The following is a 144,179-nucleotide window of genomic DNA, read 5'->3' as shown; positions in this document are numbered from 1 at the left end:
GCTGGAAAATAAAAAGGGATAGAGGCTAGAACAGACAACAATGCTGGAAGAAAAAGAAACCAAGCCTTTTCGCCAAATAGCTGTAATTCTGTGGACAGGTTAAATGATGTGCTTATGTCTGTGCAGTTCATTTTTTGAAACCGGTGTGACTTATTCCGAAAACGGACTTAAGATGGGAAGAAATGACCAAAAATTACATAAAGCTCACTTTCCAAATAGAGTTCTGCAGAAAATACAGCTGCCATCTGGCCTTCTGGCTAACTTCACTCCTTTCTTTTTCAGCAGATATTATTTAATCCAGACCACACAGTTTGTTGGTCTGGTTGGTTCTTGAAAATTTCAGAACATGACTCCATGGCAGGAATGTTTGGCAAGTGACAGGACATTAGCTGCTTGACATCAGAGCAGTTTCCTTGTCTCTGGGTAAGTAAGTCTCCCCCAGGCTCTGTGCTCGGGTGCCTTCAGCTATGAAGTCAGACTGATTATCCTTGTCCTCTCTCAAGACATGACGTCTGCAACGCACTTTGAGACAGGTACTGCTCTAGCATATATGTGGCTGCTCTAAAATTAACTACAAAGACTTTACTTTTTTAAAAAAAGATTTTATTTATTTGACAGAGAAAGACACAGCGAGAGAGGGAACAGAAGCAGGGGGAATGGGAGAGGGAGAAGCCAGCTTCCTGCCCGAAGTGGGGCTCCGTCCCACACCATGACCTAAGCCAAAGGCAGATACTTAACAACTGAGCCACCCAGGTGCCCCAACTACGAAGACTTTAAAACCCAAGTTCACAGTTAATGGTATGATGGTCTACTTGCATCTAAATGGATCCAGACCAAGGTATTTCATGTGAAATGGGAATAAAGTTTCCCTAGCCTCGTTATATAAAATACAACCTGTGATTTAAAATTTGGCCAAGATGTATGAAAGTACGGAAAAAAGAATTTGGTCTGGGTTGGCTTTTCAAATCCTGTTTAAACTAAGAAAAGAGACATTTAATAAAAAAAAAAAATCTCATCAGTTACATAGTGGCTTTTCTCTCTTTCCAAGTTTCTCAAAAGGCAGAAGTTGCTGGTCTCTACAGCTACCTATCAGTCTCCAAAGAAAGTAAGAGGGTGAGCTGAGATGCAGAGCCTATGAACTTCTGCCAGGTCCGGATGGGGAGAAGTCTTCCCATGACATTGGGGGTTTGGCTTCATTTCTCGGTGGTCTCACTTTGCCAGCAATGCTAAAGACTGCACAGGGCCCAAGCATGTGGAATCCTACAGATACCGCCATTGCGGTGACCATCAAGAATGGCAGGTAGTAATCTATCCTAGGGAGGCAGATTGGAGGGGTAAATGGATGTCCACCAAAACCCGGCCATAAAATAAAAATGAATGGAACAATTCATTTGCTGGAGGATGATGCTATAGTTTGAGAAAATACTCAGGCTTTACTTTACATAATTTTCACCATAAACAAGATTCTAACAAATTATAATTCCATGATCCTTAAGGCTATATTATTTATCACACTGTTCAGATTTTCATTTCCTATTAAATCTAATTGATCACAAGTTTGTCATTCATTTGCATAATTCCATTTCCTTCACCGTTTCTTATTCAGAGTATGACATCATGGAGTCAGAGAATGGAAACTGTTTCTATACTTTGGGAGGAAAAAAAAAGCAATGTTTGTGATAACCCAATTTTTTTTCCCTCCTTCTAAGTTAAACACTTATAATTCTTAACACATGTTTTTTCTTGGAACCATTTTTACTTCTGGCTTTATGTAAAATGTGAGAATTTTCTATCTCAGAAAATGGCACCAGTTCATTTCTTATGATGTCCCCATTGTATGTTCATTGCCAGTGAGACAATCTGTTTAGAACTATCATTATTATTACTATAAATAGACCTGTAAAATGTGCTTTTCGGCATGTTTCATCATTTTCAGTTTCAGAACTGTGCTATTTAAGCCCTGATCAGAAGGTTAACACATAAAAACATCTAACGGACCTGGCTTTCTGGTATGGAATTCAAATTTACTTTGTAGATACAAATAATACTCATTTGCCAAGAGTGTTCTGACTTAGTATGTACAAGGACTGCAAAACCACAGATGTAAATATACTATTAGTGTTGGACTCAGGCCTGTTATTAAAATATACAGTTCATGAGTTTTAGTAATTTTTAAATTAAGAGTTAAGAGTTATTTCTTAGTCAAGTCATAAAAATCTTAACGTTCAGGTTTTTTAGGTATGTTTTATAGGCACACACAATACTTTCAATCCCTAAAGCTCTTGAAATAAGGCCCAGTGATCTAACTTCCACCATCTAGGCATAAGGATCTTATAAAATAGCAGAATACCCAGGTGAGAGATTGTTGAGATTCTGTGAGTTGCATTATTTCTTAATCATCTGCCAACAGGTCTCTTCACTACTTAAAAAGGCAGAGATGTATGCACGTGTGTGCATATACAAAAACATACATGCACAAAAATATTGACACGCACAGTGGAATATGGAAAGGAAGGAGAACTGAATTCAGAATTTAAATATGCAGTTTTTAGTTCTGCTTCTAGCAGCTCAAGTATTTCAAGTTCTCTGAGTCTGTCTCACCATTTGTAAAGCAGCTGAAGAACAAATGTGTGTGTGGAAACCTTTTGTAAACAGAGACAAAAAGCACTAAACACACACAAGGGTTGTGTGTTTGTATGTGCGGTCACTATAGCCTGACCCAGTTCATCGAACAAAGGCGGTTTTCCTCAACTCTCTCAAAAGACATCTAGATCTTAAAAAAAAAAAAAAAAAAAGAGAGAGAGAGAGGGAAAAAAAAAGGATACTTGTAAGTCAAGATGAATAAAAGTAAATGAAGTTAAAAGGAATCATGCCACATTAAAGAAAATACTGGGGAACCCACCTGGTCCTTCCCAGGAGCTATTTCTGGTGCCAGGCCAAATCACTGCCTATTATACACAGCTTCTTCTTTGCTTTTTCTATAGAAACCACACTTTTTCCAGAAGAGCCCAATTTTCCCACAGGCAGTTTCCATAGCAGTGTTCGAGTGGCCTGACACTGAGGGGGACGGGAGGGAGGCGGGTTGAAGGGCAAAGAGGAGAAATGAAAGGGATCCTGAAAGGGGAGGCAAGAAGGAAGGGCAGCCTTTCATGTCGACTGGAAACTTGTTTGTCAAGTTCTTGTAAGTCAGGGACTGTACGTATATCCAACCATACTCACTACAATTTTTTAAAAAGTCATTCAGAGTTGACATTTCCTAAATGTCATGTTTAGCTACAAAACACAACCCTGGCAAGACGTCAAAGGTACTGCCTTTTGTTGCTAAAATCGGCTTTGTTCGGTCACAGCAAATAACTCACAAACTCAGTTGAAAAGCATCTTCTCGTGTATCCCAGAAATCACTTTAAAAGACATCTACAGACAGTAAAAGCTACTTGGATTTTCTACACACTATGCCTCAACATGGGAAGAAAGGACATGAACAGGAATCCTTGGCAATGTTAGCCTCCCCCTTTGGCGTGGACTCTGGAGGCAGAAGACCGAAGAAGCACAGAGCAGGATGGAGGCGGCCAAACATGGCTGCCGACACTGGGTAAGGCCTGTGGCCCCATTTCCAGGGTCACGAGGCTATGGCTAAAGTCATCTCATGGTACAAAGGCGAGGAACATCAACATTCTTTCCTACTAAGCACAAAGGGAACCTTCCCTAAAATTCGTGGGCTTGTCCAATGCACTTTCTCTTCTTTGGGATAAAAGAGAGGGTCTGAGCTAATGATTCACGTTGTTAAAATTATGGACATGGGCAAAGAATTACTCATGGTTAGCTAAGCTTAAGATTTGTTCCAACACGCCTTCCTGAAGCGTCTCCTCTTAAAAACAAACTCACTAGGCAAATGTTTAACTTCATTAAGCCTGTACTGACATCAAGAGGGTAGATTTCCAATGGACCTCGCCATCCAAAATGTAGATCAGGCCTCCTCACCGAAGTCTTGCTCGGATATTTATGGAATGTTCTCTTCTGACTAGAAAGAGGAGCAGAGTTCAGACAAGAAAATGTGGGAGCTGTAGTTGCACACAGTAGTGTGATGTATTTCTGGTTTAGACTAGAGCACAGAACTTGTAAAAGTCACTGCTTCAGGAAGAATTGATAGAAATGTGTCTGAGTAGCAAACACCTTCAGAATTATCGTTGGGGGGATAAACTAAAGTAAGTCAGGGGCGTGCGTGTGTGTGTGTGTGTGTGTGTGTGTGTGTGTTTGTGCGCGTGCGTGCACAAGATTTAAAATTTGGACATTTGGGGTACTGCAGCAACGGTGGGTAGGGGTGAAGGGCTAGAAGTGAGTGAGAAAATCAGGGGCTACATCCATGTGCTCTCGTTTTCCCCTTTGGGGGTACTGACTTCCTGTAAAAATGAGAGGTTTATTTTCATAACAGCAGTGAGGAATCGCTAGGCAGATGTGTGTGGGTGGGTTCTGGCCCTTGATTAGCACCAAGGAACGATCTGCCTTTACGTTTCACCAAATATATCCATTGAAACACACACAAGGGGCCTCCACTTGAGTTGCACAAGCAAGATCCCAAATTTCAACGCTGTGATCATACTGTTTGAGGAAAGTTTAAATGGGGCCAAATTTCTATTTGCAGAACCATTCTCAGATGTGGTTAGCAACTTACATGCACTTTTCCTCTACTTTTCTAGGCTCCTCTACTGAAATCAAGGTATTTTGAAGATTTTTCTGCGTCTTGATCAATGAGGCACTGATAGTCACCAGATGTAGTTCTTAGGGCAAACCAGAACCTGTGACCCCCCGGTCTGCTGCAGCAAACCAAGAATGCTCCCAAGCCTTTTAAAGACCAGCCCTGCCATGTACGACATGTAGATGTTCCCGTCAAAGTAGCTCCCTTTTGACAGCTAAAATTGGAATGTGGCTTTGAGCACACACACAAGAAAGCTCACCGCGGCTGTGTTTTTGTGTCGATGTGGGTGTTCCCCTTCCCCGGCTTTTTCACTTTTTTCCTCCTAGAAGCTGGTTTTTGTGCTGTTAATCCTCTTGGAATGTAGCTCTTATCACCACCTAGAGGAATTCATTACCCTTTGGCCCTCACTGCTCCCCAAGCCCATTAGACTAAGGAACAAGGGAGCGATTGTCTGGGGAGCTGCCCCCTGAATTCAGGTGAGCTGGCACTGAGCTACGGTGTACCCGGTTTTTCCTATAATCAAAAAAAGGAAGGGGAGAAATTAATCATGTTGCCCCCTCCAAGGGAGTGGGAGGAAAAGAGGCTTCAGGAACAGAGGCTGAGGCTCCCTGCCATTAGATCCAGCTATTCTAAAGCCAAGGGTTTAAAAAAAAAAAAAAAAAAAGGCAGCAGGTTCACAGGAGCATTCCATAGCTGCGTGTGCACAAGGCCAGAGCAACTGATCAATAGCAGGGTTGGGGGCGGCGGCGGGGCGGGGGGGGGGGGGGGGGGGGACCGGCTAAACCAGTTATTTGGGATGATGTTTAAGAGAGAGAAACACTGCTTGTTTGCCTTTCTTTTTTAGTTTCTGCTGGTTGTATAGTGGCTACGAGACTAAAGCGTTTTGTATTTTACAGACAGCTTGCAAAACTCATTTTATGTCTTGAAGTGCATGCCCTTTTCTATCGGCCTTAAATCGCCAGTTTCCCTCGCGCGAGAATACAAACTCAGAATACCAATGCAGCCTGCTTCTCTTTTGGTTCTAAACCATGAGGCATCGTCTCAGTCTCATTGGCTGGCGCTATCAAAACCCGAGAGGAGGGACACAGAATCGCATCAGTCTCTGGTTGTTTCTTCAAGCGCATCAACACAAAACTTGAGATGTGAGCCTGAAACATAAAAACTGAGATGTACCTGAATGAGAAAGATAGCCAAATGGACTGGAGAAGAGATAGAACAACATTGTCAGAAGCCGTTAAAAGGTAATAGAAAGTAACCATTAATTGAACAATACTGAACTAGACCTACCCTCTTAAAGAACTATGTCAGGGGGGCAGGGATTGATAACCAAGCTCTTCAGGTGTTTCTAGAATCCAATATTTCCTGTATGAAGTCCAAGACTATCTCACACTTAAAGACCACATTATCGTTTGCTATGTTTTTACAGGGCTGAGCTGTAGCTGTATTTGAAGCAAAAACTCAATTTATAATCTCTCACTGGAGGAATGGGGGAGGGATAAACACCAAAATTCTTATGTCTCACCTTTCAGTTTAAGGTATGTAAATCAGTCGTCAATTCTGAATCCAATATTAGTGACTCCCTTTGGTAACAATTATGCATGTCAGAACACCAGGAATAATGTAGGATTAACTAAAATACATCAAGTGTTGGAAAAAAGTTACTGACAGGCGAATAAATTTATTTTTTTAATGGAAAATTTTAGTCCCTGGCAAAATAAAATATGTGCCCTTCATTTAATTTTTATTTCTCAGGATTTTGCAAAGTGTCTTGCATTCACATATTTTTACTGCAGACATGTTGCTGCCGTCACAAAAACCCACCACCATACGTTAAGTTGACTCACTTAACACATATTCGATCCCCGGCATCCCTGATACGTGCGCACTTGTGGGAAAGCTCTCTATGGCTGCTTAGTGCATCTGAAAACACAAACACTGAGAGATGTTTGGCCCTTCCTCCTAGCGAGTGCTCAGCTACGGAAGAAACATACAAATCCACCTCCCCCTCAGAATTCTCACTGATTTCCATCCATTGATTTCATAGCGGCGCATTTCATTTTCAAAACACTTTCATAAACATGATTGTGAGCCACGCTGTGAGGTTAATTTTTGGTGATAACACAAAACCCGAGATTTGTCATTTGGAAGGTTCCTTGGTAGTGACTGCACATATGGTGTGTTCGTTGCTGGGGGTAACGCCTCACACATCAGTATTGAGAGATTTCCTTAACCCTTTCTCTGTAGTGGAAGGCCATGATCCCCAACACTCAAAAAAAAAAAAAAAAAAATTAACTGCAGTCATCCTTGGTCAGTCACTATTTACTGGGCTTTTTAGGTACATATGAGAACCTCATATTAAGAGAGATGAAATTTTGGACAACATACCAAGAAGGGGAAGCTACTAACATTCAGTGGGGGTGGGAGGAGATATGCTGATCTCTGCTTCCTTCCAGAACCTACTAGTATCACAAGAAAGAAAGAAAAAAGGGAGAAGCCCAGGAGGACAACAAATGGGCAAGGAGCCACAAGGGGCTGACACGTGAAACACCAGTTTGGGAAGACTCAACAGCTTAGAAGAATGGTTACTCTTAGACCTCCAGGCAAGAGATGAGGATTTAGTTCATGCGAAACAGAGTGACCATGATAGCAAGACCTATAGATGTTGACATTTAGGGAGGGGTTAGGTGGCTTCTAGCAAACGGAATTTGCAGAAGGGAACAAATTCCTATCTTTCAGGGCTTCAAGAGACTGGCCATTAACAGGAGAGCAGAAGGAGAGGTTTTGAGGATAACCAACAGAGTCCGGTGGCCACAGTCATTATTTCCTCTGACCTGGGCCTCAGGAACCTTGGCTTTAGGTCCTGCCTGTGTCACTGACTCTTCACGCGACCTCTGAGTCACTTTTCCTTTCTAGGCTTCAGTTTCCAGTCCTTGGGTCCAGTTATTTTCAGATGCTCACTCTCCCCAGGAGGTCTCAGATGACAGACAGACAGTCAGGGGTCTTTAGCGTGGTGCCATCTGCAGCATGAGGTCTCACTGATTTCTTGAAATCCTTGCTGCTCCCACAGCAGATGGCTGCCATTCTCAGACGGGAGGCAATGACGCCTTCCTTCCAGAGAGGCTGTGTCCAACAAACTTGCCTCCTAAGTAAGTACAGGACAGGGCACCTACAATTTGCCAACATCAACTCTCCCTTTTTCCACACAAAAGGAAAAGCATCGTCAGGCGGCGCCCACCCAAATTCAACCTCTTCACTCTCACACTTTCTTTTTTGTCATGAATGAAACTCAAGAAAAAAGAGCGAAAACCTCAACACCACTCCCTCTTTTCAAGGGTCAACTCTGAAAAGGGAACAATAGTTAACACTTACTAAATACTTAGACAGTCTGACACACTGGCTAGACGCTCTACTTGCCTTTTCTCAGTGGAGTCTGATGTACCCCATTTTGCAGATAAGAAGATGGGAGGCTCCACGAGCTTGACTGATCTACTGGGACACGTGAAGGGGCCAGGGTCAGACCTAGGTCTCCCTCTAACTGAACCTATAGTCTTGTTCCTACTGTCTTCAGCTCAGAGAGCCAGTCTCCCAGCCACGGCAGGCAGGCCTTCCACAGTCCACTCTCTGGTGACACTTCCTGTGGTTTCAAAGGATTGACATGATCAGCCCTTCCGCTGAAAAGCGATGAGGCGCTCTGAAAAATCAATACTGGCTTCTTCAAGAAGCAGCCTTGCCCAAAGCTAATTGAAAGCCATCTGAACATTTTCAGAACTGTGGCCATAATCATCTGTCTTGTTGCATACCATGTCCCAACATGCAACTGCAGTAAATCACTTGAAAATCACTTCTGCATGTTCACTCATACAAAACAGAAGCCCACAATATTTTTTATCATTGCCCTGTAGCTCCTCCATCTAAACTCGGAGCCCTGGCATTATGGTTACATAGTAATAGGCAGCTTGCTGACATTACCTTTTTAAAGTACCACTTTTTCCAGGTTTATCATAAGTCATTTTAAATTCCATTTAGCTCTAACTTGTTATACAACTTTATGTTCGGAAACAATGTCCTCTGTTGCACCAACAAGCTATACTGGAAAATACAGTTGCTTGGGGTTGAAATACATTTTTTGGCGAACTCGGATTCTACCCTTTCAGAGGGCCATATATAGGGTGATAATGAGCAAGGGAAGTGATATGGCTTATTGCAAGACAGTAATCTGGAAAATTAAATTCAGATATTTTGATATCTAATCTGGATTAATGGTGTGGCCTTGAGAATTCAATTTCATTGCCATAAATGAATTCAATGACCAAATCACTGCATACCGTAACTTTGCAAACCAAATGATTAGTTTGCCTCATTACCAGAGACTATAATGACTCAATGATGGACCTAAAGAAACTGGCAAACTTGGTAGGGTGGATATTTGTGCTTTGACCATCCAGGATCTATCCACTCCCACAGCAGCTCTATTTTGCTCTAGAAGACTCGGTGGAGCTACCTCCAGAATGGGCTGGGGGTGAGATACGTGGCCCAGCGTGAACCCATCAGCACATTACTCTGAGTGTCTCAGTCACGGCTCTGATGCACCCTCAGTGGGCAATCAAGCCAATCAGAAGCCAATCTAGACTTTGAGCTATGAGAAAACTAGACTTCCACTTTGCTAAGTTTGAATGAAGACGATGGGACTAAAGCTGCCTTAGCCATCTTGTGAACACATGGAGCCCGGAGAAGAGCCAATGTAGAGGAACGTAGAAGCAGAGTCAAGAAATGCACAGCCTGGGACACCTGGGCGGCTCAGTCAGTTGACTGTCTGCCTTAGGCTTGGCTCAGATCACAATTCCGGGGCCCTGGGATGGAGCCCCACGTCGGGCTCCCTGCTCCGCTGTGAGTCTGTTTCTCCCTCTTCCTCTGCTCTCTACGTGCTTGTGCTTACTCTCTCTCTCCCTCTCTCAAATAAATAAATAAAATCTTAAAAAAAAAAAAAAAGAAAGGAAGGATGGAAAGAAGGAAGGAAGGAAGGAAAGAAGGAAAAAAAGGCAAAAAGGCAGCACAGCCCAGGCAACTGTTGCTGAGGAGGTTTCCAGGAAATCTGGTCTAAAGATTTCTCGGCCGGCCACCCCTAACTGCAGGAGGCAGTCTTTTGGGTGGGTACATTGGTCCCTTGAATAAAAGCAAGGTGTGTAACTCAGGAAGGAGGAAAGAATGGGTATTGAGTGGGCAGTTCCCAGTCTCTTCTGTGGCCTGTTTAGGTTGGGTTTTCTATGCTTACTACAGAAAACAGGTATCTTATATAAGTTAAGGAGATACTACATATTTCAGAGTCTACAAATCAGACACCAAGCTAAAACACACAAGTAAAATCTCTGATTTGTAAATCTTTCATTAGAGTAACCTGATTTTTCTTTTACAGTAGATCTGTTTGAAACTGTTACTCCATTTTAAAATATGCTATCTACCCTAAAAAATGCAGGGTTGGCAAGCGTGTGTGGCAGCCAAATTTTTCATATTCAATGTGGATACTGAAAAAAACGTTGCTAGAAATGTTAAATATCCTAATTTCTTCCTAAATCGTATGGATAAATCATACTACATATTTATGAGTCCACTGTCTCAAGGCAAGAATTCTTCTGTTTCAAATTATGCCTTAAACGTCTATAGGTTAGGCTAGAAATGATAACAAATGTAGGAATGTTTGAATTGACATTTAGTTCTCAGGGGATAGCTTTTAAAACTGGAGAATAATGGAAGTGGCTGCTTTTAAGAATTTTTTTCATAAGTCACAAAGACGTATCATACATTAGAGGATATAGAGAATGCCAGAATGAGATTCTCTCTGAAATCCTGTCGTGTGGCATGAGAAAGGAAGATAAACAAGAAAACAATGGTTTATTGCACCGGGAGAGATAAGAAGGAGCGGAGTCACAGGGCTGAACTGTTAACAGAAGCTCTGTCTTCAGTCTTGAGTTATGTAGGCAACAATACATGGCCTTTGTAGATCATTTTCATAAAATCCTGGAGCTGAAGGGAAGCTTGAAAACCCCCAAATTCAGCCCACTTGCTCTATAGAGAAAACCTTGGACCTAAAAAGCTTAGGTCATGTCTCCAGTGTTTTAGAACAGGTTCATGCCAGAGCCAGAGTCAAAACACGGGTTTCCTAACCCATGGCACAACATTTTTTCCACTAACTTCCATTACAGAAGATACAGAATGAGGAAGCCCGTCAGCAAGATGTATACTATAATCTACCTCAATGAGGACCGTGAGCTTGTTCTGAAATTACACTTTTAATTCTTTTTTTTTTTTTTTTAAGATTTTATTTATTTATCAGAGAGAGAGAGAGAGCGAGCACAGGCAGACAGAACGGCAGGCAGAGGCAGAGGGAGAAGCAGGCTCCCTGCTGAGCAAGGAGCCTGATGTGGGACTCGATCCCAGGACGCTGGGATCATGACCTGAGCTGAAGGCAGCTGCTTAACCAACTGAGCCACCCAGGCGTCCCTGAAATTACACTTTTAAAGGGAGGTGGAAATTACTGTCATACCAATCTGTCAAGAGTGAACAATGAGTAAAAATAGATGATATTGCCCATCCCTGAACTAAACTGGGCCCAGGAAGTGTGGACAGACAGAAGCCTCCATGATACCAAAGGAAGAGGCCGAGAGGTCATCAGGGTTTAACTGCTGGTGAGAATTTCATTTGCTAATGGAAGTGAGTTCTTTGCCACTGTCTGCTTCAACTTCCATCCACCTATTGCCAAAATTCCTCTGGAGCACCGAGCAGTTCTCGGCAGTGTGACCCTCACCATAAGCTTTCCCCCCAAATTCAAAACTAGGCAACAAGTGATGGAAAACCAAATCTTTGGAAGGTCTCTCTTCAAAATAGCGGAAAGCAGACACCAGGGACAAACTTGCAGAGTGGGTTAGTTTGTGTACTACAAGGAATAAGATAAATCCTTATTAATATGTTCTCATCACGTGGCAGCTTGTAAGTATGAGAAATGCAGTGAGTCCCCAGATCAGCAGTTTCTCTGCGTCACCCTAGAAGGTGCAGACCTGGGAACTGGAAGTAGGAAGGAAGCCCAGAGTTGGTCTACTAGGTTGAGTCCCTTCATTTTGCAGAGATTAGGGGGGACATCTCCTAATCTCTGCAAAATCAGGTGCGTCGAAGAGCAATGACTGTCCTCAAATCACGGTGCACTCGCTCAGCTGAAGTCAGTTTGTGAATCGATTCAGCTAAAACACATCCTGGGACGTCCCTGGTTGTCCAGAATCAGTCATTTTCATATGGTTTGGCTCACATACTTCCCTCTCCTCAATTAAAAATAAACTTTGTTGGTTCCTTCTTTTTGTAAAAGCAGTATATGTTTAGAGTGGGAAAATTAAAGACCCAGATAAACAAAAGAGAACATTTTAAATGCCCATGATCATACCACCCAGAGAACCACTTTAAAAACCCTTAAACGTACTTCCAGGCCATTTTCTAAGAATACATCCATACATTAACAAAAACGTACACCACACTGTGCACATTTAGAACATGATTTATTCACCCAGCAATACAGAAAGGATTTCTTCTCATTATCAACATTCATCTACAACATCCTCTGTAGTATCTGAATAGTATTTCATTCTTTGACTAGAACATGTTGCTTGTAACTAATCTGCTTTATACATGTGAGCAATTTTTTATTTACCCTATTGTAAACAATGATGGGATTAACATCTTCGTGGCTAAAACCTCTGCATATACCCTCAGTGCTCCCCTCAGTATAAATTCCTAGAGATAAAAGTTCTCTAGTGAAACAGTGGACACATGTTAAAGGATTAAACGAGGCGACCGGCTGCAGAGCCTGGGGCTCTAGATCTTGGGACTGTGAGTTTGAGCCCCAAGTGCAGCACAGAGTTTACTTAAAATAAAAATTTTTAAAAAATAGAAAAAAAACCCAACAAAATAAAATAAATTAATTAATTTAATTTAAAAATAAAAAAAATAAAGGGTTGAAAAATACATATATTGCCAAACTACCCTCTACAAAGGGACTCACCCGGTTTGATTTACTTGAGTTACTTGCATATCAAGCATCTGGGTCAGTTCAGCGCTTTAGGAAGAGATACTACAGGTACGCGCTGGGATTGGTCGGACACGAAAGATGCACTTCTGTCTACGATTCTGATGACTGTTAACTACAGGCACTTTAATCAATTAGATGATTTTATACTAGGAGCTCCCTGTTTATACACCTCCAGCCATGATTAACTTACATATTTCCTTTTGACTCTTTCTTTGGGATTTGATGCCTTTTTCCCCTTCCCTGTGTTCAAGCACTCTTTTTATACACTTCACACCATTCTTAAAGAGATTCCAGACAGTCAGTCCCTGGCAGCATTCTTGTAGTCCTCTGATTACATGCATCAGCTAAAAAATCTATCATCCAAGTTAGGCTCCCAGTTAGATGCCAGAACCAGTTTTCTGTCTGACATTTTAATGAAATGATAGCAAAGACATCTGACGCTCGGGCCAAATCCACAGTACCTGGAAGGCTAAAGACAGGAAGTGGGAGGTGCTGTCAGACAACACGTTTTCTTTTAAATTTTATTTGTTCCTTTTTATCCCACCTGATTCCAAAAAGGAATCTTTTTTAAACATGTTTTCTAAATTGGACATTTTCATATCATCGAGGCTGCCAACTTCTTTCCTAACATAAGGATATTCTTCTATCATAACTGCTTGCTATATTTGGAGACTGAATGACAAGGATATTGTTCTTATCCAGAAAAGGGGGAAAAAATAACTCATTATGATCATGAAGACCCTCCGAAACCAAGTGACCCTGGGTATGTGATAGAAAACACTAGAAAGAACTATTAGAAAGCACAGGAAGAACTAGGTATCCAGGATGCATAAAAGCTTCAAAGAATCACAAAAAAAGTCAGGCCCTTAGGCTGTGCATTCCCCTCAAGGGACTGTAAGAATTCAGATCCCCCAACATCCTAATTTATGAGAGAACTGTGAGACCTGAAAAGGCAGGAGGCTGCCAGCCGGGAAAGCAAGCCCAGAGTTAGGAGGAGGAGGAAGGTACCATCTTCTCCAGACCAGTGGCAAGAAGATACCCGTGTCCTGCACGGCTTGTCTTCCCAGTGTCCTCTTCCTTTTTCCTCCCTGGTCCTCCTCTCCCTGCACCACCCAGCCCGTCTCCCGGGAGTCCAGCTCTGCTCTCCGGTCCCACATTTTGAAGCCCCCCCGCCCCTCCCCTTTTTTTTTTGCCATGGCCTTTCTAAGTCCTCATCTTCGCACTTGATCTCCACTTCTTTCCCACTGGCCTAAACCTTGCCCCACATCCTCTTCCGTTTCACGGCCCCACGCCAGCGAAGAGACAAGGTCCCAGACCCTGTACAACATATTGAAAGATGCTTAATGACAAGTCACCAGTATGTGGTGAGCAGAGACTTGAAAGAAAATTGATTTGCGTGATTTAGAAAAGAAAGAAAAAAAAAAAAAAGGAAAGGGTGTTGAGGGCTACATTAATGAGGACGAGTTAAAGGGAACAAGTGTCAGTGAAATTCCTTGGCATGTTAAAAGTGTTATGCCGAGTTTGCTGAGGCGCTAAATATTCCCGAATGCCACCATTTTGGAAGAAAAAAAAAAAAGCATTTTTGTTGTGAAACTTGAGGTCTGCTGAGATTTCAGGAAAACCTCAAGAGAAACATGTTGTTTTTCATCTGAACCAGCAGTATACCCAAGGAGCAAGGGCCAAAATGACCCAACTAACAGAAGATATCAATGGTTGGCCCAAACTTAAGCCTCAGTGTGTCTCTGCACAATGTGTGAATAAAATACCTATTTTATTTGATCCTCACCATGGTTTAGTAAGGAAGGTGTTACTGTTCCCACTTCAGAGATGGGGAAAGTCAGACACCCAAAGGTTACGGGACACAGTCGAGTCCCTCAGGCTGTTATGTCCAGTGACTAAGCGCACTGAAGCAAGACCACTTCGGTGCAAGACCAGGCCCTGCCCACCATTAATTGCGAGACCTTGGGCAACGCACCTTCACCATGCCTACGTGTCCACGTCATAAAATGTTGACCCATGACAATACTACCTCTGTCTCAGAACTGTCTGTGGAGAACCAATCGAGTTAACACATTAGAGTGGGTACAGAATTAGAAAGTCCGTCTGGCTTACACAGTAAGCACTTAAAAAATGTTCGGAAGAGTCAGTTCCCAGAGCTCAATGTTTTAAGGCCAAATGAGGTATCCTTATTTTTAACAATTACATTGCTTCTGCGATTCATAATTTTATCAGTAGAGAATTAGCTATTTCTCACAAAAGGAAAATACATGCTAAAAGGAAACCCTGAATTGGATCTAATGAGTCAAAAGGGAAGAAAAGGGCAAAAGTTCAAGTGCGGTTTCTTGAAAGAACCCCATTAATTTCTGTTTCCAGAAAAATACTGTACACGATTTAAGTATTTTCAGTCATTTTCGAGCACAATGAAAGGTCAGGCTAAATGGAAGTAATATTTGTGTAGCCCATGGTGACTGTCGGGGAGTCTGTTTCCCATGGCCTGGTCCTTGATGTGGACAATGAAGCACTTCTCCGGGCCGTGCTGGCCCCCCGGCCCCCCCGCCTCCTGCTGCACCCACTCCACGTGAGCCTTCTGTGACGGGAGGAGAACAAAGCTGCAGCTGGCAACTCCGGAGTGCTGGGGGAAGAGCAATTTCCCTCAGAGAAGAGGGCAGCGGGAAATCAGCAGAGCAGTAGCGCCAGGACACATTTTCTCGTTTGTACTCTCCTGTGGCCGTGGGGGCCAAAAAAATAAAATAAAATAAAATAAAATTTTAAAAAGGCCGAAGTGCAGAGAATGTGGTGCTGGGAGAGCAGGAAAGCACAGAGGGAGCAACCGATACTCGAGACTGTCAGAGGCGAACCGCAGGCCGCTGGGAGAACAAGGGGAAAAGAACCAGCCGCACAGCATCCCGAAGAGCGTCATGCGAGAGAGCAAAGCAAGTGTCCTGGCGGAGAGGTTCTGGAAGAGTACGTATGTCAGGGGCCACTAGAAGAGCCACAGATGACAGGAAGGAGGGACTGAGTGACAGCTCAGTCTTTCTCTAGTGCAGATGAGGGGCTGGGAGGTGGCCTCGGTGGGGTCTGAGCCAGCACCTATGAGCTGGCCCTGTGAGGCCGGCCGAGGTCTCTTCCCAGGAACTGGCCTCCTCCGCCAGTCCCATGTGAAGCGTGCTTCCGGGGGCCCAAGTGTGGACCGGAGGGTTCCAACGTCAAGTGCAGCAGGAAGGAACCCAGTTAAGGAAGCGAGGGTCAGGGCGTCTTTGACCTAAGAGTTCCATGTGAAAAAAAAGGAAATCTCCCTCAAAACAGGAACATATTCAGCATTAAAACACAAAGTTATGAACTGTTGTTTAGCCCAGAAGTTCTGCATGTCACGAGTATAAAAAGAACGTAACATATGATATCTGTATAGCATTTTCAAGTTAATAAAGCATTTTAATAAAAGTGATCTTCTGTCCCACAGGGATATTTTTCATGCCCCAACAAGACACATTCTTCACATTACTATGAGTCCTGTTTAATGACTGACTTGATGCTACAGCAAATGTTGTTTTTTTTTTTTAATCTATAACTACTACTTACAGAGTTTTATCTATAAATATGATACATAAAAGCCAAATGGTGGGGTTTAGATACTGAATTTGTTCCAAAACATCTACTACTTTTCCAGAGTGACTAATTAAACATAATTTACATTAACTGAACTAGGTGTAAACATTGCGATACTCTGCACAGACCACTAAGCATATCTCATTAAGAAGTTTCGGTGTTTCCAAGCCCTCAGACATTCGAAGGGGGTACTATAGAAGAGTAATTATTTTTAAAAGAATATATTAAAAGATATCCCTCAAGGGTCTTTAAAAACAGCTCTTAATAGCATAAACAGGAAGCATGCTATAAGGTTATGAAGAATGGTGGAGTACAAATGATTGTGGCCTATTTCCATAAAGAAGCATGGAAAAAAAGAAAACGAGCTAAAATTACTTCCAGCTTGCTGAGTTAAAACGAACTGTCATGTCATTAGGCAAGTGTCTTATTTACTCTTTGCCCTATATACAATAATAACATGTGTTGTTGGGAGTTAAGAGTTCACATTAGCATTTTTTAATTTAGGAAAAGGGGGAATTTGTAAACCCTAAGGAACAGTGCTCTGGTTGACATAGTTCAGCATGCCTGGAGGGTGATGTGTACTTTGTACCCAAACCTTTATTAAACACTCTGTCCTTGAGATACAAAGATAACCCTTCTGACCCACTGTCAGCACCGCGTTCGCTCTGAGTTTTTTTCTTTCTTTCAGCTTTGATGATAGATTTGTGCTGATCTACCCTCTTTTGGTCATCTGCTTTCCTATGTGACTGACAGCATACGTTTGGGAGACAGCTCCCGGCTCTGGGAGAGAAGTTGCAGCCCGGAGAGGGGAAGTGAAGCAGGGAGCTAACCCTTGGCCTTGGCACCCGGAGCTCATCAACAGATGTGTTAAAGCAAAATGCTATAAAGTAGAAACTCCTACTGCCAGTATGTTGAGAACTCTGCAAACCTATTTACATTAAGAAATGCTGTGATCAGCTGAACCTTTTCTTCGGATATGTTAACTTCTGGAGTAAATTAAGCCTTCTGGGAAATTGTATCAATTCCTTCTATAGCACCAAGTTTTTACATTATTCTGGGTCTTGGTTTCTCCAATCCTTTAGTCCCCATCACAGCGCTCACCCTGTTGAGGTCTTTGGCAACCCTCACTGCTAGCTGTTTTTGCTGTGTTTATTCACATGGTTCCTTGTGTCTTCACTCTGTGGCTCCTCTACTACATTATCGGCTCCCAGTGCTGAAAGATCCCAATCTACTGAACTTGGGTACTGATTCCCTGATCAGAATTTATCTGGCCCAGAGTATATCTGGCCCGATACATAATTCATCAATATATACATCACAGGAAGAACTGCCAGGGTCTATTTCTTCTTCCAATACATACTAATTAAACATGCCTACGTACCTGGCAATGGGCACCAGCACCGGGAATACTGGTGAACGGAACTGACATTCAGACAGCCCGTGGTCTGTTATGGGGCTAGCTGAATATATCATGTACCATCTTGATAAATCTTTGAGCAGACCACAGAGAAAGAAGACGAAAAGGGAACACCAGCTCGTTAATCAGAGTGCAAGCTCACAGAGGACAAAACCGCATCTCTCCTACTTTGATTTAATCTCCTTAACTCTTTGCCACTCTAGGTAAGCAACACATGTCCTCTTAATTGGCCGCCAGAGCCCTCTTCAAGCTCTCTTTTCAGAAAGCTTTGCAAAAGTCTTATGAACAATTTTGCTGTTCCAGAAAATGTTAATGCTCAAGGTACCCCTTTAAAAGAAAAGGAAAATTCCTCTGAGATTTTTTTTTTCCTCAGTAACAAGGAATGCAATTAGGCCTATACTTGGCACTTTGTCAGTTCCCAGAGCCAAGAGATCTCAGGGTCAGGAGAACAAAGCTACCAAGATGCTTTTGCTATCGACTATGGCCGGCCCAAAGTTTAAGGGTTAAGGCCTGAGAATGTTTTACCCCTTGACTTGAATTTTCCACGTAAGTAACTCCCAAATACCAAAGCTTTGGGGAACCAGAATGCAAAAACCTTCCCATTCCTTTATTGAAAAATTATGTATGCTGTGATTTATTGCTAATGTTGGACTTTGAAAGCATTAGACAGGATACCTGCAAACCTTCAGACAACAGCTGCCAATACCAGTTTAACATTTCATGGCTCAGCAGTTAAAATATGACAAATAATAAATCATCCTTGTAACCAGTGTGAGGCACTTGGTTGGTAAGGTATTGAGAGTTGGTGAAAAAGAAGCAACTTTAGGTTGTGATTTAAGTCAGCACTTCAGACAGGGGAGGCTAAGGAAATGGTGAATGTTACTGTCTGTCTTCAGTGGCATGCTTTCTCTAAGGAAGCAACTTCTTTACAGAAGAAGACGTCCCTGTGCATTAACAACAAAAACCGTGAAGATTTCAGATGTACATGTGCTTATGAACAAAGACTTTCGGAACTCTTTATAGCTTTATGGCAAACGATCCAAATGGGACAATATTCTATTTAGGACCTGTCAGGGACTGAATCTCAAAGTGATGTTTAGTTGTTTTAGAAGACAGTCATCGCTTTTTCAGGCATATAAGTATTTTCATCAGTTCCATTCTTGAAATATTACAAATAATTGCCTAAGCCCCAGTAGAACAAATGCTCCTTATCAAATACCTGTTTGCTGTGAGGACTGGCTGTACACATCTGTTTAGGAAAGGCTGTGATATATTCAAATATGCTTTAAGAGGCTCCCAACAGAAAAAAAGTTACGGTCCTTTAATAGTGTGACGACTTGTCTGTAGTACGCAGACTCAGCACCTCTCTTTCCATCTTTCCGCTTTGGTAGAAAATGCTAAGGCAAGTCGGGCTGTCAGTGAAGGGAATATCAGCATTAGGTATGCTAAAGTGTATTTAATACCTTCTTTATATATTTTTTAAGATTTAATTTATTTATTTGACAGAGAGAGACCCAGCGAGAAAGGGAACACAAGCAGTGGGGAGAGGGAGAAGCAGGCTCCCTGCTGAGCAGAGAGCCTGATGTGGGGCTTGATCCCAGGACCCTGAGATCATGACCTGACCCAAAGGCAGATGCTTAACCGACTGAGCCACCCAGGCACCCCAATACCTTCTTTCTAACAAGAGGTCAAGCAGTAGCTAAATGTAGACACAGAGTTGAACCCAAGAGATACAGCCTAAGCAATAGGATCCCCCTTAGCACCCACAGAGAAATGTCTACATCAATGAAAGTGATTTCAAGTTCAGTGGACACCTGAAGAACATGAGAAGAAGCCCAGGTTTGGTTAGGTATGTTGACACTTACTAAAGAAATCACTCCTCTAATTCTGTATTTATACTTGATTCTTTTTTTTTTCCTAAGATTTTATTTATTTATTTGACAGAGAGAGATACAGCGAGAGAGGAAACACAAGCAGGGGGAGCGGGAGAGGGAGAAGCAGGCTTCCCGCTGAGCAGGGAGTCTGATGCAGGGTTCGATCCCAGGACTCTAGGATCATGACCTCAGCCAATGACAGACACCTAAGGACTGAGCCACACAGGCGCCCCTATACTTGATTCTTTTAGTGTAAATTCCTTAAAGAAATTTGAGTCATTACTAATCCCAGTTTATAGGTAGAAACTCCTGGGACCAGACCTCCTAAGAATGCTCTCTATCTATACTAGGTGACCCTGGCCCCTCACCCAAGGCTGACTAGTAAAAAGCAGTCAATCAACCCAAGATGGACAAATTAGATTCTCTCTTCCCAGAGCTCAAACCTGGAAGCATGAAACACAGAGGGTAAAAGTCACCAGTGTCACATTAACAGCAATATCTCAGAGAAGAGGGGCACAGAACCTGTGCTGGGATGGCCAGAGCTTCCGGGCTTACAACCCTTCGTGTGGTTCCATGGTCCCGCCCTTCCTTCAAGTCTGGGAGATATAGACCAGATACTTCCAGTAAAAAACATTAAAATAATTGGTGTTTCTTTGCTTTTGTTTTTGTCGAAGCAAATCAGTCCATTTCTGTAGCTTGCACCAAAGAAGCTTATAGGTTAAGGGCATCAGCACTTTAATAAAAAGTTACATTTCCGGGGCGCCTGGGTGGCTCAGTGGGTTAAAGCCTCTGCCTTCAGCTCGGGTCGTGATCCCAGGGTTCTGGGATCGAGCCCGGCATCAGGCTCTCTGCTCAGCGGGGAGCCTGCTTCCCCCTCTCTCTGTCTCTGCTTGCCTCTCTGCCCACTTGTGATCTGTCTGTCAAATAAATAAATTAAAAAAAAAAGTTACATTTCCTTAAAGAAGAAGTATAAGAGGCACGATCATAATTTGTCGCATTTGTAGGAAGCTCTACATTTTACAGATGCTTTCATATGTGATCCCTGTAAGGGCTGGAGAAGGGTTGCTGTTATCACCCTCGCAATGGAGGAAAGGCAACACAGCACAGAGAGGATATTACCTGTGCGCTGGGGAGCCAGCAAAGGGCGGAACCAGGCTTAGGAGTCAAGTCGACTGACAGCGGGTGGTGCCCTTCCCATGATGCGTGTGCCGTCCAGTGCCTGCTGTTATTTTTGCTTTGGGAAAGCCTACCTGTTGGTATTCAACTTTTATTTTTAGCATACAAAACCCTTATGTAAAAGAGAATACAAACAAAACAGAAAAACAGAACTATTCTGAGTGTGTGTGTTTGTATCTTTTCATCTCTCTTACTCCCAACTCCAACACAGGCTTGAGAAAAGTTTTAGTAAAGTAAAATATTTAAGCTATTGCCTCGCTGTTGATATTTGCCAACAGAAAAAACATTAGGGCTGACAAGTGCCTTATTTGATACGGGTAGCAAGTCTACCATCTTCTACGTAGTTTAACTATTAGCAGGGAGTACTCTTTGCACTACAAGTGCTGTTGAAGGTGTTTTCAACATGTATCCCCAAATATGTGTAGCTGTTCAACTAACAATTCATGTACAGATATTATTATAGTAACAGGTTATACACTTTAAAGAACATGAACAAAATAGAAAAGGCCAGATTTTGGTAATCATGACTATCTTAAGGCAAATACACATAGGATAAGGTTAATGATTAATTAACCATAGTAGACATAAATCCACAGGCCTCCCAAATACTTTAGAATTTTCGTGGTCAGCTTCTTGCAAGATCTGACTCTATGGTCATGGTCATTATTTCATAATGTGGCTGACAAAGAGTTTGTGTTGAACTCTGCCATTTAGTTGTGGCTTACAATATGAAAATTCTCTTCCATTTAGGGAAAGTCTTGACAGAATCTGTGAAAGATTCTGTTAGTTTGTGAGGGTTTGTTAAAACTAAAATATAAAATCTGTAAATCCAGTTAATGAGGCACAAGAAATTTCACAGAAAACCTACGTGGAGGAAGCAGTGGAAAAGCCACTGTGAAGGGCCAGGCCTTGTCTCCCTCTCTCCAGGTGGTAACAGACCCCAACCCCCTCCCCTCCGACATGTGGACCCAGGGGTTACGCCAGTGCCAGTGTCATCACCAGCAGTCATCACAATGTTTTATGAAAATAAAATGAATGTAAATGCAAGTTCTAATGAGTTTCTTTTCCACCCAAATGAATCCTCTCAGGAGCTCCCCAGGGTGGACAGCACACTTCGGAGGCCATGCAATAAGGTGATAATTTACTTCCACAGCAATCTACAATCACAGGAATCTCTAGGCCTAAAACTATGGAGGACAAGGACAAACCAACCTAGGCCACAGAGAAAGTTATTTTGCATTTTAGAAACTTTAAAAATCATGAATTCTCACTCAGCCAGAAAAGCACATAAAACATTAATGCTTGATGCCACGTGCTGCCTGTTGTCCATGGAATTACCCAGCCAGTGGAAAAACAGGACCTGTGCCAGCACCCCCGCAAGCCCTCCAGATCCTTTCTCTTCCCTAGCACACCCTCCCCTAAGAGGTAACTGCTATCCTAATTCTTTCAGTAATAAATTCTTTCTCTTTATAGTTGGAGCCACGTATGGACGGCCCCCTTAGCAGCAAAGTGTGGTTTTGTCTGTTTTCACACTTCATATAAATAAGTAAAAGGATGAGCCAGAGCTACACACAATAGCACAGATGTATCTTACAGACAGGATGTTCAAACGAAGATACAAAAGAATATATAGCAGTCTTATTCTATTTATATGAATATTTATATGATATTTATATGGCATTTATATTTATATGGTATTGGCAGAAAAACAGGCAGACAGATCAATGGAACAGAACTGAGAGACCAGAAATAAACCTATACATATATGGACAATTCATTTACGACAAAAGAGTCCAGAACATACAATGGAGAAAAGACAAAGACAGTCTCTTCAAGAAATGGTTTTGGGAAAACTGGACAACCACATTCCAAAGAGTGAAACTAGACGACTATCTTAAACCATACACAAAAATTAACTCAAAATGGATGAAAGACTTCAAAATAACACCTGAAGCCATAAAATTCCTAGACGAAAACATCCTTGTCATCAGTTATTAACAACAACTTTGCGGACCTGACTCCAAAGGCAATGGAAACAAAGGCAAAAATAAATGGGACTACATCAAAGTAAAAAGCTTCTACACAGCAAAAGAAACATTGTCCAAATGAAAAGGCAACATACTAGATGGGAGAAGATATTTGCAAACCATATATCCAACCCAGTTTGGGGTTAATATCCAAAATACATAAAGAATTCCTATAACCTAACAACAAAAAAACCAAACAACTCAGTTAAAAAATGGGCATAGGATCTGAATAGGGATTTTTCCAAAAAAGACATACATGTAGGCAATAGATGCATGAAAAGATGCTTGATTTCACTAATTATCAGGGAAATGCTTTCAAAACCACAATGAGATATCACCTAACACCTGTTAGAATGTTGCTTATCAAAAAGACAAAGAAATAACAAGTGTTGGAGAGGACATAGAGAAAAGGAGATCTTGTGCACTGCTGGTGGGAATGTAAACTGATGCAGCCACTATGGAAAGCAATATGGAGGTTCCTCAAAAAACACTGCAGTAAACTTAAGGGTGCATATTAACTTTTCAAATTAGTATTTTCATGTTCTTTGGATAAGTACCAGAAATGGAGTAGCTGGTCATATGGTAGTTCTATTTCATTTTTTCCACAAAAAGAGTCTTTCCTGTGTTCACTACAGCATTATTAACAATAGCCAAGATACATAAACAACTTATGTATCTGTGAATAGATGAATGGATAAAAAAGATGTGGTCTATTTACATAATGGAATGCTACGCAGCTGTAAAAAAGAATGAAATCTTGCCATCTGCAACATCATGGAGGGACCTTGAGGGTGCTGTGCTAAGCAAAATGAATCAGATGGGAAAAAAAAAAAAGAGTTACATGGAGAAGAACAAATACCATACGACTTCACTCATATGTGGAATCTAAAACAAAACAAAACAGAAGAATAAACAAAACAAACAAAAACAAGCTCACAGATACAGAGAACAGACAAATGGTTACCAGAGGGGAAGGGGTAGGGAATGGGTAAAACGGATGACGGGGGTCAACTGTATCATCATGGATGGTACCTAGCCTTGTGCTGGTCACTCTGGAGTGTATACAGATGTCCAATTATAAAACCATACACCTGAAACTTATATATTTTTTGAAACTTCTATTTTTTTAAGAAAGAAAAGAAAATAGAGAGGACTACAGATTACAAAAACCAAAAAACAAAATCCACCTAAGGGAAGGTAATTTTAGTGCATCTCTTGGCAATCAATTTTAATATGAACTAACTTTTCTGGAGCCATGATGAAAGCTCATTAAATTACTAGATTTATCTTTCCCTGGATTTTCACTCCTGAACATTCATTAAATTTGAACTACAATATTAAATACATTTAACTCTGTTAAAAATAGTTTGAAATTTTCCAGTGAATTTATTGAAGTCAATTCTCTCAATCCCCCTCCCCACATATATATATTTTTTTACCTATTGTAACCACAATTTTCCTTTTAATGAGGGCCAACACTGTATCTACAAAACGCTCATTCAAAGTTAACACTCATATTGATCAAGCACGAAAAGCCAAAAATGTTAACTCTGTAGCCAGTCTGAGGAATACAAATACAAAAAAGAAATTAATTCCAACTTTAGTGTCTCCAATGTTTCATAACCATCACAAATGATCTCCAAAAGGCCTGAATAAATGGGACATACTTAGATGATGGTATTGTGGCACCAGCAAAACTGGCCTGCTCATCAGTCTCACATTGTCTTACTGATAACAAACATGGTAACAAACATTTATTATAGTGTCAGGTACTTTCTGCATATTAGTTCACATATGCAATGCTATTTTCATCCTCAAAACAATCGTTAAAGTAGGTACTATTATTCTTCCCAACTAAAAGGGAAACTGAGGTACAGAGAGGAAAGTAACTTGACCAAGGTCCATGGCAGTAAGTAGTCGAGTTAGATATCAAAACTCAGTTTCCTGGTGTCTCAGTCCGTACTCTACCACACTGTCTGGGAACATACTGGTTTCGTTGTTATCACTGTTGGCATCGTTATTATTCTGATAACGACAAGAACAGTTCTTTAAAACCAGAGTAAGCATGTGAACCAATAGGAGGGGGAAAAAAATCTATGTACATTTGTTTTGATCTATGAAAATTTTGTGAAAATGACTGTAACCAAGCAACTCTAACTCTGGGAGAACTAATTAAGAAATGAATTAAGGGATTCAATGCATACCCAAATTAGTCATCAGAGCTCAAAGATCTGGCATTCTGGTCTGTATCCAGCTTTGGCACTTGCATCCAAAATAAACATGACCAGATAAGAACCACAAGCTCACAATTAAAATGGATTTATATGGCTTATGCGTCCACATGGGAGAGGCCTCTTCCTAATTGAATTCGGACACCTCTTCAGTTATTGTGGGTTTCATCTGCCATCTCCCTACTCTTTTGTAACTGCTGGCAGTAGGATTATGCTGAGGGAGAAATCATTTCAATCAGTGATGTGTGCAGAGTGAGCATAAAAAGAGAAAAGAAGCCTTTGAACTGTAATTAGAAAATTCCTTGAGTGTGCTCATGTGACATATGTTTGAGATGACGACTAAGTGGCAAGATGAGTTACAGAATGGATGTCCGATGTCTCACTGTCCTGGGATAAGCGGCCAGTAAAAGTAGTGTTCTGACATGCGATTAAGGTCATCTTTCGCAGGCCAAAAGATTCCTGCTTTCCACCTCTAATATGATTAGTGACGGACAGCTGGACTCAGTCTCCTGACAAAAATATGATCAGAACGGTTTTCAGTTGTATATCTTCCCATCAAGCTGTTTGTTGCCTCCTAGCAGAATAATCAGAGTTTCTGGTTATTTGGTACGTTCCAAGAAAACAGTAATTGATTGTGCCCTTGCTTGTCTGATGGAGAGAGGGCTGCCAGAATTTACATAGTAACTCTTCAGTCGCCTAACCCAAGAAAAACTAAGCAGCGGGCACGTGTGTGTGTGTGTGTGTGTGTGTGTGTGTGTGAGAGAGAGAGAGAGAGAGAGAGAGGAAATCCAGCCAGTAGTTTCCATAATAATTCTCTTTGGACAACTACAAAGTGTTTTCAATGGTGATTCAGAATTTAGATATGAGGAAGTAAAAGTATTCTTTTCCACTCATGGAAAACTACCAACTCCCACCAATGTTAATGGGTCTTTTCAAAAAGTTAGTCATCTTATTACTAAAGTTTCAGGGTTATTGAAAAAAAAAAGATCAAGTTCAGATTCAACATTCATGGAAATATTCAGGTGCAGTGAGATCGCATTCATTTGGTCTACCTCAGTTCAGAATTTAATCATTTGACAGTGTCCAGATCAGGGGTGACCTTATCACAATGAATATATGGCTTGCTAAGCAAATTAATTTAAACAAGCAAGACTACTGGGGGGTGAATAAAAATATTTCAGGTAAAGTATGATAATCAAAAACAACAACATGCTTTCTGTACAGCAAACACTTTTGATGTACCCAAATACTAATAGCAATAGTAATTACCATTTAATTGAATGTCAGTCTTGTACAGTTCAGGTTACATACATGAGCTAGAAATATCCCAACAACTCTGCAGGATGGGTAGAATTATCCCCATCTCAAAGAGGAGGAAACCGAGGCTCGGAGAAGCAGGTGACATGCAAATACTGTGTAATTACAAGGCAGCCAAAGAAGGGTGCAAAGCCAGGTTGTCTGGCTCAAAAGCCTATGCCCTTCCACTCCCACTCAACACTGAGTGAGCCCTGAAGACAGCACGACAGACTTCTAGAGTCACTGGACTAAGTTCTTCAACAACAACAGCAGCAAAAAGAGAATCCCTACAAGGAGGGATAGCCAGGCAGTCTGGCTCCAGCAATCATCCTTCTTGTCTATAGAAAGAATGATTCCTTTATACATCACAAAGGCATCTATAATATCCCTATTGGTAGGTGGAAGTATTTTGCATGCATGAAACTACTCAGGAGAAATGCACAGTCGGAGATGGAGAAGGGGGATATAGGCGAGGCAGGAGTGCCTTGGGTCCACTGCCCCTTCCCTACACCCCATCACGTGTGACTTCAGCCTACACCTCTATAGACAAGAACTGGCGTGGAGACCCTGAGGGGCTGCCAAGGCTGTGATGAGGCCTCTGGGCATCAGCGGAACGTGCAGGGACAGCTGGGCCGTGGGCAATGGAAGAGAACACGGAGAAGGGAAGGAACATCTCTACTTACCCAAGAATCCACGGAGATATTCCTGAAAGCAGCCTGGATTCTGGAACGCTCTAGGAAAAAAGTAAATTTGGGAGGTCAGATCTCACATTTAGCAGGCAGACCACCCTGTTCCATCACATCCCAAGCACAGGATCTGGAGTCAGGCAGACACGAGATTGGTCCTTCCTTACCTACGACTTCATAGCTGTTAGGTAGATTAAGCTCTCTGTGCCTCAGTTTACTCAACTGTGAGAGGGGTATAAGAACATTAATTACCCTCCTCACAGAGCTGTTGAGAAGACTGGATAATATGGAATTCGTGCCATGAACTCAAAACACAGTAGTTTTAATAAGTATAATAGCCAACATGCATTGTTTAGAAAGCGCCCAGCATTGTGCTAGGGCTTCAAATAGGCTAACTCTTCAACACCCTGAGGTAGGCACTAGTGCCACTGGCATTCTGTAGGTGTGGGAAATGAGGCACTGCAAGGTCACATCATGTTTCATCAAAGCATACCGGGTAAGCGGTGGAGTGGGTACGGGGGACCATCTGTCCCGCGAAGCAGGACGCTACGTAGTGATATCCCACCTAATTCACTACAAATAAATGTTAGCTACTGTTATTATTACTGTTATGAAATTCTCCTCTCCAAGAGATCGTCTATAATGTTCCCGAAACCCCAGGGAGCTCACCATTTAGCTAGTCACCACTCAGGCACACAGACAGGTGCCGGGATCCTAAGTCACTAAGCCAACAATCACTTCAAGTGTCCCCCGAGATACTCTGCGAAGCGCTGTGTGGGGCTGCAGGGGCTTGGGTCTTTGATCAGGTCAACCTCCGCGCAGCGAATGGGGAATGCCAACAAGGAGGCAGCAAGGAAAGGGCGGGAGAGGCTGTCAGGACACTGGGTACCATACTGGGCTCTGGCTCCAGCTCTCTGGCTGGCCTCCTCCAAGTCAACTGACCTCTCCGGGTTTTATCTTTAAATGAGCGGACAGATCTGCGATTCTAATTTACAATTCTATTCTGATTCTCTTTCAGTCTAACTTCCTCTCCATAGTCCATATTTGAGAGAATATGTTTTAATTCTTCATCCAACACACATTGACTGAACACAATGCCAGGCACTGGGAACAGCTCAGGTTATCAACACAAGAGTTGGCCTACACTCTGTAATTAGCTCTGAGAGCGGGATCAGGTCCCATCAAGGAAATCTTGGCGATCAGAACACTAGGGAAGGTTGCAGCCCTGAGGACAGCTGCGCACCCCCATTCTGGCCTCTCTGAACCCCGGGAAGTGGCCCCAGTGAATTCTACACCAATTCAAAACTGGGGTCCCACAGTGGGGGAGGGGGTGCCATGCTAAAATGATGGGGACAGATCAGAATGTCTATGAAAGTAACTAGACAAGCAGGGAAATGCTTGGGCTGAGGGTTTTTAGGTTTGTTTTCTAAGAGTTATAGTGTTGTGTGCGATAAACCAAAGAGATGAGAACTCATTCGACACTTGATGTGACTTTCTTGACTTTGTTAAGGTATATTAATGACCACTTCGGTAGCAATCTTTGATGTATGTGTGTGTGAGTGCACACGCAACTGCTTCTTTGAGAAATACTAACTTTGACACAAGATGCTACTGACTTTATTTAAAGATCGGTTCATCACCCTTAAACATGTTTCTTTCACAGAACTCCTTGGAGGGGAGTAATTCTGCAAGTATAATACTTCCATTAAAAAGACATTGATTTTAAAATATGCTTTTCAAGCTTTTGACAAAAACAATTTTTTGATTTTATGAACTAAAAAGGGCAAATAATGGTATGGAGACAATGTAATAAATAACATGAGTCGTCAAATAAGCTATTAAACATTTATAGATACAATTTTTAATGCAGACTTTTAAACATGCCCCAGAATGTCCATCAATCTTTGATATGGGAGGAAGTAGCATTTCAGCAAAGTCTGTCTCCCACCACAACAGAAGTCAGTACAAGATGTTTATGGTTCTTAAAGAGAGCAATGATGGCATTCTTTGCAGGATAGTTAGACATTTTTAGCATCTAAATTTAGAAGGCAAAAAATGGGAGAACATACAAAAAATGTATTATTTCGATAGGTATTCAGGTAAAGTACCCTGGGCATGGAAGTCTATAGAGAATTTGGTGCCTAAATTGGCCCTGAGATTCCCAAAGTATTTTAAAGCAACATTGCTGGAGTACCTGCATAAATGTCCAAGGTGACAACTGAGGAACAATACTCTGTCGGATATATAAAGGAGAGCTTTCTTAAGCTTGGAAAGAATAAAGTTAAAAATTTAGTAGTGATGACCCCTGGATAAAGAATTACAGGTTTTTTGTTTGTTTGTTTTGTTTTTGTCCTCTTTTTTTATAATGTCTCTGCTTTCCAAATTTCCTATAATGAGCATGTATTACTTTAACAATTTTTCTAAAAAAAAGTTTTTTCGATCTCATGATGTATTATGGAAAGTCACCTGATATAAAAAGTGAAAAGTCTTCAGAATCAGACAAACTTGGGGCGCCTGGGTGGCTCAGTGGGTTAAGCCGCTGCCTTCGGCTCGGGTCATGATCTCAGGGTCCTGGGATCGAGTCCCGCATCGGGCTCTCTGCTCAGCGGGGAGCCTGCTTCCCTTCCTCTCTCTCTGCCTGCCTCTCTGCTTACTTGTGATCTCTCTCTGTCAAATGAATTAAAAAAAAAAAAAAAAATCTTTAAAAAAAAAAAAAAATCAGACAAACTTGGGTTCAAATCCCTTTCTGGTTTGGTGCCACCAGATAAGAGATTCGGCAGTCCCTGCTGCACAGAAAATGTAAATAATAACACATGGCTTGAAGCCCCATTTTGTCTCCTAGAGGTGAGATACTGTAAGTGCTTAACACAGAGCAGGAGCCCAGGGAATGATAATCACTCTTCTCTCCACAACACACAGGAAGGAAGTCCTCTTTGATGACAGTAAATAAATTTGTTTGTGTTTATAAATTGACTTCAGGCCATCTGTTTAGAGAAACACTGGGAGTTCTAAACAGGTAACTTTCAGAAACCTTTTCATAGTTAAAAGTTCCCCAAAAGATGGATGAGTTTCTACCCTACTCTCCTTTCCCTCACACTTATTAGGACCCTGTGGTCTAAAACTCTTGGGCCCCCTTGTACCCGCTACACTGCTGCCATGTTCTGAGATCCTCTGGTTGGGATGGGAGTCAGGGGAAGGGGAGAGGCAGACCCACTGGAGCTCAGAGGAACCACAGCTACCACAATCAAGATCTTTTCCATTTTCTCATTCCTTATGATTAAAGTGAGCAAAATAAATTATGGGATTGCTTAAATGAGGGCTGAGGGACAAGATTTTTTTTTTTTTTTTTAAATGCTAGCTATGTTGATGTTTTCATCCTATTCAGCTGAAGGTAGTTCAGTTAGGGTTATGACAAAATATATGTACTCAACAAAATATGGCTGTTGGGGATATGCTGCCCTCGGATATATGTTGCTGTACCTTGACTACAGGAAGAAATATTGATTTAACTGGCTTTAATATCAAGTCCGGTATTTGTTGACACGTGGAAATGAAAAATATCAAAACTGTGAAAAGCTTGATATATAGGTCAGGTCCCATTTCAGCTCCCTCCGAGGGACTGCCCAAAGTCTTCTGCTGTATTAGAATTGTGTTCTGGTGATGCTTGCCCCAGTCACAGATAACATGAATTTTCATTATAATGGGATTTGCTACATAAATGAATATTGGTATAGATTTTTATGTAGTACAATTTATTGTAGAAAGTACAGCCAAAAAAAAAAAAAAATCATGTGTTCAACTTCTCCCTTTTCCCAATTCTGGAGGCATTATCTCGCTTTCTACCAAAGGCGCGCAATGATCTCTCCTTTTCAGTGTCTGATTCCTCCTCTCACGGTGCCTAATACAGAGTCGACACTCAAGAAATAGCTTAATAAAATGAAGAAATGCGCTGAATAAAATGTGGTACCAAAGCAAATGAGGGAAATTCAGAATAGATTCCAGGTAGGGTAAGAGAAATAAATTTTAGAAATTGATTCAGAATGAGTATAGCAAGCAGGTTTAGCCCTTCCCAACTAGGATGCTCAAGCCATCCCAGGATCTGTGGGCCCTCCTGTGGCTCCCTATTGCTCAATGGGCTTGTCTAAAACGTCCAGCACCCAGCTTCCACATGCCCCTCCCTGGGGAATGCCACAGGGACATTTCAATCATTAACTGCCTGAAACACCTTCATCGGAGTCCTACAGCCCCTTCAGCCCTCAGGCAGCTTAGGATCCAAGTCTGTCCTTCTAAAGAACTGAGAGAAAGGACCACTGTGACCGCCTGGGAGGCAGTAAGAGGTGGAGAAGTTGGCCCACAGCACCCAGGGGAAAGGGAGTCAGCACAGCTCCAGGATTGGGAGTTCCTTTGTTACAGCCAACACTCAGAAGTAGTTTCTGTGCCCTTAACTGGGACATAATTGGGCTGCGAGAAAAACCGAGAGAGACTTCTGAAGAACTTGCTGGACACTGCCCAGTGTCAAAATTCTTAACCTCTTGGTTCTCTTTTCTTTTCCAGCAACAATGATTACTTTAATAATCAAAGAGTTTCCTAGAACTTTTTATAAAGCTATCTAGTTGGAATATGTTTTCCCACCTTACAGTTCTTAGAGTCTTTTTTTTTTTTAATCGAAAGCTACATAATGCATCAAATATCAAAATTTTCTATCTTCTGTCTTGGGGCAACGTAATAGATCTAAATGCCTATTTTCACAAAGGTCTTGACTGTGTTCAGAGGAATCACCTATTGATGCCAAAGGTTTCCTTCCTTCATCAGAGGACTAAACCATGGGCATGAGGTTTGAGAGACTCCAAGCAAGGGACCAGGGGCTTCCAGGGCAGAGAATGGGCCTATCCCATTATTACTGGATAAAGCACGAAGAAAGAGAAGGGTCTGGTGAGACTAGCCCCAAGAGTGGTGTGTTTTTGCATACATTTTACAAATATTCCTATTATTCATTTGAAAATATTTCAAAGGAAAATTGGCTTCTCCTCGAGAGGGATGACCCATGGCCATCAATTCATAACTTGGAAATGCATCATAAAAACACTTTTGAGTTAACCACATGGTTTGCTCAATACATGTAATCCTTCATATGCCCCTTGCCTGGGCACCAGTCGTTATCTTTGTATGAGAGCTGAGGGAGCTGAGGGGCAGGGACAGTCAAGCAGTCGGCCCTGGGTCACACAGCTACTACGCAATAGAGCCACGTAGTGAATCCAGTCTGTAGACTCATGTCCAATTCTCTGTTCACTGTTACAATTACAGAGCCCAAAGTTAGCTTGTTGGGCCCTTTCCAGCTAGAACATTACCATGGGGGACATCCTCTCAACAGGTCACGTTGGTGGTCATGTCCTGTCAAGATCCAAACCTTTTTAGTTGCTTGGCTATGGGCGACACTGTTTATCCCTTGCAAGAACTAAGATGACTTAAGGAAAACTGGAACAATTCTAATGCAAGAATGTGTAAGCTCAAAGGCTATAAAAATTCAAGAACTCAAAACCAAAGATAGCTTTCTTTCTTTCTTCTTTTTAAGCAAAGGTAGCTTTCTTGATTAGACAATAGTTGGTTATAAACTCTGCAACAAAGTACCTTTTCAATGTGAAATTTTACTACTAGGATTTTTTTCTTTCGTTCATTTTTACTAAGAACTGAAGCCTAAAAATGACAAAACGGGATTACCCTATTAAAAGACAACCTCAATTGTTCCTTTGTTCTAAGAAACTGTGTTAGGTACTGACTGGCAATACCTACACCTTGATCTTCATATTAATTATGCATTTTTCCTACAAAATTGACTGCCACACTGCATGCTGTAAGTCAGATTTGAGAGCTGCCAAGATAAATGTTCCAAACGGCTGACTTTTTAAAGACAACTTGTCAGTTCACCGAATAATTCTTTGGGGGTTCATCCCAGTATATATTCCATGTCTCCCCTACACCTATACCTTTAGCAAATATTATAGCTCTTTCCGGATGTATCATCTTATAGCTAAAGCTAAAGATTTTTCTTTTCAACCCCTAATATAAAAGTAATGAAACTTACCATTCCTTTTGACGCCATCAATTTACTTTGGCTGTTATGATCACTTCATTCCTATACTGATTTCTGTAAAATATTCTGATTCCTAGGCAGAGAAGTCATTTTGACCTAGTCCATACCACTAAAACAAAGACGACCTTTGTATTATTGACTAAATAAATGTTTTCTTCCCGGAGGTTTGCTTTCATCAAATAATCCTATCGATGTCTTATTTCCTTTAGTTAACGCCTTATTTTAATGAGATTTGATTCCAAAACATATAAGAACATACGCACACAAGAGGTACTATATTGAGGAAGCCAAGAGTTCCAGCCAAGTGTCCTATCTTTGACGTGGCACCAAGTGACATTTTGTAAAAAGCACAATGGTAACTATTCATTCCGCTAGCCTTAAAAGGATAGGCACGGACTGCATGCCAGAATGGAGAAGCTTAAGCTTTGAAATCAGACAGCTGGCGTCAAATACCATCTCCACCACCATTATCTCTGTGACCTTGGGCAAACTACTTATCTCCTCTCAGAGCTTTTTCATCTGAAAAATGGGGTAACCGATTTGCCTCACAGGGGTTGCAGGAGAGGTAAACAAGAATTTTGCTGTTTAAAAAAAAAACAAAAAACAACTGGCATACAACCTGGTATATGAGTACACACTAAGGAACTGGTGGGTCTTTTTCCATCTAAAAACTGCCATTAGTGATTCATTTGGAATCTGTTGTCTGTGCACAAGAAATAACGTAAGGGGTATCAATGCCGGTGCCTTTATGATGGCGAAGAACGCGATATGACCTAAGCAAAGGGAAATGACTACATTAACGTATATTCATACACTGAAATGTAAGCAATCAATCCAAATATTTTTTCAGTAATATTTTATGACAAGGAAAATTGTTATCCTAGAATTTAAATGAGGAAAACAGACCAGAAAAACCTGTATAATAACAGCTCGCACTTACTGAGCATGGACTATGAGCCACGTACCATGGTATGCATTCTACATGCATTACCTTATTAATTCTTACAATAAACTTATTACATGCATACTATTATTACCTCCATTTTATAGAAGGAGAAACTGAAATTTCGATCGTTTGGGCAATTTACGGGCACTACATAAGAAGCATAGCCAGGACTGGAATCTCAAACTGTCTAATTTCAAAGCTATATTATTTTTTTTGATTTATTTATTTGAGAGAGAGAGGAAAAGTGTGAGAGCATGTGGCGGGAGAGGGGCAGATGGAGAGGGAGAGAGAGAATCCTCAGGCGGATGTCCCGACACCCGGCTCAATCCCAGGACCCTGATACCATGACCTGAGCCCAAATCAAGAGTTGGCCGCTTAACCGACACCCCTAAAGCCCTTTTAACTACGAGGTCACACTGATTCTTCAATACAAACTTCCTAGGTCCACCAGGAGGCTAGTTTAAACACACGCAAACACGCACAAACGTAGGCACACATGCACACTCAGAGCCACACCACACAGGCACACCAGATGCTAGCAGTGACAATCTCTGAGTGGTGAGATTTTAGCTGACTTGTAATTATTTCTTATCCATTTCAGTATCTTCTCCAAATTCAAGGAGTATGCGTTGTTTTCACAATCAGAAAAAAAAATTCAAAGAAGAAAATGTGTGAGAGTACTTAGCAAAATGTAGAGTATTATACAAACGGTAGTATTTTTAGGAAGTGATGGTTTGTTCCTTCACTTACAGATCTGAGTTCCTCAGTGCTACTATTCTTTTAAATGATTTTTTTCTTTCCACTGAGTCCAAGGTAAAAAGTATGTAAGAAACTATTTAGAATATGAATACAACCAAATATAGGACAGGAAACACCATATGTATTCTTGACAGACATGTGATACTGACACAAAAACTCAAAGAGCTTGTGTGTGGCAGGGGGTGGGGGGCGGGGGCAGGGACATCTTTTCAAATAATACAGAATTTTCCACTTAGCAAGAACACATCTATTAGTGACATGATGCCATCAGCGCATTCTCTGTCATGGTCATGTTAAGTGATACTGTCATGGAGCCACTGACGTTGACACCAGCACACTGTTTGGACATGCCTCAGCCTGATTACTGTCTATTCCAGAAGGTGTGAATCTAATGATGTGTTGGAGTGACACCTAAGGAGTGATTTCCTGTCACACCACCGATTCGTTTTCGGAGCAATGATTCTATAAACAGAACTGAATGATGGACAAAAAAGCAATTGCTTTGAACCAAACAAGTTCAAATTATAGACGAGGGATGAATTTATTTCACAAAATTGTTATTTTTAAATTAAACGAAAAGTAAGAGTCTTTAGGTATGCTTCCAGACCATTTTTCAAAAGAAAAACTGATTAATACCATCTAAAAGTGACTCCAAATTAATCGTGTCACTTCATAATAGAAGTCCTATGATTGGACCAAGAGTGATAGCATTACTGAGGCATTTGACTAAATTACTTCCTGACTCTATCCTCTTAGGCAGTCTGGGGAGAAAGAAAATGCAAGTCAAAGATTATCAAACTGGTTAAAACGAAAAAACAAAACGAAAAACCCTAACAGAATTCACATATTGATGCCAAGTCTCTTGTAGAAAGTCACAGGGCTGTCCCGGTGGACATTTGATCGATGAGAGAGAAAGTATAATCCTCAAACGAAAGAAGAACCACTAATAATTTGAATTTTAAAAAATCAGAACTCAAAAATGTCTTGTCAGAGAAGAAAAATGATTCGACAGAAAGAGACAATATGTAACAAGGATAAATGTAAAATCGTCCACACAGGGTCACATAATTAACTGCACAAGTTCAGAGTGAGGGAGATGTGGCTTTGGAGTAGTTGTTTTAGAAAAAGACTTGGAAATTTTATTTGACTTTGGACATAAACCAACAACGTGCTGCCCTAGATTTAAAATGGAGGCCAACAGAATATTTGACTGGATTAATAAAAGAAGGGTGTGCTGAAGGAGTTTGTTTCCTACGGCTTAGAGAACTTGGGAGCAGGGTGTCGAGTTCAAGATCCTTGCTTTCCAAAAGGCATGGGTGGCGCGGTGGGTGACCAGAGGAGCGACGGCAGGATGGGAGCCCGCAGCCCGAGGAGCTGGGACCCCACGTCTGCCTGAAAAGAGAAGGTCCGATGGCTGTGGTCAAGTATTTGAAGACCTACTACAAGAAGGCGGTACTCTGGGGCACCCCAAAGGATAAACGGAGGCAGATTTCAGCATTTTCATCGGCCTGTGCTTCATAGTGAGTCTGGTCCAACCACACACGAGACAGGGTCCACATCTAAAGGAGCTTCAGAAATATTGCGGATGACTGTCAGCACAATTCCTCAGCACAGAAAAATGGGGAAGTCCTCATTCCTGGCAGGGTTCGAGTGGCAGCTGGCTGACTAGGAATCCTGCATTTGGGGGGGAATGTGGAAAAAAAAATACAACACAAAAAAACATAGCACCCACTATCCCTTTGCAACACACATCCTATGCTTCTAATTTCACATTCGTAACTTTCATGAAGACAGTCCTAGGGCATTTATGTAAGCAATATCTAACTATGCCTGCCTTGATAAATGAGAAATAACTATAAATTTAAATGCAATCTGGAAGAGTCCAGAAGGTGAAATTCTACCAAAGTTCGGAAATTATAAATTAATGTTGTCATGGCAACCCTAGCTGATATCATCCCGTGCGGCTGAAACAGTTCTTGCTCTGGGACTATCAAAAAAATAAATGGGTTTATATATTCTATGTCACAAACCGGCACTCAATAATATTTTTAATGCTCTCATTTTTTAATTTTTGAGGCCGTTGATTTGCATTTTTCTCCTTGAGCATTCGCTATTTTCTCATGACCCTACACTGAGGCTCTGGTGTTACGGCGGGGTTGTCAATTGCATCCAGAGTCAAGGAAGTCACGGGGAGCCCCGTGCATGCACTGCATCCAGCCAGCCGTGCACACTTCACAGGGGAAGTAAACAGAAAGGACAGAGACTTCCTAGATCAGGATGTTAGGAGCCGCAATAGCCAGAATAACATCTTCCACTTTCCTCCTAAGAATTACAAGGCTGCCCACATTCCTATAATAAACACTCATCGATCAGAAGTGGCAATATGTCAGATCAGACCATCTCACTTCTGTTTATGGCACTTCAATAAATGGGTTTTCTCGGTTCTGTATTAGCAATCACTGTAATGTATGAAAGCCAGCCCACACTGAGAACATTATTGCCTCCAATCAAAACCATTCTTCCCTTAGTACACTAAAGCTCTTCCCCCTTCTTATAAGCAACAAAGATGACAACAAAAGAACTTCCCAAACACCCACAGTTAAGGAAAGAACAGCTCCAACAAAGTAAGTGTGAAATCTGTCCCTGGTGTCTAATTTGTCTATGAGTCTTCCTTTTCACGGTATTTTAGTGACTTCCTTTATTTGTAATTTATCAGCAAAGAATAGAAATAAAAGTTTATTTTGATGGCAGCGCACCTGGCTATTCAGAGATCTAAAGACTTGCTTTGTTTTTTCTTATGTTATCCTGGCGGAGGATGCGAACATGGCCTTTTCCATGCCTTTGTGCAGTCCTCATAAGCTCAGATGAATGCTTGCACAGATGCAAACCATCAGGTAGGACTGGCCTTGAGCGAAAAGTGAAGGCAACTTCCTTGTGGTCCTTTTTCACCCCTGATAGGGGAGATCTGGGCCCTGTGACTCAGATTGCTTATTTTCCTCCTCATCAGTCTCAGGGAAGGGTCCATCCAAGTATTCAGCTGAAGGAGCGCGTGTCCAGCACGTGTAAGTTACCACTTCCCTAGCCTTTGCATTTTAGGCCCTGCGGCTGGGCTCTTGATGTCTCCTTTTGTTTAGTCACAACAAAACATGTAGGTATCATTGATTTCACCTCATATATAAGAAAACTAAGACTCAGGAAGATTAAGTAATTTAAATAATATAGACAGCCAATTACATAAATCAAAATCAAGTCTTTCAAGCACCAAATTTGTCCTCTTTTTTCTGATAAGCACTATTGATCTTAGGAAAGGGAACAGAGTTTGTATGTAGGCTTTCACATACCAGAGAGCAGGAGAGAGAAGCTCTTGCTATCTGGACGGCCCTTTCGAGCAGTATGGATTCTGAAATCACACTGTGAAGGCTGCTACCTTTCTTGGCTACACAGGAGACCAGCCTTCCCACTGAAGACAAAGAAGTGGATGTATCATAATTTAGAAAAAGCCTTCCCCGTCTCTCCACAAGTTGCACGTGGGTACAAATAGGATCCAGAGACCAGGAGGGCAGCTCATTAGTAAGCAGTGTTTGGTGTCAGGGGTCTAGAACCAGGTAACAGCCAGTATCCAGGCAAGCTGTCAAACTCGCTGAGTTTCCTGCCCACTACTGGCCGGTGTCGGTACTGAAGAAGCCTGGAAAGGAGTAGCGGAGACTCAGCCTAGGACTTGTAGCTCGGCAGTAAGACTACTGTCCTAAGAAAGCTCGGATAATTATGATGGGACCCTTACCTAAGGCAATCTGGGTTTCCTACACTAAACACAAGGCAGGGACCTGGGAATGAGGGAGACAGGGAAACCTAGGGCACAAAGTGACAATGTGGTTCCCCGAGAATGAGGCTGAGTTACGGCTTTCTAGGTAAACTGCCTGGGCAAGGCAAACTGCAGAGCCAATCCCACAAGGAGTCCGTAAGGAATGGATGCAAAGGAGCTGGGACCCTCCTGCAAATGGCCTAAACTGGTCCCAGATCCTGCACATGGAGCAATAACCACACTGACTTGGTCACCATTTTCTCGGGCCATTTTCTGTAGATCGACGCCTTTTGAACTTTTATTTTTAGCACATGAAACTCTCTCCTTAGGAGAATCTTAGACACATGCCTAATATGTAGACACAGGTAAAAACAACTGCTCAGGGGGACTCTTCCCTGAACCAAAGGGGGGCTCGACAGAACACGATCTACAGACAACTAGGAGAGAAGGCACTGAGTCACTCTGCCTATCAGACTTCACTGGAATCTGATCCTGCTAAATTTTTCCCATGATAGTCATGGTTTCTTGCCCACACCTCTAGGTTTCTCCCTCCTGCCCAGCCCGATAAGCTCTGGTTTTCCTACCACTGGTCGGCTTTTCTACTGTGAAAACATAAAGCTCTGCATATCTCTTAGGACACAACATAGTACCTTCTGGGTCTTTCAGAGAGCCCATGTACCCTTCTTCCAAGCCTCGGGGGCCAACTGATCCCCGATGGCTGCCCTCGGTATCTCAAGGGCTCTCGCAGCTGTTGTCATATGTACTGTTAAGGGTCGAGACCCACTGGTTCACTAGTTTGTCCAGAATCCTGGGGGAGCTGGGCCTTAGACCACTGGGAAAGATCAATGGCAGGATGGGGTGTCTCAGGGTCCTAGGCAAGACTCTAGATGCCACACAAGTCGGGGGCCTCTCGGGAATGTGCCTCCACTTACCTTTCTCTTGCTCCTACTGGCTATCTCATACCTTCCCTCTGGCACACAAGCATCCCTCCCACTCACGAGGGCGCCTGGGTAGCCAAGGAAGACAGATGTGCTATCATCATGATTTCAGCACCGTGCACACTGCGTGTATGACTCCGGGCTGCAGCCTGCACAATCTGTCTCTTTGATTCTGAATCTTATCTACAGCACTCATATCTCTGGATTTAAGAATGGAGCAATAGCTGCTTTTTTGTACCTGTAGGGCTGACTTAATCATTCAACGAGCTCAGGGGCTTGGCTCATAGAGGATGTATCTCCTGGGAATGAAGAGCTGTTCCCTAACGATGCTGTCCAATAGAACGAGGATGCAAGCCACACAGGTAATTTGAATTTTTCTAATAGCCATGTTTTTTAAAAAAAAAAAGGTAAAAATAAACACGTGAAATTATTTCAATAATGTTTTATTCAAACTGCTATATCCGAAAGATTTGTTTCAATATGTAATCAATATCTGAATTTGTTAATGAAATATTCTACATTTTTTTTTTCTCACACAGAGTCTTTGAACTGGGGCATATTTTACTCTCACGTCACATCTCAATTTTGACTGGCCATATTGCAAGTACTCGAGAGCCACACGTAGCTAGTGGCTGCCGTACTAGAGAGCACAGTTCTAGAAGCTCTTCTCTGTTCCCATCCTTCCTCTCATTTCTCTCCTGTAACAACTCCTTTCCTCGAGTAGGGATGCTCGGAGCCCGGGCAGGGACTAGGATCATTACAGAAGACTTTGATACACACACGAAGGGAGAACCCAGATCACAAAAGAGCTTTTGTGCCATGCTAGGGAGCTTAGATTTTATCCTGGAGAAGCAGTGACTCTGCTGAAGGGTTTTAAGGAGCAGAGAGCCATGATCAAATTTGCCTTTTAGAAAGGCAGCAGTGTGGGGCACGGATTGGAGGCAGGCCAGGCAGAAGGCAGAGGGTCCGGTTATGAGGCCACTGCGGTGATCTCCAGAGAAGTGAGGAGGCCCTGAACCAAAGCTGTCACGGTGGCACAAGTTCCAGACAGGCCAAGGCAGATTCCAAAGCCTCTGAGAAAGACGGTTTCGACGGGGCTTGGTGGTCAGAGAAATGGAGGGGTTGAGGAAGAAGGAGGAATCTAGAACAACTCCCAGATTGAAAAATTGGTGAAGTGGGTTTCATTGATTCAGAGAGAAACTACATTAGGAATAGGCCGCAGGGGAAATCAGGAGAGAGGAATGACTTGGAAAACGGGTGGGCCAAGTTTCAAGGAACAGAGACCGATCACTAGGGTGCACAGGTCAAAAATCAGAAGAGAATCCTGGACGATGGACCTGCCAGTGTGAAAGTCAGAGGTGGCCGTCATGAGGACAGGGCTGTGGGGGGCTGTGGAGAAAGGGCAGAAGGGGAGATACAGGTGCTACGTAAGAACCGATCCTCCTACCGCCAGGAGTGGGATGGAACCAACCAGACCAAGAGGGAAGGGCCAGGGAGATTCTGCTGGTCTCGCCCTCTGTTTTTATAAGACCCGAGGAGACTTATGCATGTTAATGCACTGCAAAAGAAGTTTGGTTGAGCCCAGAGGAAAGGAGAGGTGCTAGAGCACGGTCCACAGGGAAGCAAGAGGGGATGGTGTCCAGAAAGATTAGGCTCAATAAAGGTAAGGAAACGTGTGAGGAAGATATAAGGAAGATAAAACATTACTGTTGTGAAACTATTTTTCCTTACTTAGGAATAAAAATGAAATATAATTATATAGGAAGGCTTTTTAAAACTAGTACTGTGTATCATGTATAAAATCAGATAAATGCTGAGCACAGAAGTCACTTGTTTCCTGGAGCCTCAGATCTGTGGTCTTGGTATATATATTTCCCCTACCTTTGTGCTTTACCTAGATCACCTTGGTTGCTCTGGAGAGCGACAGCGGCTCTCTATAGCTTGTGGGCTCTCCGGTTGGTCAGTGTCTGTGCTGAATGGATAGGTAAATATTTCAGTATCACCACGAATTATCTGGCAGAGCAGTGTTGAGAAAAAAGCCCGGGCTTGGGGGGACAGGCACCAGACAGACTCCTCTGCCATTTACCAGCTTTGCAGATTCAATCAAGTTACGTAATTTCCCGGACTTCTGTGTTTCTCTCTCTCAAAAAGATACCTAATCCCTACTTTGCAAGACCACCACGAGGTTTAAATGAGATGATCAGTAAATGATACCTATTACGATGGTGGTAATTGTGTTCACTTTGCTCTGAATTTTTAGAATCAGGTGCCGCTGCTCATAAAACTGTACTTTGCAGCGATCAACATCTTGAGGCCTGAGGAGAACTGAACCACCAATCCTAGTGTTTGGAAGGGCCCTGAACATCCTAATGGCCGCGGGCGCCTGGATGGCTTAGTTGGTTAAGTGGCAGACTCTTGATCTGGGCTCAAGTCGTGAGCTCATGGGTCCAGAGACTGAGCCCCGCCTCGAGCCCCACGCTGGGCTCCACACTCGGGAGTCTGCTCGAGGAATCTCTTCTTCCCCTCTGCCTCCCCACCCCCACTCACTCTCAATTGCTCGCATGCTCTCTCTCTCTAAAATAAATGAATCTAGGGGTGCCTGGGTGGCTCAGTTGGTTGGCCATCTGCCTTTGGCTCGGGTCATGATCCCAAGGTCCTGGGATCAAGTCCCACATCGAGCTCCTTGCTCAGTGGGGAGCCTGCTTCTCCCTCTGTCTGCTGTTCCCCCTGCTGGTGCTTGCTCTCTCTCTCCCTCTCTCGCTTGCTCTGTGTCAAGTAAATAAAATCTTCTAAAAAAATAAGTAAATCTTTAAAAAATATATTAAAAATCCTAATGGCCACCCAATGTTCGTGTCCTTTCTTCATCACAGTACATACTCCATCTTGGCCCTCAGATGCCTGACATCTGTTCGACTCCGAACTCGCTGCTCAACCTTTCTAAGCTTTGGTATTGCCCTACAGTAAAAGGGGGTAATGGGGGTTTGTACTTGAGAGCACTGTTGTGAGGAAAAAAGGAGATAAGGCATGTATTTAAATGAGACACCGCCTGTTACAGCCTGTGCTTGGATACATTTTGGCATGAGGGGTGGGGGGTGGGGGGCCTTAGCCACCTCATGAAACAGCACAACCCGTTAATAGGACCACCTTTCTTACGCTGACCCCAAATATGTCCTAGGTTTGCAGTCTGTGGGGGTAGCTCTACAGAATCAGAACTAGGGTTCTAGAGAATGGCATGTTTCTTCCTTTACTGAGCTCTCCTGGGTACACTGGGCAGCGCCTCACAGCCGGCTGGCTCCTTGGGGCCAGACCTCTCCCTGCATAGAGTACTATTAAAGTTTCAACCTTCAGCCGTGTTTCCATAATGCAGGAGACCTTTCGCGTGTTCTGAACAAGCTGGATGCTACCCAGGAATGCACTGGTTATATTGCTTACAAGATTTATTTTGGGCTTTATATCATGGTCAGTTCAGCACTTGGCACCAAAAGTAATTATCGCAGGGATCTGTATATCCTTCAAGTTTCATTATTGAACACCGCAGCCCACCAAGGCCCGGGGAGCTCCAGTGGGGGTTCAGCTCAGGAGCAGGGGCAGCGACACTGGGCAATGATGTTACAGTCGCAACTCGAGAATGCCTGGCCCTCCCTACCCGCCCCCCCCCCGCCCCGCCACCATTCCCCTCCCCCCATATTCCCAATAACAGCTTCTGAAATCTTTCAATAACAAGCCCAGGCAACTGTCACTTTAGAAAGGACCCACCGCCTCCCAGCAAAAGGAAAATCTTCCCTTCTGAGCTCTCTCAGACCTTTGTTTCCGGGTTACATGTGTCACTTCTCCTGTTAAGACTATAAACTCCTTCCTGGCAAAAACAGGGTCTTGGATAAAAGGAGTCTCATTGCAAGTTTAAGAGAACTGAATTCTATCCTGAATACAATATGGTGATGTGGCAACTTCCCCTACCTTACCTTTCATCCCTGGATGGATCCCCAGATGAATTTCTTTTCTTTTTTTTTTTTTTAATTTACAAGGAAGTTTTAAAATGAGAAGGCTGGGCAGCCCCTGCAATACAGGGGATTTTATGGTCGATTAGCTGAACTTGAATTTAACTGAGGACTCCAGGCTAATTGTTTCAGGTATAAAATCCTGGCATAAAGCCTGAATGCTTTTATTTTTGCTCGCTACTGAGACCCATCACTCCACCTTAAAATAACGACAGCCTCCTTAATTCCAACTCACAACTGCCAGCCTCCATCATTATCTCGACTCTGGAAAATGCCGAGGCCTCAGAATCTCACAGCTGATGAATGGAGAGGCTGATTAGAACCACAGAAGAAAAATGGGAAAAAACTCCTTGACAGATGTCTCCTTCAAATGCCTGTCCCTTTTATCTAATGTCAACATTAATTTCTATGTTAACAAATATTTATTGAGGTCATGACTAGGTGTCAAGCTGCAAGCTAGGCTCTGGAGACATAATGGTGAGGACACAGGCAATATCAAACCCCATCATTTACAAAAAACTCACCCTTACACGTTATTGATTCTACTGGTACACTTCCAAGAGTTTGCTATGCCAGAGCCCTGTAGATGGTTCAAGGACAGCACACGGGGTCCATCAGTGCCCTCAAGGAACTTGCAGTCTAGTTGGAAAAGCAAGATGAAGCATATCATGGCACAGGAGAGTATCTGATGTTCTAAAGGGATGATGCGGACAAACGGGCAGAAGAAGAAACAAATGAGAAATGTGGTCAGGTTGACTTTAACTTGGAGATGGTTGTTAGGTTAGAGGAAAAAGGAAAAGGCGTTCTAAAAGGCAGAGCATGAACAATAGGGTACACAGTCATCTTAGAAGGGCAGTGAGATCCAATTACCAGGAAGAGAAGTTCATGTTGGAAAGAAGGAGAAAATAAAGTCAGTAAGTCAAATTTGGGCAAGACTGTGGAGTATATTAAAACCTGGTTGAGAGGTGGGACTGAAGTTGGGGGTCGGGGGGAGGCACATGGAAAGAACTTGAACTAGTAGAAAGAACACTGGTTTTTGAATCAGATAAACCTGAGGTCAACACAGTCTTCCTGCAAGACAGTCCTTGGACAGGAGTTCTACGGAGAAGAGTTTGAATGGCATATGTGGAAGCACGCTTAGTGGGAGAACTCATTAACTAAGAGACCAAGACGTAGGCTGCTCTAATCATCCTAGAACAGTGATGGCCAAGGACCAGAGCCTTCGGGGAAAATGAGGAATGCGGAGATGTAGGTAGGGGCTGGCTCAGAGAAACTATTACAAACTATTACAGGTCTTGATGGAGTTTTACTGAGGGAATGAAAGGAAGAGGAGTCAGGCATGGTCCCTGGGTCTCAATTCTGGGTGATGAAGAGATTGCTGGGTATCAAAAAAAGGGAAGTCTTTTCATTGTGAAAGGAACAGGGTTAGCAGAGAAGCTGAAAGGTTTGTTATCAGCCACACAGCCGTTAGTCTCACAGCAGGACACCCACCATGAAAAGTCTATTAAACAGGTGCATAAATGGGAACAGTACTAGAGATAAAAATGTACATGTTGTAAGAATAGCTAACACCATCACATTTAAGAATATTTTATTAGAAAATAAAAATACTCACGATTAAACAAAAATAATGGGTCTGATAAAAATAGTAGAGAGAAATACATTTTCGTAGACTGTTTCTTAGTTCTGGTACTTAGGGGATCCTATCCATTACCACAACACTGAACGAATAAACTTCTGTAGAAATTCAACATATGGCCTATTTACATAACAAGCATCACAACTCCAAATTAGCCATTTTGATGTGTCAAGGAAATAACACCTTCACAGTAGACTACTTCAAAAAAGGAAGAAAAAAAGAAAGGTTTGTTTTTCTTTTATAATTATGTATACTGGGTTTTTAACTGTTTGTATCAGGAAAATCATATTTTAATTGTGTGATTACACTTGAAGGCAGAACAGTGATGGAATGAATTGATTAGCTGAATTATGTACAATCATTCAGAAATCAATAAACAACCTCCATCACTTATATCTTTCCGTATCATATAACTGCCCTCATGTTCTGTGCCATACTGATAAAAGCGACTATTCTCTGTGTACAAAAATTGTTAACAGTCCTACTATTCCATTATCAGAGTCAGGAAAGTGTCTACAGAAGATGACAGGGCAATATCTATCTATTACGTACAAAACCCACTCCACTTTCATCAATGGCCAGACAGGTGGTGGCAGCTTGGATCTTAACTATAAGCAAGCTCAACTTCTTCCATTTCATCAAACCTATAACCAAAAGTTCTTGTCCTGGCTCCCACCATGGGATGCTGATTAAGACTGTGTAAGGATAATAGAAGAAAGACCACCAAGGCGCCTTTCATACATACACCATAAATGAATAGTCATGGTTAATGCCAGTACAATTGTATGATCATAGACTGAGAAACTGATAGAACCCAAAATGAGACAACTCTAAAGCTTCGCTTCTTATGGCAAGTATTTCCATCTGCACAGCAAAATTGATCCACGAGATGCTTCCGACTGGCAGCACTTCAGAGACTGCAATGGTGTGGCCTAAGCATTTTCTTTCCCTGATCATTATGAAGCGTAAAACAGCTTCACAAGCCCACAGCCAGCCATCCCCACAATGGCCACTTAAAAAATCAGTGGGAGCATAGAAACCATCAACTTAAGACTTTCATTAGGGAGCTCCCTAAAATGACATGAATACAAAAGAAGTTTATCATCCCGCCTGTCTAGATTAGTATGTTAAATTAAGTTGATTCCTAGGAAATAATTTAATATTTTCAGAGGCAGACATTAAAGAGAGAAAGAAAATTGGCAATATACTCCTTTGCCAGATGTTGAGTTTTTACTATCCTCTTAAATATTCCCTGCATTCAAGTGATTTGTATTTTTATGCAAATTCTCCTTGGGGGCTAGGCTAGTCGTGTGTGTGTGTGTGTGTGTGTGTGTGTGTCTGTGTGTGTGTGTGTGTGTGTTTAAAGCCACACAGGGGGGCGCCTGGGTGCCTCAGTCCGCTAAGCTTCTGCCTTAGGCACAGGTCATGATCCCAGGGTCCTAAGATCCAGCCCTGTAGGGCTCCCTGATCAGGGGGGAGTCCGCTTTTCCCTCTCCCTCTGCCTCTCCCCACTGCTTATGCTCTCTCTGTCTCTCTCAAATAAATAAAATCTTCTTTAAAAATAAAGCCATACAGATACAGAATTTGACATATTTTACATTCTCTTCCTTCATAAAACAGGTTTTAACAAAGCTTGAGTTTAATCCAAAACACTAGAGACTGCAGCCATATTTGCCATGTTCAAACAGAAAATCATTCCCAAAGTTGATTTTCTCCAGTTAAAGATCCAATAAATACTATCATACACATAGTTTTAAGCAGTACAGTTACTTGATAAAACTGTCCCCATGTATACAACACACTGCTTTCCAGTTAAGTGTCAGTTTTTAAAAAGCCAATGAATTACTTTATCCAGAAGGCAATCTTAGTCTCTATTTTCAGAGTATCTTTCACAATAATTGGATTTGTTACTTGAATATTTTTTTTTTTCAGAATGAAGCAATTTTGACTTCCTGTCCCTTCTTTTCCCTGCCATCTTGCCCATCTGCTTAACCTCCAGAAAACAAAATCAAGCAGAACGGCAATGAATTGTTCCTCTAAGACAAACTAAAACGATGCCATAAAGGTCACACGACAATACTCTTTCAAATCCTGGAATAAACCTCTTAATCTGCATAGGTTCTAAAATTGCGGAGACTTTTTACAGGACAGGCAAAAGCTTTTAACATAACATTTAAATTTTGTCTCAAAAAGCAAAGGAAAAATATTACATACAACGTTTTATGTAAGGAAAGGGGCTGTGTTTGAAGTTCAAGGTTTTTCACCAGTTCTCGAGCTACAGAGTCTGTAAAGGAAAGGAAAACGCTGTACAGAAAGAATCTCCAGTGTCAGGTCTCCAAAAGCTTGACGACGCTCACACCAGGACTGCTGGGAACTGAAAGCTCACGAAGTTCACAAACACCTCCCCCCCCCCCCGGCCGAGCCCCCCCCCACCCCCCCCCGCCCCCCCGGGGAAGCCTCTACTCGCGAGGATGCGAAGCCGCGATCGCATCTCTGCCCAGGTGAAGTCTCAGCCCCTCACCGCCCACGTCTGCCGCAAGGATTGACCGGACAGAGTGCGGGCGAGCAGGGCCGATCTCCCGAGACACGCCAAGTCGAGGGTGCCGAGGGCGCCAAGAACGCTCTCCGCGCCTCCGCCACAACCGCCGCCGGGGGCTTCAGTCCGCCGCCCGGTCCCGAGCCCCCGCGGACGCCGGGTCCGCCCGCCCAGACGCGGCGGCGCGACCGCTTCGTCCCGCGGGCCGGGCGCCCGGCGTCCGGCCGCATCGCCCCGTCTGCCACCGCGGCGACTGAGCGGCTGCCGGGGGCCAGCGCATCCCGCTCCCGCCCGGCGCCGCGACGCGGGCGAGGGCGGGCTCGTCCCGGCCGAGGCGGGCGGCTCCGCGGCTCGGAGCGAGGGCGGCGGGCGGCGGTGGGTCTCCCCCCGCTCCGCGCGTGGAAGGGGGCGCTCGCACCGGGGCGGGCAGGCGAGGCACCGCGGCCGATTCAGATCCGGGGCGGGCGGGTCCACGTCGGAGCGCGGCGGCCACACGCTCGCCCCAGGCGCGCAAATGTGCGCCCGACCCGGCGCCTCCTCCCGCCCGCCCGCTCTCTCGCTCGCGCCGGCCTGAGAAAGGAAGGACGCTGACCTCCGCGTCCGGTCCGCGCCGCCGGCCCGCGGCGGCACCGAGCGGGGGCCACACCCAGCGCCCCGGGAGGCGGCGGGGGCTGGGCGGCCCAGGCTGCGGAACGCGCGGCCCGGGCCGAGCCTCCGTCCCGGCCGCCCAGGCCCCGCCGCGTCCGCCCGAGCCCCGCATCCCGGCTCGGGCCCGCCGCGCGGGGAGCGGGCGGGGGTCCGGGGGGGGGGCGTCCCGGGCGGCGGCGACCGGGAGTCCCGGGCTTACCTCTGTGCGGAGCGCCGGCCGCTCTGTCCCGGGCCGGGGGACGGCGACCGGGGGCGCGGTCGCCGGGGGAGGCGCGGCGGCTGTGGCGGTCCCCGCGGCGCGGAGGGCGGGCCGAGCGGGAGCCGCTGCCTGGGCCGCGCGCCGTCCGGAGCTCGCCCCGCGCTGCCGGCGCTCGCGGCGGAGGGCGCAGCCAGCTCGGCCCCCGGACTGGATTCCTTCACTGACACAACTCCGGCTCGGCCGGCTCCACGCAGGGACACTCCCGCCCCTCGCAGCTGCCCCCGCCCGCCGGCCGCGCCGCCAGCCCGCCCCTCCGTGTCACTCACCCGGGCGCACACACCCCGAGCCGGCGCCCCTCGCTCCCGCTCGCACACACAGAGCTGCTCACGCCTCCCTCGGGTTTTGTATCCGCTCACACGCACGTTCTGACACAGATGCCTTCGCTCCACACGCCCTCCCTAGCTCCTTTTCCCACCCCACTTTCTAGAAGAATCCCTGTTCAGCTTCCGCACTTTGCTAGCTTGCCCCACACCTACCTCCTCGCCTTTCCCCGAACCGCCACCTCACTTCAGCTGCCCCTGCTATTCGGAGAGGTTGTCACCGCCCGCACGTGTGGCAGGAGAGTCGTCCTCCCACACCCGGGAGGGTGGACTTTGCCCCTCCGCCCCCCGCCGCCCCCCCGCCCCCAGCACTGTCTCCGAACGCAGGAGGCTTCTCCTTTTAGAAGGTAGTCCTGCTTTCTGGTCCCGAGCCAGGCTCGAAATGTAAACACAGAGAGCCGGGTTCCAAATGACCTGAACAACGAGGCGCTTAAAAAGTCCTGGGGCTCCGATCTGTGCTCAGATCCCGGCGGACCCGGAGCGCTCCCGCCCCTCCCCTTCGCGGCCCGCTCACAATGGGCGCCGGGAGGATGCGATACTCTAACGCGAGTAATGACCGAGTTCCAGATCGACACCTGGGCATCAGCCCACGGATTTCTACCTGGGAGTGCAGGAGTCGGGAAAGTAAAGGCAGTTTCTCAATCAGTATTCATGATGGAAGCACTTCAGATAACACAGCTCTTCCAGAGGCAGGAGAATGAAATGCAGGCAGCACTCCAGTTTATTTTTTTTGAAAAGGGTGACTTCTTAGACTCCTTTTTTTTTTTTTTTTTTTAATACTAGTGTTTCTCAGCGGCTCCTTGGATGTCAAAGCCCCTTTCAAATATCAGACCAAGGTCAGTGAATGTCTCTCACGCTCCAAACTCGAAGGGGTTTCTGAGTGTACAGCAGAATGGTGTTATCGTTCTATGTTGAAGAATTCATAATCTGAAATAAAATCCGACACCTTTCTGGCAATCAAATCTGCTAACATTATGTGCCTCGGTTGACAAAGCACAGCCATAATAAATGGAGGAACTGAAAGTAAAGGAACTCATTTTCTTATGTGACTTGTGGTGTCCGTTCTTGTTATACTGGATTTGTATATTGATCACATAATTTGAACGTTTTAAGTGCTTTATAAGTGTTAACTCATTTAATCTTCAAACAATCCTATCAGGTAGGTCCGACTTTTGTCCTTTTGTCTTTTTTTTTTTTTTTTTCCTGCTAAAGAAGTTGAGGCATGGACAAGTTAAATTACTTGCCCAAGTGGTGGAGTGGCAAATGGTGGAGTAAGGATTTGAAACTGTACAGTCTGGCCCCACCAGTGCTGCAGATAAGACTTGCTTCCAGAAGCCTTATTACATAGAAATATGGAGAATAAATACCCCATTGCACATTAAATTTAAGAGTAAAAGATAACTTGTAGCAATTAGACTTAAGTTTAATAATGCATTTTAGGTTCTGTGGCAAAATATATCATTTAATTGATGGGGGTACCTCCATAATTACAATTCCAAAATGAATGATAAATTGTTTTCCTGGGAAGCCTTTGGAAATAACATTGAACTCAGTCTTCATTCCTTTCCTCTACCACTTCATACTCTTCCCAAATCGAACTTGTTTGGTAATATCAGAAAGAAAAACCTTTAAGAACTGAGTATCACCAGCGGGAAGAGTTTTCCGAAGCCCATACATGGCCTTTGCATTTGGGGGCTGTTACCCAGCAAGTAGGTAGTAGCTATAAGAACAACTGGCATGTGTATTGAGAGCAAAATGTTAAAGCATTGAATTGATGAAAAAAACAAATGGAGAATAGGAGTGTAATAGTGGCCACTGTACCACAGACTAGACTAAAATTAATCTTCTCCTGGGAATGACCTAGCCCATGGAAAGACAATTATAAAGTCACTAAAGAAAATAATTATTTACTCTGGAAAAAATGAAAACTTCTCCTACTTCTGGGGGAGAGGGTTTTAAATGCTTATTAAATAGTATATAAAAACTTTCTGTGCATCAAATAACTCCCAAAGCAGTATTTTGATGAGTTAAGCATAAATGATTTTAAAAACATATGAATTACATTTCTATAACTGCATGGAGATATAAAAGTTGAAAGAAATAGAATATGGAAAAAATATGTATCCGTGTTTGCACCAGATATTGAAAATTTATTTGAAAAATATTATTTGAAATTTTGATCTGGGGGTTATCTCTCTAATACTAGTATGATGCTATGGTTCAAAATGATTCTCTATAATTATAATCCACGAAACCCTTTTTACTCTTTTCTAAATTAAATAGAACAGTGAAGTCTTAAGAAAACAAGCAAGAATCATATGAACAAATGTTCTTTGAGAGATGAAAAAAGTATGTTAGTTTATATAGTCTAATGTTTCTACATAGGTAATTTGAATATGCTTTCCTCCATATTTTTGCCCAAACCCTTCACCCAATCTATTTAATCATAAGTGTGGGGCAATACTGACCTATTCTTCAATGAGGCTGACTCTTTCCCTGCAGTATCGATTTCAGCAAAATGCCATATTCCACCCCATAGACTGTGCTGGGCTCCTGATTCTCTGGGCATTCAGAGTAGGGCTTACCCTCATGCAAGCAGCTCAGATCCCAGAAGGCTGTTAGAGACCATGAGTGGTTGTTGTCTCCATGTTACCATTTGGGCATCTGAATAAGTAATGGGGACAGAGAATGATTTTAGTTGCCAGGCTTTAATCTAAGACCACTAGACTACTATGCTCCAAACCAGTATTCAAACCTCCTGGAGAGTCATCATTTAGAGACCCTTGACTTTGATTCGGGGAGTGACTGGGCGGAATCTGGGTGATTTCACTCAGGGACAAGATGAATGTGTTCTTTGTGTGTGTGTGTGTGACATGTATTAGGGCTGACCACAAATATTCTAGCCTTGCTTCTTCTGAAGCAAACAGTAGGATTGCACTTCTCCATCCTACTGAAGGATGATGTAGTCCTGCAGCTTGCTTAGAAACGATGAGTATCAGTTCTGCGCAGAAGTTAAGAGCTTCATGCCTCACACACTCTCGTTCCCCTCCGGTACTACAACCAGCAAAGTGCCTGGTGATGGCTTCTCCATTGGATTGGAGTGTACAACGACAATGAGCGATGTCACCCATGCTCACCTTCAGTGGATATGCAGCACGAGCAAGAAAATCAACCTTGTTCTAAGCTACTGAGATGCAGGGTTTTTAATGTTTCTACAGTATAACTAGCCTATTCTGATCAAAAATAGGAAGAAACAAATCACTGCAGGGTAGGCTGTGCCAGAGATTGGCTAATAATTCCACATTTCCCGGCCTCCTATGTAGCTCGGTGAGGCCACGTGATTGAATTCTGACCAATGGAATGTAAGGGAAAGTTGAATCAGACATTGCCCCGCCCCTCCCATGGAACATCTACCAGGTGAGCGCTCTGTTTAATCTGCCACGTGGTATCTCAGGAGTCTGGGTCTCTAGAACGAGAGCCAGCAAACATTTTCTATAAAGGGCCGCATAGTATACATTCTAGGCTTTGTGGGTCATAAAGTCTCTATCGCAACTACTCAACTCTGCTGTTTTATAGGAAAGCAGACTCTATGTACACCAATGGACATGGGTTGTATTCCAATAAAACCCTATTTACAAAAACAGGCAGTGGGTCGGTGTGCCCTGGGTGGTCATCTGCTGACTACTTACCTAGAGGAGAGTAAAGATGAAAGGAGCTTGAGTCTCTGAGTCACTCTGTGGTAGCTACTTGCTGACCACCCACAGGGAATTGTTATCTGAGTAAAGACCTGTAGGGCTAAGTGTAACTCATACACTATCTTATTCCATAGTCCAGAAAAAATTCCAGATGGATTAATAATAGAAAAAATATTAAAAAAATGTAACAGATTCACAATATTGGCTATCTTTATAATATTAGTTAGAAATATCATGATAATAACTCCAGAAACTAACAGAAAAGATTAAACAGATCTGAGTACCAAAACCAAAAAACCAAAAAACAACAACAACAAAAAACCCAACATTTGAACGTTACCTAGTGGGAGAAAATATATGCAACATAAATAAACAACAGGAAGAGGCTCATATGCAAAACAACAAATAGCTTCTCGAAATCAATAGGAAAAAGAAGCAGCAAGGTAAGGAAAATAAGCAAAATTTAAAAACTTGCACAGGATATGGAGAAGTAATTCTCAAAAGAAGGAATATATGCTAATAAGCATATAAAAACATATTCAGTCTCACCGATAATCAGAGTGTAAGTAAAAACAAGGCAGCATTTTATACTCATCAGTTTGGCAAAAAAAATGTTTTAATATCAAGTGTTCATGAGTGCATATAAGAAGTAACAACTTGCAAACTCAACTGACTGGTGTCTGAATTGATAAAAATTCTGGAAAGCAATTTGCAGCATTTACAAATATTAAAAATGCATATATACTTTGTCCATGCACTTCCATTACAAGTAATTTGTCCTACAGAAACACTAAGTGTGCAAAAATACATTTCTGCTATATGTCTATTATACTACCATTTGTAAGAGCCAAAAAAACTGGACCACACCTCAACATTCATGAGTAGAGGAATGGTTAAGTAAATGTTATACGGGGGTGCCTGGGTGGCTCAGGCGTTAAGCTTCTGCCTTCCGCTTAGGTCATGATCCCAGGGTCCTGGGATCGAGCCCCACACTGGGTTCCCTGCATACCGGGAAGCCTGTTTCTCCCTCTCCCACTCCCCCTGCTTGTACTCCCTCTTTTGATGTCTTTCTGTCAAATAAATAAGAATAAAATCTTTAAGGTAATAACTAAATAACGAAATAAATGTAATACATATACACCGAGAAACAACGACTGTTAAAAATGAGGGAGATATACACCTGCTGACATATTTTTAAGCGATAAGAGCAAGTCAGAACAATATGTACCCTAAATGAACTCTAAAAAGGAGAAAGGAGACAGGAATCTATATATCTTGAAGGATATGCACCCTGTTGACACTGATAACCCTTGGAATGAGGGACTTCCATTTTTAACTTTACGCACTTCTTTTTTTCCCTTATGTATATCATTTTCACAATTATAATTTTTTTTTTTAAAGTAAAAGGACAGAAATGAAGAAAGACTGAAAGAAAAGCCCATTGTGGACACGGGCCAAGGCTGAGGAGCTGAGGGATGATTGGGCAGAGGAACAAAGGCTTGTTGAAGGCTTGCTGAGGGAAACGCACAGGAATGAGTCACTCCCTCCGAGTTCCAGTGGCAGCAGATGGAGCTGTTATGACCCGGAACCAGGGTTCTGCCTGGAAATTTTCCAGGAAAGAGGAAGACTTGGGGTGAGCAAAGAAAGGGTAGCCCTGCCGGCCTGAGGGCAAAACATGTTGGGAACAAAAACAACAAAAACCCCAAACAAATAATGTCCTTTGGCTAAACTTGCTTAGTCTACCCGAGAGCTAAATATTAGGTTATCTTTTCACTGCTTCAGAATTTTTTAGGTTGAAAACTTCCCCTCAGAAGCTGTTGTGTGAAATGAATATATACCTAATGGAAGGTGGGGTTTTTTTGGCTTTTGGTTTTCGGTTTTAAAAGTTACACATCGCTGTGTATCCTAGGAAGATAATTCTAGGTTCATTCAACCTTTCTTGTGCCAGCAGGAAGGCAAAGGGCACAGGTGTGTGTGTTACAGGTGAACAGGCTGTCATTCACTCTGGAAACGTGCGTTTGTTGGTTCTCTGATGGGTATTAATGTCTTCCACTTGCCAAGAGTACTTTTGTCACAAATCTGATTACATGGGAAATAGAACATCCTTTTGTATGTTCGTGAACCATCCATCATAAGTAGCGCCATATGACCTGTTACTCACTGGAGAGTTTTCCTATTGGAGGGGACAAAGGAACCTTGTAGACTCAACGTCGCTATTTAAAGAAAACTCAAGATTCCTCTGAGTCACAGCATACAAATGAGCCAAAGGCAGATCAAGGCAGTTTTCTGGTTGGTTGTGTTTCGAGTGCCTTGCCCGGAGTGAAGTCAGAGACGTGGGCCATGCTTGTGACAGCTCAGTGCTCGTTTAGTCAGCTAGGGTCGCCATAACCAAGTACCACACAGACTGGGGTGGGGGGGTGGGGTTTGTGCAGTGGGAAGCTTAAATAACAGAATTTGTTTTCTCACAGTTCTGGAGAGGAGAAGTCCAAGATCAGGGTGTCAGCTGGGTTGATTACTTCTGAGGGCGGTGAGGGAAGGATGTGTTCCTTGGCTTGTAGATGGCTGACTTCTCCCTATTGTCTTCCTGTCATGCCCATCTGTCTTTGTATCCAAATTCCTCTCTTTTGGATTAGAGTCCACCCTAATGTCACTTTAATGACCCCATCTCCAAGTCAGGTCACTTTCTGAGGTACTGGGGGGTAGGACTCCAACATAGGTTTTTAAGGGAAGGGATACAATTCAGCCATAAGGGAAGGCATAATAATGAAACAAATTAAGCATAAGTGTAGAGCTTCGGTCTCTGATTGGTCACCCAGGATTTTTATCAGACCCCACTATCTCCACATTTGAGGGTGCCTTTTCCCCACATTCCTGTTGATTTCTGCACTTTGCTCTATCATCGTAATTAAGTAATTACACACTTATCTCCCCGATGAGACCTGCACACTCCCTGTGAGCAGAGACTATTGTCTTTAGTTCCGGGTATCTAGCACAGTGCCTGACCCAGACAAGAAGAATGAATGAATGATTGACAATGACATAATATTCATCTCTTAAAAAACACCAGTCCACACAGCTATTTAAATATCTCCCCCACCCTCCCCAAAAAACCTGACTTCCTGATTGCACGACTAAATGTTAGAATTTAGACTTCACCCCCATGAAAAACATGACACGCAAACTTGAAAATTTTTAAAATTCTTATTAAGTATGTCATGACACCTTGTAGACAGCAACTTCTAGATAAGAAGTTGGGATTTTAAAAAAATGTCTAAAGCAGGGGAAAAGGATCTTTATATCCAGCTGCCTCATAAACAAAGCAAGTTCAGACAAAGGATACTGCACCTTACTTACATTAATAATAAACTTTAGATTTAAAGCCCAATTTTATTTTATTTTTTTTTTAAAGATTTTATTTATTTGACAGACAGAGATCACAGGTAGGCAGAGAGGCAGACAGAGAGAGGGAAGGAAGGAGGCTTCCTGCTGAGCAGAGAGTCCCAGGTCCTTGAGATCATGCCCCAAGCCAAGCCCAGGGCAGAGGCTTTAACCCACTGAGCTACCGAGGCGCCCCTAAAGCCTAATTTTAAAATTACAGTTAGACAAAGTGAAAATACTTCTTTGGAAATTATCCTATGGTTAATAAATAGAGTTCATGAAGCTGTGAGCTTTTAAAATGTGGAGAAAGCAAGTCAGAAGGGAAATTTGATGACTTCAAGTGGAAGCACAGGGATGTTGATGAGTTTTTCTGTCTCTGCTAAAGACAGAACAAGGCTAGTTTATGCAACAGCATGCAAGGGCTAGGCTGCCTACAAAGGAAGAATTTCCTAATAGAATACTAAATATCAAGATGGCTTGGGTTGGTTTTACATCTTTCTCTCATTTAAATGGGAACTCCGAAACTGCAGTGAGCCAACCTCTTTCGCTACTAGCCAGAACTTGGAAAAACTACCTCATTCCACTGAGGGTCTGTGTGTTTTTTTTTTTTTTTTTTTTAAGATTTTATTTATTTGACAGAGAGAGAGAGAGAGATCACAAGTAGGCAGAGAGGCAGGCAGAGAGAGAAGGGGAAGCAGGCTCTCCGCTGAGCAGAGAGCCCAATGCAGGGCTGGATCCCAGGACCCTGAGATCATGACCTGAGGCCGAAGGCAGAGGCTTAACCCACTGAGCCACCCAGGCACCCCGAAGGTCTGTTTTCTTTTTCACAAAATGGGTTTAGTTTTTTCCTCATACTGTTACAAGAGATTGACTCTAAAGCATGTAGCATAGTTTCTGACACCTCATAAGCACTCCAAAAAGAGCATTGATAATAAGAATGAAAGCAAATATTTATTCATTATTTGCTACATACCAGACACCATTCTAAGCACTTTATGGAGTATTTCATTTTGGTGTTACAATAATCATGTAAGGTAGGTGTTTTTATTTCTGTCTCACAGGTGGGAAAACTGAGGCACAGAGAGATTAAGTTGCCCTGAATCGTAGAGCTAGTAAGTAACACAGCTCTATCACACACCCAGGCAGTTTGTCTCCAGAGCCTGTGCTTCTAGTCATCATAGCAGCAACCTCTACATGTTTATAAACATTAACTCTTTTAAAGTAAAACTTCGGCATGCCCTTAAAAAACTCATAGTCGAGTGGTCCCTAGCCTTCCATCGTCCTTCTATTATTTTTCCTTTTGAATGGTTTTATTTACTAAAATACTGTAATGATAAGTAAGAACTCATTTTTTACTGCTATTAATCGAAGATACATGTCACAGAGTTCCTGATCATGGTAAGGGGACAGCCAGATCTGAACTAATAGAATTCTTACCAAAGGCAAAGCAACTCGATAATTTTGGTTGGCTCGTGAAGCTTTTTCATCGCACGGTTTGCACAAGGCTCTCTGAAATACCTGTAATAATTAATTGACTCTCTTCCTCCAAAGAGTAAGCTCACAAAAGTTAATAACCTGTGCGGAGCTGTCCCTGATGCTGATACATGAGTCCCTCAGGTATCATGTATCTCTACCAGAACGCCATCTTAAGTGTGTAGGTTTCCCCCCAACAAATGATTCCTGCAGGTGTTCTGCAGACAGACAGATGTGCTACATGAGCAGTTCTCAAATAGTGTGGTCAGGAGTTTTGGGTAAGTCTATTTAGGGTCCAGAATATATTTCCAAAATATATATTTGATCACCGAATGTCAGAAGTGTTTTAAGGTGGGAGTCAAAATGTTGACTCTCTGTAGGGAAGTATTAAAAGGTCATCTGGCACTGGAAGCTAAGGAAGACTGAAGAGGTGAAGGTCTGGAGTTAGAAATGTCCACTGTGTGTGTACGTGTGTGTGCGCACACGCACAAGGGACAGTTATGGGGAGAAATGAGCAATAGCGCACTAGTAAACCACCTTTTGGGGAAAAACAGGTTCTAGTTGGTAGCACTTGCCAATTCCATGTTGTAAATACTCTTACCACAGCCAGTTTCAAGCGATCAACAATTCAATAATGTAACATATTTATATTTACTTTATTTTTAACACATTTCAAATTTAACAGTTGGCTCTCTCAAGCCTGTATGAGCCTGTTCCAACAAACTTGTTTATCACCATTCTCAAGGTAGAGCCTGGAGATGCTGTGATTGAGAATGGGTGTCTGATAGCTCAGGTGAAGGGAAAAGTCAAGAAAACATCATTTCTAAAATGAAGTCTAAGACTGAAGAAATTACAGCCAGAAATGATTCAGAGTCAAGGAGGCCACAATGAAGAGAAATTTTGGAAGGTAACAATCTAGTTACCAAACTGAAAATGAAGCCCTTGGATGTGGGGGCATAGCCCAGACACAGGGACTGATTAGATGAGAGGGAGAAGAGGAAGAGCCGTAGTTCACACAGGGTAAGGATCCGCTTGCCTCAGACCAGATGTGCATTCCTGTCTGACATGATGATTGTCATCGCCCTTTCCACGTTTGCTCTTGTGCAATATGTTCATCTTTCTCTCCTTGAGGGAATTTCAAGCATCTTTGACAATACTGGAAAATACTGCTCACCAGGAATTTGTAGACAAGAAGTCCAAGCCCGGTGTCCACAGCCTGGAAAACCAAATAGGACTGATCAAGTAATTTAAACAATTATATATACAGCAATAGAAACTCTAGAAACAGACAAAATTTGGAGACCCAGGTGGGTAATCAGCAGGCAGTCAGATTTTTGGAAGCCCATCAGCAAATATTAGGATCATGGAGATAGGATAGTTCCCTGGACCAGGGAAAGATAGGGATAAAATGAATGGCAAAGTTTCCTAAACTGAGCAATTATGTCAGACACTTTGGATTATATGTACAAAATCCATTCGTTCCCTCTTACTTAGAATCTTTGTTTATTTGGCTTGCATAGAAAGGTTTAGCCATGTAACTAATTTCTAGCCAATGAAATATAAGCTATTGCTAGATAGAACTTCCTGGAAAATTCTGTAAAAAGAGGACAAAGAGCTACCATGTGCCTCCTACCTCCTTCCCCTTTACCTCTTTCTTCTGCTATTTCCTTGAAAGACAACAATGATGGTTGGTGCTTCAATAGACAATTTGGCCCCGAGGAAACCTTGCAAATAGAAACAGTGCTAAGGATGTTGTTCTAGAAAGAAAAACAAAATCTTGGTCTCTGACCACTGAAAAGTGTCAGAGCATTCCTGGGCTGTCTACCTCTGGATGTTTTTTACAGGAGAGAAAAATAAACTTTTGCCTTGTTTAAGCCACTGTTATTCACTGCTTTTGTACCAACAGAAATTCTTGATACAGCCAGCCAACAAGCCAAGTGTTAAGGAATAGGAAGGAAGCAGAGATGGGATTTTGTTTTAAGAATTCCAGTACAAGGTGAAGAAGAAGGAAGAAGCATAGTTACTAGGACCAGGACATAAGGTAAGAGCCAAAGTAGTAGGTGATGGACATTGAGGAGGGTAAGTGTTGGTGGTGAGGGCTGTGAATTGTGTGAGACTGATGAATCACAGACCGGTACCCCTGAAACAAATAACATATTATATGTTAATAATAATAATAAAAGAGCCAAAGGAACAACACTACTCAAAGCCTACTTCTCTGAAAAAGCTACTTCAATCCAAATTTAAAGTCTCCCACTCAACATTGCCTTTTGTCAATAAGCCAAGAACAGGATGGCAGATGGTCTAGAGAGAGCAGTCAAGAGCTTGGTGGCTGGGAATCGAGAAGGGCCATCTTGGGGCAGGGGACCAGGAAGGTCAATTGCATTGGTAGTGAAGGTTTCAGAGACATATAGAAGACTTCAAGACCTATGAAGATTTCATGAGACTGTAATTCTCATCTGGATGATCAGCCCACATTTGGCCTCCCATGGTCTGGTGATGAAACTCTCCAGGCTACAATCTGACATCACAGTCCTCACCCACAGTCAGCTCAGAACCAGATTTCAAGAAGCCTGAGGATGGTGAGGAGGGAAGCGAGTGGAGATGCAGCTTGAAGGACAGAGATGGAGCTAGAAAGAAAGAAGCCATTTGAATGAAGGGCTTGAGTGAAGGAGAAAAAGAATAATGAATGGTACCTGCCATGAATTCTGATCAAAATTAGGAGAGTATGATTGTGTTTATCTGGGGCCATGAAAGAGCAGAGCAGTAAAAACTAGACTCAGACAGGGCACCTGGGTGGCTCAGTTGGTTAAGCAACTGCCTTCGGTTCAGGTCATGATCCTGGTAGTCCCGGGATCGAGTCCCACATCGGGCCCTCTGCTCATCGGGGAGCCGGCTTCTCCCTCTGCCCCTTACCCCTTTCATGCTCACGCTCTCTCTCTCTCAAATAAATAAAATCTTTAAAAAAAAAAAAACTAGACTCAGACATCATCTTTTCAGTGCTCTAGAGTACGGTAGTGTCTTATCTGAGAAGGGATGGCCCAAAAGTCCAAAAACTGCTTCTTTTCTGCCCCCTTTACAATAACCAAAGCACAGTGCAAGAATATTAGCGCACTGGTGTCTAGTTTCCTATGATAGCACCTGCAATGCTGTCACCAAGAGACCTCCTATTTGCCAAGTTCAGTGGACACTGTTCATTTCTTATCCATGGCCTCTTTGAGTCCTCAGACACCGCCTCCTCTGTGCGAACACTCTGAGTTCTCATCCCAGCTCCATCACCCCCTTCCCATCTCACACTAGCACATCTCATGGTTAGTGTCCCTAGTGTTCTGTCCTCAGTCTTTATACTCCTCCATTTATAATCTATTTCTAGACTCTTCTCCCATGTAAGGTATTTCATTTGTTCTGTGTATCCCAGCTCCAGTATCTATGCCTTCAGCTCATACCTTGCCCTTGGCTCTAGACTTCTAGATCCTAAATCTATACCATATGCCCCACCACCAGCTCCAACCCCATGAGTTCAAAATGAGAATTTGCCAATGGCTTTGAAAGCCTTTGGAGTATGGGAGGATGTCTCCTACCTCTTACAGCTTCAGTGCATGGAAGCATTCAGCAAGTATTGTCAAATGACAACATGGCTGGATATTTTCAACAAACACATTTAAATGTCACTTATGTACATATTTATTAATATGGAATGCTTCATGAATTTGTGTGTCATCACTGTACAGGGGCCACGCTGGTCTTCTCCGTATCATTCCAATTTTAGTGTATTTGCTAAATATTGATTTATTTAGCATTTTACTGAAATATCATTGACATATAAAGAATTAAACACATATGAATTGTACAATTTGATGTTTTGACATATGTCCACCTATTGAATGTTCACTACAATCAAGACAGGGAACATAGTCATATTGCCAAAAGTTCCCTCTTGTGCCCCTTTGTGATTCATCCCTCCTGTCCTCCCCATCCTCCAGTCCCCCACTGCCAATCAATGACCAATCTAATTTCTATCACTGTAGCTTCGTTCCTATTTTCTATAATTTTATATAAAAGAACTCATATATTATGTACTCTCTTTTGGGGCCTGGCTTCTTTTTTAATTACCCTTATTTCTTTATTTATCAATAGTCCTTCATTTTATTGCTAAATAGTATTTTTTTTCTTTTTTTTTGTTGTGTTATGTTAGTCACCATAAAATACATGATTAGTTTTTGATGTAGTTTTCCAAGATTCATTGTTTAAGTCTAATACCCACTGCTCCATGCAATACGTGCCCTCCTTAATACCCATCACTAGGCTCACCCATCCCCCCACACCCCTCCTTTCTAAAACCCTCAGTTTGTTTCTCAGTCCACAGTCTCTCATGGTTCATTTCTCCCTCTGACTCCCCCCCCTTCACTTTTCCTTCCTTCTCCTAATGTCCTCCATGTTATTCCTTATGTTCCACAAGTAATAAAACCATATGATAATTGACTTTCTTTGTTTGACTTACTTTACTCAGCATAGTCTCCCAGTCCCATCCATTTTGATGCAAAAGTTGGGTCTTCATCGTTTCTGATGGCTGAGTAATATTCCATTGTATATATGGACCACATCTTCTTTATCCATTCGTCTGTTGAAAGGCATCTTGGCTCTTTCCACATTTTAGCTATTATGGACATTGCTGTTATGAACACATGGCCCTTCTTTTCACTGCATCTGTATCTTTGGGGTAAATACCCAGTAGTGCAATTTCCAGGTCATAGGGTAGCTCCATTTTTAATTTTTTAAGGAATCTCCACATTGTTTTCCAAAGTGGCTGCACCAACTTGCATTTCCACCAACAGTGTAAGAGGGTTGCTGGATAGTATTTTATTGTATTGGTATACCACAGTTTGTCTATTCATTCACCCATTAATGGACCTTTGTGTTGTTTCCAGTTTTCAGTGATTACAAATAAAACTGCTATGAACATTTGTGGAAAAGTCTTTGTGTGGACATATGCTTTCTTTTCTCTTGAATAAATAAGAACAGAATGACTAGATTATATGGTAGGTATATATTTAACTTTAAAAGAAACTGCCAAATGTTTCCCCAAGTTTTGTATCATTTTACAATTCCACCATGGTCTCTTCTAATTCTTTCACATCCTCAACAACACTTGGTGTGGTTAATAGTTTTAGTTTTAGCCATACTAACAGATGCTAAGTGGTGTCTTACTGTGGTTTTAATTTGCATTTTCTTATTGACCAACACTGTTGAGCATCTTTTCATGTGCTTACCTACCATTCCTATATCTTCTTTGGTGAAGTATCTCTTTATTTTCTCTGCCCATTTTTAAAATGTGTTATTTTGAGAGTTATTTGTACAGTTGTCTCTTCAGCAACATGGGGGCTAGGGGCAATGACTCCCCCACATAGTAAAAAATCCACTTGTAACTTTGGACTCTCCCAAAACTTAACCAATAGCCTGCTATTGACTGGAAGCCTTACTGATAACATAAACAGTTGATTTGATACATATTTTGTGTAAGTACTATATACTGAATTTTTACATTAACATAAGCTAGAGAAAAGAAAATGTTACTAAGAAAATCCTGAGGAAAGGAAAATACATTTCAGTACTATACTGTATTTATATTAAAAAATCCAGGTCTAAAGTAGACCAGATCAGTTCAACTCATGTTGTCCAAAGATAAGTTGTATATTCTGAATGCAAGTTATTTACCAGATATATATGATTTGCAAATATCTTTTCCCAGTCTGTGACTTGTCTGCTCTACACTTTTAACTGTCTTTTGAAGAGCAGAAATTTTTAATTTTGGTGAAGTTCAATGTATTCTTTTATGAATTGTACTTTTATACCATATCCAAAAAATCTTTGCCTAACCAAAGTTTACAAATATTTTCTCCCATGTTTTCTTTTTTTTTTTTTTTTTTTTAACATTTTCTTTTTTATTTGAGAGAGAGAGAGAGCACAAGTGGGGATGGGGGAGGGCATAAGGAGAAGCAGACTCCCTGTTGAGTGGGGAGCTGGATGGATGGGAGATTGATCCCAGGACCCCAAGATCATGACCTGAGCTGAAGGAAGATGCTTAACAGACTGAGCCACCCAGGTGCCCCTCTCCCATGTTTTCTTCTAGAAATTTTTTAATTTTAGATTTTACATTTAAGTCTATGATCCATTTTGAGTTAATTTTCATATATGGTGGAAGGTATGGGTTGAAGTTCATTGTTTTGCAAAAAATAATTTATTGAAACATATATAAATTTAAACAAATTATAAGAGAGTTTTTTCTTGTGAATCAGTGGAAGCTTTTAATTTAAAAGTCTGTAATCAGGGATACTATGCCAACAGCCTAAGCCAACTGCTTGTCTAATTTTTGAAAACATACTCTTTATTTATTCTCTTTTCAAGGTGTTCTATTAACTTTTTTATTTGTATAGTAAAGGAATAAATCAACATTGTTTGTATCCCATGTTCCACTGGCTTATCAGTTTGTTACGTTTGAGCTCTATAAGCTTGTTTTTTTCTAGATAGCTCTTGGGCCTTTCAGGAGAGGAATAATTCCTCAGGAGAGGAATAATGAGAAAGAAGGTAGGTATGTAATAGAGATGAATATATCTAATTGGTACCTCATTAAAGTGCTCAAAACTCTTAGATGCTGTATTAGGGAAACTCCAGGGTTATTGCATGAAGCATCTTTTTTTTTTTTTTTTTTTTTTTTTCAAGAGAGAGAGGAGGGAGGAACAGAAGCATAGGGAAAGAGAGAAAATCAAGCAGACTTCCCACTGAGCACAGAGCCTGGCATGGGTCTCAATTTCATGACCCTCAGCTCATGATCTGAGTTGAAATCAAGAGTCAGATTCTTAACCAACTAAACCACCCTGGAGCCCCATGAAGCATCTTTTCTGGGTGGATTTTGACCCATGCAAGAACGAAATGCCTTTAATAATATGTGTGCATCTGTGTATTTTAGTAGGAGGCATGAAGGAGATGGTTGATTGGAGATTTTATTTCAATTTAGTAGAGAGAGAAACCCTGAGATAAACCCATCTTCCCCCTTTGGAGTGGCCTACCAGAACTTAGTAAAATTGGTCTGAAATATTGGATTGGTCTCTGGAGCCCTAAAGCCAAATGCCAGGACCCCATAAAACAGTGGAAGAGGTACATCTTTGGGTAGCCATTTAGGCTAGGTAGTGGATGTATGTGGTCATATATGTTGCTTCCAAGCATCCATTCTTCACTATCCCATTCTTCATAACCCCATATCTTTGGGAAGTCAGATGGTTTTCTAAAAGCTGAACCTACCTCTAACTTCGGGTGTATGACATTGATATATTAGCTCTAATAATGCCGCCAGCTCTTGAGATCGGTTCATGGATGCGAATGTGACATGAGTTGATTCAGTAAGAGTGAATCTCAAGACTTGTACAGAAATTATCTGAAGTTTCTTTTCTACTCCTCCAAGCACTCAATAATAAAATAGTAAGGGTTGAAATTGCTGCCACCATAAAAAGACAGGTTCTGTCTGAAACACTATAGATGGCAGAAGGAATAGACAATGAAAAAAGTCCTTGGCGATATAATTGAATGGTTAGATGAAACTTCACTTGACTTCTTCAAGGCTGCTCAATTGTGTGAGGCAGTAAGTTTCCTTTTTCTTTCACATCTGTCACCTAACTTAAGGAAGGATACATTTGGGTATATTAAGTTTGCAAGAAACTGAGATCTGTTAGGGTTTCTTCAGGTTTCTTGGGATATAGCACAAAACCTTAGCAGCCTCTTGAAAAGTTGAAACTTGGTTCAAGAAACAGGTGAGATTTAGCAAATCTGATTTTTAAAATCTCCTTAGAAATTAGACTCTAACCCTATTCTAGAGCTCTAATATAATGCTGATTTAGCTGTTTTCTGCTCCAAATACTAGCAGTTACCTGATTCTTCTGCTTTATCTCACATTCAAATTTTGATTCAGTCAGTCAGTTGTAATTTCAAAATCTCTGTCCAACATCACTGGCAAATATACAGGTATCTGGCTGGTCTACTCTACCCTGGCAGACAAGATGGAAGGTTAAAAAGCGTGGTGATGAAAGGTAAGGAAGTCTTCCATAGTAGGCTGTTAGGAAAGTTACGCTGAGCTTTCTCAGAAAGGAGTCTGTCAGGCATCATGAATGTGCTGTCCAAGACTGTGCTATCTGGGATCCCTAAACTTATGATGGGGAGTGTGAGAGCTGAAGGAACTGGGAAGCCGAGAGTTGGCCAGAGATCTGACCATGTGTCTATGGGGACGTCTGGAATGGTCCTGTTGGCAAGTCCTGTGTAATCATACAATAAAAATGTTCAAATGTGATTTTGACAAAACTCATATGGGAATATAAATGCCAAGGTGATGGGGTTCGGTCTCCTATCGTGTCTCCTGACTATGTCAATCAGCTTCCCTGCCCTTGGCTTCTGGTTGGGTTTGGTCAAGAGGGAGTCCTAGTGAAAGATGAGAGAGATAGAGGAGAGTAATGTTAGGCTCTTTATTCCCCTGGGTGTTATCCTGTGGAATTGCCCCAAGTTGGCTGTGTTCCTCCACTAAAGATCACTGATCTGCATTCTGGAGATCACAGCTCCTCTAAAGGTGACTTTTTGTACATGATTCTATCCTTCTGGTTTCTGGTAACCTCTGCCTGCCCTCTGCTGTGACCAGCTCTGGTCTGGCCCTATCTCTTTTAGTGTCCCTATACTCTGATCACATCTTTATAAAGAGTACCCTTATAAATAAATCTCAGTTTTCCCCTTGTTTGTGGCTTATCTATTCTTTGTCCTTAACAGTGACTTTTGGGATGCCTGGGCTCAGTCAGTTAAGCATCTGCCTTCAGTTCAGGTCATGATCCCAGCATACTGAGATGGAGTCCTGCATTGCGTTCCTTGCTCAGTGGAAGTCTGCTTCTCCCTCTCCTTCTGCCCCTCCCACTGCTTGTGCTCTCTCTCTCTTGTCTGACAAATAAATAAAATCTTAAGGGAAAAAAAAAAAGACCAGTGACTTTTGATGAGCAGAAATTTTTGTTTTTGGTGAAGTCTAGTTTATCATTTTTCCACGTCAGTTGATTGTTTTTGTATCCTGCCTAAAAAAAAAAATGTTGTTTTTCCCCAAGTCATGAAACTATCTGCCTAGATTCTCTTCTAAAACCACTGTAATTTTTATTTTGATCATAGGTTTGGCTGAACCATGGCAAATTCATAGTCATGCACAGTGTGAGCTTGGGTTCAATTTTTTCCATATGGATAATCCAGTTATTCCAATGCCATTTGTTGAAAGACTCCTATCACCACTGAATTGTTTTCATTGATGTGGTTGGAATTATATCTGTCATTTTGTTATTCATTTTCTGTTTGTTCTCTGTTTACCCTTTTATGCCTTCTTCTGGACCAACTGAATATATTTTAGAATTTCATTTTTACCTATCTATTAGCTGTTTAACTACGCCTCTTTCCATTATAGGTTTCAACTAGTTGCTCTAGGAATTACAATATCTATCCTTAATTTTTTAAGATAGTCTTAGAATTATTCTTTACCATTTTATGTAAATGCACAAACCTTGCAACCATAGTGGTTGCATTTACCTCTTTTTTCCTTTATGCTATGGTTGCCATATTTACTGCAACTCTGTATATTATAAATCCCACAAGACTTTTATAATTTTTCCTCCAAACTGTATGCATTCTTAAAGGTTAAATAAAAAGATGTCTGTAATTATCCAGCTCTTTACCATTTCTGGTGTTCTTTATTCCTTCCTGAAGATCCACATTTCCATCCAGCATCACTTCCTCCAACCTGAAGAATATTCTTTGTAATTCTTGGAGTACAGCACTTCAAGTGGTGATGAATCCCCTTAGTTCTTTTTCCTTAAATCTGAAAATGTTTCTATTTCATCTTCATTCTTGAAGGATATTTTCATGCATGTAATTTTTTTTTTTTCTTTCAGCACCTTAGATATGCCATTCCATTGTATTCTGGCCTTCATTGTTTCAGATATGAAGTTAACAATGACCCAGAGGAAATGTATTTTTCTCAGGCTTCTTTCAAAACTTTATTTTTTGTTTTTTAGCAGTTTGATTATTGTGTGCTAGACAAGGGTTTTTTTACATTTATCCTGCTTGGGTTTTGCTGAGCTTCATCAATCTGTGAATTTGTGACTTTTACCAAGTTTGGAAAAAAAATTTTTTTTGGAAGATTTTTATTTGTTTGAGAAAGAGAAAGCATGAGAAGAGGGAAGGGTGGAAGGAAAGGGAGAAACAGACTCCCACTGAGCAAGGAGCCTGATGTGGGGCTTGATCCCAGGATGTTGGGATCATGACCTGAGCTGAAGGCAGATGCTTTAACTGACTGAGCCAGCCAGGCACCCCCAAATTTGGAAAAATTTTGACCATGATTTCTTTAAATATTTTTTTCTGCTTCATTCTCTCTTTATTATTCTCCTGGGACTTTAATTATAATTTTGTTAGATGTTTTGATATGTATTGATATTGTCTTTCAGGTCTCTGAGTTTCTGTTCTTTAATTTTCCTTTCCTTTTTCTTTCTAGAAAATTTCTTTTCTACCTCACTCTTTCTTTTCCTCCCTCTTCCTTTCTATTTTATTTTATTTAATTAATTTATTTATTTATTTTTGAGAGAGAGTGAGCCCAAGCGGGGGCAGAGGGAAAGAATCTCAAGCATGGCCTGACCCAGGGCTTGACCCCATGACCCACAAGATCATGACCCGAGCCAAAACCAAGAGTTGGACACTCACCTGTTGGAGCCATCCAGGTGCCCCCTATTTTTCAGAGTAATTCTATTGATCTGTCTTCCAGTTCATTGACTCTTTCCTCTGTTATCTCTATTCTGCTCCATCCAGCAAATGCTTTTTTTCAAGTATTCTACCTTTCAGTTTTAGAATTCCCATTTGGCTTTTTTATAATTTCTATTTTTCTGCTAAGGTTTTCTATCTTGCATCCATTTTTAGCATATTTTCTTCTACCTCATGGACCATTGTTTAATATCTGCTTTAATATTCTTGCCTCCTAATTTTAATATCTCATTAATTTTGGGTTGGATCTACATTGACTGTTGTCTCTCTTGAGTCTGGGTCACAATTTCCTTGTTTTATTTGGGTATTTTGGGCTGTATCCCAGACTGTGTGGTTATTATTATGTAGAGACTGGATTGTATTAAATTCCTCTGGAGAGTGTTGACTTTTCTGTTTCATCTAATTTCAGTTTGGTTTATCAGGCAATTGACTATCAGTTTGGACTAAACTTCAAACACTGTTTCTCAGGTGGGAGTTCAAATCTCAGTTCAGTCCTTTTATCATTACCCAGACTTGAGGGGTCCAACAGAGATTTGTACAGAGCTATTGGAGCTCCATCTATCCAAATACTTTGTGGAATAATTCTCTCAGCTCCTTGCAGCTGTACCTCACACTATGTCTTCTGGTTCTTCAAGGCAGAATAACTGGTTTCCTTTCAGAGTTCGAGATGCTCTGCATGATGCCAACTACAGCTTAGCTCTGACCTAAAAGCCACAGAAAAGGGAAATTCACCTTACTTCCCCCACTCCTTTCCAAAATCTGCCTTTTTGTTTTCACTCTCTAAGACTTCAGATTATTTTGTTATTATATTTTTCCTGGAGTCTGTAGTTATCATCTAATAGGAGTATATTCAGCTATTTCTAGAAGCTGAACCACTTAATTCTATGAATGTTTAGAGTGAATTCTCTCACAGGACTGGCAGTTTCTGGATTCATGCTACAATAACTAGGTCACCATGAAATTCACCTCCTTAATAATGCTTTGCATACTCTATCTTGATCTTCTCCGTTGTTTTCTTTCAAAAGCCATTTAAGTTTTCTGAAACGTTGAATGAAAACATTTCATTCTCCAAGAAGTACTTCCCAGTTCATGTTTCTATGGACATCCTGCTTATGGCTTTAAGAGAATGCTACTCAGTACTTTTTGCATCTGAATTCCCTCTCAAGGGACACCATTCCACTTTGCTCCCTGAAATCTTGAGTCTTTCTCTTTTCCATTTCTTTTGAGCCCACTCACTTTTTGAGGGCTAGCAATGACTAAAACACCACCTTGTTTTATCCTCCCATATATATAAGCAGTTAGATTCGGGTACATCTTCCTTTCTATACTGTATAGGTTAAGTCTGTGTAGATGTCTTTCCTTCATATCTGTCTGGCCTGATTACTAAGATCACATTTCTTCCAAGAAAATTTTTCTCTTCTTCTAACTTAGTCAACCAATATTTTTTTTAAATTATTCTTCTCCCCTGCTGCTCCTATTCTGTAAGTAACTCAAAAACATACTTTACTATTATTTTTCATTTTCACAAAAGAAATACATGTGCATTTATCAAATAATCAAATAACGTTACAAAGTTTTAACAAACCCCAGCTGTTCTTCGCCTACCTGTTTCCCCAGGTCTATCCCAGATCCCCTTCCCCCCAAGGGCAATTACTTTCAGCTGTTTTCCCTGTTTCTTCTGGCATTCTTCCCCGTGTTTCTAAATAACAGGCTTGGGCTGTTACAGACTGTTATTTATTGATTCTTTCACCCTGTCTGTATGTAGCTTGGGCGTACCCAGAGTAGACCTTGAATCAAGGACTTGAATAAAACAGATTACTTAGGAGGTAATCCTTAGAAGTACAAGTTGGACTGTGGGGAAATGAGACAGGGAAGGGCAGAGAACCTGATAAAGAGTTTAGTTTCAAATATTTCTGCCACAGACAACAGCAGTGGCCTGCAATCCTACCCTGAACTCTGGGAGATAATGCATGACAGGCCTTGGGTTACTCCTGAGAGGCAACGGGCAGCCAGCTCCTCTCAGTCATTGGTTGAGGGTGCTCTAGGACCCACCGTCTGTCTGACACTTTCAGCTGCTCCGTGTACAAGTCAAGTAGATTCTATTGGCCTGAGGAATCCATCAGGCTAAAATGGCAAGTGTGTCAGTTAGAAACCATTGAGTAGCACGCATGGCAACAGGCAACGTCAAGATGACGTGGGTGCGGCTCGCATCGTATAGTGGTATTAATCAGGGTTCTCCAGAAAAGCATAACCAATGGGCTGGCATTAGGAGCATCACCTGAGAACTCATTAAAATGCAGATTCTCGAGTCCCACCCAGATCTACTGAATTTGAATCTTTGGGGTTTGGGTCTGAGGTTCTGTGTTTTAACAAGTTCTCTAGGTAATTCTTATGCAGGTTAAAGTTTGAGAAGCACTGGCCTGTAATTTACACAATCTCTTGATTGACTAAGCTAACAGAAGTTGAATACAGGTGAGGGAGAACAAAGGTAAATAATTATGTATATCTGATGCCCCCAATTAAACCTCTTGGAAAATGGGGCCAACAGGGAGTTCAAAAATCAGTCAAGGGCCTTTCTTACCTTGGCCTGCCTCTAACATCGCTATCGCCTGTAACAAGGGAATAGTGATAATGCTGGAGAACTTCCTGGGCTGTTGTGTAAATCAAACGGGAAACTAATGTGATGGTTCTTTGCTCCTGAATATCAATAACTGTTTCTAATAACATCACTCTTTTAAGTCACTTGAGTCTTATTTATCATATTTCCACTTTGGTGAACTACAGTAGTATGTAGCAATTTCCCCCAAATGCTAACTTTCAATAAACTGGTAAAAATTGGCACTGCCATTGTTGTTACAGATTTTAATATTTAAAAATATTCATCTTTTATCCATGTTTTTCTGTTTCTGCATGAGTAAAGAATGCGTTCTTATATTATATCTTCCACAAATTGTTCCTAGAAAGGGCGGAATTTTGTTTTGTTCTTTCTCTTCAAAGATGGAATTTTTACAATCTTATATCTTGGTGACTGTTCATTGCCAATCAGGATAAAAGAGCTTTTGCCCCTCCAATAATTTCTATTTTATGATTACATGCTTGGGCAATTTCAGTATACTTTAGAGGTACAAATGGGTCTATTTAAGTGCTATTATTTTTTTTAATTGCAATTTTTTTTGGCGGCAGACTCATTAACAATTCAAAACTTGAATTAGAACTAACCTAAAAATGTCTTACTTTATGTCAATGAAGTCTATTAGATACAAATGAAGCCCATATTTGCAACACTCAATGAAAAACATATCATACTTAATGAAAATCTGTTCTCAGATTTCCTAGAAAATAAGCTGAACAAAGGGGGACTAAATAAAATGTAATTTTAATATTACATGAACATGACAGAACAGAAGAAATAGAAGGGTCAAAATGCTGAACCTATTTTTAATTATCAAGGTCGTCCTGGAAGATTTTGTTTTAATTATACATCAGAGGTGATGTTTTGGGGAGCTCAAATAAATACTCATTATTCAACTTGAACTTAAATTAGGCATTGAAAACATCTTCATAAATTCAGTAAAGTCATCAGACTTTTGCTAAATCCTTAAAGTTCATTTATACTTTTCTCTGTTTTACTATAAGCTTTTTGTCTACAATTAAATGAGAGTATATATGAGAAAGTACTTAGCAAATGAGTTAGCATGTATACTCATAATCAGTGTTAGCTTCCTTTCTTTCCTGTCACATAATAAATGAAAAGAGATGTACTAAATTTCCAGTTGGATATTTATCTAGGTTTCTCTAGCCATCTCTAAAACAGCAAGTAACTGTGCTTAGAGAATGGAATTAAAGCTCCTGGGAAAATTAAAGTTGTATGAAGATTTTTAAGTGCTAATAAGTGCTTAAAATATTACATATTCACACTCATTAATAGTAAGCATTTTAAGTTGAGTGTAGTTGTGTGCATGTTGTTGATGCTTACATTTTTTACCTACTATTTTCAGGCATTATAAATTCACACATAGAATTCAATTCAGAGGGAAGCTAGGAGCCTCATATGACAGATGATCAAGTCAAAAGGAATTCATATTTAAAATAAAAGCAAAAGAACTTCAACTATTTTTAGATCATTGGCAGCAATTCTAAACCAAAAGAATATTATTGAAATGACGAATTTTGCATTCCTAGAATTATGAACACTTTGCTTCTTACAATTAAAATTTCTAGACCCATACGAAAGGACATACTCAATTGTATAAACTCAAGTTAAAAGTCAAAGTTATTGATATGCACAACAGCTTTTACATATTAAAGACATTGGATTTGGGGGTGTGTTGGCGTGTGAACATGTTTATGACACAGATGGATCATAGAATGCGGTGCTTTTCTAAGTTTGGACATGCAGGGCCAATTTTATCCCCTTCCAAACTGAAATTAGGGCTCTCAAAGATTCCAGACTTGAATACAGGAAATCCAAGTCCCTGAAATGCCCACAGAATAGGTACCAAATGGAGACCTGGGTTACCCAGTGTTTGGGCAAGGCAGTGCAGAAGATTCTGAGTAAATGACAAAATGAAAGTGACCGAACCGTTTAGTATGTGCTGTGGCTCATTATGCAGCCAAATGCCCCAGTGCTGCCTCTTCTCTGATCATCAAGGCTGGAGTCTTCAGTAGTGTCATAAGGGACTTAAAATCAATCCAGTTTGATCTTTTTATTGAACAAATGAGGCTCAGAAAGATTAAGTGACTAGGTCAAGTCACAAAAGCTGAAAGTGGAAGAACAGGGTCTTGAACTCTGTTCTGTCTCTTCTCAGCCCAGTGCTTCCCCTCTTATTTTCTAAGGCCTGCCTTTCTTATTACCAGCATCGTAGACTCTGCCCGACAGCTGATGTCCAAACTTGGCTCTGTCTTTGGGGGGTGCAAATAGGGACAGACTGCAGTCCTGCCCAGATCTGCCTTGAGGGTAGGACTGTCACAGGTGGGAAGTTCTAAGGAATCCTTGGAATGGAGGAACGCACACCTTCAAGGATAAATGGAGGTGGGGGGAGACTATGATGCTTCTGAAAAAGCAGACTGGAGCCACACTGTGGGGGTCTCAAATGCTAGGATACTGAATTGATTTATTGGAATTGATTTCACCTGCCATTGGGTGCCCCTTTTGGCGTCTGGCAGTGTAAGCGTTAATGTCTGTTTGTTATATGACCGAGTGAGCTGTTGAAAGTTTGTGAGCTGTTTCTGAGACCTGTTCTTTTCAGAGATGTGCTTCAAACTGCGTTAGACTTTCTGGGAGAATTGAGGCTCAAAGAGGTTGGCAGGTGGGAAAATCGATCCACTCGCAAAGATGAGAAAGACAGTACAGTGAGTTACCAAAATTTAACGTGTGTGTCCATAGCTTTTTCATAGCCTTACTGGTATGTAATTTGACCTTTTTTTTCTTTCTTTCTTTTTTTTTTTTTTTAGTTATTTAATTGACAGAGAGACACAGCAAGAGAGGGAACACAAGCAGGGGGAGTGGGAGAGGGAGAAGCAGGCTTCCCGTGGAGCAGGGAGCCCGATGTAGGGCTCCATCCCAGGACCCTGGGATCATGACCTGAGCCGAAGGCAGATGCTTAACAACTGAGCCACCCGGGTGCCCCTATAATTTGACTTCTTAATGAAAGGATTGCTCACGGATCATTCTCACATATATAATGTTAAGCAAAAGAAGCCAGATGCAAAGAAAGTGTGTCAGTTTGGGTCCTCTAAGAAGCAGATGCCAAGTGGAATTGAAGTTCCAAGACAGGTCATATGTAAAATAAAGGGGAGAGAGTGGAAATAGGCTGGGAGAGCTGTCTTACTACAGGTATGGTCTGTAGGTATGGTCATACTACAGTGCAGGTCTGATACATGGGAAAGAAAAGGAGGAAGGAAGGATGGGGAAGAAGACTCTCTGACAGTGGGGCAGCCAGGTCGGTGAGGACCCCTAGACCAAAGAGTGAGAGGGTGTAGCACGAAGCAGAAATATCTTGGCTCTAGTTCTCCCACTGTGCACAGTTGTTGGCTGGGTGCAGCCTAGAGAGAGCATGGTCTTGTTGTAAATTATGTAATGGATTGTGATAGTGCAGTAGGTAGTCTGTTGGCTCACTGGTCTCCTTTAGGAATTTCTCTTGGAAATTCTAAGAGTCCTCAGGGTATATTTTTAGACAGGGATGGTTTCTTCATCATCTTTGGACCTTTGGTGTGTGACACATCAATGGATTCTTCTATAAACTTGTTGAAGGAATAGGTAAAAAAAAATATGAATGAACAAAGAAGTCTCTGTGTCATCAGTCAGGTCTTGGTGAACAAAATGTATGTGAACATGACGAGTCACCTAGAAAACCCTTGGGTACCCTATTGAAGGGAGTGGGGACCTATTAGAGACTAGTTAGGACCCCCATCTTTTCCAGAATTGGGGGAGCAACATGGGGAGAACAACTTTGATTTTTCATCTAGAAAAAGCGCTGTCGGAGGCAGGCCCCTGGCCAGGGCGGCCTCCGCCATTAAAAGATGGCGCCTGGCTAGTTGCCAGGTTAGGATTGCCTCGTGAGACTAAGCGGAACGCCCAAAGAGGAAGTAAACAGCATTGGTTGCTAGCGAAGTTGTTTGTTTAGGTGCACAGCCTGATTCGCTCCCTCCTGTACCCTGCTCGCTGATTGGTCACGTAAGTGTATATAAGTGTGTAGACTTGCGGAAATAAAGAGAGAGAAGAGAGAGAAGATGCATCCGAACCAGGGCGTCTTGTCGTCCTTGCGGGGCGAGGGCGATAAAGCGCCACTTCTTCTGAGGCCCTTGGGGCCATCTTTAGGTCAAAGTTGTCTGAGCTCACTGCTGGGAACCTGACCAAAGAAGAGAAATTCATACAAGAGCCATTTTCAGAAGAAGAAAGTTCTGGTGCTCATCTTTAAATAAATTGCTGATTTTCACTGTAATTCTTAAGTTCAGGGTTTACTGAAGTAAATCCTTATATTTGTTCAGTTCTTTATTGATTTCAAATCTCTTTCACATGTATTATTCCTTTAGCTCTTCATACCAGTCATGATGTCTGTAGAGTGGATTCAGATTATTCCGTAATATGAAATGGAAGAAAAAGTGTTACGTTAGTCAGTGTTCTCCAGAAAAACAGGAGAAATAAGATACACACACACACACACACACACACACATGCACGCACAGAGTCACAGAGAGAGATTGACTTTAAGGAACTGGCTCACATAATTAGGGAGGCTGGGAGACTGGCAAGTCCTGGCAGACTGGAGATCCAGGGATGAGCCAATGATGCAGTTCAAGTCTGAAAGCCAGCTGTCTGATGCATAATTCCCTCTTGCTCAGAGGAGCTCAGTGATTTTGTTCTATTTTGGCCTTCAGCTGATTAGATGAGGCCCACCTACACTATGGAGGCAATCTGCTTTATACTAGCGCAGTGATCCAAAAACACCCTCACAGAGACATCCAGAATAACACTGAACCACATAGCTTGGCATTGTGCCCCAGCCACGTTGACACATAAGATTAACCATTGCAAGGATCCTGGAGTCTGGGAATTACTCAAGCTTATGGAGTTAGTCACAAGATTTTTTTCTAAAATTCTGGTCTCTGGCATAATTTAGGCCTCGTGAGAGACTTACTAAGCACTAGAATTAGATGATGGCTTTTCAAAAAAATTCTAATGTGGGGAGTGAGAATGGAAAAGGAGCTAGCTGGTGGTCAGAAATGTTAGTTACTCAGTAAATGCTCAAAGTGAGAATCAGACCCCAACTAGTTAGAAAAAACTCGCATCCTTCTTAAGCGTTATGTGTAACTATATAAAATCACAAGCTCATAAACAAACTCAAAATACGAGAAAAGAAACTAAACCATCTACCTAAATTTAGAAAGACACCTGTAGGGACACTCCAGCTTAGATGGGGGTGGAGAATTTCATGGCAGATGTGAAAAGGCACAGCACAGGGCAGGGCTGGGCTGGTGGGGAATGAGGCTTTCCACTGGGAGGCTATTTTATTCACGGAACTTTGATCCCTGGTGAGGGGCAGCCTAAGGCTTTCAGACTTCCAAACAAGCCCAGAAAGCAGGAAATCAAGTAGCGCGTGGCTCTTTCCCACCCCTCCTCGTCTTGGCAGGGGCATCTGTGTCCCACACAGCTCAGCCAGTGCAACTTGATGAGTGTGTGATCCGTGGCAAAAATTCACATTCAAAACCCACAAATCCACAAACTGATGATTCTGGAGGTTTTCCCGTTGCAGTGCTGGACAGCATATTCTCATGCATCACGCCGTCTCTCTTCTGACCCGTGATAACAGAGAATACAATTTGTATGAATATTTGAAGACGTCAGATAATCCCCAAACCTAATTTCAAGTTAAAGGCTTTTAAGTTTTCAACTTCTTGCCTCATGAAACAGCTGTTCTTTTGGTCAATTCTTCCTCTCTAGCCTTCTCTTGTGAATCCTGATGGAGGTAAAATGGCACTCACAAACGCGTGTCCTGTTTCTTACATATTAGAAGTGTTGCTGAAAAGTTGTAAAACTGTACATTTTAAATGCACCTCAAGTGAGGGAACTTTCAGTGTAAGATTAACCTGAGGCAAAGGAAAGAGTCCTTTTTTTGATTTTTGCATATTTGTGTCCTCATTAACTGCCTTACGGTTTTGCTTTTTACAAACGGCATTTGCCTAAAATAGACAGTATTAATGAAAAGGTGGGCAAGAAGTACATACAATTAAGTGCCTACAGGGCCAGGTAACATCCTGGATGTGGCCCAGAGGACTCTGTGAGAACAAGGTGTATTGATGTCTCTACTTCCCAGGAAGTAGCTTGGAGCCCAATGCCAAGGCTAGGGAGAGGCATTTTATTCTAATGAAAGGCACACTCCAGTATTTAGCATAGTTTTGGAACAGTCAATGCGCAACTGCTTAAGACAGAACAATGAATCACGTTTCATTTCCCTGCCTGAACAAGAGAAGCGACTCTGTCCTGCCTTTCCTTCATGCTCAGCAGATGCTGGCTCCCCCAAAAGATAAAGCCTTCTTTGTGTGCCATGCCCTCAGCTTCCCTGGGTATTGGATGGCAGTTTCTGTATGCAGATCCTGAAAATTCTTTCTGAGAGTGTTTACATAGTCGTTGTCTCTTGAGCACATGTTTATTTTTAGCAGTAAATTATCAGAGCTTGTGAGGCTGAAACCTCAGCTACTTTTTGCATGTTTCTTTGTAGCCGGATTCCAGACCAGGGCACCCTAGCCCCCTTCTTACCCCTGAGGTTGGTTTCCAGACCCTAACCTCCCATCGTGCAAGGTAATTGAAATTGATTAATGACCTAGCAATTTAACAATGGTCAGCGAGGGCCCACAAAATGCTTATTTTCAGATTATGCATAGCTGGGTGTCTATTTATTCAGGACTAAGAGGAATGAGCTAAAATATTTCTCTTTGTGGAGGTAGAAACCTTAGATCAGCGATCTCCATTCATTGCTCAGCATCTGCGGAGAGTCAGAGCAAAGAAAAAGGGTCAGGTCCCAATACCTGACAGCACACTGTTCAAATTGCTAATAGGGAAGTGCAGGCTGGCTTGGATACTTCGGATCCCAAGATGCTGCTTTCAGGGATGTCCTTGATACTGACTGAGAACTGCAGAAAGTGCTCCAAATCTTTCTGGAACAGACCTGGGAAAAGCAGCGAGGAGGGCACAGCCAATGAGGAGCAGGCATCTGTACCAGACCGTCTACTTAGCACCTCATTGCCCTCGGAGATTTAAGGTGTGGCTCCATTAACTGCTAAGTTTAAGGGTATCATCGATTTTTTTTTCTTTGTTAGATCAGGACTCTTGATTCCAAGCAGCAGATACTCAGTCTAATTTCTCATACTTTCAACCCAACCTTTCATACTGCTTCTTCAGGACAATCAAACCAATAAACCAGCTCTGAAAAAATGGATGCCTACAAAATGTTTTCCTTATGTGTTAGTGTGCATGTGTTTATTTCATATAACTGAAAGTTCAAGTAATATATCCAAGAGTTCAAATGATGTCATCAAGTCCTGTGACTCTCTCCAGGTCTTGGCACTGCTTTGCCTTTGGTTGGCTATATCCCACCTACACACTCCACATGGTAGGCGAAATTTACATAGTCCATGATTAGAAATCACAGTGGGAAAAATAGCTTTTTCTACTGGGTTCCATTGGTCATATTCAAAAGTGGATTCTGATTGGCTCTACTTGGAGCAGATATACACCCTTGGACCAATCACCGTGGTTTGAGAAACACAATTGTATCATCTGAGGAGTCATGTACCTACTCCCAATGGCCAGTGTGGCAGGAAGGTGTGATTAATACCTCCATCGGGATCTCACCATGTGTGAAAGGAATAGATTCTCCAAGGACAGGTTGATGATAAATAAAAAGAATGCCCACTGCAACGTGTGAGTGGTCCATAAGACTCTAGTGGTCTTAAAACTACATAAGAGGTTATGGGTGCTCCTCATTTCCATTCGTGTTCCTCCTCTGTCGTTTGATGTGGTTCTTGATAGTATATGGATTGTAGGGACTTGGCATAGGTCCAAGTAAATCCTGTAGTGTGTACTAATCTACACTTAATAAATCTGAGGTTGTTGCTGCCTTAATTAAGGCAAATTCTTCTATTAGGAAAGCATGCCATTCATTAATGTTTGCTAGACAAAGATGGTGAGAGATACGAGCTTCTTAGGAGGTAGAACTTGGTTTCGTTTATCTCTATTTCTGCCATAATACTGTGTGCATTGTTCAGTAATTGGAGACTTTGAATCATTGTTTGTTAAATTGAATCAAGTAGGCCAACCAACAGGTCATCTGAGGCTTGGTAGGTCCAATAGCTAAAGAATCTATATCCTCTGAGAGCTTCTAGTTCCCCCCAACTCTTTCACACTGGAAATTCCATTTCTTTTCTTTTCCCCAAAAGATTCTCTTTTGTTAAAACCTTGGAAGAGCCCAGGTCGATGTATATGAGATCAGGATCGTGTAATGGATGAGGTCTTAGAGTTAAGACTGGTTTAAAAATATCCACTGTTGGGGCGCCTGCGTGGCTCAGTGGGTTAAGCCTCTGCCTTCAGCTCAGGTCATGGTCCCAGGGTCCTGGGATCGAATCCCACATCGGGCTCTCTGCTCGGCAGGGAACCTGCTTCTCTTCCTCTCTCTCTGCCTTCCTCTCTGCCTGCTTGTGATCTCTCGCTCTGTCAAACGAATAAATAAAAATCTTTTAAAAAAATGTCCACTGTTTTGGAAAACAGCATGGGGGTTCCTCAAAAAATTAAAAATGAAACTATCCTATGATCTAGTAATTCCACTTGTGGGTATTTATCTGGTACCTCCATGTTCACTGGAGGATTAGTTACAATAACCAAGACATGAAAACGACCTAAATGTCCACTGATGAATGAATGGATAATGAAAATTGTAAATGTGCACACAATAGAATATTATTCATCCAAAAAAAGAATGAAATCTTGTCATTTATGACAAAAATGGATGGACCCTGAGGGCATTATGTTAACTGAAATAAATCAGATGAAGAAAGACAAATCCTGTATGATCTCACTTATATGTCGAATCTAAAATAAAACAGTTAGTGACAAAAAAGCCAAGCTCATAGAGAATAGATTGATGGTTGCCAGAGGTGGGGTGTGGGGCAGAAGAAAAGGGTGAAGGGGGTAAAAATGTATAAATTTCCAGTTATCAGATATATAAGTCAGGGAGATACAATGTACAGTTTGGTGACTATAGTTGATAATACTGTATTACTATTTGAAAGCTGCTAAGAGCGCAGATCTTAAAAGGTCTCATCACAAGAAAAACATTTTTGAAACTGTAGGTCATGGATGTTAACTAGATTTATTGTGGTGATTATTTTGCAATATAGACAGATACCGAATCATTACTTTATATATGTGAAACTAATATGTTATATGTTATTAATACCTCAATAAAAAAATCTCTAATGTTTAATAGAATTCCCAATAAGTTGGGTTAACTTGGGCAAATTATTTAATCTCTTGGCTTCTTAGTTTCCCCTGGTATTATAATCCTCAGTGAAAGGGTAATTAACATCCATCTCATGGATAAATTTGAGGAATAACTGAAAGTGTTTGAGAAAACTGGTACCCAATGAACAGCCAGATGTTGCAGAAGCAGGCACTGATTGGTGGGCAAGAGAATGGAAGAAGTACCTACGATCATAAGGGGTTGGATGGAAAAGTTGAGGTCCAGAAGACAATTCACATACGTAAGACTTGCCACAACAATGGACTTGTGCTGTTGTGATTACACCAACTACAATTGTTAGTGGAAAAGATGTACCCCCTAATCAATTAACTGCCTGCCCTTGCTGCATCCCAGAGGTGTGGCCTCTAGAGTTTGATCTTAATATTTTTTCTTTATCACCATCTGGTGGCATTATAACCAAATTGCAGGGACAGCTATCAAAATCAAATGATCACCTGAGAGTACATGCCAAAAACTAATCCCGGAGGTGAGAACAGCTCTGAGGGGGCACACACTTCCATGGCTTTTTATTAAGCCCAAAGACACTCGAATGTAGGAATTTCAGGGAAATAGCTTGGTCTTGAACCTTTCTTTTGTAATTCCTGGAATATAAAAAGTCTCTCCAGACACATCCCCCTCCCCTGCCATGGCTTATGTTGAATTAAAGGTACTATATTTGAGGAAGTTTTGCATTTCTCCCAATGCAAATCTATTTAAAGGTCAGCTAAGCTCAACTAAAAATAAAAGCCCAAAGTGGACCCGCTGCTAATGCTTTATACATTCCGTCTATAAAACGACCGGTTGGCTTATTGCTGTATATTGATTATTTCTGTGTTGACCCAAATGGGAATTACGGATTGTGCGGTCGTCGGTGTATGATCATTCATTTTTAGCACAGGCTGTATGTTGCAAACTTATAAAGAATTGAACTTGTAGTTTGGGCAATATTTTGTACTATGATTTTAAAAAGAATAAAATAGAAAAAAATATGGAGAAAAATTCAGTTCCGTATTAAACCTCCATGGACCCACACATGGTACTAGGATTGGCCCAGGGCTGTTTTAAATTCAGGTTGTCCTTATGGCTATCTTGTCTTCCTTCGGCCAGGGTCACGAGATCTATTTGGTTTCCTCTTGAAAAATAGGAAAGGCATGAATGAGATAATAGCAGAGAAGAAGTTTTTAAAAAATTTAAAAATTTTACAGAGTATTTCTTTGGCAAATATCCTTGCTGGATATCCCTGATGGCCCTACCCCTGTGCTCAACAGACTTCTCACAATCAGTATGGCTAAAACTTGAGTTAAGCTTTTCCTTGCTTAACCTATCAATTCATTATTGATGACCCAGTTGTGCAGATGGCACCATTTCCACCCTGCCCACCTGACTAGAAACGTTGGTCACCTTTGAGTAGTCCTTACCCTTAATCTCTATATTGAATTCATCACCATGTTCTTCCCCAGAAGGTCTCTTGGTTTGGTTAGTCCTCTCCATCATCACTGCCACCATCTGATTCAGACATTGTTTTTCACTTGGACTTTGGTTAAGAGTCCTCAGTGGCTTCTCTTCTTTCCTTCCCAACACTCTTTCTTTCCATTCATTATCCACAGAACAGCAGGATAGATATGTTGGTGTTTTTTTTTTCTTTTGTGGGTTTTTGTGTTTGTTTTGTTTTTACAAAACATCGATATGATCATTTACTCCCTTGTTTAAAAAACTAAAAATAGTCATCCAAGATTTTTGTTGATGACTCCATGTAAAATCTTACCGATATTTAAGGATTCCATCATGCAAAGAACTGAGAATCAGTACATTAACATTGCAACAAGTTTATAGAAAGTTGAAACTCAATGAAGCAGGTTCAGCATGAATGATTTATTAGACCTTGATCCAGGAAACTATCCTTTATTACATTGAGAATGCCATCTCAGAACCCCGTTCAGGTCATGACTTCTTATAGAGATATCTGCACCTCAAAATGGAGACTTAAAACATCAATTGGTTAAAAGCTAAAGCTGACTTGGGGTAGCCTGGGTGGCTCAGTAGATTTAATCATCTGACTCTTGACTTTCTCAGGTCATGATCCCACAGGCCTGGGATTAAACCCCATATCTGGCTCTGCACTGGGCATGGAGCCTGTTTAAGATTCTTTCCCTCTCCGTTTGTCCCTCCCCTGCCAAAAAAACTAAAATAGACTATATTGTTAAAAGTTAATTGAGCCATTTTCCTATTCAAAATCAGCTACCAAGATTACAATAAAAAGTGACAAAGACAGTGAACTACTACTCTTCTTGGTTAATTCCAAGAGATCATCTATACTTTCAACCACAGCAAAGAATACATGTACTGTTTTTAAGTATCCAGGAACCAACAAGAGAATGTTTTTACTGAAGTAATGCTTTTTAATAGTTTTCTAATTATTGTACCTAAGATGCTATGCACTATAAACAATTATTAAGCAGTTTATTTTTTGCCTACTTATCTTTAAAAAAATTGTTAGATATACCCAAAAGATTATATGTAAATATATGTAAATTACCAGATAACACAATAAACAACAGCAGATCTCAACCACTCAACTCAAGAACAGGAATATTAGGTAGAATTTCCATAAATCTATTTGCTCTTCCCTTGTATAGCCCCCATTTTCCTGCAGAAGTAACCCAATCTGAGAGATCTGCGGTACTAGGAGTAGTCAGAGAAACTGGATGATAAGATGAGGCTTTGGAGCTGGACCACACACCTCCCTATCGGCGATGGTGCCCCCGGTCACAGTGGTAGGATAAGTAACTGTAGCACCTGACCCACAGCAGCAATCTGCTGGTTAATGCTCTTACCAGAGATGAATTGGGATGGTGTACTGGAGTGTAATACACTAGCTGCTCTGACGTGTCAGACAGTTGGGAACTATATGGGAATAGCAACTCCAAAGGGAATGCGATTGGATGCCTATTGCTAAGCACTGTTGATGCCCTAGAAACAGATGATGAAAAGCTGTAAACGCTGAACAAGCAATTGAAAAGCTAGGCACGACTTCTTTGGTAACTTACAAAGGGGCTCTCATCTCTTACAGCAGAAGGGCAGAGAAAGTTGAATACAAGGCTGAGGCCCAAGACTTAATCAAGTCACCAAACCCCAGAGAAGGTTAAAGATCCAACCAAGATGGGTGTGCTGTGCCCAGGTCATGCCTAATTTGGGGAAAAGTGGGGTCCTACTTTTGGGTTGCCCGCATCTGGGTGAATCACCCCTCACAATTCGAGTGCATGGACCCCTACACCCTCTAAGCTTTCAGAAGTATTCCGTCTACCCCTGTTAAGAATTAGCACATTCCCCTTCCTTGAAATAATTGAGCAGTTTCTCCTCCACATGACAACATGTACCCCCTTAGGATCTGCCCCAACCCTCCCCTGGGCTACTCGGCCAAAGTTAGGGCCAAGTCATGACATTAATCAGCTTGAGGATGTAAGGGTACGGATAAGGGTACAGTTAGAATTTCTATGCTTGGCAATTGGAATAATCCCCATATTGGATCTTTCACCTGTGGGGGTAGGAGGGCAGTGAACTAGAGGCTGCTGAAACTGTTCCTCTGCCCAGCCAAGATAGTAAATCAAAACCAGCATACATTTTGGGGAGAAGGGGAGTTGATAGTGGAATTGGCATCATCCTTAAAGATCTAAGGTGGGCTTGGCAAACTTTCTCTGTAAAGGTCCAGATGATAAATAAAAAATAAAATATTTTAGGCTTTGTGGGCTTTACAGATTCCATTGCAACCATTCAACTGTGCTCCTGTAGCAAAAAGCAGCTATGGGCAATAGTAAAGCACAGGAGCTTGGCTGTGTTTTCCACAGATATGATTTGCTTCTGCCAGTGGCCTGGGAGCTTTATATCTGGGATCATATCACCCTCCCTGAGGGTCTCAGCTAGCACAGAGAGTCTGAGGTTCCTTTTACTCTTGCCACAGCGGGCCAACCAGCCCACTGTTGTCCAGCTAGCCTCTGGCAACCCTGTCCCTTCCAGCTGCCCCAGATCCTGGTACTTCTGGTCTCCAATAATTTGGGGTGGGGGCACAGTAGGGAAGGACTTCTGAACACACCCCCTATCTTGTGTGAAATCAGTCAGGTCTCAGATTTTGTCTTCAACTGGATTTCACTGTTTTGTGGAAGGGGAGTCCCTCAGAGCATCTGGTCGGCCATAATGATGAAGGCAGTGATCTTTATTTTAAAAATACAATGGATGAGAATTTATTAGGCCAAATGTGTGAGATTGTTTGCCTTCCATTTGTGTTCACACATATGTAATGAGCATAACTCTAATGACAGTTTTTTTTAACCTAATTGTGCATTTTATATAGATTTTTCCCCCCAAAAGATTTGATATTTATATATGGAGAATTTCAAATATACACAAAAGGAAAGAGGATAGTAGAATGGAACTCTATGTCCTGATCACCCAACTTCAAAATTTTCAATTCCTGGCCACTCTAATTTCATCTATCCTCTTCTCCCCTTGATTATTTTGAAGCAAATCCAAGATAGTATATAATTTTATCCATAAGTATTTGAATAAGCATCTCTAAACAATAAAGACTATTTTTGCAAAATGTAATCATAAGAGCAAGATCACACCTAAAAAGTTGACAATGACTTCTTTATATCATCACATATACTAAGGACATTAACACTTTATCAAATATTTTTTCCAAATTGTCATTTATCTTTATACTTAGCTTATAGTATTTTTTTTAACCATTCAACGTTTTTTTTGTTGTTGTTGTTGTTTTGTTTTTTTTAAATTATATATAACCAAATCCATCCATCTTTCCCTGGATTCCTTCTAGATATTTGAGTTCTGATTAGGAAAGTTTTTCCCATTCTCAGATTATAAATTCACTCATGTTATTCTCTTCTAGTTATTATATGGTTTTACTCCTTCACATTTAAGTTTGCTATCCATTTGAAATTTATCCTGGTGTATGGTGTGAGGAATGGATCCAATTTTCTATTATTCCTTGTAATTCTTCAATTATCACTTGCCATTTGCTAAAATGTACACTTTGCCTCCACTGATCTGAGACTTCGGATTCATCAGACATTATATTCTCATGTGCAACTGAGTCTGTTTCTGCATTTTTGATTCCCTTTTCCATTGGTCTTTCCCTCTCTTTATGTGCCAAGGCCACACAATTTTCATTATAGAGGCTTGATATTATATTTCGATATACTTCCCCACAAATGATCTTTTTTAAAGGTTTTTCCCCTGCTGTTATTGCTTGGTTGTGTGTGGGGATTTTTGCACAAACTTTTAAAAAAAGGGGTTTTCCTGCTATTTTTGCTTGTTCTTCTTTACAATTAACTTGATATCCTTATTTTTAATAGTATAGGGTTTTTTACTAAAACATCTTTTTTTAAAAAAATCTAAAAAACATTTCAAAGTTTTAATTTAAATCCCAGTTATTAACATACAGTGTAATGTCAGTACCAGGTGCATAGTTACAGTGATTCAACGCTTCCATCCAACACAGCTCATCACAAGTGCATCCTTAATCCCCAACACCTGTTTCATCCAACCTCCCACCCGCCTCCCTTCTGGTAACCATCAGTTTGTTCCTACAGTTAAGAGTCTATGTTTTGGTTTGCCTCTCTCCCTTCTCCCCTTTTTCATTTGTTTTGTGTCTTAAATTCCACATATGAGTGAAATCAAATGACATTTGTCTCCCTCTGACTGACTGAATATGCTCAGCATAACACTTTCTAGCTCCCTCCATGTCGTTGTAAATGACAAGATTTTATTCTTTTTTGTGATGAATGGATAAAGAAGATGTGGTTTGTATATACAATCGAATATTACTTAGCCATGAAACAGAAGTAGCTTGCTAGTCAAGTTAGATTTACTCTCTTACTTGCTTACACATAAGTCGGTATTTCTCAATACACTGCAGTAATATTTACGGAAACCGGGTATTGCATGATATGGTATCACTTACTTTGAACAATTTTTTGCATTTGTCTTTGCATCAAGCTGAAGAAGATACTAACCGAAGCAGAAGGTAACTCACTAATAGCCACTGCACAAAATGTCTGGTTGTTTTCGTATAAGTAACTGTCATTTCACTATCATCATTTTAAATCTCTCTTTGTTGGACATCACGTCCTTCCATTGGGATAGCACAGTATGGGTTACTTAGCGGCTGCTGGATAAGTATTAACTAGCTTTTGCATGGCAAATATACATTCTCATTCTATTGCTTATATTTATAGAGAACTTACTAAAAGCAAAGCACTGTGTTCAGTGCTATGCAAGGTATGAAGGTGAATCACACAAAGGTAAAGGAATTTACAATCTAGCAGAAAGATAAGATGTATACCAAAATAATTATATCAGAAGACTGATAATCCAGAGGAGATGTACAGATAAATGAGAGAGAGAGAGAGATTAACTTGAGGCTGGTGCAGTAAGTTAGTATACCAGAGTCTTGTTTATTATGGGAATTAATCAACTAAGAATAGTTACCTACTGAAGAATCAGGGCAGAACTATCCGTCTGTCAAGTCGATTTCCATGAAAAGAAATTAATGCATATTTCCATGTAAAGCAGTTAATTCTTTCCTTCTATATTTACTTACTGTCATGTAGCTATGCCCTGGAGAAGTGCATATTTTTGGCTGGTGAGAAGGTAATGAGTTACTTGTAAGTCATTATTACAAAGAAGCTATTACTCCAGAACGATATTCACTTGGGATGTCTCATCTGGATGCAAGGCACACCTTGGGAAGTGTTGGTGCCCCCTAATATAGAAGAGTGGGGGTGTGACTTAGATACAGTTTTAAAATGAAGTTTATTTCTGGTTGCAAAACAAAATGAACTCTGAGAGACAAAGCAAAGAAGGGAGATTGGCTCTCTGGGGCTGAAATGTGAGCTCGGCAATCAGCCAGGGGCTTCCTTTGTTTCCTCTTGGAGCAACTTCATTGTGCCCTTGGGTGTATGTCTCAAAGGTGGTCCAACTCTTAAGTCGCTGGTGTGGCACAAGGTCTTGGGAGTTTCACGTGGGAAGAAGTAGTTTCCATAGATGTGCTCTAGTGAGGCCTCCAGCTATAAGCCTCTGGTCATCCCATAAGCCCCTTGCCCATACTACTCTCAGTCTGCTGCTGACCTTGTATTTGACCCCCCTTTAATTCAACTCATGAGCAGGCTGGCTCTTCAGGAGCAATGTCTAAGAGGAAAACATCTATCAGGGGAATCCCTCACTGTCGGCATGCCCTTACCCAGAAGGATGAATTCTTGGCCAGTTCTGAAGCAAACAGGCAGAGACACATTGCACACAACATTTTATCAATGAAAATATGGTTTTATTTATAATTTTATAACCCCAGCTGTGATGGTTAACTTCGTGTGTCAACTTGACTGGACCACAGGGTGCCTGGAACAGGGACTAAGGTACCAGTCTTGTGAGAATCTGGCTCATTTTGTTGAAATGTTACAGATACAAATGATAATCTGATTTATTCTCTTACTACATCCTTGGGAAAGTTCTAAAGAGTCAGAAAGGATGACTTAGCCAAAGTGAAAAAAAATTCTGTAGTTGTAAGTGGAAATAGATGACAAGACTCATGACTCACATATTAATTCCTACTAGAGCATACTGCATCCTTAGAAACACTCACTTTCATGTGGAAAACAGAATCTTTTGCTTTCTACATCATTGTGGAGATCTGAAGGAATTTCTAGTTGTTTCAAGAATTTTTTAGGCACATGAGGTAGGTCTCATTATTAAAATCTCACTAGGTTTATTCTCTGAGTTTTGTCAGAGATATGTTTTAATTTAGACAATATATATGCCATTAAGAGAGACGGTGGCTAGGGTACCCGGATGAACACTAAAGAAACACCACGGCTTCATGCAGCCCAGTGTTAGCTGGTGTATCAGCCAAAAAAACACAGTCAAACCTCCAAAGGTAAGTCAGGAGCCATTCAAACCTTACTCATTCTTCTGAAGGAACTTGTATCTTCCGGTTATTGTGTGGTTTTACTCCACAGTCCACTTCACAATCTTTAGGAACCTTTCTGAGGGTTTCTCTTCCTCTCTCATTTTCGCAGACACCCGGTGAACAGAGAAGCTCCTCATTCTTGTAACGCTTAGCCTTTACGTACTGGTTAACTGTCTTCCCCAGGCCCAGACCAGAGTCCTGTTTTTCTCCTGTCCAACCTTTGGATTCTGCCTCACAGAACCCGGAAACTAGGCTGGCAAAGAAAGAAGGCCATTTGTAAGGTAGGGAAGAGAGGGAAGTTGAGAGGACAAAAATGTAAGCCTGTTTCAAGATAAAATCTTGCAATGCTCTTATTTTATTTTCTTTCATTGTCATACTTAGAGGTAGCCCTGCAGGGGTAGGAGTCTTGTTCGCTGTTGCCTCAAGGCCCTGGGTCATGTTTCTGTCATCCGCAGTTGCCGGCACAGTGGTCCTGGGTTGCCCATTGGGAGAAAGATGGCACCTCTCTGAGACTTTGCTATCTGCCCATTCTTTTCAATGACTCAGTACAATGCTTGTACCCTGCATTGTGTGTACAGATGGTGTTGGGCCTGGACAATCAGAAGGCTGTGACAAAATGGAGAGAAAAGCCCCATGCTGATGCAGGGTTGGACCTCTTCTGTACATACTACTGACTCATTTTATCTTCCAGAAGAACCCTGTGGGATGGGCAGGGACAACCATGAATGTTACTGTTCTCATGTGATAGCGCGCCAGACTTGGCATTTCTGTAAATATTGGTGAGTGCTTCAGACAGTAGGGAGAGTTGTTCAAACTGATTGGAATTCTACTAACTCACGTAAAGCATCCTGGGTATTTTTTCCTTCCTCAGGCCAAAAAAAGGTCCATTTTTAGATGTGAAGTAAACATGCTTTTTTTTTTTCCTACTAAAAATCATGCACTGCATCTTTTGCAAAGAAAAATATTGAATTTATAAGCATACTTATACTGTAATCATTTCCTGTGATTACTTTTCATTTTTATGCTAATATAAGTAGAATTTAGGTAGTGCATTATTTTTCCATAGTGCATCTATTCTGATAAATACAAGAAAAGAAAAAGCACCAGAAAACATCTTCGGAGAAGGATCATAAATATACCTTTTTATCACCCTTATTAGTCAGCATTCTTTATTCTCTCTCCACTTTTTTCTTCCTCTTACTCTCTTTCTCCCTCTCTCTCTATTCCTTAGAAACAATCTGTAATATTTATAGATAGCACACAGATTTATAAATCTATTTCTAGAAATAAAGAAGGTATAGACTCTAGTTCACCAAAAGTCAGTCACTCTCTGGTTTCTCTGAATCTCCTAAATTTGCAGCCTCTTCAGGGACATGCTGATCCTTACTGGTTCTGTGAGGTGTTGGAGGACGCTTGGGCCCATCACCTCTCAGTCAGCCCATCGCTCTGATCCGCACAAATTACCGCTGGGCAACACTCAAGTGTATGAGGGAAGCACTCAAACATGACCCCTGACAGCCTAAGGAGGAATACATCTGACGTAAAGAGACCCGGCCACAACAGCTCAGATGTCCTCATGTCCTGTTGTGGACGCTGGCCAGATAGCTCTGGCAGACGCGCCCCTGTCTGAGGAGATGAGGCGGGGCACAAGCTCCGCGGGCGTGGGGTGGGGAGTCACGTTGAGGAGAGGGGATCGAATCCACAGCGGCTCAGCATTGTTTTATCCACTTCAAGTTTGACTTTGATAATCATGTTTCAGGTTTTTATCTGACCAGAAAATAAATCACATTGAAATTGGTAGAAGTGACTGTTTTCCTCCTGAGGGTGGTCCAGGAACACCCCTGTTCTAGGTACACATGCAAACAGCAGCCACTTCCGGAAGCTTGGCTGGTTTCTTTCTTTCTTTCTTTCTTTCTTTCTTTCTTTCTTTCTTTCTTTCTTTCTTTCTTTCTTTCTCTCTCTCTCTCTCTCTCTTTCTCTCTTTCTTCCTTCCTTCCTTCTTCTTCCTTCCTTCCTTCCTCCTTTCTTTCTTTCTTTCTTTCTTTCTTTCTTTCTTTCTTTCTTTCTTTCTTTCTTTCTTTCTTCTTTCTTGAAGGGATTGAATAGAGATAGAATAGAGGAAAAGCCCCAACTGATAGAGCTTGCTGCAAAGAGAAGTCAGATTGTGGCACGTCTAGGAAGCCCACCAGGCCACACCCACCTGGAGTCCCACCATGGCTACCGGCCTTCCCTGGATGCTCCGCCCGGAAGCTTCATGGGATGGAGGCGCTGCACCGCTGGTGCCCAGTTGCGTGGTTTCTAGCTTTGTTCCCCAAAGCTCGCTTCAGTTTTGCTTCTTTAAAGGTCACGTCTTACCGCCCCGCCCCCCCGCCCTCAGGACACCGGTCCTTGCCCAGCACTGACTCGTGGCAAAACTTGTCCATTAATTGACCACCGCAACCCCTCTGGTTTTAAAGGCCTTCAGCCTCTAGAATGTGGATCGCGTTTAGAAAAGATGAAGCCATGTGTATGCCATTCTTCTCTCTTGTAAACTGCGTCCTTGACAGCCACTGGAGTTCCGGGGAAGGGGTGGGCAACACCCTCAGAGCTGCTGCTAGCCCTTTCAGTATTTTCATGACATCTAGAAAAACGACCTTCTTGTTCTAAGGAGACAAAACTCTTTGCCTGAGCAGAGGGTAGACTGGATTTCAAGTCCTACTCATTGTCTCAGTTGGGCATTCTCCCACAGGCACTTTGCCCAAGCGTACATGGTGGCCCCTGATGGACCACGGGGTTGAAGCTGGCTAGAAAGAGTTCATCTCTCTAAGGATTGTGGGGAGGAGAAAGACAGAGGTCAGAGAAGGATCGACTTTGAGCCCCCATCTTTCTTCTTTACAGAGAAATCCCAGAGAGTGCAGCATTTGGGTAAGTTGAAGGGAGAGCTCCAAGAAGAATGCATTTATCCCTATTCCTGTTCGAGACTCCGACCTTGGCTGCACGCGCCTTGTACTCACTGTAAAGGGAGGACACCGTGTGACAGGCAGAGACGAAGGGGGGACTAGCCTCGCTCTGCTTTTCTGTGGGATTGCAGAGACCTGAATGTCCTTCCTGATCTGTAGGAACATATGGGGACTGAGTGTGGCTGGGGAGCCTGCCAGAGGGGTCACCACAGCGGGGACACAGTGAAGTGTGACAAGCATACAGAGTGCCATCCAGGTGCCATCGAATGGAAATCACAGTCAGACCTCAGGGGGTCCTAATGTCAGGGAGATTCTTGGAGACGTCTACACCGCAGAGGAGTAGGTTATGCTCTGACTGAGACAAGGAAGGTGCTCCCTGTTGCCCAGCCCTATCTTCAACACCCGACGCCAGCAGGGTGCGCAGGAGCTGGGGGACAAGGCCAAAGAGACCACAGTGGGAGGTCAAGTCTGAGTCTGTGACCCACAGCTCTGAGGTCCCCCTTTCTTCTGCCACCCTGAGGCCACACACCTTCCTTCTGTTCTCCAGATGCCACCTCAGAAAGGAGGACATCTGAAAGAATAGCATTTGGCCGATAAAAACTGATTTATGTCAAGAGTCTATTTAAATTATTGGATGAACTACCTTGATTGGGTTGGAACGGCATGTTGTCCTTCCACACTGGGGCAGAGGCTTATGAGCAAAGTGAGATCAGCTCTCGGAGGTGGAGAAGCTGCATTTTCGCCTTACCTATGTTTGTGGAATTGGCTCTCAACGTCACCCTCATTCATATCTCCCACATAGCCACCATGTCACATGGATGCGAAACAGGAAAAGCCAAAGGTTGCAGATGTGGCCAAAAGCAGACGGCTGGTTGATGGTGAAGCTTGCACTGGAACCCCAACCCTCTCATCCAAGTCTCCTCTCCAGAGGCTCCCTCAAAGGCCATAAGCACACGGATACTGATCTGGGAAGATGTTTACCCGAGTGCCTTATGTCAGGTTTCCCAGAAGCTACCTGGAGAGGAGGGTCTATGTGCATGGGAAATATTAAGGAATGGCTCCCAGGAAGAAAGGAATAAAGGGCTGGGGAAATGGGACAGGATGGGAGGGAAGCCAAGTAGGGGCATGACTTCAGGGGCAAACCCAGTCTCAGCCTGATCACGCTTAATTATCCCTCAGATGTGGCCTACCTCTAAGGAAGGGAACTGGGCTTTCACACCCAGGCACTTCTGGCCACTTCCGGTTTTCTGGATACGAACCCAAAGCAACTCTAGAAGCCTGAGGGCAGTCCTCTGAAGAAGATGGCTGGTGGAAGTGACCAGAAGCACAGAAAAGAGGCTGGGGTGTGGGGGTGGGGGGGTGGGCACAAAGAACCAGTAAGGGGGATCTGAGGAGACCTAGGATGACCATGGGATCCCCTAACTGTGCCTCCTCTCTCTCCCTCCCTGTTTAAGGTCACCAACCGTCCTGTCTTGGGATGGTCCTTTATTCAAAGATACATTCTTCCTACTGTTTTGGTATTAGAGTGTTGCTCCTTTTACGAAGATCTGGTGAACATAGATAGTACGGCTTGATATTGTTGTTTTAATGTCTTACCTGGCAAGATAAAAGGAGGCAACTGGGTCTTGGTTCTCAAACTTATTTGACATGTTACTGGTGCTGGAAACCCAAAAGTCTGGGAGCTCCTGCGTTAGTCCACATCACTTCTCTTTTTCGGTCAGTTTCCAAAATACTTCCTAACCCTTCTCTCTGATTTAAAACAGACAGCTAAAACAATACAGAGTCTGGAATCTAGCTCAGTAATAATTGTGTAAACACCGCCTTTCCTCCCTGGAGGGCCTCTGCAGTCATCAGCAATATGTACTTTCCCATGCAACTTGTAGGCAGGGGTGAGGGGAGAGAGCTGACCCAGAAGGAGTATCACAAGAGCCATCTTGGCCTCACCTCCCCTACGTGAGTCCTAGGCTGAGCAGGACTGAAAGTAACTGTACATGGGAGAGAATCTCTCCCCCTTCTGTGACCCTTCCAATCCCACCAAGAAATTCCTAGAAACCACACAACCACCTATATGTGTGTGTGTGTGTGTGTGTGTGTTGCCACAGAACTGGGGAATGAAGAGAAGGATAATTGTGAGGAGAGTCCAGTTAAATGTGAAAATTAAGGAGTTCTCAGTCGATGCCTGTTCTAGTTCAAGTAACGTGCAAATAAGTTACAGCGCCTTAATATTCTTCCCAGTGACAAATTCTTAGAGCTGACAGGGTTTTTTTTTTTTTTCCCTTCTACTTTACCAAGAATGACTGAGTTTTCCATTTGGATAAAGCTTCATGCGTTTCTCATCTGCCAGCTGAAAATTGCAAACAAGAAAATTCTGTTCATTGGAGCAGTTCCTGGAGCAGAGGAATAGTTTCAGTTGATCAAAAGAGTTTATAGTGCCTGATGGTTTTGACTTTGAACTTGAAGAATCAAAGATTTATCTGTGTAAAAGAATATGGCCAGTGATTCTGCTCAGCTACATAGTATTGACTCTTGAAAAATATGTGCTAATCAATAAAGATATTTTAATAGTCTCATTTTACTGAGTAATAATCATTATTTATATTTTGATCCCATAGTGATCTTGCAGGCATCTTTATTTTAAAACTAGGGCTTATAACATAAATTTATGTCTAAGGTTGATTTCATTGATCATCACCATATTTAACTAATATTTCCTGTGTGCCAAGTATGTGTCAGGCGCAGGTCTAAGTGCTGGGAAGCAGCAGGGAGCAGGACCATTAAAGGTACAGCATAGTCATTGCCAAAGAGTTAAGCTAGCATTTCCTGTGAAATTGCCTTTGAAATCAAGTATTTTATGGGGTCGGTCTAATGTGATACGATGCAGAAATTGAAAGTTACCAACAAATACAGAATTGCTATTATTCTGTCCCTAGAGTGAAAAAGAAAGTTCCCCAAAAGGCAGAAAATATCATGCTTTAATACCGGTGTATAATAGATGAAATCTTCTCTCAAAATAAGTAATGCATTTAAATAGAAAATAATTTTTGAAGTTCATAAATCCCTAAGTCTTTAAGATTTAAATGGCTTAAGAGCCAGGAGAGGAAACTGGATTTCAAACGCCTCCTCAAACGAGGAAAACGCATGGAGAAAAGCCTCGCCTTCCTTCCCTGAGACAGTCGTGGCTTGTTAGTGGTTGTCACAGTTCTTCACCTTTAAAGATGACCGGGGTGAGATGCCAGGTAATGTGATTACCTGGTATTGTTTATTTCTCTGGATCCTTTAGCAGTGTAAAGAGATTTGCCTTCCACTACGTCACACTGCCAAACCAGGGTTCCGAACCTGTGGAGGTGTGTAGTGTTGAAATCCAGGAAAGCCCCTAAGAGCAATTCTTATCTGGAGACATCAGGCAAACGATCAGGGGAGGACAGGTGTCTCACTATGTCAGACTGATGATACACTTTTTTCTTTCTAAATAAAAATTAATCTGCTATATTGTCATGTGATGCCCGTAAAGGGCCCTTTTACTAAATTTTAAAGAAGACCAAATTCAGCCTAGAGGGACCTTTAAAAATAAATTTGGAACTTTAGAACAATAATCATGCTTCTCTCACTCAAAAGAATCTGCTCATGAGTAATTAAAAACAAATTAAGCCTCATAGTTACTTGCGAACTTCCTTCTTGGGTCCTAAAATTCAATTCGATAATAGTCCGTATTGGGCATTTTCCATATGCCAGATATCGTCCAAGTATTTCACACGTATTATCTCATTCAATCCTCATAAAATCCTGTAATGGAGGTCGTCCTGTTTTACAGAACTCGTTGAGGATTTGGAGAGGTAAAGCGAATGGCCCAAAGTCACCTAGAGAGTAAGGAGAAGAGTCAGAACTCGGATCCAGGTCCATTGGAGCCCAAAGCTCATGGTCTTAGCGTCATTCTACACGGCTACTGCCTGACGTCACACTGATGCTTCCAGAAAATGTAGTCCGATTCTAGGATCAGAAGCCCAGTCCTGCTAACTTGGAGGAAATGTGGGACTCTCTCCTCCTTGAATAGTATCCCTAAGCTCCTTTCCCATCGCACCCCTATTGGGTAAGGATGCCATTGCCCTTACAATGTGCATCTCTCAGCCGAGGAAACACTCACCTAGCCAGCCGGAACATACACCTAGGAGCTCCTTCACACAAATAAACACTCACTCTTTATAGCATTAATTACCGTGTACGGTGCAATTCTTCTAGGAAAATGTATGACGTGTGCTCCAAAAAAGCATTCCCCCCACCCCACACCATCTTGTTAATCAAAAGAGCTGGCAAGAGATCATGAGACCATCCTGAATCTTGCACAAAATATAAGAAAAAGAAAAATGCAACGGAATCTAAAGAGGGTGTATTCATTTCAGAGATGTTTTCGCTTCTTAATAACCGTTCTTCCTTCAAGACCAAGATGGCAGTGTTACTGACGAGGCCGGGGCTCTTCCGCTTCCAAATGCTCGCTTAGTTCCGCTCTCCAAGAGACTCTATAATTTGAAAATAACATTGGGAGAAAAGAAGGAAGCACACGTATCATTTTAGAGTTTTGCATACCTGTGTGTTTAGAGTTTTTTTGAAGAGTGGAGATTTAGAAGTAAATTTAGCATTTCTGAGGCAAGATGTTTTTAGAATTTAAATGTTTCCTAAGAGAAAATTGAGTTCAGGATTAAGACAGATGCATAAAAGGGAAAACAAATTGAAACCTTATTTTTTAAAAAGATTTTTAGTTTATTTATTTGTGAGAGAGAGAGATCACGTCCCAGCAATGGGAGCGGCAGGCAGAGGGAGAAGCCGGCTCCCCATTGAGCAAGGAGCCCGATGCGGGACTCGATCCCAGAACCCTGGGACCCAGACACCTAATTGCCTGAGCCACCCAGACTTTCCCTCAAATCCTTATTTTTCAATGTACTCAACATTCAAAATTCTTAAGTATTTATATACCGCTGGCAGTATTTCTACAGGTGCTTATCTTCAAATTTAAAAATATAGAGAGATTTAGAGGTTAATATGTGATTCAAAATAATACAAGGAACCTGTGCTTCAAATGCTGCTTGGAGAAAAGCCCTTACCTTTCAGGGACATCTTTGTTGGTCTTCACGTGAGCAAGAGATCAACTTCTATTGTATTGGGGTCACTGTAACATTTGAGGGTCTGCTTGTGGCAAGAGTCAGTGTTCCCTCACTAATCCAGAAAGATCCGGCAGCTGGAGGTACAGAGCTCCTGGTACAGTTCCAGTGTCTGTGCACTGCTCCTGCACGTCCACAAATAGACATGTGCTGGGTAGTTTTGCCTTTTGATAACCCTTTGGCCAAAACTTTCTGGACCCAGATCAGTTTCCTCCGCCTATCTGTCAAAAAGCTGGAGGACAGACAGAAAAGCTCTCTTCTGCTGTGAAAGCCTCTTAGTAGCAATCAGGAAAGTAAAAGACAACATATTCCATCATCTAAAGAAAGCCATAGCTTTTAAAGTAACTTATTTCATTTCTCTCTCTCTCTTTTTTTTAAAGCAATATATGTGTTTCTCTGACCTTTCAGAGCTCCCAAAGGATTGCACATATAAGATATATCACTGGATTCTACCAACAATCCTGGGGGGAATGAATTGCCCCATTTTACAGAAGAGAAAATAAAGGTTTTATAAAATGAGGTTAGGTTTGTACCGGGAGTAGCAAAGCCAGCACTTCAATGCCAAAACTTTAAAGCCAAAGTCCTTTTCTTCTCTGAGATGACGAAGGGCTGGGTCTTGTTTGATGCCTTATTTGCAGTACCAGCCAGAGCACTGCAAAGGTCCGTTGTCTTTGCTGCAGGAAGATGCCTTTTCTTTTAGAGCCGGCAAAAAAATCACATACTCTGGTGATTAAAAAGAGTATTTTTTTTTTTTTACTTAATGAGATTTAAACATTTTGCAAGGTTTTCCAGGGAATTCAAAACTCCCTTGGAATTATACCATTTATTTTAAGCTGCATAATGGCAATATGCATAGCATTGCTAAGTATTAAATGAAATAAAAAATATCCACCACCATTTTTGCAAGTTTAAATATAGGATAGTATGAAACAGAACAAAATGCCCCTAGATTTTCCGGGAAAAAGAAGTCCTTATCAGGGAAGCGTCAGATCAGAAGTAGGCGGACGACCTCTGTTTCACTTGCTTCTCGTAGTCTTGGTTACCCTTCTAGAGGTGGCTGTTGAGGAAAAACAGAAGAGCTTTGGATTTTACCAGTTGAAAGAACTTTTCCAGAAGTCCCGAAAAGATTAAATACTGGGCCCCACATCACTATTTCAGAAACGGTATTTTTGTAGCTGTGTATTAAATAAAACCATTTCCAAAGCAGAGGCCTCTGTAGGAAATTTTGGACCAGTGTTTCCATTATTAAATATGTCTATGAGCTCAAAAGTTTCCTCGATCCAAACCTGGCCTGTCTAGTTATTTTTGGACACAGTGAAGTCTCAGGCTTGCAGAAAAAGGTCTGCGGCACTCTGCTGTGTCACAGGGCAGGCATGGCGGGGCTAGGAGCCGGTCATCCGGGGGGTGTGCTGCCGGCAGAGCCTGGCTTCGTCTGGAGGCACATCTTGCGGGGGATGAACCAAAATAGTCACTATCCACATTCCCGAAAGCACCATTTGGAGCTTGTCTGAAGATTTCATTGCTAGAGTTTGAGCTAACCCAGTCCGCGGCCGTAGGGCAAGTCTGAGGGGTCTGAAAAGGGTGGCCGAGAGCCTGGAGCCACGTGTAAATTTTTTTTCTAATTGGGGCATCTCTCTTCAACTCGTTCATAGAGCCTTTTGTTGCAAAGGGAATCAAATTTGGTGATCAGCCCAACACACGTAAAAACTGAATGTTCTGCTCTGTTTTTAGATTAGCTAAACTGATGAAGTATTTTAAAAACCAATGTGTGTGTGCGTGTGTGTGTGCACCTGCACACGCGTATGTGCTAAAAGTTCCTTCCAAACATCAGGGAGGGAGAGGAGCATTCTTTGATTTAATGACTTGAATGTCCGACCCCACTCCCGTTTTGAAGCCTCTGAGTCCACAAGGGCTGGGTATCCTCTAGGAGACTCCTTTTCAAATCTGGAATTAATTAAAAGAAATTACCAAACCAATAAGTGTATGTTAATTACCTTTGCATTCAGTAATGAAGAGGTGGAAAATACTACTATTCTGGAACCACCACATACGTGCCAGTAAAAGATTCAGATGTCTTGCCGTAGTATCTGCATTATACGGCTCCCAGCTCCCAGTGTGGAACCCTGTTTAATGAAAACCCTGGCTGGGAGCTGCCTCCTACATCAGGAAAAGTTCACATCAGACAGCAGTGTTTACCCAAGTACATTACACGTTCATTGCAATGATTAGAGAAAAATGGTTTTCTAGACATGCAATTGCTGCAACGGAAAAAAAAAAAAGCCAACATTAGCTTTTTTCTCTGTACCAGGTTTTATATTTTCTTATAAACATGAGCAGGAAAAGAATTCTTATTAGTATATATTCTTTTGGGGGAGGAAAAACGTATTCTACTCCATAAGGACTTAGAACATAAGAGAATCATGATGGGTCTAGCATGTAGACTGGTTGATTACTCAATCACTAGACACAAATATGGACTGCCTCGTAGGCCAATGGCAACATGTAAAAGGATAAAGGAAACTAAACATATGTTTGTAAATTCTTGTTCTTGAAGATTAACAAACTAGAGGAGTGCCTGGGTGGCTTAGTCAGTTAAGCATCCGACTCTTGGTTTCACCTCAGGTCATGATCTTAGAGTCCTGGGATAGAACTCGGTGTCAGCCTCCGAGCTCAGCCAGAAGTCGGCTTGAATTCTCTCTCTCTTCCATTGCCCCTCCCCCTGCTTGCATGTGCTCTCTCTCTCTCTCTCTCTCAAATAAATAAATAAATAAATATATTTTTTAAAAGATTTATAAATTAGAAAGTGAAAAGAAAAAGGCCACAAGGATCTACAAAATCAGGCACAAAGTGAGAAGACACGTTGCAGGAGCAAACAAGAGGTTGGAACAGTTCTGGGAATGGGGGAAGTTTTGAGAAGGAGCTAACACCTGAGCCGAGCTGGGCCCGGAAGGATTTCAGCCAGGGAATGGCAGGGAGAAGAGAAAGGCATTCTCTACAGAGGAAGGGGGAACGAAAGCACTGCTGGGAAGAAGGTGGGGGTGTTTGGGGAAAGGGTAGGTAACATACGCAAATGGAGCCTATGCTCCAGGAGGTGCAGGGGAGACAGACCTGACAGGAGATGGGAACAATTATAAAATCCCTTTAGAAGTATTTCACAGAATCAGGGTGTTCCCATTGCCTCCAGGGAAATTACATTCTTCACCTTATCCACCAGCTGAATTGAGGACATAATTGGTTGTTTTAAGTCCAATTATATTGAACTCAGTTGAAGGTAAGGATTATGGATTTTGATATTACTTAGGATGGGGTATGCATAATAAGGCCTTTGATAGAGGTTAAAACAATGGTATAAAGTACAGTGGTCTGCCCCTGGGCTAGGAAACAAGAAAGAGATGACAAAAAATGAGCAATGAGCCAATTAAATTACGCGAAAACATCATGCTCGCAGAGAAACAGAAAAAAAGTCAGTCCTTGGGTTGTACTTCAAAGTCTCATTTTCTTTCCCCTTTAACCAGGACTCTTGCTTCGTTAGGATTTCTTCTAAACCATTTCGTAATTGGATTACACTCAAGAAAAAAAAAGGTGGGGGGGAATGAATCCAATGACTAATTTTAGGCAGGAACTGCAACGACAGATTTGATTTGGAATTGGTTATTTCTGATATCTGTGTCCTCACGGTGGTAGGGTGGTTCCTTCCGTGTATCTCCCTCTCAGAAGAGAATTCTATAAATTTCATTCTGCTTCTGATGAATAAAGTTAGTAAACATGGATCCAACCTTCCGCAGCCCAAGAGAAAGACAAGAGGGATGATTGTCTGCTCTTCTTAACCGGTCGAAACAAACGTCCTAGAGACTTAGTTTCAATGAATTTTTTTTTTTTTTTTAACAAAGCAGGGTATTTTAACAAAAGGAAGTGACCCTAGGCCCATGGGTTCAGCCCTTTACACAAAACTCAATCCTCTAAAAAATGACTTCCCCAGTTTTTCTCTCAAAACAGCCCATTTGTTTTCCTCAAAGTGCTTATCACATTGTTACTATCTTGCTTATTTTTGTGTGTGTTCTGTCTTGCCCAACCACAAAGGAAGGCACTCAAGGCCAGGGACCATATTTTTCTTGTTCATAGAAAAAGGTTTTGCAGTTCGCACAATGCTGGGCAAACCAGCATGATGACAATGACTATCTTCACTGTGTAACTGACAGTATCTCAGTTAACTTACTCCGTGCGTTTTTTTTAAAGATTTTTTTTATTTATTTGTCAGAGAGAGAGAGAGAGTGTGTGAACACAGGCAGACAGAGGCAGAGGGAGAAGCAGACTCCCTGCCGAGCAAGGAGCCCGATGTGGGACTCGATCCCAAGACGCTGGGATCATGACCTGAGCCGAAGGCAGCTGCTTAACCAACTGAGCCACCCAGGCATGCCGACTCCGTGCGTTTTGAATGGTTTACCTCATCGGATAGTACACCGGAGGGGACAGAGGCATGTTTGTTGAATAAATGAATGGCTTTCTCTTAAAGATAGGGCATATAATTTGGACAAGTTATCTCAACGGCTTACTAAAGTTTACTTGATTCTTGCGTGCGGCTTCACAGTTGGGGATCTTGGAGGGATTTTTAGACGGGAAAGAAGTACCAAGAACAAAGAAAGGGGTAATGAGGTTAGGGACAGAAGTTTTACCTGTCTGTCTTCAAGCCGTTCTCCTTCAAAGTGGTCTTTTATTATTTGTTTTCCTCATTATTTAAGTACGCATGCTCACTGCAAACCTTCAGCAAAGTTCATTCCGATTCTAGAAGCATTTCACTCATCTCCATGCATGAATATTTTTTCCCTGCTTAGGGAAGGAGGTTGCTTACTGACATGTTACCACCCATGGAAGAGAGATTCGGGTCCTTCGTAGTGACTCAATAAATTCACCGATGATTAATTTAAAACCGCAGCCCAGAGAGAGCTAATTTTTCATTGAACACAATTTCAAATCAATATATTAAATTTCTTTCTTAAGAACCACACGGATTAAAAATTAAAGGGCAAATTCAAAGTTAGCAAACTCTGTGCTGGCAGGTATTGAGCTTCGAGATCTGCAAATATCGAGGCATCTCATAGAATCAGTTAAGTTTATTGCAATGGGAAATTAATATGCCCCACTAGCCTCTAAAGAGCAAGTATTTAAAATTTTCTGAGTAATTTTATAGTCTGTACATGTTTTAAAAGTCTCATTAATAAATATGTAAAGCCAGCAAACAGATGTTCAGAGACTGTCACCTAATCTTGTCTCTGCCACTCCTGATTGTCGAAGGAAGTGATGTGATTATGTCTTGAACTTTAGAACAGCGTAGAACATTTGAATGGCAACAGCACAGCCTCTGTAAGCAGTTTGCCTTGTGAAGTTCTCTCTCTGCACTCGTCTGCCCCAAGGGCACACAGGTGTGGTGCCTCCATCAGATAATTTCATATCATGTGGCTTCTCTGAGGTCTGGAAATAGGGGGCAGTCTGGAAAAGTCAGGAATCACCGGGCTAGAAGAAAGACGGTCAAGGCAAAGCTATTGTGGAGTCTCATTGGTTTTTACTTATTTATTTTTTTTCCGTTGGTTTTTTAAAAGCGAGGGGGATGAGTGGCCCAGAGTGAGGCTGTAGGGTGCCCGATTGAAGGCTGGAGTCTCAGCAGATTCAGGTCACGTTTCTTCTCCCTGCCCTTTTGCCCTTCTTGATCCTCTGCAGACAGAAGATTATGAAGGGGGCATTTCCCTGGGGCCATGGTTTCCACCCATATTCTGAACGCTCTCCGGCTGGCTCTCCTAGGGACCATACAAGCCAATGCCCTGTGGCCTCATCCTTGTAGAGCTCTGAAAACATGCAACGCACTCTCGTGTACAGACTTTTCTTCTTTCCCTGTAACAATCCTATGAAACAAGGTGGGAGTTATTCTTCCTTGGTAATTACAAGAAAGTGTAACTGGTCAGTAATTGTCAGAGCTGAAAGCCAGACCCAGCTCTTTGGATTCCAAGGTCACTATTTGACGAAGAGTGACCTTGCACTTCTGTCGCCCCCTCCACAGTGCCCAACCGTATGCCAGACACATCAATAGTCTTGTTTGTAAATGGCAAGTAAGTTCTTTGAAGGGAGTTACCTTGTCTCTTCTCCTGGTGTAACAGTAAGAGATTCAAGGAGAGCTGCTGTTTTATTTAGACTCTCAGGAAGAATCAGACGGTTCAATCAAGAGGTTTCACAGATAGAACTTAAGAAAAGTTCTTTTCACGGAGGTGTGGGTAGGATAAGGAGAACCAGGGGGGGATGGTGAGGCACCCCAGAATTGCAGGAAGCCATGACCACCCCGAAATCTGAGGAGGAAGTGAAGGGAGAGTACTGGAATCTGGTACAACGGAGCCCCCCAAAAAGAGGAAACCACTGGGAAAAGCGAAGGACACAGAAAAGCCTAGAGGAGGGTGCCTGGGTGGCTCAGTGGGTTAAAGTCTCTGCCTTCGGTTCAGGTCATGATCCCAGGGTCCTAGGATCGAGCCCCATATCAGGCTCTCTGCTTAGCAGGGAGCCTGCTTCCTCCTCTCTCTCTGCCTGCTTCTCTGCCTACTTGTGATCTCTGTCTGTCAAATAAATAAATAAAATATTAAAAGAAAAGAAAAGAAAAGCCTAGAGGAACCCAGAGGAATGCAGAGGAATGCAACTACTGCTAGACCACAGGACTGGCGGAGGGTCGGGGTGGGGAGGGGTTAGGCGACGGGAAATAAATACTCCAGCTTATGGATGTACCCCCCAAGCCCACTGACCTGCTTGTAAGGGCTTTATAACCAGAGACAAGGGGTTTGGTGACGCGGCCCGTGGATGTCAACAGGAAAGAGACTGGAGACAGTAGAGCTGGAGACGCAAACCAAAAGGGCACTAAAGAAATACTTGGTGGCTGAAACTTTGGCTTTATTCTCTTCACTTTCATACCAAGATTTACCATTGCCTTTTTCCTCTTTCTGTTCTTCATAATCAAGATGCCTATTACTTATTTTTGTGTTTTTCTGCAACTCAGTTCCTCACAGTGTACACATGTGCATACATACGCACGCGCACAATTTAAGAAGCGTAAGGCCTAGTCTCCTTTTTGGCTCCACAGAACCAGCTGGTTGAGCGAGCTAGAGTCCGTGGAGTGATACTGTGAAACCGCTTTATTTTCTCATACCCCGTGTCTGAAAACTGCTCTATCTGCTTTCCTTGCTCAAAGCTACTGAAGGCGGGTCACATTATTTTTCCAGTCACTTCTGTGTACTAACAATGCAGCTTCAGGTGTTAAAAAGTCCAGCGTAATCTAGGTTGCAAACTCCCATCTCCCGTGTAACCTAAAGCTTTGCTTCTGCTCAGTACTTTCACCTGAATCATGCTTGAACACCCGCAGAGAAGAAAGGAGACAAGGGCTCCCCCTCTCTTCTCTTCTTGTTCCTTGCTATCTGGCTCAGAGTAGCAGACAGGTAAGCAGTGGTTGTCTCTACGGGGGCACTTCTGGGGGTTCTCTGGTGACCTCCTGGGATGAGGTCTTCCCAGGACAAAGCATGCTTGGCTACCTGTTGGGGCGTCTATGTTTCCATGGGAAGCCCCAGGAATGTTTGCCTTGAAATCCCAGAGCGTTGACTCCTTCCACTTCACCCGCTCTGCTCACTGCCCTCACTTTGGCCTTCTGGACACGAGAGGCAGGCAGAGACCTACGGCTTCCAAACGTCATGGGCCCACAGTAAGCTCGAGCCACCCCCTTATTTGAAAGTGGCTGAGGAAAGCGGAGCATTCCAACAAATCTCTTCCCAAGGTAACTTCTCTGCCAACCTTCTCCCCGTGCCGACCTTTTCTTATATAGAGACGCCGAAAGCAGAAGGGTCTAGAAGCCATGCCCGTGTGGTTCGGAAATGGTACGAAAACACGTGAGTGCTTAAACAGGAATGGTTCTGTCTCAGTTCATAGACTGGAAAAGTCCCATCTAGAGCCTGTTTCAATCTTGGTCCTGTGACAACAGTAGAAAATAAATTTCTTAATCTTGCCCCTGTAGGGCAGCGCTCAGCCAGCCTTTCTCTTAGACATATTTTATGTAGTTATAAATTCAGGATAATGACCTTTTTTCTTTGTTTGATCTGCTGTTGGGTTATAAGCACCTCTCCTATTTCTCTGTGGCTCCCCCGATAATTTAACAATCATTAAGTGAGCACCAGTTATGTGCAGACACATGATGCAGCCACGAAGAGTATAGTAGGGAAGAAAACAGAAATTTGGATGGCATTCTCAAAGAGCAGTTAGGTATTTAAGAAGTAACTGCAGAAAGTATGTGTTGGATGATCATTTAACATATATAACTAATATTTCATCAGGTGGATATGCCCCATTTTACGTATTTCCCCCTTGTTTCCTATTCCGAGCAATGTTCATATCATGTAAAGGACATTTTCCATACCCCCCCCCCATATTCTGAATCATTTCATTAGGCCTGAGTCTAACACAGCTAACCTGTAGGCACAGTGTATTTTTAATTAGCTCAAACTGAAATGCTCATTTTGTGAGAATTCTGATACAAGTGTTCAACATTCATATAAAGCATTAGAACAATGTTGGGCATGTGGTAATCACACAATACCCATTAGATAGTATTGCCATTATGGCTATGCTTTGAGATAATTAGAGATATCCTGACATGTTGTGACATCAGACTTAGGGGTCATACTGTTAGTTATACTATAAGGAGTTACAACGTTAAAGGAATGCCACACTTTGATGAAGAAAGTATATCCATGTTTCCCTTAAATATAGAATAGGATGGGGTGCCTGGGTGGTTCAGTCAGTTAAGTGTATGACTCTTGGTTTTGGCTCAGGTCATGATCTCAGGGTCGTGGGATTAAGCCCCGCCTTGGGCTCTGTGCTCAGCATGGAGTCTGCCTGAGATTTTCTCTCTCTCTCTCTCTTTCTCCCTCTGCCTCTCACTGTACCTGAGCTCACTCTCTTTCTCAAATAAATACATAAAATTTTAAATCCATATATATAGATTAGTTTAGATAGCACATATCTCATTTAAATAAAGCAAAAACCACAGGAAATAGCAGTAGAATTAGACTTTGGTCTTTGGCATTCTTAGATTTCTGAGTCAAATGCTAAGTGAACGCTTTTCCCCCAACTGCTCTAATTTCTCTTTACCATAAAGTTAAGCTGCTGGCATTCTAGACTTAAAGATAGCAATCAGAAAATGAAGTTCATGATCCCATCATCATCTGAATTTCTATGGGTTGCTTCTAGCTTATCTACGACTTCTTTATGAGGTTTATGAGGCGATATTTGTAAAGCACAAAATAGAAAAACGTGGCTGTCATTGGAAACAATATACGTGTTTTTGCACATAACTCATGCATGCTTGAATCCTTCATTATTGACTGTTTATTCTACATTTGGATCATCTGAAAATGTGAGCTATAAAGTCTATTTGCCTCCTATCCAAGCTTCTTCACTAAAGCAGAGTGTTCTCTTAAAACAGAAGTTTGACCATTTCAATCCCATGTTTAAAACTTATCAATGACATACTTCAGGTTAAATCAAAAAGCAGTCTGACATCGAAAGTGTTGAGTTGTCTGATCGAACCTAGAAACTAGGAATGGGAGGGAGTAAGAGGGAAGTGAAATTATTCTAAAGGTCACCTACCGAGGCAGGAGAGAGACAGAAGGGCATGAGACTCTATCAATGGGGAAACAGTGCATCATGTTGATTAAAATAGTATTTTGTTTTCTTCTTTTTTTAACATTTAAATTTAAGTTAGTTAATGTATAATCCAATTTTTTAAAAGATTTTATTTATTTATTTGACAGACAGATCACAAGTAGGCAGAGAGGCAGGCAGAGAGAGAGAGAGAGAGAGAGAGAGAGAAGCAGGCTCCCCGTTGAGCAGAGAGCCTAATGCAGGGCTCCATCTCTGGGATCCTGACCTGAGCTGAAGGCAGAGGCTTTAACCCACTGAGCCACCCAGGCACTCCCGTATAATCCTATTTTGTTTTCAAATAATAAAAGAGAAGTTGATGAGTAATGATGAGAAGAGGGTAGAAGAGGTTACAACTTAATGGATTAGAAAAATATTGTGAACTCACTAGGGAAGAAAAGGAATGAAAAGCAATTTGATCAAATCAGAAAAAAAAAAAACACAGGAGAAAAGGGGAGAAATGAAAATATAAAATAAATATGAAATAAATGGAATAAAATCAGTTACATTGGTGATGGTAATACATGGAAACCAATACGATTCTCCCACAAAAGACAGAGACTATTAAATTAGGATCAAAACAAAATTCAGTGATGCACTGATTAAAGGAGAATCATTTAAAACAAAGGATAAAAATAAAGGAATGGGGAAGAGATACTTAAAAAAAAAAAAACCAACCAAACAACAACAACAAAACCCAAAAAACACCAAACCAGAAAAAATAAAAAACAAAGCAGAAAATAATATTAATATTGGATATGCTGGAACTTGCATTAAAAGTGTTAAATAGGACATTGAACCAGATTATACAATGGCAAAAAGCATGATCTATGAAGAACCTATAATACTTAAAAATCCATATGTACCAAACAACCTAGAAAATAAAGCGAAGTCAGTTGGGAGGCCAAGGAGAACTTAATAAAAATTATAACAGGAGATTTCAGTATTGGCTGTATCTAGGAAAAAGTCTTCAGATTTTTCTCATTCCTTCTTCTGCCCCAAATGGTTTTATCCTAACTTGTCATCAGTGGGAATTGTGTTCACCTTTTAAATTTTATTTTAGAATTATTTTCTCCAGGAAACTTTTTTTTAAAAAAGATTTTATTTATTTATTTGACAGACAGAGATCACAAGTAGGCAGAGAGGCAGGCAGAGAGAGAGGAAGAAGCAGGCTCCCTGCTGAGCAGAGAGCCTGATGTGGGGCTCGATCCCAGGACCCTGAGATCATGACCTGAGCTGAAGGCAGCGGCTTAACCCAATGAGCCACCCAGGCGCCCCTCTCCAGGAAACTTCTCATTCATACCTCCTTCCAGATAGAACTTGCTATTCTTCTCCTTTGGACTCCAATAAATTCCTTACACCTGTGTCTAAAACAGATCTGGAAGCTTTCCTCGTATTTACTGGTGAAAGGTCTATCTCCCCTAGGAGGGTGTAAATTCTTTGGGAGCATTCATTGGGATGTTATTTTGATTTACTAATAAAAGTATATCCACCCCACCCTGGTCTCCACTGAATTCCTTCTTTGGAACTCTGATCCTCCTCTAGTCAAGCTACCAAACAGGGGCCGACCACACCCAAAAGGTGATAAAGGGCAACTGGGGGAAATAATCCCATCTACCCCCGTGTAGTACCAATAACACGGAAATGTTCATCATGGGATGTGCTCCCTGAGATGCTTGACACTCCCCCCAGGGTAAGAGAGCTCCTGGCTGTTCTGCTCCGAAAGGGTTACGCAAATGGTTGACAGTAGGTTTTAAGACCTGGATGAGGAGGACACAGAAACTGAGGGCTGGAGACAGGATTTGTCCTACTAATCCCAGACAGAGGTGTGGTCGTGCCTGAGAACCCAAATGATTGATTGGCTGCCTTGGCAGCTGCCTGCGTAGGAGGACTGCCAATCAGATCCTTCCTCCTCTTCCCACTACTACTGCTGTGCTAGCCCACGGGAACTCGGAATCCCATGACCTGGCGAAGGCAAGGAGAGAAAGGAAAAAATCCGGGAGTAGACCTTGAAACAACTGACTTTATCTGGAAATGACTAAACTAAGGGACATGCCAACAGCCAGACAGAAGCTGATTCCAGTTAGTGACTTGAAATATCACACGTGCCAAAAGTTTATATGTCTCTCATCCCTGAAACTCTGGAACCGTGCCTGACAGGTAGAGCATACTTACAAAATGACTGTTTTCTCCAAGGAAGGATCAAATAATAATTGAATAATTAAAATCCAAAGTTTCGTGTTTGTTTGGGAATTTGGGTAGATTATTTGCCATTTTAAACTTTAAAGATTTTCTTTTATCTGTTTCCTTCTTGCCACTCCCATTGAAGAGAATGGTTTGAGATGATTATGGTCATCTAGGTGCTTGATGTGATTGAGATGTGGTCATTTTGAAACGAATACATGTGAAGGAGAGGCCAGCCATGAAAGCCTATTTCCTCAGTGAGAGCCAGGTCTTTTGATGACGTCTGAGATCTTTCTCAAGACTCAGTTATCATTACTCGGGACAGAGCCAGAGCATCTTGGAATCCATTTTCTTTCTCTTTAGGCAATGCAGAATGAAGTAAATAGACAAATAATAAAAAGGTGTCCTACCATATCTTTGAATACTTTGTTATACATATAAACAAATACAGCCACAATCACTTATCTTTGAAGATACACTAATAATTTTAACTCCCTGATGACTAATAAGGTTGAACACCGTTTCATATGCTAATTGGCCAATTGGATATCTTTGTTCATGAAGTACTGTCAAATCAATTACCAGTTTTTCTACTGAGTTTTCTGCTTTCTGTCTTACTGACTTATAGGAGTTTTTTTTCCCTTTCAAATGTCCTAAAATTAAATTCTTCATGTTAATAATATTTTGCCCACTTTTTTGGGAGGGGTAGATTCTCTTTTTCAGGAATCATATCTCTTTATAAACAGAAGTTATATATTTTAAGATGGTTTAATTTATCCACCTTTCTTTTATGCTTAGTACTACTTCTGTGCCTTGCTAAAGAAATGTTGCCGACTCCAAGGGCACAAAGATGTTTTCCTATGTTTCTTTGTACTCTCCTTTGAAAATTAGTCTCCAAATACTTAATTGTCCTCACTGATCTTGTTGTCACCTTTTCTCCTTCTCGTACTCTTGTGGAACAAGAAAGATTGCTGTGTTATACTTCCAGTTTTATACCTCAGAAACTGTGTGTATCCTAAATCATCACCATCACTAAATATTGTATTTCTGTGTGCAGAGCACGGCACAGCAGCGGCATTTGGATTTACATTTTGCGTGTGTGAAAAAGAAGTCTTTGAGAAGAGTCCTTGAATTCTGAGCAGTTCTCCTCCCTCACAGTTTGTTGAGACTTTTATGGGCTTTAACAGTTTATTGTCCATCCAGAATGCCTATTCGAATCCAAACCCCGCAAAACCACACCGAGCTGAAGCCGTGTTTTCCTTAAGATAACAGAGGAAGCGGGAGTACAGAAAGGTACTAACTTCAGGCCAATGAAACTAGGCTCCATGCCAGTTTTAGCTCTGAATGTGCCTTTTCTTATAGCCCCCCCCCCCAAAAAAAGGTAATGCTTTTTGTTACTATTCAGAAAGAATAGCAACACCAAGTTTGTTATTCCATAAAATGTAAACTCTGTCAAGGGCTTAATGTATCATCTCTATCACATCGTCATGGTTTTTAGAAAAACAAGCTGTAGTTCAGTGCATTTCTAGTTGATAAGATACTCCGAATGTGGGTCTCTGGCAGAATCCTTATGGGGGACAAAAAGAACGTGCTTCTCTTGTGAAACTCTTCCAGGCTTTCCTTCTGTTTCAACAATTTGACCAATATTTTTGCAGAAGAATAAAGCCATTACTTAAGCATCACTTTGAAGCTGCTGTAAGATTAATGAACAAATTTTATGCCCTATGCCAGACCTCATTTTCTCTCTAAAATGGAAAACACTAGGAAACTAGAGTCTAAAGAGAAATATAACTGAAATTAATCTTGAGAAGACCTGCAAGTCAAGGGACGTCTACATGGAAGGTTTTTGCTTTCCCATTTTGGTTTGTTATTATAGGAGCCAGACAGTAGTTTCACAAATGGTATTACAGTTCTAAAGAACTAAGTAGCCATAACTATGAAATATGCTTACTTAAAAAAAAGGAATGCCTTCTCCCAACCACAACATTCTACTTGAGAATAAAATTTTGTTCTTTGAGGTCTAGAAGCCAGATTCTTTCCTCCGAATCAATGTGGCACTTCTGCCAATCAGTTCTTCACCCAAGACACACCGAGTGCCCCGTTTGGGACAGGAACTTTCTAGACGTTGAAAACCTTAAGATGAATAAGCTATAGTATCTGTCCTTCAGGATTTTATAGTGGAGAGACAGATAAGTAAAACCACAACTATATTATATGGTACTAAGTGCTGTGGAGAGGAGTCACAGGTACAAGGACCACTAAAATTTGATGTGGCATTCAGAGAAGACCTCTCAAAGGAGGTGATGGGGGGGTGAATTTGCTTTTGCTAACTGAAGATGAGAGCAGTGTAAGAAAAGTGAATGCATGAAAAGAGTCATACACAAATAGTACTAGACTTCCGATAATGGTAAAGAAGGATCCTTGTGGGGCATCATCAGGAGGGAAGCTACAAAAGTAAGTAAGGAAACCGTGTTTAGGCTTAAGGACCTGAACTTCTAAGAATAAGGTAAAGAGAGTGTCAAATGCTGCAGGGACGACAAGTAGAAGAGGACAGAGAAATGTTATTGGATTTGGCGGCACTGAGATCCCTGAAGATTAAATCAAGATCGTTTCAGTTGGGTAATAGATAAAGATGACGGATTATCGTGGGTGAGAGAGTCAATGACACGTGCAGAGACTGCCAGATACCTTCTTCTGGAGACTTGATTGGAGGATGAAGAGTTAAAGGAAGTTTGATGAACTTTTTTTTCTCACAGAATTTTAGACTTCAGATCATTTCTAAATAGTACAAATAATTCCTATATAGCTCTCACGTTTCCTAGATGTTAGTATTTTATCACATTTTCCTCATTTGCTTTATTTCTCTCCCTCTTTCTCTCTCTATGCCCTTCTCCAGGTCTCAACACACACCTCATTATATTTTTTTCTGAACTTGTTGGGAATAAGTCACAGATATGATGTCACTTTATACCTCATATTTCAGTGTATTTCCTAAAAGAGAAGGATATTCTGTTACATAACAATAGCCCAGTAATCAATATCAGGAAATTCATGTTGATATAATGCCATCATCTAATTTACACATCTTCTTTACTTATCATTTGTTTCAATAGTGTCCTCTCTTGCAAAAGAAAATCCCAGACCACATGTTGCATTCATTTGTCATCATTCTTAGTCTCCTTTAACTTGGAATAGTTCATCAATCTTTCTTTACACTTTGTAGTGGTCTGGCATTTTTGAAGAGAATAGATCAGTTGTTTTGTAGGATGTTGCTTGAGTTGGGTTAGTCCAATGTTCCTCCTGATTACATTCTGCCAGTTCATTTATGGAAGGCAGGAATACTTTGGACGTGACGTTGTGTCTTTCTCAGTGCATCATATCAGGAGGCACACAGTGCTGATTTGCCCCGCACTGGTCACTTTAATTGTTTGGTCAAGGTGATGATATTTGCTAGATTTCTTCACTGTAAACTTTCTGTTTTTCTCTTTATAATTAATAAGAATCTTATGGTATATAGTTTGGAACTATGTAAATGGCCCGTTTTTCTTCAAATTTTCACCCCTAGCTATAGCATCTGTTGATGATTCCTGCTGAATCAATTATTATTATATGGGGTTGCAAAATGGTAATTTTCTAAATTCATTATTCCTTCTACATTTATTAATTGGCTTCACAGTATAAAGAAGAGCTTTCTCTTCTTCATTCATTTAATGATTCATTCATGTTACTGTGGACCCATGGATCCTTATTAATTCAAAGAGTTAAAATCATTTATTGTGGGTATTTTTTTTTTATTAAAGTATAATTAGCATAGAGTAGTATATTAGCTTCATGTGTATGTATAATAAAAGAACAGTTCTACACATTACTCAGTGCTCATCAAGACTGTCGGAGGCAGGCCCCTGGCCAGGGTGGCCTCCGCCATTAAAAGATGGCACCTGGCTAGTTGCCAGGTTAGGATTGCCTCTTGAGACTAAGCGGAACACCCAAAGAGGAGGTAAACAGCATTGGTTGCTAGCGAAGTTGTTCGTTTAGGTGCACAGCCTGATTCGCTCCCTCCTGTACCCTGCTCGCTGATTGGTCATGTAAGCATATATAAGTGTGTAGACTTGCGGAAATAAAGAGAGAGAAGGTATATCTGAGCTGGGTCTTCTTGTCGTCCTTGCAGGTCGAGGGCAATAAATGGTGCCAAAACCCGGGAACTAAATAAAGGAATCTTGCAAGGTAATCCGCAGTAAAGCGGGAAGTAAAGGTCCGCAGGTAAGCGGGGACATTAGCCACGTTCAAAAGTGGGAATTCCGCGGTAAAGCGGGGAGTAAAGGTCAACTGAAGTATATGCGTGTAAAAAGTTAATGTGCTAGTTAGTGTCTTTAACATCTGTGTCTGTTGTCTGTGTGTTCATAATGGGATCTGAAGTATCTAAAGTGTGGTTGGAAGGGTCTTTAAAAGACCTGCTGAAAGCCAATGGAACTCCACTAAAAGCAAAAACTGCTCGGGCCTTTTTGAATACAGTGGAAAAGGCAGCTCCATGGTTCCTAGATGAAGGCTTGCTAAACATACCTCAATGGGATGACCTGTGATCCAGGGTTTGGCCCCTGTGAAACCTATTAATGCCTCGGGGCCATATCAACCTTTAAGTTGCCCAGGTGCACCAATAACAGGTATGGCCACTGGAGTGGTCTGGATGTCAGAGTACTTTGTGCTCAGTTTACATCAATGAAATGCATAGCTTTACATTCACTCCACGCTTTCCTACTTATAAAAATAATACCTTTACAGGGTACAATTATTCCTTTCAAAATCCTAAGCAAAGCAATCCCTCCTCTCCCTTTGATGCATGGCAGGTCTGTAACTTGCTAGGAACATGTACTGATATCTCAGCAGTGTCCATGTTAAATGGTGGCAAATTCCTCAACTGTTCTTATAAACAAAATGACTCTAGTACCTTTGAGACAACAGTCAATGTGTCTTGTCCCAATAATATTACTTATCAGCCCACTCCCATATGTGTCTCGCCACCATTCCTTTTCCTCGTAACAAATGCTAGCGAGCTGAATGATACGTTGAATTGCACTAAGAATTGCTATCTTTCCCAGTGCTGGAATGTCACGGCCTTCAAGCTGGCTGTGATTATGCGTATCCCTACCCATGTTCCTATCCCAGTTTCCATTCCAGAGGACAAGTTACCGGTGGTGCTATCCAGAAAGAAGAGAGATTTGGGTATCACAGCCGCTGGTGTGATAGCATTGGCTATATCTACAGCAGCTGCCACGGCAGCAGCAGTCTCACTTGCTGCAACTATACCCACTGCGGAAGCTGTGAACACCCTTGCAGAAGGAACGGCGACTGCCCTTCAAACGCAGACTCAGATCAATGCACATCTGCAAGCAGGAATCCTGATAGTCAACCGGAGAGTGGATTTGGTTCAAGAACAAGTGGACATATTGGGGGCCCTATTGGGACTGGGATGTATAGCACCCTTCCCGGCAATTTGTGTAACTCCTATAGCCTATACTAGTATGAGTGACTTACAGAATGTCTCCCGACAGCTCTCCCAATACTTGCAGGGGAATTAGTCCGCAGAATTCCCAAACTATACTCAGCACCTGCTACTAGGCATAACAAGGATAAATAACACCAGAGTTGAGCTTGCAACCCTCCCAGAGATAATCAAAACATTGCAAGATGTGTTAACCTTTACGAAACAATGGGCTAGCGTAATTGGTCTGATGACAATCCTCGTAGTGGGCTTGATTCTACTAGTAAGGAAACTGCAAATTTGGAGGCGACAGCAACCTAGGCAACAGCAAGCCATGGTGCAGGCCTTGTTAGACATCGAGGCTGGAACATCCCCCCAAGTGTGACTAAGTATGCTGGATCGGTAGTCAACGACGGGTAAGATTGGTGGGGGAAATATATCAACCTAAGACAGGACGCAGATCATTGATATCTGCCATCTGATGACGGGTAAGGATATTCCCCACCACTGACAACCTAAGACAGGCCCAATCCCTGCCATAAAAGAAAAAAGGGGGAGATGTCGGAGGCAGGCCCCTGGCCAGAGCAGCTTCCACCATTAAAAGATGGCGCCTGGCTAGTTGCCAGGTTAGGATTTCCTAGTGAGACTAAGCGGAACGCCCAAAGAGGAAGTAAACAGCATTGGTTGCTAGCGAAATTGATCGTTTAGGTGCACAGCCTGATTCGCTCCCTCCTGTACCCTGCTCGCTGATTGGTCATGTAAACGTATATAAGTGTGTAGACTTGCGGAAATAAAGAGAGAGAAGATACATCTGAACTGGGGGTTCTTGTCGTCCTTGTGGGTCGATGGCGATAAAGATGAGTGTATTCCTTGGATAAAATTAACAAGTCAGGAAATGACAGATGCTGGTGACGATGTGAAGAAAGGGGAACCCTCCTACACTGGAATGCAAGCTGGTGCAACCACTCTGGAAAACAGCATGGAGGTTCCTCAAAAAGTTGAAAATAGAGCTACCTTCTGACCCAGCAATTGCACTACTGGGTATTTACCTTAAAGATACAAACATAGTGATCCAAAGGGGCACGTGCACCCGAATGTTTATAGCAGCAATGTCCACAATAGCCAAACTATGGAAAGAACCTAGATGTCCATCAACAGATGAATGGATAAAGAAGAAGTGATATATATACACAATGGAATACTATGCAGCCATCAAAAGAAATGAAATCTTGCCATTTGCGACGATGTGGATGGAACTAGAGGGTATTATGCGTAGAGAAATAAGCCAATCAGAGAAAGACAGCTATCATATGATCTCCCTGATATGAGGAAGTGGAGATGCAACATGGGGAGTTTGCGGGGGTAGGAAAAGAATAGACGAAACACGATTGGATCAGGAGGGAGACAAACCATAAGAGACTCTTAATGTCACAAAACAAATTGAGGGTGGCTGGGGGAAGGGGATAGGGAGAGGGTGGTGGGGTTATAGACGTTGGGGAGGGTATGTACTATGGTGAGTGCTGTGAAGTGTGTAAACCTGGCGATTCACAGACCTGTACCCCTGGGGCTAATAATACATCATATGTTTATAAAAAAAATTTTAAAGTTAAAAAAAAAAGATGAGTGTATTCTTAATCTGCTTTATCTATCTCATTCCTCCCCCATCCACCCAACCTCTGGAAACTGCTCATTTGTTCTCTGCATTTATTTGTCTGGGTTTTTTTTCTTTTTTCTTTTTGTCTCTTTTTTTCTTTGTTTATCTCTTTTGTTGTTGTTGTTTCTTAGATTCCACATGAGTGAAATCATATGGTGTTTGTCTTTCTCTGATTGACTTATTTCACTTAGCATGATGCTCTCGAGGTCCAACCATGTTGTTGCAAATCCCAAGATCTCATTCTTACCATGGATAGTTTTAAAAAAAACCCAACAAGACACTTGAGCACGTTTACAGACATAGAAGAAAAAGCCAGGGAAGATAGAGGAGGGAGAGTGCATAATTGATGTGGTAAAGCAACGAACTTTTATTCTGCAGCTCTGTTAAACTCTGTCTAGTCTGGGCACTGAGATGCAAACAGGAGTAAACCAGGGCCACATCACAAAGGGAGTTCATACACTGGGGGAGCGGCAGCCCCCTGGGGAAAGGGGACAGAACATTTACTAAGGTGATTTGTAAGAGTTGTAGATATGAGAATAGAACTGTGGGTGACACTGAAGAAAATGATTCATTTTGGTGGGTTGGTGAAGACTTCCTGAAGAAATGACCTTTGAGACAGATCTTAGCATGTTAGTTGGATGAATGGGGGGAGCGGGGAAGAAATAATAAAGAAGAATAGAAAAAACATTCCAGACAGAAATGAAAGCCATGGAAATGTGGGAAGAGCTTGTTAAGTTCTCCTGGACATGCAGGAAAATAAAAGGCTCTCAGTGAGTTGCCTCTACAGGCTTCGAGGGAACGTGGTCACTTCAGGTTGAGGCTGCCCTTGCTCGGTTTGGGGATTGAGAGGCAGAACAGATCTTGATTTTTAAGGGAAGTCCCTCCCTGATTAGGCCTCAGAAAAGAGTTTCCCGCCCACCTCCACGGTTACCACAATCATCAAAATGAACTCTGTGCCCTCTTTAAGGAGTCAGCTGCTAAATGTGAGTCAGCCTATTCAGGGAATCCTGTGGAAATGTGGAGTTCCCCTTAAAACATTTGCTTTTGGCTTCTGAAAATGTACTCACAGACCATTTGCCTGAAGAGAAAATGAATCTGACTGCAATATTAATTATTTAGCCTTATTTATTTCACCCACGCTAACAAAAAGCAAGTGTAAGCCAAAATGCAAGAGGTTCCATTCATTTTAGGATTTTGCCTTCATTCCAAAGATGCAGACGTGTGGTTAAGCTTTCAATAAATTCATATTTCATACCTGACAAAAATCCTTCAAAAAGGGAGGTGTTTTTGTTTTTGGTTTTGGTTTTGGTTTTTTGGGGCTTTTTGCTTTGTTTTTCAATGAGTGGAGAGATAGATTAACGTGGTTTTAAATACCTGGAAGAAAACAGAGTAAAGCGTCTGTTACCCCATTACCCAGTACACATAATACTCCCAAGGAAATTTAAACTAAAAGATTCTAAACCTTAGATTTCATTTTAGCAAATGCCGTCTAGCTGCAAATGTAGGTCACATAGTTTGGCATCCTGTGTGGGTTTCCAGCTGTCCGCTGAACTCAGAAAAACAGAAGAATACGTGTTCCATTGCACAGCACGCTCGAGAGTGAATTTCACGTTAGAGCCTGAAGTGATTCACTTACTGAAACTTATTTTTCCTCAACCTTCTCACTTCTGGTTTTTCCTTCTCTTTCGGGTCAGGATTTTTAGGTAGTACAGAAAATAAAGCCTTCTCTCTCTTTCTCTCTCTTTCTTTCCATCTGTGGACTTCGTTTCCTACCAAATTAAATTATGAATAAATTCAATATTGGTATTAATCTAATTTGGGTAACAAACACTGGCCTGTGATCGCTTGGTTTATTCCCAATGCAAATAGAGAAAAGCTAACACACCAATGGATTCATTGAGCTTTGGGGAGCAGGAGGATAAGTAAGAGAGCTGTGCCCCTCTGTAATTTATGAGCTAGATTTGTACATGGAGACTAACCAAATAAGGCAGTAAATAATTGATAAATGTCATGTGAGTGCCACAGATAACAAATGTCACAAAAAGCCAAAGGAAGGCACAATTTGGGCCTAGGGAGAAAGAAAAAGAAGTCTGTGAAATTTTTAACCCATGTGGTTGTTCCACCGAATTGGTAGCACTGATGTGTTCCCTTATTTGGCCACTAACTAATCTGTCACCTTTCAACAATTTCAATTAAATAAAATTCCAAGAAGGTGGAAAGTCATCAGAACCTTTCTCCATGTCTTGTCCACCTCTCCTCATACTGCAGACCGACCCTAACCACTTCCTCAGCTCCTGTGGTAGAACATGGCTGCCCACAGCTCTCAAGATTATGTGTCCCCCTCCCCCCGAATTCTACTTCCATTTGTCAGAAGGGAGAATCTGACTGGGTCAGCTAAGAGAAAGGTGTCCATCACATGTCCAGTCAACCAGGGCTCTGGACAGGCATAGAGTGAAGCATGTTGACAGAGGTCATGGGAGTGGGTGTGGGGAGTGGGAGTTCCCAAAGAAAGGAGAGTCACTGTGAGCTCTAGCAATCCCGGAATTGTGTCTCAACAAATACCAACTTATCAGAGGTGGCTGTCCACACTCACATAGAAAAGGCGGGTCATGGGGTAAGATTAGTTTATAGATGACCCCTAGGAAGAATGGCATTGCATAAGGGAATTAAAAGTTCTGGAGGCATCTATGGAGTGGGAGACTCTAATGACTGAAGAATTAGGAAAGGTTTCACAGAGAAGACACCGGAGGTGGGCCTTGACAATGGGTTGATTGTAAATGTAGAGATATGCATAGCAGAAGGGAACGGGGATAAAAAGGGGTGGGTACAATGGCCAGAGGGAACAACAGAGAGACCTGGAGACAAGAACAACAAATTCTGAGAAAATGAGGAGGAGCCCCTGACATTCCTGTGATTGGTTTGCCTGCAAGCGATAAAACAAAAGAACAGACAACACCTCCGTGGCTTAAGCAAGTTAGAAGTTTCTTTTTCTCTCTTACAAAGGAGTTGAGAGTTCAGGGTTAGTAGGATGACTGTGAGCATCAAAGACCCAGGCTCTTTCCATCATGTTATGTGGCCACCCTTCATCTGTGGCTTCCAGTTTGCAGCCCAAGATGGCTGCCCAGGTCCAGGCATCACACCCACATTCTGCCTAACTGGATGGAAGAAATAGGAAAATGGCATGCCCTCTACCATTTAGGGATGCTTCTCACAAGATGCACACGACATTTCTTCTCACATCCTGTTTGACAGAACTTTGTCTAGTAGACATGCCTAACTGCAAGGCAGGCTGGAAAATGCAGTGGCCCCATGCCTGAATAAAAGCCAAGTGTGATATTTCTAAGGAAAAAGGAAAGAATAAGTATTGGGAGACAGGCAGTCTGTCCCACTCCTGCTTTGCTGAAAAGGTAGACACTCTATGATGGGTGAGGCTAGAACGTTTGGTTAGAAGTGCTTGAATGTTAGGCCAGGGAGGTTGTTCACTTTGGTTGGCAGTGGACAACCATCAAAGGTTTGGGGGCAAGCAAGTGACGTGATGAGATTTATACTTTAAGAAACTTGTTATTTGGGGTGCCTGGGTAGCTCAGTGGGTTAAAGCCTCTGACTTCAGCTCAGGTCATGATCTCAGGATCCTGGGATTGAGCCCCGCATTGGGGCTCTCTGCTCAGCAGGGAGCCTGCTTCCTCCCTCTGTCTCTGCCTACCTCTCTGCCTACTTGTGATCTCCGTCTGTCAAATAAATAAAATCTTGAAAAAAAAAAAGAAGAAGCTGGCTACTCAAATGATTAAGAAGAAAGGCAGTAACTATTAAAGGTTACTTAATAACCCTTGGGGTTGAGGGTTACTCCTAGTTTTGCATCTATCGATTGTGTTGGAGGTAGAAGAAGCAAAAGGTGCGCGTGTGGTGAGTGGGGAGGGTGGGAAGTGCGGGGAGGGGGTGCTTTGGAGATTATATTGGTCTAGAGTCTAGACCAGAATGATTAGGATCTCCATTGGACCTGTAGCAATGAGAAGATGGGATAATGGAGGAGAGGCAGAGGAAAAAGGAAATTCCAAAGTTTTGAGCCTCAGGGACTGGGGACTGATTGTGCCCTTAATGGAAACAAGGAAGTCAGGCAGCGACCAGGAAGGAGGAGCCGCAGGATGGAATGCGGAAAGGGAAGAGACCGTGGGTTTGGCAGCAGGTCCCCTGGTTAGGGCCTCAGTGGCAGGGATGTCCAGCAGGATGGCTGGAAAATGAAGGGTCGTGAGCAGGAGTCTCCATGACAACTTTGGACAATTCCAAGACCTGTCATAATGTCAGCATTTACATAGTGATGTGTGGCTCGAGTTATGAGACCGATTCACGGCCTGCGCTTGCCTCTCTCTCAGAAGCTGAGAAGGCAGTAAACCTCCATCACTCTGCAGTATTGAAATCTCAGATTATTCAAGGTACTCCGGGCACATTTAGCATGGGTAAGTGAGACTTGGGTGTACTGATACTGCTATATTTCCAGCAAAATGTCAATAAAGCTGCAAATGTAATTTTTGACCCTGGTTTTAAGTGGAGGAGATTGATGTAGAGAGTGAACACTAAAGACTTCTCAGAGAAATTCTTATTTCAGGGTGTTATAATTTGTGTATAAATCAACTATTCATTCAATAAATATTTACCGAGCACTGCTGGGATGTACTAAATACAGGGCTTATAAGGGTGGATAAGGCAGACACAGTCCCTGCCTCAGTCTAGACCAGGGGTTGGCAAATTATAGCCCCTGGGCCAAACCTGGCCAGCCGCCTGTTTCTGTTCTGCCTACCAGCTAAGAATGGCTTTTACATTTGTAAATAATTGAAAACTATTATCAAAAGAAGTGCAGTACTTTACAGTATGGGAAAATCATAAGAAATTCAAATTTTAGTGTTCGTAAATAAAGTATTATTTTGCATAGCCCCACTTGCCCATTTATTTATTGTTTTCAGTTGCTTTTACACAGAAGGGCAGAGCTGAATAAGTGTGACAGAGATGCATGGCTCCCAAAACCTAACGTTTTTACTCCATGGCCCTTTGCAGAAAATGTTTGCCAAACCCTGGTCTTGATAGAATCCATCAAACACACGATCACACAAATAAATAGATATTTAAGCAAGGTGGGTGGGCTTGGCCATTGTCTGGTCTTACCCAAGTTCCTTTCTCACCCTCTAATATCTAGACCTGTGGTAGGAAGTCTCTAAAAGATGGCTCGCAATGAACTGGGTCTCCCAGGATCCAGATTCTTTTGGTCATCCTCTCACCTTAAATCTGGCTAACCTATAAGCTGCTAGTGAGCAAGAGGATATGGCAGAAATTACATGGTGTGGCTTTTAGACTTCTAGAAGAAGTCTTTCTCCTGGTCTCATGGAAGGCTCTCTGTAAGACAAACCAGACATTGACCTCAGTCCACCATGCTGCAGGAAAGCTTGACCTAGTACATGGGGAGGCCCCATGGGAAGAAAAATGCCTGGACAGCCTCCAGTTCTTCCGAACATCCCCGGCTAGGAAACAGACATGTGGTAAAGAAGCCATCTTGGATGTCCCACCAGTCAAGCTTTTGGACGACTAGCCCCAGCTGACATTCTACTGTAACCCCATGAGGGACCACAATTGAAAACTAGCCAGTTGAGACCAGTCAATCCTCAGAGCCATTTGAAATCATAATAAATTTTTCGGGCGCCTGGGTGGCTCAGTTGGTTGGGTGACTGCCTTCGGCTCAGGTCATGATCCTGGAGTCCCGGGATCGAGTCCCACATCGGACTCCCAGCTCCATGGGGAGTCTGCTTCTCCCTCTGACCTTCTCCTCGCTCATGTTCTCTCTCACTGTCTCTCTCTCAAATAAATAAATAAAATCTTAAAAAAAAATCATAATAAATTTTTGTTTTAACTCATGGGTTTTGGGATTTTTTTTTTACATAGCAGCAAAAACTGAAACAAAGCCTGGACTTCTATTTTTGAAGAGGCATTGAAAAGGGTGAGGTAGGTGAATTCCACATGTCCACATTTGGATGGAGCTTAACAGTCTTAGGAATGGAGAGGTGGTATTCTGTTTTTTTTTTTTTTTAATTAAGTTTAGTTAATTAACTTATAGTGTAGTATTAGTTTCAGAGGTAGAGTTTAGCGGTTTGTCAGCTGCGTACAACACCCAGTGTTCGTTACATTAATGCCTCCTTAATGCCCATCACCCACTTACCCCATTCCCCACTCCCCTCCCCTCCAGCAACCCTGCATTTGTGTCCTCTAATTAAGAGCCTCTTATGGATATATATAGAGAGAATGGAATACTATGCAGCCATCAAAAGAAATGAAATTTTGCCATTTGCAATGACGTGGATGGAACTAGAGGGTAGTATGCTGAGCGAAATAAGCCAATCAGAGAAAGACAATTATCATATGATCTCCCTGATATGAGGAATTTGAGAAGCAAAGTGGGGGGCTTGGGGAGTAGGGAAGGAAAAAATGAAACAAGATGGGATTGGGAGGGAGACAAACCATCAGAGACTCTTAATCTCACAAAACAAACTGAGGGCGGCCTGGGGGAGGTAGGTATGGAGAGGGTGGTTGGGTTATGGACATTGGGGAGGGTATGTGCTATGGTGAGTGCTGTGAAGTGTGTAAACCTGACGATTCACAGACCTGTACCCTGGGGCAAATAATACATTATATGTTAATTAATAAAATTAATTTTTAAAAAGTGAAAAAAAAAGAGTTTCTTATGGTTTGTCTCTCTCTGGTTTCATCTTGTTTTATTTTTTCTTCTCTTCCCTTATGATCCTCTGTTTTGTTTCTTAAATTCCGCACATCAACGAGATCATATGATAATAGTCTTTCACTGACTGACCCTTCTTGCTTCTGCTGCTTTATCCAGAGACCCGTGGAGGCCTATCCTGGAATGGAGATAAAAGTCTGCGGGCAGGACCCATCACCCTCAGGTCCACTAGTATGACTGCGCTGACTCCTAAACTACGGGATTATTTTCATGTCAGTTGCAAAATAATATAAGAGTAATGACAGTATGAAGTAAAATTGAATAAATTTTATTTATTCATGCAGACCAGAACATGGTTTATCGCAGAAACCCCATGTACCAGAGTACTGAGGCTGTTTTTCTGACTTTGAGTGCAGGTTATTGGAACTTGCTTTGGATTTTAGATTATTTATTTCAGGTGTTGGAAAGTTGCCTCCAGTTCCTAAAGCCTTCCTCCTTTTTTTAAAATTCAGCTTTACTGAGGTATAATTGACATGCAAAATGGTAAGGTATGTGAAGTGTACATCACTGTGATTTGATAAACATATACATACACATTGTGAAGGTTTCCTCCCGCCAGTTCAGGAACACATCCATCACCCCAGTTCTTAAGGTCTTCCTTCCACAGCTGAGCTGAGAGAGGGCCTCTGCGTGAACCACCACTCAGGTCCTCACAGGGTCTCCACTCTCCTAATGATTATCACTGCAAGAGGGAAGTCATTGAAAGGTTTCCTGCAACACCCAATCTTGAGCCGTGACTCATTCCAGGAAATAATTCAGAGAGCATGTGAGCGTGGGTTTCTCTCCAAAACAGAGCCTGAGACAAGGATACTGCACTGGGTACAGGGCGTACATTTGGAAGTCGACCCCAGAAGGCGAGAGGATGGGAGCGGGAAGGAGATGGGGAAGGAAGGGATGTCAGCAGCTGACGCGTGATGGGGCTGGTTTCCACACGTGATGGGGCTGGTTTCCACACGTGATGGGGCTGGTTTCCACGCGTGATGGGGCTGGTTTCCACTGTGGGCAACTGATGCCAGATCCCTCTAGGGACCCTTGGAGAAACCATGTAGAACGTGCCTCAAAATTGTCTTCCCAAAGGAGGGGAGTCTGAGGGCACTGTTTCCCGTTGATGTCTGGTTACCATTGTGCGAGGTTGGCCCCCGGGGTGTTTGCTGTTGGGTACTTCCAGGCAGAAAAGCGAAGAGATTAGCAGACACTTGCGTTGGGCTGCTGATGGTGTGCATGGAAGCCAACTACCTCAGCTGCAACTGAAATCAGAGGGAGGCCCAGGGGAGGTGGCCTGGGGTGCCTGGAGAATCTTCCTCAGACAGTGACAGCTGCATCAAACACACGGGCACACCAACTGTCACAACCCAACAAATGTTTTGGCAGTTGGTAGAATGAGTTAGTGACTGACTTGTACTGTAATTTCTATTCACTGAAAGCAGTTTCAGACCCTCGATAATTTTGACAATAAAAGGGGATCTTTTACATTTTTCATCTATATATTGGCTTATGTACTAGTGAATATTAGCAACAGATTGCCAAATATGTGAAGTACACCCAGGACTGTATGTCTCTGCTCCCTCCCAGGACTCCCCGGTCCTGGCCAAGGATGATGCTTGGCCAGGGTCCCGATGCCAACCCCACTTTTCCTCCTTACCCGGTCCCCAAGCTACAGCATCAGCTCTGCTCTCCACGCGCATCCCCATGACTTGCCCTTTTAATTCTTATAAGCTTCTATTGGAAGTTGAAAAACTGAGCATGAAATGTTTCCTGCTCTTGTCACTCCCTCTATACAAATCCCACTTTCCTTGAATAAATGGATGGTCTGATTAGGGAAAAGGTCATGTATAAGTTGTGGAGGGAAAAAAATTAATATTTCCATTGCTATCACACTGCACTAACACTTGTGATAAGTGCTATGAAGGAGAAGTACAGGATATTAAGAAAAAGTATAATGAGGATGGCTGGTTGGGGAAAATCAGGGAATGCTGCTGAAGAAGTGATTTTTAAGCTCAGATCTAAGGGACAAGAAGAGATTAGGCAAAGAGCAGGGAAGAGATTTGAGGAAGAGAGAACAGCATGTGCAAAGGCCCTTGGGCCTCTGAATAAGGATCTGAAAGGAAGCCAGAAGTGTGGCTCAAGATGGCAAATGGGGCACATGCCCTTACTTTGCTTTTTCCTGAAATTACACTAAAATGGGAATAGAAGGGGAACCCAGTATGACAGTTGGTCATCAGATGTGGAAGTCTGGGCAAGGGAAATACCTTAGTAAACACTGACATGTACTTAATTGAGAGTATGGAGAAAATGTTTATTCACCTAAGGTGGGTGTAGGGTTGACTTAGTGATAAGAAAATCAAACCAATGGAAAAAAAAAATTCATAACTCCAGGGAAAGTAAGTTATTCAGGAAGGAAGAGGAACCTTTGACACACATAGCTGAGCTGTAAAAATGTTTATATAGCCCAAATAATGTAAATACAGGGTATGTCTAACCATAATTATCAGGTAACTATATTGGGAACGGGAAGGATGGTGTTGGGGGCAGAACTGGAGAACGGGATTAAAGAATAAGTTCTTACCTTGCACAGTAAGAACTCAGAGTAGACTTAAAACAAAAATAGGAGGCACCTGGGTGGCCTGGTCAGTAGAGTGTGCAACTCTTGATCTCAGAGTCATGAGTTCGAGCCCCATTGTGGGTGGAGAGATTACTTAGAGCTTTATTTTTAAAAAAAGTTAAAGTAAATAATGAAGTGAATAAAGACCAAAAAAGGGGGTACCTGGTTGGCTCAGTCAGTAGAGCATGTGGCTCTTGGGATCATGAGCTCAAGGCCCATGTTGGGCTTTGAGGTTTCTTAAAAATAAATAAATAAATAAAAACAAAAATAAAAGTAGCCTTAAAACCATGCTATTTAGAAATGTGAGCACAAAATTCCAAGAGTCAGCTGAAATAATTATGTGGTTGCCTTCGAGGAGATGGAGGCTGTGGGAAGAGGGGCGTGTGACATTTCTTCAGATGGGGGCATTACGAACATCACAGGATTTTTTTCACTTTCTTCTATAACTGTCCTATAACTTGGATTGAAATGAAAACCACCCCGTGGCGGGAATCCCTAGAGGAAGCAGGGAGTTGCATGAGGGGAGTCTGCAGTCCTAAGCGAGAGGTGGGATCTTCCAGGCCATATTATGGATTTTAAAGGCAATAGGAAGCAAGTGCCGGAAACATTTTTTCCAAGCGGAAATTGTGCGACCAGTTTCATACTTGAGAAAGATCCCTCTTGCTGTTGTATGGAGAACAGACAGAAAGAGGAGGCCAGACGGACTACGGGGAGAACAGAATGTCATGGGAGAGAGGGGGGTGGCTTGGATGAGAGTTGGGAGAAGTGGAAAAATTCAAACGGGTCTTTGGAAGAACTATGTAACAAATAATTCCAGACGGGTGTCAGAGGAGGGGCGAGAGATTTTTCTTTATTAATAACCACCGTGAGCAACTTCACAAATCACAGCTAATGACCTTAAAATTATTCCATTGAAAAACCATTCAGATTAATGTTGACTGTAACATCGCAAACAGGCAAGGATATTCATTTTGGGCTGAGTGCTTCTGGAAAATATACAGGCTGGCACCTTCGTGGCCTTGCATCCAACAATCCCATTTTCTTCAATTAAGCGCGTGTTTTGAAGACATGTCCTCTGTTTACCATTAATGCATACGAACACAGCCGGCCGTGGTGTAACAGCGGCGACCATCCAGAAAGGCTACATTATACTTGTGAGATTTTTATAAGTTTTTTCATACGCGTGTACATTTCAATCCCAAACCAACATCTTTTGAGTGAAATATCACCGTGAAAATAAAATGACAGTAAATTGAACTCTACCAGGGAAAAATATATTGAACCTTATATTACTTAAAAATCAATGTTCTTTCTCTGACTTTTGCTTTACTCGTATGTTCAAAGTGAAGGGCTTTGGAGTCATCTTACGTTCCAGCTCCCACGTCGACAAGGCTTTCTGCTTCCAGGCCAGCTGGTAGTTTCTGCTTGCCATGATTTAAAATTTTCCTAATATTTGCTAACAAAATCTGGGTGTCATTCTCTTTCCGTAATGGTCCTTTCCTTTCCCCTAGGGATGGGGAGAGACTCTGCGGTGCTTTGATAAACAATGAACTTAAAAGGAAAGAAAGGTGAGTGAAATGAACCCTTCCACGCTCAGTCCCCTCCACAAAGGCACCTTGACTCGGTGTCCTAGTCACTTGATTTGCTGACTCATGAAGCAGCCAAACGTGTCACAAAACCAGAGGAGGTCTGTGTGTCTGCGATTTAAAACCGAAGCCCACAAGGGATCAGAATGAGATGAATGGGGTTTGCTCATTCTTGGTCATCATTTTTGGCCTCATTTGCTTTGCATTCATACCTGGAGCAGTTTCAAAATGTTGACAGGGAGGGGAGGCAGCAGAAAGAGTGGGCAGAATCCTGAGGTGCTTTGCAGCAGACAGTGGTTTTTTTTCCAGGGCCAAAACCGCTATTCCATTGGCTGGCTGTAACCCTTTCCGCACCAAACAAGATAAGAAGCATCTTTCCTTCAGCATTCCAGATTTAGCAGATGTTGACATTTTACTGTATTTGCTTTGTATCTTTTCTTTAGGAAACACCAATGTCACAGATATGGCTGGAGCCCACTTTATCTCTCTCCAGGATTCCATTTTTTTTTTTTTTTAAGATTTATTTATTTGACAGAGAGAGAGAGAGAGCGATCACAAGAAGGCAGGGAGGCAGGCAGAGAGAGAGAGGGGGAAGCGGCTCTCTGCTGAGCAGAGACCCTGACGTGGGGCTCCAGCCCAGGACCCTGAGATCATGACCTGAGCTGAAGGCAGAGGCTTAACCCACTGATCCACCCAGGCGCCCCTCTCCAGGATTCCATTTTATCTTTGTTTTTCTCCAGGGTTAATCACTACCTTGAGGCTTAGGTCAATCTTTCTTATCCCTGCTTTATAGTTTTACTGTATTTATATTTTTACTATGTATTTATAGTTTTACTGTACATAAGAAATATGTATCTGAGTCTGCAGCGTTTAAAAGCCTGCCATAAAGGGTTTTACGCTCCACGTTTCATCCTACAACTTGTTTTTTTTTTTTTTTCAATCAACCATTTGTTTGTGATGTTTATACATGTTGATATGGGTGGCCCTAGTTTATTTTCATTGTTCTACAGTGCTGGATGGACCAAAACACCACAATCTACTTACCCACTCTCTTTTTTTCTGATGACAATTTAGGTTCTCCTCATCCCATTAGAAACAATTTTGCAGTGAATGAGGTAGATTGCATTCAAGACTCGTTCTTAGTGAAGAATCCCTACGATCCTGTCCTTTGCCAGGTGACTTTGCCATTATTCCCACTAACTTTCCTGCTTGGCTATGTGACTTGCTTCGTGCAGTGGAATGTTAGTAGGAAAAATGTGACCAAACACTTGGAAAGAACCTGTGTGGTCAGATTAGCACTCTCGAGTCCGCCATTGCCATGACAACATGCGTAGACCACTGTCTAGGCCTAGAAGGAGGAGTCAAATGGGTCAGAGCTGGGCCTCCTGGCTGAGTCCCGGTCCTATCAGCTGACCTCCACATGGATGTGAACCACCCCAGCTGCTGGGAACCAAACCGCCTGCCTCAGCTGATCCCCAGCCTGCCTATAGAAGCGTGAGCGTGCCAACACATGTTTCTTCTAGGATGCCATAGAGTTATTGTGGTCTTTGTTATGCAACAACATCTAATTAATATGGCAGATGCCCACATAAATGAAAGTTCTAAGACTTTTACCTAGAAATGGAACTGCTAGGTTACAAGGGACATGACTCTTCATTTATTTGCAGTAGATACTACTAAATTCCAAGGGATTTGACAAGTTTTTCCTTCTGCTCGTGGTAGATCTCATTTTCTTACATTCTTGCTGACCCTTGTTGTTCTGTCTGTCTTTTCTCATTTCTTCCCACATTGCCTTACTTTCTAGTGAGGTTTACAGTTGACGCTGAGTCTGTCATTCAGTCGGCCAGCTTGGGCTCCAGACATGTGAGTCAAGAAGCCATCTTGAAAATGGACTCTCCAGCCCTAGCTGTTCCCACCACCAGCCATTCAGATCGCTCACCACTGCGTGAGTGGTCCCAGCTGAAGCCTCAGATACTGCGGAGCAGAGAAGGCTGTCCCCTTTGCCCTTTCTGAATTCCTGATCCAGAGAATCCATGTGCCTAATAAAATGGTTGTCGGGGCGCCCGGGTGGCTCAGTCCATTAAGTGTCTGCCTTTGGCTCAAGTCATGGTCCCCGGGGTCCTGGGAGCAAGTTCCACATCGGGCTCCCTGCTCAGTAGGGAGCCTGCTCTTTCCTCTGCCTGCTGTTCCCCCTGCTTGTGCTCGCTCTCTCTGACAAATAAATAAAATCTCTTAAATAAAATAAAATGGTTGCTTCCTACCACTGAGTCTGGGGGTGGCTTGTTATGCTATAATACATAAAAGGAACACTGGGTCATCTCAGCCTGGCCTGGGACCCTTTTAGCTCCACTGCAGGATGACGGTTGACCCCACTACCTCTGGCTGCTTCTGCACCCAGATCTTGCCTCCTGTTGCTTTGCCTTACTGTTTCATCTCTTTTCCAAGAAGAATCTGGTTTTTGGTTTTGAACTATTTTTTTTTTATTATGATTTCATTTTAAGTAATCTCTATACCCAATACGGGTCTCAGATTCACAACCCTGAGATAAAGGGTTGCACGCTCCCCAGACAGAGCCAGCCAGGGGCTCCTGTTTTGAGCAGTCTTTTAAATATTCTTGTCATGTGTTATCTCCCATTGTTCCATGCCTGAAATAGAGGCGGCTGTCTTGCCTGCTTTGTGTTTTTTAGGAAGATCTCATCAGTGCATGTAGGCAATCCGGCTCATCATCGATTCTAAATATCGATTAGCACCTCTGCATGCAAACCATTTTCTAGACATCCTGCAGGGTATCCAGAAAAGTCAGGCAGGATCCCTGTTCTCAGAGAGCTTCCAGTCTGCTAAGGACAAGCTATACGTAACTAACCAGAATGACACACAGACTCATAAACTGTATGAGTAAAATGGTGTAGCTATGGAAATAGGACTGCCACTCAAAGATGATAAATAAACCCAAATAAACCAAGACAGTATAGCCTGGAGCCAGACTGGGCCATCTGCTCCCACGTGTGTGCGCTTCCTTGAAGAGGAACACCACGTTTTTCCCTCCCGTGGATCTATTCCCATCACCCACATGACCCGTAGGCCGGCCCCTCTGCTCTGAACGCCACAGAAATCTGTCTCCTCCCTCGCCCGCCGCTGATCCAAGTTCCCACGTTCTCCCAGGTGTGTGGATGTGAAATTTCGGAATCGACTCTCGCACTTCCTCCTGCTTTCTCCTTCATCCAAGAAGTTCTCACAGCCCGTCAGAGGTTTCCTCAGACTGTCTCGTTTGCTTATTTATCTTATTTATCTTCTTTATCTACTTATGTCATGACGCCCCACCCCCACCCCAGTGCAGGCTCCCATCAGCTCACGTGTGCATTACCGCCCCCCACACATTTGGTATCTCTAACCCTAAGCTTTCATGTCCCCCATCTTTCCCACAATCTTGGGCTGGGTGCTCCTCCTTTAAGGAGAAGACACTTTTTTTTTTTTTTTAAAGATTTTATTTATTTATTTGACAGAGATCACAAGTAGGCAGAGAGGCAGGCGGGGTTGGGGGGCGGCGGTGGTGGTGGGGTGGGACGCAGGCTCCCTGCTGAGCAGAGAACCTGATGCGGGGCTCGATGTGGGGCTCGATCCCAGGACCCTGAGATCATGACCTGAGTGGAAGGCAGAGGCTTTAACCCACTGAGCCACCCAGGTGCCCCAAGGGGAAGACACTTTTATGTTCCTTCTCTGGCTTCAAAACTTGCAGAAGTCCCTATTTTCTATTATTATTTCTCACTTAAACTTTTTAGCGGGATCCCAAATCAGCCACACTCTCAGGAAGGCATATGCTATTTCCTTTATAATATTGGGACCATGTCCCCATCGTCCTGAGTGCTTACACTCAACGTCAGAACCTTTTCCTTGTTGCCTATCGTCTGGAAGACCCTCGCCCGCTGTCGCTTTTTGTTAGGCATTTTTTGTCACCAGTTTCCATCATAAAATATTCCCTGTCCTTTAATATTTTCAGGTGAAAAACCATTCAAAGAAACGAGGGTGCCGTCAGGTGGAGAAGAGCTGAAGCATGGCCAGAGAGGGGGAGCACGACAGAGCCGTCAGGTGGTGTCCACGAGCTCCCCTGTCCTCCTCCCCAATCCCCCGCCCCGCCCCACCCCCAGAGAGGTCTAGCCAGGTGTTAAGGTTCTCATTTCGTGGAGCCGTTGAGGTCCAATAGAAGTTGACTTACTTGTTCAAAGTCACAAAGCTCTCTAGCATCTGAATGAGGCTCAAACCCCGCAGTTTATGCAACAGGGCCTTGAGTGGGAATGATACACGGAAGGGAGGGGCTATGACGGCTAGGATCATTTTGAAGGTATAAATTCTGTGATTCCTAGCTTGTTTGCAAAGTGCTTTTGCCTGGCCCAGTGGAGTGGGGAAGAAAGAGATAGTGGATGAAGCTATTGTTCATTTCACTATTTTTATAAATGATATCCTAAGGGATTTACATTTTCATTTAATCAGCAACATTCACAGCAACCCAATGGAATAGTTTTTTTATCACCACCCCAAATTTGCAAAAAAGAAAAAAGAAAAGAAAAAGAAAAATTAAGGTTAAGGGAGGCTAATAAATTTGTCAATAGTTGATAAGTGGAGAAAAATGAGGTACAAGCCAAGTAGAGGGAAGGTAGTGAGGTCAGGTATTGACTTCACCAGCTCCTTTCTGGTGGGGATGTCCGAGGCTGACTGGTTCTCTGGACCAGACGGTTCCTGCCAGGCACCCTCCTTGAGGTTCATTTCTTTTTATCCTATTGTACTGCACATGGTAGGACCTAAAAATTCTTCTTATCTGATTACTTAAGAAAGAGATCAAATGAATAGACAAAGAAAAAAGTGCCTTGAGAATCCAGCCAGTGTACTAGGAGGTCAGAATTGTATTGTCTTTTTTTTTTTTTTTTAAAGATTTTATTTATTTATTTGACAGAGAGAGACACAGGGAGAGAGGGAACACAAGCAGGGAATGGAAGAGAGAGAAGCAGGCTCCCCGCTGAGCAGGGAGCCCGATGTGGGGCTTGATCCCAGGACCCTGGGACCATGACCTGAGCCGAAGGCAGACGCTTAACAACTGGGCCACCCGGGCACCCCGGAATTATATTGCTTTTGACTAAAGTTTGCTGCATGACTTACAGACCAAGAGTAGATGTCAAGGAATATTCAACACAACATACACGATTCAATACCAACCAAGTATAAGCATGGGAGACATTTAGAATCCTGACCATAAAGATACTCTTGACCAAACATGGACCTTTAACTTGAACTATAATGTAACCGGAGCCAGCAATAGATAATACCCTTACCCATAGATAGAGACATAGAGATACAGACACAGATGTCTTCATTAAAAAGCTGATGACTCCTCTTTCCTGGTGAGTTCCTAAATTACTTTCAAGAAACTCTGGTTTGAGGGGCGCCTGGGTGGCTCAGTAGGTTAAGCCTCTGCCTTCGGCTCAGGTCATGATCCCAGGGTCCTGGGATCGGGCTCTCTGCTCAGCAGGGAGCCTTCTTCCCCCTCTCTCTGCCTGCCTCTGCCTACTTGTGATCTCTTTCTGTGTCAAATAGGTAAATAAAATTAAAAAAAAAAAAAAGAAAAAGAAACTCTGGTTTGAGTCTAGGTAGTGGAACAAATCAAGAGACAGCATCGAAAGTCTGGGCTCCGGGGTCTCCGCGTGTTTGGGCTCACTTGTCTTGAGGTGCTGTCGGGCATCTGCCTTCAGTCACGGCTGCCCCGGAGGTGAAGTGCCACAGGTGTGCGCCTGGCCATGTGCTTTGCTCGACCATGATTATTTTTCCACTTGGAAAATACGGTATCCAAAATAGCTAGCCTGAAGGACATGCAGTTCTGATTGAAAATCCACTCCTATAAGCCTGCGTGTTGGAAAAATGACCCATGTATGACTCGAAGTAGTTCTGTGTTTAAAACCAAAACATTTCTCTGGCTAGATATCATCAGATGATGGTTAACCTGGGAAACCGAACCAGGAGGGAGTGGGGGTGTGGGGGCAGGGGGGGTGGACAGGAACAGGATCTCTCTGCCCACACTATGGGGTTGGAGCTGGGAAGAGTGCCCAGTGTAAGAACTTTGCAGGTGAAATACTCTGGCTGGTTTCCAAGCTTGAATTCCGTGTATCATTCCAGATTCAAGCCCCTGTCACATAAGCCGTATCAGCCGCCCTGGATGAATTTTAGCACAAAAGATGTCTATGTAGTTAACTTTAGGGGAACTAGCATTTTAGTCTGGCTTGGAACTGAGGGATTTTAGGTTTTGCTCTCTTAGTGTAGGCTCCAAGAAAACTGTGCGTGTGTGTGTGTGTGTGTGTGTGTGTGTGTGTTAAAGTAAACCCTAGATATTGAACATGCCAACAGTGAGTATTTGAATACCCATCATTGTCTGTCTGATATTAAATACTAGGCTGGTTTTCTACATGATCACTTTGGCTTGTGACTTTTGAAATAATCACGGAGTTTGGAAAGTAGGCAATCAAAGTCTATGAAGTTAAAATACAATAGGCTATCTAGTCAGCATACAGAAGAATAAAGATGCCTTCAAATCTAATTGAAGGAGGGGAAAATTGGGCTCAGAGACTTCTTAATTATGGCATGAAGCCAGAAATTAAATGTGGGAGCCAGGGATCTAGTCCTGTGTTGGACGTGTTCTGCTTACCCTCCTAGGTTCTCTCTCGACCTCCTTCTGCTCTGTGTCTCCAGAGTCTGACCCATAGTGGATGTTAATGAGTTTTGCAGCCCTTTGGCTTCCAGTTGGGTTAGGGCAACAGGAAGTACAGGAAGGACCCTGTAGGAACAAATATTTATTGGGCTCTTCCCTCCCTGTGAGGTCACTGAAAAGTGACGGGAGATCAAAGCTCCTGTCAGCCCATAGCCCATCGAAGCTCCTGTCAGCCCATCTCTCCGTAGCCGCCCTGGTCTCACTAAGCCTACCTTGCCCCGTCAGGCCTGGGGCGGTGAGTTCCCCGGAGGCAGCCTGGGTGCTGAGTGCTAAAATACTCCTGTGCTTTTGCTACTCTTGTTCATAGCCTCTTTATTAAACTCTTCTCAAATGATCTCCTCTGCTTCAGGTGTAGTTTTAACCCTTGAACCATCAAAAGAAACAGAGAGGAAGGAGGGAGGAAGGGCAGGAAGGAAGAAAGAGAAAGAAACTGGGGCGCACTTGTGGAAGTCTCCTGCTTGTGGAAGTCTCCTGCTTGTGGAAGTCTCCTGCTTCCACGGGTGTTAGTGCTTCTGGCAGTTTCAGGGGGCCGAGCAAAAGGCCAGGGGCCGGCGCTGGGGATGCGTCAGGGAATCTCAGAAGAGCCTTTGTACCTGACTGCAGCAAACACCCGTGAGGTAAGCACTGGTCACCCGATAATTGTTCTCCCTTGAGACTAGCTGTTTCTCGAGGTGGATGCTATTGGATTTCTCTCAGGCTTTGTGCTTGTTCAATATCTGTCACACAGCTTGGAGGTTTATTGGGCAATAGGGGCCTGGGTTTGGGTTTGTTTTTTGTTTTTTTGTTTTTTGTTTTTCCCTTCTAATTATTGAGACAATAGTTTTTCTTTTCTGGCTAAATTGGGTGTCCAGAATTTGAACCCAACAGGGTAGAAACTTACCAAATAATTCTGGAGGCAATATATCCTTCTGGAAGGACTTACCTAAGGGAAAAGATCATTTTATTTCTGTTCTGTTGGAACAGAAGACCGTGAGGTAAGTGACGTATGTCTATTAAAACATGGACAAAGCTGAGGGGAAACAAAACCATTTAACAGGCTATTTATTTGGAGGCCAAATCTTATTGACAACGTTTCACTACGTGTTTTTGACCATTGTTTTGTAGGTAATTTATAGAATGGTTTAGTCTAGGTCATCTGGCCTTTAAAGAATTCAACAAATGATTCAGGGCCCTACAGGAGCAAGGCCTCGTCTAAGGCAAAGGAGACCCATTTGTTGATTAAGATAGACAAGACTGGGGGGGCCTGGGTGGCTCAGTAGGTTAAAGCCTCTGCCTTTGGCTCAGGTGATCTTAGGGTCCTGAGTTTGAGCCCCACATTGGGCTCTCTGCTCAGCAGGGAGCCTGCTTCCTCTCTCTCTCTGCCTGCCTCTCTGCCTACTTGTGATCTCTGTCCGTCAAATAAATAAAACAAGTCTTTAAAAGAAACCCACCACTGCTACATGTAATGTCAAGCGAAGAGCAGAACCTTTGATTGTAGCTTAGCCTCAAGTTGAACAGGTCATCTAGGATTTAGCAGACACAGATTTTTGTCATCATTCTTTCATATGAGTGGCTTCCCCGTTTTCCTTCATGCTTCCTATCTTCATCATTAAGCGCTCACCACTTTCCGATGGTTCCCGTGTCAACAGCAGCATCCTCTCTCCGTCTGGCTTGCGGGACATCCTTGGCGAGCCTCCCCAGACCGCGCGCTCAGGGCATGACGATGGGCGCCCCATCTCTTGCCTGGAGGAATGCTTCGCTCATGAACACGTCCTGATTACAATCCCAAGCCGCAGAGGATCCAGGAAGGACAACTACTTTCCGGTTTTCGGTGAGCAAGCCGAGCCTCCAGGCCGTATCTGGTAGATATCCTCGGGAATACTTTCTTCGGCATCTTCCTTTGACTAGAGAGACACGCTGCTTTGCCTTCAAAAGGACTTTTATGAGCCAGATGTTCAACTCATATTGTATTTTGTGACTTTGGAAGGAGATCTGAACACCTGGACGAATGCGAGGAGGAGGAAACGTTTAAAAAAACGGTAACAAAATGCCCGACTTGTACAATCCATTGTGAGCCTGCGAGGCACCCGGGTTTGATGAGTCCTCCATTGTTAGATCAAACAAAGGGGAAAAAACTTGCTTTGTCTTTGTCACTAATGAGATATTTCTATACAGCTGGAGTCTTTTTAAAGACCTCAAAGAAACCACACTTTATAAAAAAATGCTATGTTGCGTGTGCTTAAAAAAGAAGAACAAGCAAGAATCCATTGTTTGAAAGACACTGAAAATACATTCATTCTCAAAATTCTTCCAATTCAGGAGCGAATCCCAGTCCAGATTAAGTCCTAGGTCTGAACAGTTCGGCGGGACTGTTCTGTGACTATAAATGCTACGGTCGCCATCAGCGGAGAGATAAAATTTTAAGTAGGGGCCGTGTTTTGTCCACTCTGCACTCCTAGTTTCCTTCCCCTGCATGAGCTTGTTATCTCCATCTAGTAAAGATCGAGTTCAGAAAACACTTTCACAACGAGATGGAAAAGAGCAGGTAGTTGGAGCTCAGCAGAGGACGTGCACTTGAACCGAACGTAAAGAAAGGAGTAAATGCCCATCGAGGACGGAGGACCTTCGGGGAGGGGAGGAGGGAAGCATGGGGACAGCGATCCTTTCTCGCCTGCTGTTGGGCAGCATCAAGGGACCAGTAGAGGTGACACCCACCAGCACTGCCCAAGGGGTGGTCGGGATGGGGTGTGGCCGCAATCGTCACAGACACTGGTTTTCAGAGCACTGTGCTTCCCAGTCCTTCTGGGACGGAGCACCTAGTCTTATGTCCGATCTAGATATTTTAGGAAAAAAAAAATGGAGTTGATAACCTCCCAACTCCTCTTCCGATTTCTGGGCTTTGTGTGCATGTGTGCATACCTCAGTGTAGCAAGTCTGGCTCATCTGTTTCTGCCCCTTGAGTAGAAAAGAAAGCCTGTGCATAGATGTCAGAGAAAGACCCGCTGAGACAAAGGACGGAGACAGTTACGAACGTATTACCAACACACACGTTACCAGCAGTTATAAACCCGACCTCCAGACTGCTTGAGTCCAAGTCTTAACTCTTCATTTTTTAGCTGTGTGACCTGGGGCAAGTTAATAAAATTTTCTGTGCTTTAGTTTCTCTGCCGGTACAATGCGGAACAAACTCGTACTGACGTCTCATGGTTGTGAGTCACTTACATGAAGTATATAGAATGTTGTCGGGGACATAGGAAGCATTGTGTATGTACTAATAATAACAGTTAAAAATTATTGTGATATTATTATTAAGGGAGGCGTCAGATTGTAAAGTCCAACATTTTAATCGCTTTTTCTCTAGGATGCTCATTCCCTTTTCCCTCTGCTGTATCCTCCGGCAATGGCCCAGCACTAGAGGAACCCAGCTGCCCTACTCTGGGCTCCTGGGCTCTGCCAGAGAGACCATCACAATTCAGGAAATCTGTGTCACCACACGTTTATGAGCACCGATCTCAGCAGGGCTCTAAAGCCTCCCAGAATTCTGTTCCGCATCCTCACTCTTCACGAGCACGGTCTCACCTCGCTCAGTCTCCTCCAGCCCCCAGCTCCTTCACTCCTTCTCAGTTGATAAGAGATGTGAGGATGAAACCGCCTGACTTGGTCGCCACGTCTACAAACCGCTCGGCATCCCTTACACTGAAGGAAATACCCTTTCTCCTTCTATTGGTTCCTTTTCCTATCCACATGTAGAGAAGTTCAGGTTTAACACACACACACACACACACACACACACACACACACCCTCCTTTCCTTCGTCCCATGCCACCTTTCCATCAAGGCTCAAGCAACTTCACCCTTCTTGTTCATAACCAAACTTTTTAAAGAACTGTCTACATTTGCTATTTATATTTCTTCACCAGGGATAAGGATAAACCTTATCCTTGGGCTTCCCCACCACTGAAACTACTCTGGCCTAAATTCCCAATGTCCTACATGTCTTAAAATCTCAAGGATATTTTGGTTGTCTTGCTTTCTTGAAAAAGAAAGTCTCTACTCTTGCCTTCTAGCTAAAATCCTCTGATTCTTCTTTTGTCTCTCTGGCTGCTGCTTCTTTCATGTCTTCACAATCTTTTCCTTTCTACTCATTCCTTACATACCACTAGCCCCAAGGGATCGTCTCTTGACTGTCTGATCTCCTTCCTCTAAACTCCCTGTGGACAGTGTTCTCTCTCCCCAGCTCTGGGTGCCACTACATGCCAACGGCACCAAAAGCAAACCTTTCCTTTAAGTCCACGCCCTGACACCCACTTGCCTATGCCTATCTCTCCCTGGATGTTTCTCTGGCTCCATAAATGTAACGTGCCACAGCAGAATAAATCAACTTTTCCCCTAAACCTGCTTCCTTTTTGTTTGTTTGTTTGGACCCGAGGTTACTATCTCAGAGAATGGCACCATCATCCACACTGTGCCCAAATCAGAAACTTGGGGGAGTTACCTTAAATCCTTTCTAGCCTTCATTCTCTGCTCCTCGATTCCCTTTTATCAGCCTTCCAGTTCCTAAATGGCTCTGAATCCGTTCACTTCTCTCCATTCACTTCTTTCTGCTTTACCTGGAATTTCGGTCTCACCAGAATAACAGTATTGCCCCCTACTTGACCTTCTTTTCGATGTTTTGTACTCGAACCTTGGGTGATCTTTGAGTAGTCACACCTGATCACGGAACTCTTGTTTAAAATCCTTCATTAATCTTCCACTGCCTTTTAGATGAATACGAATTCCTCTGCGGGGGCCCCCGTGTGGGGGGGCTCCAGGCACTGGTCCCTGCCAACCACTCTGGCCTCCTCTTACCACCTTCCCCTTGAACCCTGTCATCCAGCCCACGGACTTCCTTGGGCTCTGCAGAGAACCCTACCTCCGTACTAACTTTTAGCATGTGCCTGAGATGGGGTGCTCAGTAAATATTGACCGAATGAGAAATAAACAAGCTTAAGAATTCTGGTGCTTGGGCGCCTGGGTGGCTCAGTGGGTTAAGCCGCTGCCTTCGGCTCAGGTCATGATCTCAGGGTCCTGAGATCGAGTCCCACATCAGGCTCTCTGCTCAGCAGGGAGCCTGCTTCCCTCTCTCTCTCTCTCTCTCTCTCTCTGCCAGCCTCTCTACCTACCTGTGATCTCTCTCTGTCAAATAAATAAATAAAACCTTTAAAAAAAAAAAAAAGAATTCTGGTGCTTCATTTTTCCCATTGTGTCTGATATCTCACATCTTCTCAGAAGCCCCATCCATTCCCCTATTCCCATTTCAAAATGTAACATCTCTACCCACTTCCCACAACTTTCCACATTTAAAAAAAGAAAACAACACTTTTTTTTTTTTTTTTTAAATTTTTTACCCTCCATGTAGCTCAGAGGTTTCAAATGACCAGTTTCTGGATCAAATAAGGCAGATGAAATGTATTTGGTCTACACACTCTTTTAAAATTTGAATTAGTTTGCAATACTTAAAATTCAAGGTGTTTACATAATACTTCAACTTCTCTTAAAAATGAATCAGAAAAATCCAAGAGCAGGGCGCCTGGGAGGCTCAGTGGGTTAAAGCCTCTGCCTTCGGCTCAGGTCATGATCTCAGGGTCCTGGGATCGAACCCCACATCGGGCTCTCTGCTCAGCAGGGAGCCTGCTTCCCCTCCCCTCACCCCACCCCCCGCCTGCCTCTCTGCCTACTTGTGATCTCTGTCTGTCAAATAAATAAAATCTTTAAAAAAAAAAGAAAAGAAAAATCCAAGAGCTCACACTAGGCGCTGCCAGTGTTCCCACGTGGCCATAACTGGTCGGAGCTATTTAGCAATCACTCTCTTCACAAGGCAGATGGCTTCCAGTTTCCCTTGGTCAAGCCGGGCCGTCTTCATTGCCAGATTCCTTTGTAGCACCTGTAGGACCTGTAGGCATCTAGTTGGCACCACCTGGTACGGATTTGCTCCCCGCCGGTAGATTCCTGTGGCACGAAATCCAATCTCAGTCACGTCTGTGGAGTTCCCAAACATGTGCAGGAATGTGTCCGATCTCCGTGTTGGAGCGGTTCCCAGAGAAGGGGGCCAACATCGCCTCGGTGCTCTGCCCGGTGCGGCTCCTCTGCTGTCTCCGTGCCCGACCCGCTGTGGGTGAGCAGGGGGCGCTCGGAGGTGTGTCTCTCAGGGGTCCTCTCCTTGGACGAAAGACTCGGTGACACAGACCCTCATCACAGCACTTAGCCTTCTCGTTTCCGTAAGTAGCCCGTACGCATCTCCTTCCATCCGTGCCATCCCTCCCCGCCGTGATACAGAAGCCAAGTGCATCTCTGCCTCAGAAACCTCCAAGCCACCATCCCCTTTCAGTTGCGGGAAAGCTGCCTCCTGGGGTTGGGCCAGGCCCGCATTCTGACCCAGGACACCAGTCCTCACTTCTCCATCGCTTGTACCGTCTGCTCTCAGCCCTTCCACTCCTGCCAGGGACACGAGGGGTGTTGACTCCTGCCACCGTGGAAGGTCTAGAAGGGAAAGCCAAGCCTTTCGGAGATTTAACACTGGTGCTGTGCCAGCATACGTTTCACTCTCCCCGCAAAGTAAGACACCCTCAGCCTTTTTCTCAGGGTTTCCTCCTGTTACAACAGTTCTTTGTGTTCTCTTGCCCGCTGGACTGCCAGTCTCTCAAAGATGAGACTGCTTTTATCTACCATTTTTATCCCCAATACTTAGCATAGATTCTGCCGTCTAATATTTGCTCAATAAACGTTATTTCAATAGACGAATGAGTCATAGGTCAGTACTCGGAGTGCCTTAAAAGTGGTCAATAGTTAAGGGAACACAAATCCTACCATAGTGACCTGCAAAGGCCACTTTTCAAAAATCGCCCAGCTCCGTAGAAATCTGAAGATCTACACAGACAAGCCGTTCAATTTATCCCATTCAAAGTAAATCTCCCCTTTCCACGTTTATTGGCGATAACTAGAGATTCCATTTCTGAGTAATTCTTTCTCTTTTAGTGAGTCAAGGTCGGGATATTTTCAAAACTATAATCCTGAATTAGCCACACTGATTCCTGTCATTTAAGATTATCCTTGAAATAGAGAATGCGTGTGTTTCTTACCTTGGGGTTAAAATTCATTTGCTAGTCTAGACATTCTTTGTTTGCGCTGGATGAAAGTTCGCATTTCTCTGTTAACACATGAACAGGTAAATTAAAACAAGTTTTGCGCTGTGATTTCCCATTAATCATGATTATCAATTCATGAATGCTTGATCAGCCTGTTTGGTGAAATCTGATCTTTCACCTCCATGTTTAGAAGTTGAATTACGGATAATTGCATGCATTATGCCACTTGTGACAGTATTTGAGCTGATTAGCTCGTGGAGGACTGATTAGGTGAAGGCTATAGTAGTATAAAAGTGTGCATTATAATAGACTATGGAGATGAGCTTGTAGTGATATTGTATATGACACGAAACGAAAAGAACAGATTTTTATTCAGATTAGAGACTCTCTTAATTGTACTCCATAAGCATCAGGATACTTGACAGTCTCTGAATGACTATGTAAATGCCCCCCCCCCCCCATTTTTATCAACTGCCCATCATGACTCTCCTGTTCTCTGCTGAAGAAAAAGAGAAAGCATAAGTAGAAAGTTCTGGCAGGTGGGATAAAAATGCACGGCAAAGAACACGGCACGGAGCTCTCTCGCATGTGACTCCTCACAGCAAGGCAGGCATTCCTGCATTCCGGCATCCTTCTGAAATACTATTTATTTTGAGAAAGGTCTTCGAGAGACCCCCAGACTGTCCCGCATGTACAGCCTCTTATCTCATTTTCAGGCAACGCCTTCCATTCCCACATGCTTTCCTTCTTATCAGCTGTGGATGTGTGATGGTATCTCGCTCCGTTTTGGCACTCTAGCTGGCTTCGCGTTTTTCCTTTTGACTTGTTCGTTGTTGATTGTTTAATCGATGTTGTTTCTGGCAGCCTCCGTGTGTATCCTGCTTTGTTTCTGCATGTTGCAATCACCTGTTGGAATCTGGGCTTCTAATTTTCCTAGATAGCACAGAGCAGCGGCAGTAGCTACTCAGAGAAGTGATAACCGCGAATATTCCCTTCCCCAGCTCCTCTCGACAAGCCTTCCATTTAGCCCTGGATTTTAAAATGTCTCGTCTTCAGCATCTTCAGCAGGAGACATAAAGCAAAATGTGATGTTCCGGTGTGATGGGCCCTGGGGGCTGGGTACTTTGGAAGTATCTCAAGCAATCCAACTCAAAACATTTAGAGAGAAACCATGAGAGACTGTGGGCTCTGAGAGACAGACAGTGTTTTGGAGGGGCGAGGGGTGGGGGTCGGGGTGAGCCTGGTGGTAGGTATCGTGGAGGGCACGTATTGCATGGAGCACTGGGTGTGGTGAATAAACAATGAATCTTGGAACACTGAAAAGAAATAAAATAAAATTTTAAAAAACCTTCAAAATGTCAAAAAAGAAAAAAATTAGAGAGGATGTTGTAGGAAAATGGTATCTTCTTGGAAGACCATTGTGAGGAGAACTTTCAACAAAAAAATCACCAAATCTTACAGAAAGGTGGCCTCATAGAGCTAGTAATGGGGATTTCTCTTTTTTGACCACAGGTATTTTTTTTTTTTTAGGTTTGTTTTGTTTTGTTTTGTTTTTTTAAAGAGTATGCATCTTCCAGCTTGTATCTTTTCTTATACTACGAAGGAAAATTTTCCAAATGCTTGCAGCTTAACAGAGACATTTGGAGGACAGGTAAAAACAAAACAAAATGAAAAACAGTTATCATATGACTTTCAAAGGTGATTATTTGATTTTTCTACAAGGATATCCATACCCTAATCCCAGGAACCTGTCGCCATGTCACCCTACATGGCAGAGGGAACACTGCAGATATGATGAAGGGTATGGACAGGAGAAGGAGAGAGAGCTTGGATTATCCAGGGGGGCCCTGTCTAGTCACTAGTCCTTAAAAGCAAAGAATTTCCCCTGGTGGGCTAGATGTGTGAGATGGAAGAGGGAGGTTGGAGCACGAGGAGGACTCAACCTACCACTTACTGACTTTGAAGATGCAAGCAAGACGCCATGAACCAGGAAATGTAGGTGACCTCTAGAAGCTGGGAATGGCCCCTCAGCGGACAGCCAGCAACAACATGGGGATCTCAGTCCCTGTGTCTGACTTCCGGTTGCTGACTTCTGTCCATAACACTAAATAAACAAGGAAACAGATGCTCCCGTAGAATCTCCAGAAAGGAATGCAGCTTGCTGACACCTTGGTTTTAACCCAATAAAATCCATGTTGGACTTCCGACCTACAGAGTTCTGAGATAGCACATGACCTTGTTTAAACCACTAAATGAGTAGTACTTGTTACAGCAGCAACAAGAAACTAATGCATCACATGGTGGGCAAACAGCGTTCATATGGGGGTATGAGGAAGGTCTCAGTCTTCTCAGGCTGTTTCCCAGAGATAGAACATTCTGGGGTTACCCACTAGCTACGGGCTACCTTCTGAAGGTCAGTTTGCTTTTTCAGAACTTCGAGAGGGAAAAGTGAGTAAGAAGAAAAGAAAGGGAGAGGGTGAGAAGACATCAGAGCCTCAGGGGGAGGCTCTTGCCTCAAAGGGCTGTTATTGTATTAATAAAAGAGGCACTGAGTTCTCTATGGGGCTGGATAAGTTGCGTGTAGGCCAGCGCCTAGGAGCAGTGTGGGAATGTGGAGGGAGCAGAGGTGGTCTAGGCGGGGGGCAGGGCCCAGGACTGATAAGCTGAGAAGGACAGGGGCACAAGCGAAGGAGGCAGGTGGGAGGGGTGAGAGAGAGAAATTGAGCGAGAGAATGAAGAGAAGAGGGGAGGGGATAGGAGGGGAGAGAAGAATTTTCTGGGGCGGAAAGCAAGACGTTCCCAGGAGATAGAGAATTTTAAAAAGCTGTCGGAGATTTTGTATTCATATCCCACACTGTATTTTTCAAAAATACAGGTAAAGACTGGAATTCTTATTTATACTACACTTTTCCAAAAACTCCATTCTGGACAGAGCCAAAGGTCCATGACGAACCTGCTATAAAGACACAGGAAATAACAGAAGTGAGGATGAATTAAATGTTTGGACAAAGGAAGAGACATAGAATCTAGATCAAACTGGCATTTTTCTGGTAACTTTTTGATAGATTTCACTAGATAGGTAAATAAGGTAACTGCAACTACCTTATTATAAGTTCCTTTCCTATATGAGTAGCTGAATCTCCATGGATAAAATGTTTTTATTTCGACAACTAACCCTCCAGCTAGAACTGATGTTTGCTCAACATTAAATAGGATCATAGTCAGACCAGGGTTCAAATTCTAGTTCCCATTCTCCGTAGCTATTTATATTATTGGTGAAGTGACTTGATTCTTTCTGAGTCACAGATACCTCACTTCTCAAATGGGGATAATAATACTTGTCTTTCAATGTTATTGTGGGAATTAGATGCAACATTCATTCGAAGAGTGCATCGTGGAGTCTGTGGTACACGGCAGTAAGCATTTAATAAACAGCGGTACTGATACGATGAGGGAACCTGGAGGATATTGTTGTAATAGTTTAACCCAGAATACGAAAGAGGACAAGTGGATGACAGTTGATAAAACTTAGTAGCAATTTCCTTTGGAACTGTTGGCATAAATAAATGCATGAGCCCATGATTATACATTTTCCGACAACTTCAGTTAATTGTGGTTTCGTTTCTGAAACAGTTCTCAACTCCAGGACTTGCAGAAGTGAAAAATACTGAGCATAAAATTCAGAGTAAATGAAAGCGATATAGAATCCAGGCCTTTGTTCCTCAGTGTGTTACAATCATAACAAATACCATGCCCTTGCTTGTAATCCAACTTTACATTTTTGATTTTCTCCCCCTGTTTATGAGAATTCAGATTAGAGCCTGGGCTGCAAGACAGCCCTTGGTCACGATT

The 144,179-nt window shown here is 42.5% G+C and overlaps 2 long non-coding RNA genes and 1 other non-coding gene across 3 annotated transcripts; 1 reads left to right on the top strand and 2 right to left on the bottom strand.

Annotated features, from left to right (window-relative positions):
• Nucleotides 1-61,248: 61,248 nt before the first annotated feature.
• Nucleotides 61,249-61,360, bottom strand: LOC116597983. The gene has a single exon (XR_004288896.1). It is a non-coding gene; the product is annotated as a U6 spliceosomal RNA (small nuclear RNA).
• A 33,386-nt stretch (nt 61,361-94,746) lies between these two features.
• On the bottom strand, nt 94,747-127,699 carry LOC116597310. Its single transcript, XR_004288547.1, has 3 exons — nt 127,518-127,699; nt 95,534-95,834; nt 94,747-95,177 (listed from the first exon to the last, which is right to left on the bottom strand). It is a non-coding gene; the product is annotated as an uncharacterized LOC116597310 (long non-coding RNA).
• On the top strand, nt 119,832-137,239 carry LOC116597309. The gene is made up of 5 exons (XR_004288546.1): nt 119,832-119,961; nt 126,399-126,455; nt 130,471-130,559; nt 133,574-133,841; nt 134,818-137,239. It is a non-coding gene; the product is annotated as an uncharacterized LOC116597309 (long non-coding RNA).
• The last annotated feature ends 6,940 nt before the right edge of the window (nt 137,240-144,179 follow it).

Source organism: Mustela erminea, chromosome 8 (assembly GCF_009829155.1).
Source record: "Mustela erminea isolate mMusErm1 chromosome 8, mMusErm1.Pri, whole genome shotgun sequence".
Taxonomy (NCBI): Eukaryota; Metazoa; Chordata; class Mammalia; order Carnivora; family Mustelidae; genus Mustela; species Mustela erminea.
Note: the sequence above shows the minus strand (reverse complement) of the source record. Positions and strands in the feature narration are given on the sequence as shown.